This window comes from Chaetodon trifascialis, chromosome 12, assembly GCF_039877785.1.
Source record: "Chaetodon trifascialis isolate fChaTrf1 chromosome 12, fChaTrf1.hap1, whole genome shotgun sequence".
Taxonomy (NCBI): domain Eukaryota; kingdom Metazoa; phylum Chordata; class Actinopteri; order Chaetodontiformes; family Chaetodontidae; genus Chaetodon; species Chaetodon trifascialis.
The window spans coordinates 11781947-11903842 of NC_092067.1; the positions used below are offsets into that span (position 1 = coordinate 11781947).

The window sequence follows — 121896 nt, forward strand, 5'->3', positions numbered from 1 at the left end:
GTTGACGGACATTTCAGTAATACCAGCTTTTACAAGTCTCTTAAGCATTTCACTCTGAATATGTGTCTTGTTGTTGTCTTTGTTGTTTGTTATCTTTAGCATCCTATAATGCAGAGAACAAAAGGTCAAGTGTGCACACAACATGACTCGGTCTTTCTCAAGAGTGGAATCTCATTGTGGTCTGGCTGTTTTACTGTTTGGATCTCACAGAGGTTTGGACAGCGGTATGGGGGACTGACCTGATGAATCCCAGCAAAAAAATACACAATGGATTTTCCTACATCTGCCGAGATTCTCTCGAGCGACATGCCTGACAGAGGGTTGAATGGGACAACCACAACCATGTCTCCTGCTGAGGTGTACAGTATGTTAATTTTCTGTTTGACTTGTGTGCTGAAACCAGTCAAATGTTTGTCCGTGACATGCTAAACAGTAGCGTAACAGTAGCTAACCCAAGACACCATCAGCTGTTTTTTCGTACCAGTATCTTGTGGTGGTTAGTGTTTGCTAACACGAACAGTCGCCACTATATGGGTGTAGCCATGCATTCTTTGAGGTGATGGTGGCCCCCAAATACTGAGAAAATACCAATCTGTCCGCCTCAATATAGAGACGAAAACGTGTTCACCACGTTGAAATCCTTTTTTGAATGCTGTAGATGGATTTGTGTCTCGTATTTTCTATTTACTTTCAATTTATTTCCATTTCATAAGTGTCTGACCCCCCCAGCTGCGCACTTGGTTGCACCTATGTTGTGCATGTATATATGTGCACACACCTACATTAAAAAAGAAAAGACAGAGGCAGGAAGAGGCAGACAGGTAAGACATGGGTTCGAGGTGAGAACCAGGACATTGTACTACTCAAACAACGCCTGCATAGCAACATTATTGGCAGCATGAGGTTTATTATTATTTTGTCTGGGGCAAGAAAACAAAGTTTGGAGAACTTTGCTAGCAGGCAACCTCCACATCGTTAGCTGTTGTCCTGAAGTTACATCTTGTGTCACTAAAGTAAACATGGGTGATCCTGGATAACCGGTCTCATGAAGCTGGTTATTACCTGTCTGGGATTTCCCGCTACGAGCAAAAGAGGCGTATTGTTCACCGCTTCATTACGCACAATATGATCAGAATCATGAATGAAGGGCTGAGATGAGAAAATTTCCAAATATTATCAATATAACATCATTTCCAAATATTAAAAGTAAGGCAAAGCCCTCCCCCAAATGTTAAATCAAGTAAGGTTGTATTTGCAAAATTTCTAATTGCATGAAGCAAGCGTCTGTTTTTTAGCTTATGAATGTTACTTTTCATTTGTAAGACACAGAACGTGTTATTTTCTGACTGTCAACTAGCTGCTGTAAAACCTGCAGTAAGACAGAGTCGTAACTCGCTGTTGAGAAACAAGGAACCCATTTATGGTTCTACCGTTTCAGTGCCATGACAAATACTCCGCAGACCCACTAATGAGCCTCCTGCCTCATCATGTGGATGTTTAGTATTCTTCAAGTTACTATTAAGAGTCGGGTGCTATTCACACTGTCAGCCAGTTGGGGTAGCAATGGCGGAGTAATTGCCGTTGTCGTCTGAGGCTTGTCAGCTGCACGGCTGACCACATAGCAGAGCTAAGAGTGCTGCAGCAGAATATTTAGCTACTTATCCAAATGAATTTCAGAGTCTCGATTGTATTCATTGTATTGGTCTCTGTAACATTCAGCACTCTCTGTACCTAACCTGGTCTTGTATTTGCCACCTTAACTGATGACCACAAATGTTTCAGTTCCTCTAATCTCTGTGTCTCCATTTTTCTTTATCTCTGATAATATTCTGAATTCTCAGGGCTCATGTCTTATCTTGGAATTCTCCGTATGACGCACAGAGCCGAGCAAGGACATGCAGTTTCTATGCTACAGTGAATTCACCGAATTCACCGGTCTCAGACTCCTTTCAAATGTTTCTATATTTGAGAGGGATGGATGGATAGGAAGACAGAGAGAATCTGAAGTGAGAGCTGTGAAGGACAATGCCGGCATTGCTTACATTCACATTTTGAGTTATAACACCTCTGGTCACAAAAGACAAATTCACCTTGTGCGTTGACCCCTATGTGGGGTCATTTATGTGTGTGTGTGTGTGTGTGTGTGTGTGTGTGTGTGAGTCTCATACAAAAATACAAGCAGGTGATAAACAGGATAGGTTGATGGGTGTGGAGAGCAGAGCTCATGGAGAGTGGGAGGAGAAGTGAGGGGGGGATGGGAGTGTCATTTGGGAATTACCACATTATTATATGAATGATGAAGGCCGGTAGTGGTGAGGGGAGAATAAATAAATAATTAGGGAAACACATGATTGAGCACAAGGCTTCTTTTTTTCCTAAGCAAAAAAACCAAAACAAAACAAAAAAAAAAAACAGAGAAGCCGAGGAAAAATAGAGGCATGGATTGATTTCCCCACTTGACTATTCATTTCATTGACAGCAATAAAATGGGAATCGAGATACAAAAGATTTCCTTGTTTGGCTTCTCCTCTATCAGTGTAATGAAAGCTGCTTTCTGTCATTGAGATCGCACAGCAGGTTTACTGAGCCCTCCAAAGACACTGACACTGTGTGGAAGTGGGCCATCAGTTTCCTTCAATCACACTAATGTGGAGGGCTGTGAGGCAGACAGCCATCTATAGCCGAGCGATACCCCTCCCCCTCGAGCACTAATAAACAAACACAGCCTCCCTCGGAGTCCCCCAGGTGGTCTCAGTCAACACATTGAATGGAGCATCACTCAATGATGGATCAAAAGAAAGACCGGCCAGCCATCGCTCATCTTCTCTTCCCCCGTCCTCCCAGCTATCCTCTCCTCCGCTCCCATTCTCTCCCGCTCTTTGATCCACCTTTTCTCGTTTAGCCCCCCCCCATATCCATCTTGGGTGTTCCTGTCTTGCTCTGAGCTCCAGACGGGCTACAGGGCTCTAGACCTCATCCCTCACCCGCCTCTCCCGGCTGGGACAAATGGGTCCCTGAGCGCCCCTGGTGAAGGATGAGCCTGTTACACATACAGCCACTTTTTTCATTTGCTAATTCCTGCGTCCTGCTCTTTCATGCATGCACTCACATGTTCAGATGCATCAAACTCGGCTCCCATTTTCAATACAGAAGCATACGTTTGTGTAATATGTGTACTACACAATCCGTCTCGCACACACAAGGTATCCACAACAAGTAATGTTTTTCTGTGGCAAAACACACCGTTGAAATTGTTTCAAGCATCATCCTGTTTGCGGTTTACTTTACAAAGCAGGATATGTGACACGTGGATGACCCTGTGTGTCTCAACTGGTATTACACCAAATTGAAAGCGTATCACAATCCTGGGACAGACATATTGTGGAATTTGTCTTCACGGCATCTTTGTCTCAGTGAGCACCGGGTGGAAGGCTGGACATTCATCTGAGCGTGACACCAGAACCACTAAACTATGGAGGGCCCTGGTCTACCAAGCTGGCCTCACATCACACAATAAACACACAACACCTCATGTGTATTTGTTAAACAGCTGACTGCTAGCAAACATGTACGTTCTGTATCTGCATAGCAGAGGTAAAGAGAATAAGCTATCCAACCATGTTCACGCCACAGTGGATCTGAGGTGATGTCTTGTCACGTTCAGGATAGGAATTCTGTCCGATAGCTCGTTGATGCTGTGAAGTTTTGCTTTTTTTTACGTAGCTCGGGCATCGTAGAATATATTCAACATGCCGAATCGGCAGCCACAGAGAGCCGAGTCAAGCCAATGAGACTGGACGCACTGAACAAAACAGAAGCAAGACGCCACTTGTCTCACACCAAAGGAGTGGAGTGGGAAGAGCAGCGTGTGTTACACTGTCAGTATGCCTCAATCCAAGTACATGTCGGCCGGTCGAGCAGCATCTGACGTTCCCTCCTGCCACACCTTTAAGACTTCGGAATAGAGGAGGCTGCATCCCACAATTTTGGTTGCTCTCTTAGATGACAAGCCCACGTTCACGCCCATTTCACACAGTGATCCGTCCTCGTGTGCGGAGGCAAGAAAGCTAGCGGGGTTTGAGCTTCTCTCTCATGCTCTCTCTTTTAAGTCTTCACACAGTTACTTCCATCGTGTTTTGTGTGTACAAATTGTGAAACCACAAAAGCTTTTGAAGAGCAGCTGTGTAAAAGTGTGTGCACTGTTAAAGCCTTTACACACCAGGGTCTTTTTTTTTTTTTTGTGCTGTTGATTTGCACATCAGTATATTTTTTTAATGTTACGGACTCGAATCACACAGAAGGCCAGGACCCAGAATGCAGAGACAAAAAACTCCGGTTTTTATTGTCCGAATATAAAGTAACAAATGATACAACCAAAATCTCCACAAGGGGAAAAAACTCCTAAACTAAGGCAAAAGGCGACTGAACAGAAATCTCCACTAGGGGAAGGCACAAAACAAAGTTAAAACAAAAAATCACCTTGTAAGGGAGAAAAACTCAGCTAGAGTAAGTTAAATCAAAAATCACCTGCAAACAGGGACAACACTGGAGAAGACAGCGATTTAGAAAACTCGAGATTCTAACTACTAAGACCATGCGCGGTGAGACACAAAGGGCTGGACGAAAATCATCTGGCGATGAGGAGAGAGCGGGGCCGGCTTAAGAAGCCGCACGCTGATGAGCGCTGATGCGGCTCAGGTGCGTCTCAGCAGCGCAGCCGGAGAGCACTCGACCCAGCTCCCGCCTCGCTCTAACTGCTGAGGAGAAGTGAGAGAGGAAACAAGCAAAAAACACAAACACAAACAGACCAAAAAGCACAGCCATAACATTTAAGCTGTTATTTTTTCTTACTTGAGCTTTTGCACTGTGAATGTTGTGCTCCGCCAGGAAGTATTATTCACAGGCAAGTATTTTGCATCTTTGTGTTGTTTATTCATCACGTCCTCCGTGTGTAAAGGCCTTTACCCCCATAATGGAATGATTAAAGCCTCTTTGAACAGAGCTGTTCCTGCTGACTTCCACGTAAGTACATCAGAACTGTACATTAATAAAACAGAGAGGCTGACAGCAGCTCAGTTTAGACTAGCAGGCCAATAACAGGCAGGCTGTTATGCAATTGTTGGCCTGGCCTGAGCAGGGAGCATCATAACAGCTGTAATGAAAACCAGAGACACAGAAAGAGAGTGAAAAGCAGCGAAGCTCCCATCACTGCTCCAACCACACAGAGGAGAATTCACCACCCCCCTCGGGTTACCCTTAAAAGTAATGGACCTTTGGCCTGGACCGCTTTCCTCTCTTTTTATATCTTTTTTCCCCTTCTGCTCTTTAAACCCCTGCTTCACTCTGTTCTCCTCTCCCCTGTCTTTCTACACCTCTCCTCTTTTTCCTCGAGCACGATAGCATGGTAGATTTTTCTCCCTCTGAGCACTAGCAGAGCAACAACACATTCCTGTCCACATTCCAGCCTCAGGAAAAACAGTGTCCGGAACATAATAAAAGGCCAAGCACGTCATTTGTTTTTAAACCCACTTGCTGGCTGGAACAAAGCTGAGCTGAGGGCAGGATTGGGCAAATGTGTTTGTGCATAAGAGAAAGAGACAGTGAGAGCGATGTGTTTGTGTTTACAGGAATCTGTGCGTATGTGTGTTTTCTGTTTTTCTCTGTGGTAATGACAGCGTTATGAGCTCACCCCTCCACCACCAACAATACACCGCACAGCCTCTGTCCAGCCACATGACCTGAAATACAAACGTGTGGAAAAAGGAGGAAAAAAAAGCACGGCAGGCACACTGATCATCTCATATCTCCAGTTGTACAGCCTGTCAGCACATTATGTGCTTTCATTTGTACCATTACTCTCCCCTGCCTGCAGTTGCTGGCATTTTGTCCAACTTGTCTCATTTCTCCAGGTCACAGAAAAGTCTCCAGGTACACAGTGACCTTGTCTGGGCAACCCGCATTCTCAGGTATCTGCTGCTCAAACATACGCAATGGACAGCGGCACATAAAGAGGGATAGACACGCGCACTTATTGGGCTGTACACACAATAATTATCATTGGAAAGCTGATAAGAGGAGCGCTGGACATGTTGGCGCTGTCCAAGTCTCTAAGAGCGGTGGCAGGTTGAAGGTCAGGCCGGTTTTAATGGAGTGTTTTGGCCATGGTGTATCCTTGGTCAGAGAGCCTCTTGACCTCCACATCCTGCCTGGAACAATATCACTTTCACTCCTCATCCTCTAAGCCAGCCATCACTCTCCAGGCATGACTGTGACTGATTTCTGTGCAAAAGCCTATGTGTTGGCATTTCCCATCATTCATTCCTATTTTTGTCTTTTAATCCATCCAGTCCACAACATTTGCCGCAACCCCCCCAAACTCTCAATTTCTAAACGTCTCGAGGTCACATGGTATTTGATACTGAGAGCTTATGACCGGCCAATCCATAGCACTGTTGACCTCATCCTGTCCTCGATGGTCCCATCAGCTCCTCAGGAAGCTAATAACTTCCTTCCTGTATTTGACACGGGACGTGGCTCCCAGCAGAGTTCATGTGTGAAGGGGGTGTTTGTGTGTGAGCATGTGCATGAGAGTATACATGAGCACTAGGCTGCAAAACCAAAACAAACGATAAAGCAAAAACACTAAAAGTGAAACTGGCTAACAACCAATCTCAACCAACAGCGTTTAATGACCTGAGTCATTAAACGCCACTTGATTTATGTTTGCCTCTCCACCTTATTGTATCACTCCTGAGCTGCTTTAGAAAACTGTTCCTACACCACGTCTGAAGTACTCATTCCGCCATCACTGAACATCTTTTATTATAAATACCAGTTTATGTGTGGGAAATGGGATTATGCACGGTTTTATGCAACTTGCCCCCAGCAGCTTGAGGAGATTACATGGACTCTTTCAAAAATGAAAGTCTGCAGTTGAGACCAGAGTTCTAGAATATTTTACTCAAGTAAAAGTAGAATGACTTGTGTAAAAATATACTTGGATAATAGTAAGTAGGTCATTTAAAAAGTACTCGGGGTAAACATTACTGCGTTACGTTATGAAAGAGAGGATGGTGGGCGGAGGGTAAAGAAAAACATGTAAGTGATGATGATGATGTTAAATGAAATGGTCCCCTCAGCCTGTCTGTCCCACCATAACCAGTCCTTTCAGTCTCTCTGACCCTCAGGCAACATTGTGGGAGTGTTTGATTTGCTTTACTTCGCGTGCTCTCTGGACGGTTCAAAAATCAGTGACTAATCAAGGCTAATCTTTTTCCAACAAGCTCACAGTGAGTTCTTTATTATTTTTCATTGTTGTACAAACTGCTGGGCCCGGTCTTGTACATCTCACACCTCCGACACTCGGCCAGTGAACATAAACATTTAGAGCCTTCACACGGAGCTCTGCCCTCCTGCGGCTGCAGACGCACCAGCAGCTTCTTCTCTGCTGCAGCGGCTGATTTGATGACTCTTTTGCTTCATTTTCACACAGATTATCATGACTTTTGTTTGTACTGTAATGGATGTGACTTTAGCAAATTACAAATTAATAAAATTAATACTTAAAATAAAATGACAGCTACCTGAACGTAAAGTTTAGTTGAAGCAAGAAGAGTAAATGTAATGCCTTACTTGCACCCCTGCTTGTGACACACTTATTTTGATACACACTTCGCTGTAACAGCAAACACAGGACATCGATCCTTGTCCTACTGTCAGTGATCTCACAGAGAAATCCCACACAGGAAGCATCGAAAGGCCAAAGTTTAACAACCCACCAATAAACTAGCAGTTCTTACAGCCTGTTTTCATATGACCCAATATCACACTCCCACTCTGTTAGGACGTGAGGGACCAATAACTTTTGTCATTAATGGCCGCTGCTTATCCTGCCTCTTGACCTGGACAGCTCTTATAAAAGAGGAAGAAGTGAGTGAGCCCCCCTTTATTTACTGTTCAAGCCAATGACCAACCTTCTCCAACCCTCTTCTTTTGTGCTTTACCACACACACACACACACACACACACACACACACACACACACACACACACACACACACACACACACACACACACACACACACACACACACACACACACACACACACACACAGATACATTAGTTGACAGTAGGCTAAATGTTGCGAAGCAGCCCCATCTCTTCATTGTTGTTGATACTTGTCTCTGTAACACACACTGCTACTTCATGGTGACGACCACAGAATATGCTGCGTTGCACAAAAGGTAATAAATTCTGTTTTTCTCTTTCTGTCTCTTTCTGGGTCTGTCGCTCTGACTCGCTCCACTTTTGTCCCACTCTTCTCCTTGTTTTCCCTGTAGTGGTCTTGATGTTGTAATCCACACCTGGACAGGCGCCAGGCATGTCTGCAGACACCTGCGTCAGACCGACTGAGGAAAAACAAGAGTGAAAAGAACAGATCCCACCCTTGTTGCCCTCAACTCCCTCTCTCTCTCTCTCTGTCTGTGTTTGTCCTCGACCCCCTACTCTCTCTGAGTTTGAATGGGTCATGTGACTTCCTTCCTGTTGTTTTGACCCTGGGTTCAGCCCGCCTCAGGGTCAGTGTACCTCCCCCTTTGCTTATTAAACACAATCTTAAAATCTCAGTGTCTTTTGCCACCCACCCCCCCTCACTCGCTCACACAGCCACACATGAGGAAAGACAGAGCAGAGAGAGAGAGGTGGGCCTCTGCTGAATCTGATTGAACTTTAGAGGAACTCAAAGACCATGCTCTGCTCCTCTTTATGGTGCTCTCCGGCTGACCTTTCTGTCTGTCGAGGACGGCAGACTGTAGGGGGTTGGGTGCTCCCCCCTGTTATGGCGAACTCAAATAAAGAACAGCCTGTTTTGGGTCCAAACATTGGCTGCCGGATAAAAACTACCATTAATATCTGTTAGCCACTGTTGGTTCTTCCTCAGCCTGGATAGCAGCGTATCAGGAATATCCTGCACGTTACTCTAGATTTTCTCAACATCAGTCATGCAGGGCAATCATTATTTTTGGCTTTCAACTCAGTCGAAGCTGTTGAGGTCAGTAGGAACAATCCAATCCAAGGTCATCAGAACATAAAGCGTACCCAGAATCCCTCTGTATTTCACCGTGTTATCTCCTGAATTATCAAAGGCCCTGCTATCTCACAGTTTTCCCACAGCAGCAGGCTTCCGCTCCTATTTGAACACCATTCACAACACTTTGCAGATTCAGAACAGGCGTCAGAGGGCCCACCGTGGATCTAGCGTGTTGTCATGGTTACAGATAAGGTTGTGCGTTATCGCTCTCTTCAGCTATGGAAAGCGCATGACCATGTATCGTAGCACAATTGGTTTATGTGTGTATGTGTACACTGCGGCAGCGTCACTGGCTGCATGAAGAGAATTCTTGAGGAGGACAAAGGGGGGGGGCATTGATGCAGGCGCACACTTACTGGACTTATCACTGAGCTCATAGTCACCTCAAAAAAGTAATCAGTCAGTGTGTGTAAGAAACATAAGAAACATCAGTTATCAGCAGAAACTTTCTTGCCAATCATGAACCAGTGTTTTCTCTGAGGGAGGAACACTCTGTCTTGCTTTATGTGTAATCTTTCTGTGTGTGTGTGTGTGTGTGTGTGTGTGTGTGTGTGTGTGTGTGTGTGTGTGTGTGTGGCTGTGAGTGTGGCGAATGCTCTTCACTCCATGCACTTCAGCTGACAGAGAGAAAGGTGTGTTCTCTATGCTGCTGTGACAGCTCTGGGGAACTCAGGGTGCTAAGCAGTCCAAATTAAACCCGCCTTTAGCTGCGTAACGTTCTGTTCTCAACCCGGGAACGATGAGCCCCCTGGCACAGCGGCAAACAAGTCTGAGTGCTTCTCAACACCTAATCCAAGCAGAGCAAGGTGACCTACTAGCTTCATGTCCGCCATGTGTGCAAGAAGAAGAACTGAGAGGATGACTTTCTCTTTGTGAATGCTCAGGCTGTGTGTTTCTACTCACGTGGAAGATAGTGATATAGAGAAAGAGAAACAGAAAAACAAGCCTTTTTTTCAGGAGTGTGCAACCTGTTGGATTCGTTTGTGTCTAAGAGTTATGGCTTTGGGGCTTTCAAACATGTGTCTGTCATGTACATGTTCTGCAAGAACTTTATGCAAACATGACACTGACTCTGCAAATCGAGAAAACACAAGCAAACACAGTTAAACGCTGCACAACCAGAAATTGTGTCATGCACAACCCAACAGTTTCCAGGGGACACTGAAAAGTGATGAACATGCCCGACACACCTGGTACAGGTTGCTGTGGTTTGCGGCTCATGAAGATACTGAATTCAATTATCTGTCAGTGGTGATAACTCAGAGAGTAAAAGCATAAAAGCGTTATTTCCAAACTGGCAGACTGTTCCTTTAATGTGACGGCATTCAGTTCAGACATGACCTGTTTTTAAAGTGAATTTTCATTAAGTCCGAGCAGACTGTCATTGTGACATTTACGGAAAAGTTACTCAGATGCTTATTCAAATGTGAGAAGAGCTTGAACTATTGCCAGCATATTTACGCAATGAAGTGCGTGTCCGAGAGGGGCTATACATAAACAGAATCCTGCATGCAAACACAGCGAACATCTTAATGCTTTTAGGAATGTGGCTATGGGCCCAGAAATGATGTTTTCAGAGCACATGGGAGTTCAGCCTATTATGAACTTGAATGTTATGCAGTTGAGGTGGAGGAGCTGCTGAATGAGTGGCGGGGCTCTGCTGGGCGAGAGCAGGCCTCTGTTTGCACTGTGTACACACTGCACTGGAGTCAGTCAGGAGCCAGTAAACACTGACCTCAACACCGAACTCTGCGTCTGTCATTCTCTCTTCATACTCACCTTGAAGCCTCCGGGACAAGATGTGATTTGTCTGCCCATGATATGACCACTGAGGCGTCTCAATGCTGGATGACTGGCAGGTGTCCATTCATTTCTAGAAACTGGACATTAAAACCACACACCTCTGAAGCAAGCGTTGTTGTTAATGCATAAAATGTGGTTGTGGATTAGTTAAATAAAAAAGTTTGGGTTTGTTTTGTGCACATTCAGCTTCTGCAGCGGTCATGAGTCAGATAAGTAAAAAGCAACATAAAGCCAATGTGCACAGGTGTCGATCGCCATTTATTGCTATTGGTCTAAAAAGTTTTAACTTAAAAACAGACACTAATGAGTCAACTGAGGCGGATTATCACACAGCTACCAAGCCGGCAAATTCTGAAAATAAGGGAGGGGCTTGTCTACTCTAATCTCACAAGTTAAAACAGAATATAGATGTGGCAAACACCCCTTCTCCTAAAGATGTTAGACAACCAGTGACTAAGTGTAGGTCTACAAACTTAACCCTGCCCTGTCCCAAAGCCGCTGAACAAGTGGCTCTACATGTTAACCTTTCAAACACATTCAAAGTTAACAGCAAGGTCAACTATACAGCAAACTAGTTAACACAGCATAGATTAAATTACAGACACCCAGGTCGTCTCTTATCACTTCTGTGGCTGGAGACATGGGATGGACGAGAGGACGAGACCTGACTGGAGGGGGTCTTGATGTGATAGTCCGGTCAGAGGGGAAAAATCTCAAAAAGATGGGATGTATAAAACATAAATAACAGAATGTGATAAGTTTAAGTTGCTAATCCTTTTTGACATAGGATTGTTTTTTGTAAATATCTGCTTATCCTGAATTTGATGCAGCAACACATTTCAAACAAGTTGGGACAGCAGCGGCTAAAGACTGGAAACGATGTGGAATGCTCCAAAAACAGCTGTTTGGAACATTCCACAGGTAAACAGGTTGATTGGTAACAGGTGATGGTATCATGATTGGGTATGAAAGGGGCATCCTGGAAAGGCTCAGTCATTCACGAGCGAGGATGGAGCGAGGTTCACCGCTTTGTGAACACATGATTGTATAAAGGATGTTAGTACATGGACTCAGGAACATTTGGAAAAACTATCTTTGGAGTCAGGGTTGTAAAGCAAGGACCAATCAGGGAGAGGTGCTGCAAAGCCCTTTCAAAATTTGAAGGATCTGGACCACAAGGATTACTTCGCAAAGACAATGCATACTGGCTAATGGTACGGGCCGTTAACAGTGATCAGTAACAAATAATCAATTGAACATGTTGCATTTTAAATCTGTTTGACATTAGCAAGAATTTGGAGATCCAAACAAAGGAAACGTGCTGTAGCCTGGGGGTTTGATGAGCAGAAAAGTGGCGTGGTGGTGATGTGTGAACACAGGATCGTTCTATCTCCCCACTATAGTTAATTAAAAGCTGGATGGAAAACTTTCATCCGTCTGGAAAACCTTGACGAGTTACAGACTAAGTCAAAACAGCCGGGCTATTGATGAAGGACTGAAGGAAAACCTGACAACCAAGAAGACACGATGTTCTCGGCAAGCCTTACAGCATTATACAAAGCTGAAAGCACATTATGCAAACCAAGGAAACAAATCTTATGAAAAGTCAGAATCACACATGCAGAAATCCTCCATCACACAAATGTGGATAAAACTCTCAGAGGGTTGTACTGTTAGGGTCTAACAGTGCAGGTGTACTACTTAATGGATAACTGCACCCTCAAATTCTGCTAGAACTCTACCTCCCAGCATATTTAAACAAATGTAAAAGAGGACAGAGGGAGCAGTGGACTGTAGGAGGTGTGGCCTTGTGGCAACTTAATGTATGATGTGGCGTTTTTTGGGGACACGGGGAAACGGACCCACCATCGCTCAGTGTGACAGCGACATGGATCTTAGTGAGAACCAGCCATGTCAGACTTTCCTCAGCTGGAGCTTTGACAGTCACTACAGGCACTTTTATGGCCCTTTTACAGCCACTGTGTCGGGACGTGTGCTGTAGCTCGGGTAGCGGCAAGAGACTCACTGGTGTTTGTGTGTGTGGGAAAGTGTCAGGACACAGGATTGGCCCTGCTGCTTACCGTAGTTAACCTTCCTGTTCATCAGCCCTACATACTTTGTTAGACTCTAAATACAGCATTATCTGAGGGCCCACATGTTGAGTTGACTGTCACTGCAGAGGAATAAATCTCATTCAAGTGTTTCTCTGCTGGTGCCTATCAGGCTTGCTACGTGTGACACACTGTGGCTGTGGTTAGCCAGTGTCCTGTTATTTAGACATGGTGCAACAGCTCACATATGAAAGTTTGGAGTTTTGCCTTTTCTGTCACGGCTTGGGAGGAGCCGCAGAGCTGAATGATGACTAACTGAACTTTCAAATCCAAGCAGACACATACGAGATTATTTTGAGCAGGAAAAGCAGTTCGCACTTTTCTGTTGTTGGAAAAATAACCTGTATGGAGTAAAGCTTGAGTTTTCCTCTTTAGACCCTTTCATTGTATCAGCTGTGTGGTGTTTGGATACATATTGTGTAGCAATGCAAACAGCAAAAATTCTAATGTATGTGAATATTTCACAGTTGGGCTTTTCACCTTACAGAGCCCTCTTAGCCCAGAGCTATCGAACCTGGGACAACTTAACCCCTTCTCACACACACACTGTTAACCTGACATTAACTGAACACCAGGGCTATGTGGTTCACACTGCACTTCTACAGGTCCTGGGTTAAATGTCCGTTGGAACATGTGATGTGTTTACCTCTAGAAAGATGTTTCATACATCTTTAGCCCTGGGCTAAGGGCCCGTGTTTAGTTCATTTTCAGGGGAATAATGCCTCAAACTCAGAGTGGGGCCAGTGAGCCCAAAGCTGAAGTCTGGGTCACTTTCAGTCAGTTTACCATTGCTAAATTATCAGAGGTCAACAAAGATCCACCCCTCCATTCCCATAAAAGTCAGACTACCCTCTTCATTAGAAATAAAAAAAAAAAAACGTGACTTTCTGACCCCCTCCCTCATCATTTCTGGCAGCAGTAATGTCTTAGTGCAAATCTGGATATGGGACGTGTTTGTTTCTCATTTCCTACGGGCACTCAGCTTTGGTTTGTGTTACACTTATTTCATAACATTAATAACATTAACCAAGGAGGTTTTGTGCCTAAACCTAACCAAGCCTTAATCTGACATTTAGTTTGGAGGACTTATTGTGTGTCCGTGTTGAAAAGAGGCCCAGCACTAAGTGAAATTGTGACCACCTGCTAATTGCACAGTTTAGGTCCCCTAACTCCCACGGATGGTGCCGTCCTTGCCAATCAACACTATGGCAAAGCACAAATAGTGCACGTAGTAGTTGTTTGAGTCCTTTGTTGGATTGACAGAAATCCTCTTTGATACGCTCTTTTGTGTACTGTGGAGCAGAAGTTGCCAAAATGTCTGGCTCGCAATAGCTAGAGACAAAGAGACACTCATGCTAATTTCCATTGTAAGTGAGGATGCACGCAACTGCCACTGTGATGTCTAACAATTATTTTATTGTCACTTTCTGAGCTGTTTCACACGTAAGTCTCGGGGCTGCAGGTTTGAAAATTTCACCATCAATAGGAAGAAAACCTTTCAAAGGTCATAAACTGATGCACATTTACTGTAGATCTGATATTAATTTTATGCCTCTCACAACCCCCTCATGGGTTGCAACTTCCATGTGGAGAGCCAGTGAGGGAAAGTGCACACTCAGAAATGCTCATCACCAGTGGATTCAGCCATCTTTGTGTTGTGTGTGTAGATAGATAGATAGATAGATAGATAGATAGATAGATAGATAGATAGATAGATAGATAGATAGATAGATAGATAGATAGATAGATAGATAGATAGATAGATAGATAGATAGATAGATAGATAGATAGATAGATAGATAGATAGATAGATAGATAGATAGATAATAAAGCAAATCCAACACACATGTGTAATCCTAATGCTCCATTATTTTCCATTATTCCATATTTGTTGGGAGTGACGCAGTACTGCAAACAGTACTGATTTGTGTGTATGTGTGGGTGTGTACTGGTCTGTCTATGTGTGCTTAACCTTTAATATTACTGACAGATAATAAATGCAGATGTTCTATAGGTGACTCAAGAGTAAATTAGGATGGACCAAGCAGGCCATTGTAGCAGCTCCTCTTTCACCCATAAAGTGGAATCAGCCATGCTAATTAAATTACTTATACCTCTTAAGTAGGGCAATTATAAGATTTAATTGGTTGGCGAATGGTTGATTAGATAGTTAACCAATGCTTGATTAAAAAAGTGCTGCAGCACTATGCGGTGCTGATTGTCATTCACACTTGGGGGAGGGTAGACATGAGGTGAAGTCAGAGCTTTTAAAATAAACACAGGTCTATGTATATATGTAGGATCAAAAGAAAATGGTGGGGCGTTTTCCTCTCTGCATTTGTCACTGTGTCTCCCTCAGATGTTAAGTGTATAAATTGGCTGGGGTTTTCTCTAATCTTTCATTTTACCGCTGACAGCAGAGATAAATGAAGGAAGAAAGCTTGGCCACCGCACAAAGGCAAGGCCCACGGGATGAAGCCCAGAAACATCTGACATTTTCCCCCTTGACCAGGCAGTGTTGCTTGCAGAGCATTTGCGTATTCCTTACATTCAACCTGCATAAATGTCTCTCTTCTGAATTAATGGAATGCATGAATTATCTCATGTCTAAATGCATAGATCCATGGAGTCGATCTGCATTTTTACAAACCCCCACTGAGCACACACGCAAGCTGGAATGGCCTGTGGAATTTCCTCCTAGAGCCCTCTTCACAGGGGTATACAGGGGTATAGACCACGGCATGGAGTGCCATGTGTTTGCTTTTGGGAGTGGCGTGGTTTGTTAACATAAACATGACATACAGCAAAGAGAGATCCTTGGAGAGCGCAAGGGCAACGGTTACGCTGCACTGACAAGGCCTCCTGTTGCCATGGAAACGATACAGAGGTTATTGAATTTCCCAGAGTTCCCAGGAATCCTACATTTACATAATTTTGTCCTTTTCCCTGATCCCTCTATTGAAGGGACTGGCAGAAAAAGCACCCGATGCTGTATTTATGGGCTTTTAACATTATAACAGAGTATGTGAAATATCATCTTGGTTGTAGAGGTAAGTTTTTTCTTTCATTCACCTGCACTGAACTATGTGTCTGCAGCCACCTTACAGACACACTTACACCTAATTACTGTTTTCCCTTGAGTCCCTATGAGTACCTTACCTGACAGCCATCTATGTATCTGTGCATGTCCCCCGTCTGAAAGAGCGAAAAACTGTGCCTCAGTCCGTCTGACCTCGTCAGCAATATAGAGCCTTGTTAATTGCCATGTTAATTAGCTTTATCATTAAAGACAACCTCTCCGTCCGCCGATCTGCTGACTGCTGGGTAAAAAGGGAACGTATGGAGGATGATTTCAGCGGCTGCTGTCTGGATTCAGGGAGGGTGGAGCAGACAGGATTCATCTTCTGTGACTGATCTGCTGTCAATGATTTATCACTTTGTTTTCCTTTTCTAAAAGCATATGAGCATGGGATCACAGTGGTTCTACATCAAGACACAGATAGCCGGGAGTCTGCTGGTTGTTCATCAAGTTCAGATGGGGGAAAGAATCTCCAGGAGAGGTCTGTTAAGAGTGCGTATGTTTGTCGAGCTATGGACACAATACTTCGCTCTGGATGGGGGCTGATGAGAACAGTGTTTGTTGATTGTAAACAGAAAGTTTATTTAGTCAAATACCACTTAAGCGAAGAGCGATTACCCTAAAATTTGATTATATTTCCGATTTTACGAGGCATTGTACTTTGCCATGTACTCCAGAGATGGAAATGTATTTATTTAGTCATCCAATTATCTGTAGTTACGAGGCGTTGTGCAGATGAAGGTTTAGCATGCAAAAACACAGGTAAAGCCCCTGCATAGACCACACCAATTTCCTCATGGATTGTGTCATTTTTCGACCAGCGATAACTTATGATAGATATGGTTTATTTTTGGGAGAAAAAGACAAAATAATCTTAAAAACATTCTACATTTAAGAACTTTAGGCCCATGAAATATGTTTACTTCATGAAAGCTCAATGAGCTTTTCCATTAGAATGTCACTTCCACTTAAAGCTGCATTAATTCCGTTTTCTTTGTCTTCTTTTGTTTTTGGCAGCTTGAAGGTATTGAAGCAAACAGCTGCGACATATTACCACCTTATAACATTTTTATGACAAAAGCGTTCGCCTGTTTGTGCATCCAGCTGACACGAAGCGACATTAGCATTTATTTGTTGTTTCTGGCCACCTGGCACATGTGAGTCTCTAATAACACCAAAATAGCTGGCTGTTTAGCTGCTAATTGCTCCACTATGTTTACCAGTTTGTTGCTAACTTAGTGTGCCTGCTGCAGTCTGCTGGTGCTGGGCAGGTAGCGCTCGCTCGGTTTTATCAGCTTTTTCCATTGAAAGCACGTACCTGCTGTGGCTGGAAACCAGGCTGATGAGGACAAAACCAAAACAATGAAAACACTTAGAGAGGCTCAGAGGCTCTGCAGGGTTGCATTCTCTTTAGGCTTGCCACTACTAGCAGCCCATTTCATATTATATGTAGTCTCGATTCAGCGTTTGTATAAGACATTCATTGTGCTGGTTTAAATACGATTTGACTGTTTTTTTTCCACCACTGTTAGCACATAGGTGTTGGCACAGAGTTTGTGTCTAATCTGATGTTGCGAAGGCTGATCTGATGTGATGGATGCATCTGGGGAGACGTCGTTAATTGAAAATTGAGACAGTGTTCAGATGATGGTATTGATTTTCACACTCTCAGCGGACGGTGTACGCAAGTCCGTGCCATTGGGAAAGATGGGTGAAGAGGTGAAGAGGGAACAACAGTGGGGTCAAAGGAGGATAGAGAAGATGGGATGGGGGAGGAAGAGCAGACGGGCCAGAAGGGGATCATGGGGTTAGGGTAGGCAGTAAAGTGGGGTTGAAAGATGGACATTATGGGGCCTTTAAAAAGCTGCAGCCACCATCTTTTGCAGCTTTATATATGTTACAAACATGACCCTAAACCTTAGGCTATCATAAAGCCAGCGAAGGCTCACAGCTAAGGGAACAACCCTTCTAACCTGCGTCTTTTCTTTGTAGCATCGATCAGAGTGGAGCAAGCCAGTCCCCAGACTGTTTATAAGTCAACATAAACCTACAAACCCTCCAACCAGCGCTCAAATAATCAATAGAGGTAGGAACCATGTTTACTCCTGTGTTTCATGGCCTTTGAAATATCTCATGTGCTTCCTTGCTCTCGCTCGCTCTCTCTCGCTTGCTGTTCTCTCTTTGTCACAAACAAACGTATAGACCCAAGGACAAACAGCGCTGTATGTCAGTCTGTCTCTGGTGAGTTTGTAAAGGTGGTTTGTAGGCCACAACAAGCACGTATGATCAATACCTTGCCTCTTCCTTCTCATTGTGCAAAGCACATACAGTACTCCTCTATTTCTCAACACCCCCACTCACCCTGTTGAGCAACCATTCTTCTCAGGAACAATAACAATCAGGTTTGATCCGGCATGAGAGGATGAAAACAGTTTATGCAAATACTGATTGGACACATCAGTACTTTGTCAGCATGGCAGGATTTGAAGACACTTTAAAAGGGAACTTTGTGTTTGGCACATGTTACTCACAGCTAAAAAAACACCTTGTCTGTAATGGTAAAAGACAGCAGAGAACATAGTGTATTTAAATGCCTCTCTGCCTGTGGTGTTTTCGCTGTGGTCACATGCTCTTGCCATCACCTGTTTGTGCTCCCCTGCAAGTCAACAACAAGACACCCAGTAATTGACTGTTAATGAAGTCCCACTCCTCTTAGTTACTGTTAGCTAGCGCAGCACATATGCAGTCTACAAAACAGTTGTACAGATGTAGACAAAGGCAAGCTTCTCGCCAGCAACTGTCGAATTTGCTGAGTAAGATAACATTTGCTAGCAGATTTTATCAGCTCCAGCTCGCTTAGCATTAACTCCATGGGTTGTTTGAAAAGGCCGTCTCCGGCTGACTTATTTTAAGTAAAGAATCCGGCAAAGGAGTCTTAAATATGCACCAGACATGATAACATAGCCCGCTAAGCTAAAGCTACATGTCCATAAATGTCAGCATCCTCACCAGATGGCGATCCATGTGTAAGACATGGAAATAAAGCAGAATTTTTTCCCACATCATACTTGCCAGGTGTAGGAAATGCACAGCTGTTACTAATAACTATTAATAATCATGATACCGTTTTATTCAAGCGTCCCAGCAAGCTAAGGCAGAGCGACAGTGAGCCACCATGAATCATACCGAGACCCTGAAAGTGAAGCAGGTAAATGGAATCCAACCATAATTATTTTAGCTATTTAGCCCTGTCAAAAGTCTTTTGCCAAAAAGGCCTATTATATAGAATATGAGAAGAAAAACTATGAGATAAGGCTTATTGTATATGCTATTTCTTATGACAATTCTATATACAAAGACTAACATTTCCAGCTAATAGACAGTTGCAAGGGTTTGGTGAATGGTCAGTTCAAACAATGGTGCTTCATGTTCTCTGCTGCCATTACACTGAAAGGTGTCAGACTGTCAGCCCGGCCACCATCTGCACCATCTTCTCCAGCTTCTTGCAGCTATCTTTTTGATCATCCAACCTTAAAACATATAAAATGCTATTCATAGACACGATACACACCTGGGTCCAAACTGCTCCCTAAAGTAGCCCTGAGGGAGTGATGGAAACCAAAGAGAATCAGGAGAAACTGAGGATATATGACAAAGGTGACCACAGCCAGTGACCTAAGTGGAAGACTAAGAGGAAAGGTCTGTGTGTTTGATTCAGGGGCTTATTGCTGTACCGTCAGGGGGCAGCTTGGTCCAAATTACCTCTTGGCCATTTACCCCCTCCTGTGTAATGGTGAACCTTTTCAGTCTAGAATAAATGACAGAATGGCCCTGTCACCACTTCTGGCAGTGGGGATAGATCCTTCTGCGGTAGTGGTTTGGAAAGTCAACACATACAAGAGAAAACCCTCACTGTCTATTTGTTAACACTACAGTGTAGCACAGTACAGTGAAGAAAAGCAGTGAAAGGGCTGAAATACTCAAATACCTTCACCAAGCTTGAGCCTCAGGCCGCTACTCTCAAGCAGAGATGAGAAGCTGGCTGCAGACATCTGGTGAGATTACTTCTTTGTAATTCCTCATCTTCACGTTATCAAACTTGTAGCCCCCAGAACTAACTGACACTGACATCACTTCAACACCGAGCTCCAAAGATACTAGAAGATACAAAGGTGCTGATAGAAATGAGGGTCAGTTTGTTTAAGTGAATCACAGGAAAAAAAAGTAGCCCCCAACATATTATTCAAGCCATCCAGTTTTGTTATTCTGGTCACATGAGCTGAATATTCTATGTAAATCAGGTGTCTTCTTGAAGAATGTGCAACCTTTGTTTAAGTAAATTGTGATGGACTTCCTGCTGGGTGCCCTTGATTTGTCAGGATTATGTGTTGTTTATTTCATACCTCATTAACACTGTGGAAAAAAAACAAAAAAAAAAAACATCTCTCATGTTGTGTCAATTTTGTTATCCAAGACCATTCGATCCAGGAAGTAGTTTCATGAGAAAAGTATTGAAAGCTGAAGTGAAAAGCTTAGCAACTTTCTCATCTCTCTTTACAAAATAAACACAGTCTTCAGCCTCGATAACTTGATGGTTTGGCAAACTGCATTTCCAGCTAAGTTCTGTTATAATTTTTTTTTTTTTTAATCTCAGAGTTAGTACTGTTCACACCTGGGTGTGTGTGAGTCAGCACGCTCTGCTAGAAGTTGTTTTTTGTGACACACACTGACACATAAACTTCAAACACACGCTCCCACACTCGAAGGTGAAGCCTTCCAGTGACGACTGCTCGGGGGAAACATTCCTTCAAGTTACTACAGCAGATTATTAATGTGGGAAAACAATGTTCAGTTGTTCCAGCTGACACGACTTGTGCTTGTCTTGACCTGATTCGCAACAGAAACCACCGCAGGTTAGTAAATACCTGCAAGGGCAGCCTCTCATCCTGGGAAATGTCACTTCACATTGGTTTTGTATTGGGCTCTGCAAACAAGTGAAACCTCTTAAAGGGTCAGTTGACTGAAATGACATTAAAACATATTTTCTCACGCACTTCTAGCTGTATCGAGTGATCAACACAAACTGAATTCACCTCCATCGCACTGGGGTGGAGGCAGAAATCTAACAGACAGGTATCCATAGACTGAACACATGAAACGAGAACAGTCTATCACAGCAGTGAGGATTTACACCAAGCACCCGTCACTCTGTCATAAAGCATTCATAACTATGACTGTGGGTGGCTCTTTTTGCTCTGCATGTCAATCTTCATTTATAGGATTTGGCGCTCTATGCAAATACAGACACACTTAAAAGTGACACACACTCACATTAAAGCCAGTGGTGGTTTGCAACCGAGTATACTTACTAATGCATTTTACTTAAGTATAATTCAGAGGTACTTGTACTTTACTGGAGTATTTACATTTTATGGTACTTTTATGGTACTCCCCTGCAGATCACTGGAAAATGTTGTACTTACTCCACTATATTTATATTACTACTTTGGGTACTTCAAAACAAAAAATAAAAATATATCATACTTTATTTATGGATACTTGTTACTTTTCAAAGACTACTTCCTTACCAGCCCTCCTACTATCTGCCGCTGACTCAAGTGACATCACTTGAGGCAGTCTGTCAGATTTTGGACAGCTTCCTCTGGAGCCACAGAAGGCTTGACTGACCAGTGGCACTCCCACAAACCTGAACTTTGTTAATTTGGTACACTTCTCCTTTAAGGTTAAAAATGAAGATTCAAATATTCTTTAATGATTTCATGAACATGATGTATTGATATCAAATACCCAATAATATGTCACCTTTGTCAGGTACATCAGTAAAATGCTGCTAAGATAGTATGATATATATATAACTAATATTGACCTTTTCTCCACAATGAGTGAATCCTGGAAGTGACATGCACTATTCACATATGTGTGCGCGCGCACACCCACACACACACACACACACACTGGCATTGACACAATTGTGCTTTATTGCTGTACAGGTACAGTACTTATAAAACATTGGGAAGGTAATAATTATGAAATATCACATACAATCTTTTTTCTTTCCACCAACACATATGTATGCAGGTTAAAATATACTGTATGTCATGTACAAAAGAAAGACTACAAAAGAATAACAGCACTATGAAAGGCAGTGAGATACCCCTGTTTGGGTGCTAAAATATTGTGTCTCTCTGGACAACTATACATGGACTGGGGACAATAAAATGGCCATTCTGCACTGGCTGTAGCACCAGAGAGCTGATCTCAGAGCAGAGGATTTTCAAATTCCTGACTAACAACAATGACTGGCAGTAACCTGGCTGCCAGAACGCTTACGACAGACTGAGCTAGCTCATCAGGGATTGTATATGATGGAGCTGATGTGTGTGCAGGTCAGTCGGGCTAAAGGTGGATGTAAATGGGTGATGAGTGTTTCGATGAGAGACGGGGGACAGTGCAGTGATTCACAGTGCAGTGGGAAGCAGTTCTTCACATTAGACAGCCATTTTTATCTTTTCAGCATGAGCACGTTATAGGGGGCCAGGCCCATGTGGTCATGCAAGGTAAAAAGCACTGATATGCTTTAAAAGACAATAAAAAACAACATAATCTCCTCTTTTCATAATTTCAGTAAACATGGTAATACACAAAACCATAACACACAGGACTAACCACAACCCTGATCATAATGAAAGACCATACAGAGGCTATAAACTGTCTTTCATTGGCATTGGCGTAGTTGACTAGCTTGATCTTGGTTCCTCTCGATATTGTTTGATCGCAGATAAGTTTAAATCCTCACGTGAACGAGTCAAAACTATGATGAAAATATCTGACATACTGTAGTTCTGCAGTGCAGCGTTATTCATGCAACCTCAATCACAGCAGGTGTGAATCATGGAGCAAATCAATACCTTATCATAAATGCTGCAGCGTTATTCATTTGCTTTAAGAAAGTGGACTGCATACATAACTTCTGAAGACAATAATCACATTAAGCAGTCAGGTACGCTGTTTAGATACAGGCGCGTTCCAGTAATAAGATACGCAGGGTTTCATTGATGTGCACAGGCAGTCAAAGGAAATTTAGCATTTATACATTCAGCCAGTCAGTCAAAAAACGCAGCTCAGCTGATTTGCTAGCTCTGTTGTGAATATCAAGTTAATACCTCTTGGATATTCGTGCACCTCCACGCAACCGACAGCAGCTGAGATCGATCCTGTGATGGCGCTGCTAATTCGTAAGGCCGAATCAATCAGACACATTGTGGGTGATCAGTGGGAATGAGAAATCAATTAGAGCTATTGATACTTTATGGCTCTAACAATTCAGACCGATCTTAAAGATCAAACAGCTTGTCGAGACACACCCCGCCCATTACAGAAGTCAACACGACACCACATAAATACTGTGCAATAAAACATCCATATACAATAAAAACATCTGCCTTGCATCATAGGAACAGAACGACAGGATCGAGAGGGGGGAAAACAAACAATATTAAATAGGGTATAAAGAATTTCATAGCCATAGACAATCATTCTGAAAAAAGGATATTCACATTTTAAAATAAACCTTTTCTCTTTACCTCATTGCATCGAACCCAAGACATTCTTAAATCTCAGTTTTACCATCATAGACAGTATTATCTCATCTCTTTCTCATCTTTCAGGTCAATCTGTGTGCTTCTCTGCGAGAGTAAAAGCTAGAACATACAACACCGGTCACTATTTACAGAGCGGTTACCATGGAGACACCCGTAGAGCCGGTTTGATCCATTAGGAAGGTGAGGGTACGGTCAGAGACCGAGTGGGGGAAACAGGTCTGTTTGTTTGGGTCAAGTGAGGAGAGGAGATGAAGGGAGGACACAGGGACGGTAATGGCCGCCTGAGCGGACACGTCCGCGGCGGAGGAATCTGTACAAGAGTCGAGTTCATCTGTGCGCGAGTCCCTGAGCTCTGCACAGTCTCTCCTGAACGACACTGAACACGTCAAACTGTCCACGTGCTGATGGGACACAATGAGAGTGAAGTCGCTACTTTTCAAGTGTAGACTGTTGGTTTGTTTTCCTTCTTTTCGACGTGCTGGAAACAGTCCACTGAGTCACCACTGAACCGCGCTAACAGCTTTGATTTGGTCATTTACGTCAGTCTGTACATGAGTATATGGAACTACAGCGTACGTCAGTTTTTAGAACTTGTTAGTTTAAACATATGTTTCACAAGTTGTGTCACTTTGGCACAGAGTGTCATGTTCACAACATGAACTACATACCTGTCAGCAAAGTTATTTTAGCTTTACCTTTAAACCTTAAACCAACGCAGGTTTCTTGTTGGATCTCTGTTTCGTTTGTAAAGGTTAGTGCAGTAGTTTGCATTTTGGCCGGAGGTTTTTGTTCCTCAAAGGCTGGTGGTAACAATGGGGAAGAGAAGTGCACCTTGGGATATTATAGTGAGGTTACCCTGACCCCTGGTTGCTCGTTGCCAGGGCTGCAGTAGCACTTAGAGCTCGAACGTGAGAGGCTAAGTGAGAGCTGTGTACCTGAAAAGGTCCCATGTCTAAGCCAGTACAGTCATGCTAAAAACCGGAGGTGTCCGAAGGCGTTGGCTGACTTGTAAACTTCCGAAAGGTCTGAGACTCTGGAGCTGCACACACACAAGCGTTCATGGGAACATCGCAGGACAGCACGTCAAGTATAATCAGCACCATGTTTTACGGTGGAGCTCCTTTGTGTGCAGCAGAACAACATGATAGGCTAGAATTCAGGCGGACTAGAGGGGCCATTTAATATCTGACTATGAAAACACTACTAGGCTGCTCTCGAATTCAGCCTCCCATTGATGGACATCATTTAAACTGAAGCAGAAGACTGAAAATATATAACTATGTGATCATCATCATTTTTCTGTTGTCTGTCTCTTACTGTGAATAAAATCTTTGATCACAAAAAAGCATCTTCCTGTGCACCTCCACTCATTTCACATAGATAACACCAGTCAGTATCACAGAGCTTCCGTTATGTACGCTGGGGAATCCTCCGCATTCGAGGTGCTGAGGCAAGACCTTCAGCCCAGGGACGAGGCTCACACTTTGCAGCCTGGAGATTTAGCCTAGCCCCTAGGCCCTGAGGCTACTTGATCCACATAAAAAAACTAAAAAAAAATGTGTGAGTGTGGCAAAGGAAAAGGAGAGGGAAGAACTTCATAGCCAATGCATGTGACTGCATCACACAACCTCCATCAAGGAGAGGCCTTCCGGTTGGTCCAGAGCAGTGTGGGGGGCAAGGGTGGGGACTGAGGTGGACGGTGCTTCCAGTCGCCCCGCCCCTCACACTGCGCTCGCCTCCATCGCAGGAGCTCCCCAAGGGCGACACTCTCATCCCCGTTGGACAGACGTAACCGCTGGAACACCTGGAGCAGAGGAGGAGAGGCGGGGGAAAGAACAGAGCACGTTTACATTCAAATCACACTCTGAATGATGACCTTCTCCCGAATGGATCGACAAGCGGGTGACAGAGAGCGGAAATGACCAGGCTGTGACTGCGAAAGGGAGAGGGGAGTGTGAATGACAAGCAGGGGCTGAATGAAAAGGAAAGATAAAAAAACAAACAGAAACTTTATCTTATTGTCACTGCAAAAGCATCCGAAAAATGGCCAGAAATATCATCTTCTAATCGTGTCTCCATTAGAAATTGCCACCTACAGAGCAAGAGAGATAGGACAGTTTTGTCCGATCCATCATCTTGAAAGGGGCAGCGATCACTGGGCTGGTTTCTCCTCTAAAAGTGAGACGGTTTCTCTCATGAATCATTCAAATAAACAACACAGAGATGAATCTGGGGCTGGAACTGAGCCATCTCATGAGACAGCTGATACTGAGCGAAGCAGTGGAGGCGATCCCTCCTCTGACCGACAGCTTTAACAGCTCCACTCATTTCCATATTCTGTCTCTGGACCTTCCATACATCACCTTAAAGTAGATTTTGTGAAATACAGTTGGGACCCTTTTGTGGCGATCACCTCTTGTTCTTTCTCACAGACACTCGGGTCAAATACACAAAAGTGCACACATGCACACATCATTCTGTATGGAGCACATCATCAGTCATCTGCTGGTCAATACCCAGGTAAATCAATCAGACAGAAACCCCAATCTCCCTCAGTCAGTAATACCAGCAGCAGGACAGAGCCCTGATGATCCAGACCAGATTAGGAACTGGAGGTTATAATGGTGGGAGTTCTGTTAAAGGGCAAAAAGAGTTTCCTGTGCAGAGATGTGATTTAAAGGATAAGGCTGGGATAACTTTACAGGTTTTTTCTCTATATGGTCAACAAAATCCCATGAAAACACCACAACAGGAATCTTATTCTGCCTCACAGTGTTGTCTGATTTCCCTGACATGTCGTAGCACTCTGTCCAGAGCCCACTGGTTCCTGCTGAAGATGTCAATCTTCAAAAACGGCTCACACATTCTTAGTTTCAGTTAAATAAAGGCCTTGTTTCTTCATGGTTTTTGAACAACTCTTCTCAACCTAGATCAGGCTTTGGCTAGACAGGCAAGACTCGTTTGTATCATCAATTTGTTGTTAGTTTTGGTCTTTTCATTGGCATTAATTGGCAATAAGAACATTTTAGAAAATATGTTGTCAGCCTTATCTTAAAACATTCTCGTAAGTGGAGAGTAAAACTTGATTTTCAGATATAATCACAGTTTCTATCAGAATTTGTTTCCAGCAACAGTTGCTCCCTTTGCCTCAATGTTTTTAATCTCTACTTGAGTCGGAGCTGTGAGCTAAATCGCATCAGCTGTGCTTTTAATGCAACATTTTCTCTGCATACTGCCAAGCATACACTGCATTTAGTGATGCATTACACCCAGACATTGCCACAGGGCCACAGGCACACACACACCAATAAATGTACATTGCATGCATTACACACTTTGACATACATACATAACCAGGATCACATGCACATTTCTGGAGTGAGTGTCCATATGCATGTGCACACAAACACACATACACACAGATTGATTGCCTGCACAAGCACAATACTCAGTGACCTAATCCATAATTTACACCTCCTTGCCAGGCTATTCTCTGCACTGGCGCCAGCCAGGAACACCAGCTACTGGAACAGTAGACAAGTGGGAACACCGCGTCCTTCTGAAATGCATGACTGTACATGGACACATACACACAAAACTGAATGCAATGAACATCACACAATCCAATACTTCTGAGAGACGAACATTTTGAGAGCTTCATAGTTTTTGGCCTTGGTGCCTGAACATATAAATCATTTTAATAGTCATCTTTAAAGTGTCAGCACAACATCAAGGTAAGATGGGTTTGCTGTATTAAATTTACCTCACGCTTGAAATTCTCTCTTATGTCAAGTATGTGGACACTCGAATATCACGCTTACTTATAACAGTGTGGGGATACCAATGTGAAAACAATGCAAGGTCGTCCAGCAAAATAAGTTGATACCGGTTCAACTTTTCATGGAATGCAATGCAACGTCATTCTGCAAGCCGCTGCGTTAGCCAGACAAAAATGTGCAAGGGCACATTCCTGATGGAGTTTTGTTGTCTGATAAGAATAAAAACTCTTGAATCTGTTACTGGCCTGCTTACATGTATTCCCTCACAAGGGCAGGGGGGAGGGAGGCAATATCCCGACCAATATGTTAATGTGTTTGTAATGTCATGGTGAGGATGACGAGTCATCATTCCAAAATCTGACAGGCTGGCTGTCCTGAGGCCACAGAGGGTGATAATAACCTCTGAGCGTCTCCTCATAAAACACACACATTCTTCTGCCTAACAGCTATGCAAGCTACTGTGTGCACACACACACACACACACACACACACACACACACACACACACACACACACACACACACACACACACACACACACACACACACACACACACACACACACATATATGTACACACAGACTGACAAATGTCAAGTTGGCAAAACCCTATGTAGTCTGATTGATCCTGTTCAGTACTGTGTGTACATCACATACACAACCTCGGCACAGAATGTGACCAAACTGCAATATATTGGTGCCTCTCATAAACAAAGTGCGACAGTCTTCATCATTTGCACAACACTGACACAAGGAAAAAAAAAAAATCAATGCTTGTTCTAGATTTATTTCAAAGATGCTAAAGCAGAGAGGTCACTAAGTAGGGTCTATTTCTAGAACCATTTCAGCCGGACTGGCTGATGGGAGGAGAGAGCACAGTGGGTGGAAAACAAGAGGGACTGATTTGAGGGGGAGACGTTAGTGGTCATTGATGACTTATGTGTGAGCTCTTTCCTGGAAACTGCGCCGGATAGGTTAGGTGATGGGGGGATTTCAGGGAAACTAGCATGATACCTTTACTCACACATATGGTACTCAGGGGATTCATGCAGGGACACCAAGGCTCTCTGTTTCTTTCACATCCTAAATGTGTTGTTATTCTGAATAGCAAACATGTGGCACAGTCACTCTTGCACTTTGAATGTCGTTGCATCTGCCTTGACTTTGTCTAAAGGAAAAAACAAGGAATATTAATCTCTGTAGCATCCAATAATTTGGCTGGCAAAACAGACAGTCCACTCATTTCACATAATTAGTCTAGACTGCTGTTGACTACTAAGTCCAGGAACCAAAACAAGCCAGTCTATTCATTCCTAACTCAGTTATCCACCCTCCTGTTCTTCCTTCATCCTTTCTCTTTCATTTATCCCATTAGATCTGCTAATCCTATATAAACACAGTCTGGAATTCAGCTAATTGAAAGGCATTCTGGATCGCATTGTTCCCATCTCTTGAATGAACTCATGGTAATGAACCTGTCCCAGACAACACACCAGATTAGTGCAGGAAGAAACAAAGATAGTGTCTCTTTCTCCACCTTTCAGCGGTAACAATGAGTGGGCACACTTTCACTGACCAGTCCTTACAAAGAGATAATAACAGCCACACAAGGATGAAGGTCTGGAGCGACTTCAAAGGTTATACGTATAAGTAGAATGACTTAGATGTGAAACCAGTGACAGCAAAGAATCTGGAGAAAGATTTTTAGAAAGGGGTCATGTGATGGATTCAACATAAAGTCCCAGCAGATGAATAAACAGCAATAAAAACTGCAGCTCTCAGATTTGCTTAAAGTTCAACTATCTGTTAGCAGTAAAACTGATGTATATCAGTGTTTGTGTGCTTGCTCATTTGTATGTTCATTAGCATATGATCCAAGGGTGGTGTCAGAGGAAGCAAAGATGTCGACTGTCCACTACAAGATGCATTTACTTGAACTTTACATAACACTTTACATTCAATTTACATTAACACTGATCACTTCTCCTGGTCGGAGTGCACAATATATATATATTTTTTAAACAATATCCAATAAACTGTACTTTCAATGGTCATTTTGACTCAAAAGTAGAAACTCTTGGCAGATCATTTTCAAAGCTCTAATTTCTTGCATTTTTTCCAATAGCACATGCAACCTTGAAATGATTCCTGTAGGATGCTGAATTAACACGCTGCCGTCTCAAGTGAGAACAGTTTTTTTAATGCAAAATAAATTGAATTGGAGAAATCTGCTCCCTTACTACCAGAACTTTAGACAAATCCACCAAAAAGGCGGTATTAACTTTATTTAAATTGAATAGTTGTCACTGTTACAGTGAATTGAATTTAAAATACATGAAAGCCCACTTAAGCACTTGTAATCACCAGTACCTGCCATATATGGTATAATTTTGACATCGGTATCAATATTATATTATTAATATTTAATATTATTCAGTTATATGGATGTGTGGAGTGACCATGCTGCACCCCTTCCCCTCTCACAAAGACCCACATCCCTGAATAGAGCTAAAATGACAATACAGATTTTCTGAATTTAGCATCTTAGAAATCATCTCACTGAACAACAAACCATGCTAACAGCCTCCAAGGCCTCATCGTGCAGTGTGATTAGAATATATTTAGTTTGATAGTGACAGTGATTCTACCTGAATTCAAGAGCTGCAGTTTCCTTTCAGCAATGCAGGATTTTTTTTTTAAAAAAAGGAGGTAAAAAAGCAGAAGTTTCACTGATTCTAGGATCAGACTTTTCCTCCTGATGGGAGAAAGGACAGATAGCTAATCTGATTCCAGACCAGTGTTGAAAGGACAAAGAGCACAGAGAACAATGGGAGCAGGTAAAGCTAAATGATGGTCTGCAGTAGCAGTGGTTTTCAAGATTTTTCCTTCACATTTTCAGAGGATTTGAATCTGCAAATCAAAACTACCAGATTTTTTCTTTTTTTTTTCTTTTAGCAAACTTTGTTTTTTTCTGCCACAAATACTGGTTGTTCTTATAATCCATTGTAACTGCAATGAAATCAAGATGACCACAGCCTCCATTTTCCTTGAAGGAGCAAACTTAAAAGACACCTTTCATGTCTACAGGAGTCATTCATACTCCAAAAATTGACTTGGGAAGGAGCATTACTTCAAACTTCAATGTTTTTTGTTTTTTTTTTACAAAATGAGGATTGTTACTGTCACATCCCCACACTGGATCTATGAAAAGCACTGCTATAAAGGGTGGAGAGCAGCGAGGAATGACACACACTCACCACATCCCTACATGTGAACAGGGCTTCCAGTGAGCCCCCTGCCCCCCCTGCTGTTTCAGAGGGCGGCCCCTGCACCGAATGGAGAAAAGTTGAGATGACCCCTCTGGAAGATAAAGGAGGGAGTGAGAGTAACGGAGAAGCTTATTAGAATTGAGAGAGAGAGAGAGAGAAAAAAAGTAATTTTGGGTACAAGAGAAGAGCAGCAAGAATGTGCTTCCAACTTTCTTAAAGACTGTAAGAGGAAGGTCTTCAATAGCATGTGCTGGCACATCCGTACTTTACCTCACCCACACAGACGAGCTTCAAAAAGGTGCATAAAGAGAGTTCAGTCCTAACATCTAGTCAATCTGACGATTATAAAGTGAGTACAGAGCGTACCTTCACGTCTCTAGTGTCTTATGAATAGTGTGTCCTTAGCTTCTCTGAAAGCAGGACACTCCGTGCCTGTTTCTCGTGCTTCATGCGCCACTGATAGTGACACTCAATCACCGTCTGATGCTGTCTGATGAATCGGAATCAGTCTCCAAGTGGTCTAACAGTGGTCTTATGAGCGTGGACCAGGATGAAACGGCTGCATCCCAGAACACGCAATGAAGTGACACAGAAGTTACTGTCATTAACCTGAACTTTGGTGCATTTTGTCTGATGATGTTTATCAGCAGCTAAGCAGCTTGGTAATAAATGCTGTCTGACAACAGAAACATAAAACTACTCCTGACTGGACAATAACAGGCCTCTCTCTCTCACTAACAAACAAGAAAAACTAGCTTTGACGCATATGTATGATGACAAAGTCAAAAACAAATGACAGGCATCTTTAAAAATCCACTTAAGTGAATTGCCCGTTTACATTTATGGACATTCACAGGTGAATTTCATGGCACAGGACAAACCATCATGAGAGCTTTGTGTCACTGGGTCGTGACTGGCTGTCCCTGTGGAGGTCTTGCATGCTGCACTGGTCACATGACAGCGATCAAACCCTGATGTCATTATGTCTTTACATTATTAAAGCTGTTTAAAGTGCATGTGTTTATCAGTTTGAGGTGTGTCTGAGCTTTCAAAAGGTTCTTTCACTCACAGATGGTTTCCACTTTATCATCAGAGTTTTATTGATTGCATATATCAGAGGCTGTGTGTGTGCGCGCGCGCATATCTGCATGACAGCATGTGTATACAAACTTGCGTGCAAGCATGCAGGACATTAAATTCAATCCTGTAACTGTACACCTGTCTACAGAGCGAGAGAAAGCTCACATGTCATGGGTGATATGTGTCGTTCAAAGGAGTCCACTTTCCTGTCCACTCAAAATGTCAACAAACCCAAAACAAAACACAGGCCGGATAGAGTTGTGTAGATGTGTGTGTGTTGGCGCGGGCATATGTGTGTATGCATATGCAGGTGCATATGTTACATAAGGTGTTAGAAAGTATGACAAAAAGAAACAGCACCTGGTGCCATCAGTAAAGTACCTGACGATAACCATCATGTATCTTCATGTGTCTTCTGTCTTTGTGTGTTTACCTGAGTATGATGGCTGTCCATGTGTCTGTGCAGAGAGGTGGAGCTGGAGGAGTTTGACTTGCTGTGACTCTCATCCTCCAGAGACCCTGGACGCACAATATCAAAAGCACATTACAAAGCATGAAACATCTGACTGGAAGTCCACCCACACACTGACGGATACGCACTGAAGGACACCTCATGCTTCAAATGCAGAGGATGAAAAAGCTTTTGTCATGCACAAAGACTCTATGGCTGCCAATCTCTCTGAGCATTTAAGGAATATTGTAATCACTATCTGGTTGCAGCTGAAAAATTAGGGTCCTCTTTTATGAGGCCTGTGGTCTCCTTTCTTTATTTCACTCGTTATGTCATGTGATTTCCCTCCCCTTCTTCAGCGCCTGTGCAGTGCTTTTATTTCAGGCATCTCCATGACAGATTTAAGTGATTATATGACTTTGTTGTGACATGGGCAGAAAGGTAAAAGGAGAGTCAACAGCTTAGTCTGGTCTGCCAGATTACTTTCTTCACTCCACAGTGGAGTCAGTGGGGTTAGCCTCTTTGTTGGACATTAATCACAGGAATAGTTGACTCTTTATTTAGGTCTTTTAGCTGCTTTCTTTTACCCCCCCCCCAACACAGGGTGAATCAGCTTCTTGTTTTTTTTTGTTTTTGTTAAGTGATTATCTGTTTCTACCTCTGCCTCAATAAAATTGGACGCAGCGAACCGCTTATATGAAAAATGATGTGATTTGAATTAACCACGTTAATGTTACCATTGGAGATCTGGTTGCCGTTCTCTACGGGGGCCGGGCTCGGGGAATGAGGAGAGTGGTTGTTGGCGTTCTTGTCCTGAAGTTGCAGAGATGGTGAGGTGGGGGCAGAGCCGCATTCTTCCCTTCCTGGCAGATTGATATTAGAATTGAATCCTGGGAAGAATATAGCCAAAGGGAAAACACGCTTCAGTGCATGTCATTAGGGTAAATATTACAGTTTTAGAATTCAATTAATCATGTGTTAATTTCCAGCATCTTTTCTCCACTCAGTCCCACCGCCCTTGCACATGTATCATAGCCTTTAAAAAAAATATTCATCTGGTCTTTCTGCTAGGAAGGTGACTCCACATGACCTGCCTCTGCCCCTGCAGCAGCTCCTCAGGGCTCACATGCTCTCACACACTGAATGAGTAAGCGACTGCCGGGAACATGTGTGTATGGGAGTGTGAATGGGAATTCATCAGCTGCCGTCCCACACTGAGAATGCGTGCCTTGTGGTCCCCCCATGGTGGTCACAAGATGACTAAATATAAATGTAGCAAACTCTACTATAGGTCCCATGGGGTAGGTGCGTGTTTCTGAGGGACAAAAGGCCAGGTAGAGGGACGGAGTCCATGTGAGGCCTGCATGCCTGGAAAGAGATGAGTCACGGTGAATATTTGAATTTGTACAATGAAGACCATAATGAGGGAGAACTTGACTTTTGTCCAATTTTGAGAAATTTGTATGTTGCTTTTAAGGCACGAGGCGTCTGACGACAGTGATTTCCTGAAGCCTGCCAAGACCACCTGCCCTCTTCTCCTGGCATTCCTGTGGTTTTCTCATTCCCTGAGGATGAAGAAGGGGAGGAGGAGGAGTTGGAGGAAAAAGAGGCAGCTGCTCTTCACAGAGATGTCTGGGATAGCAGCTGTAACCCCTGGCCACTCCCACGGCGTCAGGTATCACACTCTGTCATTTAACAGCCGAGAGGGAACGGAAGTAGGCCATCCTGTTAAGCCCATCGGCATCCCTCCGCGCTCTGATCTAAGCGGCCCGCCTTGCTTTGCCTACTCAAAATAACAGCAAGGTTGTGAACCCCAGTGCCAGGTTCCCCCTGTCACACACACAGACACTGTTTCCATGACGCCAGTGCTTTTCCTGCGCAGGTCCAGCTGCTGATGAAGAGTCAAGTGCGAGACGTCACGTGAGGCATATGCGTCAGCCTGTGCACAGCTCTCATACCGTCTCTTATAAGGACTTCAGCTTCATAACCCTTGAACTTGTAACAGTTATAGAAGTATGACACAACTGCGTCTTAAACAAGCAACTCCAGAATAATATGAGCCTCCAGCATGATGACCCACCAACAGCTCATACTTTGATTTGATTGCAATTTTTCTCACTGTTTGGGATGTTGTGTTTGCTGCTGCTGGGCAGTCACACTGGCTTCAGTAGAACATGAGTGAGCTGTTAAATATTTGATACCCATCCTCATCATTCTACTGCTCATGTATTATTAAACCCACCACAACTAATACACTTGGAGGGAAGAAGAGACTCAGATAAAAGCACAGTGGGACAGAACAGCCTCTACCTTCTCTTATATGCCTGTGCTTCCTCAAACTGCAGTACAGATGGGAAATTCACTTCCATAAAAGCACCACAAAGTAATCTCCTCAGATTTGAAACCTCTGACCTGAGGACCCTCCCTTTTCATTCACTAGGTGTGACAAATATGTTTGGCCTCATTTTGCAAAGGTCAACCTTTGCATCAGTGTCACGGAGCCTATGTGTGCTGTGCATGTAGCCAACTGAACAAACGCCAACGCAGCTAGATCATAGTTAGAATGCAGTGTGATGCTAAGTGGGCTGCACCAGCTAGCTCATGAGGTAACATGTAATAAGGCAGCTGCTGCAGCCAAAGGGCACTGCACTGGAGACTGAAACAAATGGGCTGCCTCAAGTGGGCCAAAGAGGGTGGCTGGCTACAACACCTGAATCAATGTAAGGAGTTTCTAAATGTAGAGAAGGGGGATTTATGAGAAAGGCTGCTGGGTGCTGGTGCATCTCACCTCTCTACCATAGAGCATGTGTGTAAACCTACATGCACACAGACTCACAGCCACATACACACAGAGGAGGTTATTACTTACCTACAACCCCACACTACTTCTCCTGTATGGAAGGTAATCACCCTCTACCCCATAAATCATGTGGCACTGAGCGGACTAACACTTTGATCATGAACTCATCATAGCAGATAGAACACATAATGGACACATGCACTCCTGCACAAATGCATGTGTGTGTACGCACACGCACAATACCCACATTCAGGTGGGGTAAATGGGACACAGTGTAAAAAAGCAAAGGTTAACTCCCCACCTCCTACATATGTACCCACCGACCAGGTAGGTGGCTTGGCCTAATCTGACCTATGTTATTCCAACTGCAAATGGCCCACTCACCCATGAACGTAAATGCATTTAAAAACAATGACTGAGGGGGAAAACGTTCCCAACTATATATGCGTTGTAATCCTGACTCTGCTCATGTTTTAGATGTGTGTAACTGTGCGTGAGTGTGTGTGTGTGTGTGTGCATGTGTGTGTGAGCATTACTGACAAACCTCCATCTCTCATCTTGCGTCCAGATGTGGACTTCCTCAGCAGGCTGCGCCCAGAGCTGAACAGAGTGTTGAGCTCATCCAGTGGGCTGGTCAGGGGTCTGCCATTGGCTGGGTTGAACAGCAGGGGAGAGGAGGAGCACGAGTGCGCTCTGCGAGGCTCAGGGCGAGACATCTTCACTGGGGAGTAGGGAGGTGGCTTCCCCAGTGGTTCCCCACTTGCCCTTTGAGAGGAAGATGTTTTGGGGGAGTCCGAGCTCCCTGTGACAGATGCTGCTCGTGTCAGAGCCAGGAAGTTGGCCTCAGGAGGGAAGGGAAAGTGTGAAGGAGGTCTGTATGGGGGAGGTGGGACATTGGGGGGAGGAGGTGGAGGTGGAGGGGTGAGTGGGGGTGTGGACTTCTTTTCTGGCATGAGGACAGTGAGGCTTGGGGAAGAGTCAGCCCTCTGGCGGGCATACTGTGGGGACAGGGGGCTGTCTGGGCCAGTAGCATAGTTCAGGTTTGTCTCAAACACAGGCAGCTTCTTTACCTCTAGTGGAGTGAGGGGCGACTCATCTGAAGCAGGAGAGCAGGTGACAGGGGAGGGGGGAAACACCAGGAGAGGTGGACGGTGGGGAAGCAGGTTGGGGAAGGGAGCAGGGATGTCACAGCTGCCATCTTTGCCATGCGGTGTTTTAGGAGTTGCACTGTTGAATGTGCTCTGTGAGTGAGTGATGTCCATGGCAGCTGACACTCCTGATGCAATCCGTTTGGTGTCCCCACTCTGAGGAGGAGATGTCACTAATCCTACCAGGCCCAAGCCAAGAGCCTCCAGTTTGGCTGCCTTGGTAACCACAGTGGCAGGAGTTCCGCCATCTTCTGGGGGGAAATACTTCATCTCCTCATAGACGGCCTCTGAGTCAGCCTGCTCTGGGCTATCAGGGGGCTCCTGGAGGCTCCGAGCACGTGGCTGGGAGCCCAACATCTCTATGTACACGTCCTCCTCATCTTGGCCCCGGTACAGGCTTAGTCCTATTCCTTGTGGTGCATCTAAAGAGGCCGCTTTCTGCATCAAACCACCAAACCCTCCAAATCCCCCAGCACGGGACAGCAAGGCCAGCTTTACATCAGCAGGGCGCAGCTGATGGATATAGGGTGCCACAGCGTTGATCTCCTCATATGAGCCTGTCAGTTTGGTGTTGGGACTGCGCTTAGGTTTGGGAGGCGGCACTTTCCTCATGGTTGTGTAGTCATCACTGTGGGGACGGGGCTTGGACAAAGCTGAGGAAATTATAAAAGAAGCAATTAAATCCAATGAAAGTCATGACATTAGGCAACAGCACCGAGGCACTAAAAGCACCATCTGTTGTATCTACTAAAGACCAGTAGAGGTGATGTACCTGCAGGGTCTGTGGGTGACAGCTGGGACTTAGGAGGGCTTCCAGCTGGTGAACCATACCCCTCAGGAGTGGGGCTCTCTTTGGCTGCCATCATCAACCCTGCACTAACTGCTTCATAGGATGCACTCAGACGAGTATTGGGGTCCCTCTTTGGTTTAGGAGGAGGTTGCTTACGCGGAGAGGAAAGACCTCCCCCGCCTGCCCCGTCCTCGTTGCTATGAGCTATCTGCTGCAGGGCTGGTTTGATGGATGGACTGGCAGAGGTATGGACCATGTTCTCCATGGCAAGGGGGGTGGGTACTGAGCTAGATCGAAAGTGGCGAATAACTCGACTGCCTCCATTGACAGAGCCTTCAAAGACTTTCCCACTTTTCTCCAGAACCCTGCAAATGGGAGGAATAACAGAATCGGTGTTTAAATGGAAGAAAGAGAAAAATAATTTGACCATTTATACTGTCTTCATCATTTGTGCTTGATTCAAACTTTAGCTGCAGGCACAACGCTTTCCCATCCAATAATTTTCTGATCCAGATTGAGTTAATTTCATCATTTCCATCATCGGTAAACTCAAACTCAGCGTATGACTGCTTCAACTGTCATGCCACAAATACGAGCTAAGGAGGCCAATTGGAGGATAAAGACCAAAGAGATTATAATTCTAATCTCCTTTCAGTAATTTGATAACATCCAGTTTGATATTTCCTTCACTAATCAGCGTGAGCCATCTGCTGGTTCCATGACTGCAGGGGTGGGGGGCATGTGTGTAGGCGATGGGGGAACGCATTTTAAAAACCTGCAGAGAAATTAGGTGAGATTGTGTAAATGTGTGCATGTCAGTGTATTTGTGTGTAAATGTGCAGAAGTGTGTATGTGCCTGTTAATCCCCTCTCCAATCCTCTCCCAGTCCGCCTACTGACACCCCTCCTCCTGTTCGAACCCTCCCTGTGTTCCTGTCCTCGCACCAAGATGCACAAGGACACACTGAGGACACAGAAATCAAGTGTGTGTCTGTATGTCTCTTTTCATCTTTAAGTATGCATTGTTTTATTCTAATGTTCTCATTAGACATTCTAATCTAACTCATTAAAATCTATTTAAAAGTATTAAAAACCACAGGCAGTCAGTGCATTGCGCCGACTTTTTCCACTTTTGTGTTTCAAGTGCAGCCATTGTGGATTAAAATAATGTGCTATAGAGGGTCATTTTACACTGTACTGACTTCACTCGTTCAAGAGCTTCAAAGCTTTACGTTCATCAATGATAATATTTAAAGCAAAGCACCTGTATGTGTCAGTGGTTTACACAATAAGCCTTTAAAAATGTACGTTGACACATATATTTTGTCATTTTGTCAAAAAGCCTTTTTAGCGTAAGGTCTTACCAGAAACAAGGCTGGTTTATTTCAACAATTAGGAAAATGAAGGTTGTTCATTTAGTGCCACTCCATAGAGCTTCTTATTACCTTTTTTGACCCTTTCTAGCTCAGTCCTCCAGTTTCTTCAGGCATGATATGTTAGAATGAGGTGATGTGGAGATAAAGATAGTGTTCCGTAGGTGCAACACAATACTAAAACAATCTGATAACAGAGCTCATTATCTGACTATCCATCATGAAACATACAATTAAAAGCCTGCAGTGCACAGGGATACAATGACTCCATTAATCACAAAACACACGTGGCACAGACAAGCACACACACACACACACACACACACACACACACACACACACACACACACACACACACACACACACACATACACAAACATTTATAAAAGGAAATGATTCCTTCATACGGTCATTAATCCTGTGAGTGACAGTAAGTGCAGGCTGTTTATTTTGGAGGCTAAATAATGCTACAGTCAAGATGAGACCATCACATGTAGTATTATAACCTATATCATGAGTAATAACAGCCCTGTTTTATTGGGAACAGAATCTTGATTTAATAGTCTTGGTGTGAAGTAATCAGTAATCAGCATTTCTTGAATATTAATGTATCTTGTGTTACGATCTGAATGAAGCCATGTGAGCTGTGACGGTGTTTGCTAATTCACCTCCTGACAGGCTGATCCTCCTCCTTGCCCACCGGCTCAGGCCTCTCACCAAGTGGTGGGCTGCTGCCAAGGGTGTTGACAAGGCTGTTGCCTTGGCAGCGCAGGCGGTCGCTCTCTCGTGCGATGTCGGACGCGTTTTGGATGACCAGCTGGTCGTAGGTTCTCAGCCCCATGTCTTCTGCCCCCTGCAGGAAACGCTGCACACTGCACTCCTCTTTCTGCTGGAATGACAGCCTGCGATGAATGCGCTGTCTGGCCAGCCAGCCACGTACCACTGAGACATGAGCAAGAGGAGGAGGAGGAAGAGGAAGACAAACACATCAGAGGTGTCAGTGCCAGAAAGACAGATGAACCCTAAAAGAAGTACATGGGTTGTTGGTGCGTTACCTTTCTGACAGGTGATGATCTTCTTATGAAGCTGGTAGCAGCGGTCGTTGAGCTGGTCTGCCTGCCAGTACCTCAGAAACACTTTACTGCTGCCCATCTACACACACAACAGCAATCAAAAGGGTGTGACTTGCTGGTTGAGGGATGGGAGAGCAGTGGTGTAGCAATGATGTATGATAATAGGTGGGTGTGGAGTGTGGGGATGGGGTTTGCATGTTAACACTGCATTCATTTCCTGGGCTTAGGGGGCATTTGGAAAGGTGACAGAGGTCACTCTATACCAGGTGCACTGAACTATGGGGCTGACATACTTCCACTGACAGACACCATTCATTCCAACACACGCTACTTGTAGGAGTGGTGTGTGTGTGTGTGTGTGCATGCATGTGTATGTGTGTAAAGCAAGGCTGTATGAAAAGGTGGCTGCTGAGCATTGTGGAGGAGTGTGCGTGCGTGTGCGAGGCGGGAGCTGATGTGACCTGTAGGGTCACACACTCAGACACAACAGCAGTCTGGCAGACAGGACAGAGAGGGGGGTGGAGTGGTCCATGCTGCTGTGTGTGTGTGTGTGTGTGTGTGTGTGTGTGTGTGTGTGTGTGTGTGTGTGTGAGAAGACTGATGATGAGGTGGGACAGCTGGAACGAGTTGTCAAAGATTCCATGGGATCTTTCACATAGAGGGTCAGGGATTAAGTCATTTGGCAAATCTTTTGTTACTGATGGAGACAGAAAAAGAGGCAAGACACACAAACGCACAAGTACACACACACACAAACACACACACACCTGCCATCCCTGGAGTTTGGACTGTTGCAGAACTGAGCGACATCTCTCCTCTGGTGACAATTTCTTCTTGTCTCCCAAAGTTGGAATGACAAGGTCTTTATATCTGAGACACAGAGATAAAAACAGAGAACATCAGAGACAAAAGATCTCAAAGCGCTGAACTTAAACATTTAGAGGAGAATAGCGACACCCCTTCTTCTCACAAACAATCGGTTCAAATGTCAGTGGGGTCATACAGCAGGCCAGCCAAACAGCATCTGCTCCTATTGGTGTTGCCCTGGGCAACCGTTGCTATGAATGGTCAGCTGGATGGAGACAGTGGTTTGTTTGTGCCCGGGATGGTGGGGGTGAGAGAGAAAGTGAACGAGATGTTGACACAGAATTCAGTAACAGACAGTATATATCTCTCTATATGTAAACAACTGTAGATGTTTTTAAATGTGGCATGAATTCGTAATGTGTGGACATGAATGAATGAATGAGTGTGGGGGACAGAAGCTTTCCACTTTGAATGTCTGGACGGACAGGAAAATGTGACTGGAATAAAAACAAAGCAGTCTCAGTTACTTCTGAGGGGCCCTTCTGAATCTCTCTTCACCTGCTCCAGGATGATTCAGCTGCCACACAGTCTCTAAGTGTAAAGATAATCGTAGTGAAAAGTACTTACAACAGTGAGCGCTCATTATGGCTAAATCTTTCATTTGTACTGGCCCATGCTGGGTGTGGTGATCCTGATGAGGGTGTTCCCTCATTCCATCTAAACGTCCAGCTGAACAGAGCATTATCACCTGTGACAGACAGCTGGCAAACAGACCTCTTCCTAATTGTGTGCAGAGGAAAAGGATACACCGATTCCAAAAGTTGGGACACCATGTAAAACAAAAATAAAAGAGAACGTGATAACTTACTCATTATTTGTGACTCACAAGCAAGGATGGAGTGAGGTTCACCACTTTGTGAACACATGACTGGTTAAAGGAGATTACTACATGGACTCAGGAACATTTATTAAAACTTTAAACACACTTTCTGTGTAAATGTTTGCATTCTGTTCTTACACAGCATCCCAACTTTCTTAGAGTCCGAGTTGTACATATCAACGCTTGGTTAACGACACAGGAGACATTATTTTAAGGACAACAGGTTGAGAGTTTACCCTTGTATTCCTGTCCAGGAGCTGCAGGTACATGTTATTAATTATAAACAAAGTAATATTAATCTGCAATGAAGCTCATGATTTCAGTTGCTGCATGACTGGTACTGGGGTGACCCATTCAGATCAATAGTTTTAGGTAGCTCCACTTTTTGGCTTTACCACACTGCAGTGTAACTACACCATAATCTGTCAGACATCAGTTTTGAAATATATTGGAGGGTATACTGTATGTGCACAAATAAATCAGCAAACCTGATATTTTCAGAATGAAATGAGGATATCAAGCAAGAAAATTGAAAAAGCAAACTTCACATCTGTTGCTCAGTGCATTTTGTCGGTCAGTGTTTCTCCTCTGTTATCAATGAGAGGCAGAGCCAACTGATGATGTCACAAATCTGATGAGGAAAATATAAGAAGCAGATGGCTGGAAGCATAAACCACTTGTGTTGTCAATGGTGAGTAAGTGAGGGCATGTGAATATGGGATGTGTTTGATTTGGAGGAGTGGGGCCTGTCTGAACTCTCCCTAACCCTCTCTCTGTATGGTAATACCAGTCCTACAGACAGCACACACTGTCCCTCTGGGCCCATAAAACACAAAGGAACCCTGCAAACCCATGACCTCTCCTATGAGCATATGAAACCCATCGATGGTCCCCACTTTTACAGGACCCAAGGGGACTTCATGTGGAGTCACAGAAGTGAGATAACCCCTTTGATAAGAGTTTAAATGGAGGGCTACAAGGCACTAATGTGGCTCCATGACCAAAGGGCCATCAGTGACTACTTTAACTGAGTATCACAAAGGTGGTGAAGGCAATGCAGCTGGAATTTAAACCACTCACTTCCTCTCAGAAGCGGATTTCCATCAGACAAACTGTCAATTGTCACATCCTCAAAGCTTATTGCCTTTTTTTAGTGATGTACTTTCACCCCAGTGGTCAATGATGCATACACTTTAGTAGGTAATTTAATAACCTACAAATGTGTGCATTTATCCACCTGTGGGACATAATGAGGACCGACTTGGACGTGGCCATATAGAAAACCTGACCTATATATTTGTGAGCTGCGTTTGTGACATGCAACACAGCACAAATGGAGAGCTGGGACTTAAAGAAACAAGGTTCAAGTGGCAGCATTTGACCTTACACATTGGCAGAAAATAAACCCGGCCACAAAACGCATAGTGTATCATAAAAGACAAATAAAGGCAACAGTAAAATAGATTTCCTCATAAATCACTCTGGTTACCAGGACACTAATATCATTTGCTTCAGGCGGCCACTGTGACTTAGTGAAGTGGTCTGCGTGGTTCCAGTGTGCAAGTGTGTGTTTGTGTGCACACACTAATGTGTTTGTTCACAAGCAACCTGAAGATAAATGGCTGATTCATTGGCTTGTCATTTTGATTAGTCAAGGGTAGAGGTCTGTTTTGAAAGAGTGACAAATGGAAAGAGGAAAAGGAGTAAGAAACTGGATAAAATTGAGATTGTGTGTGTGCACATGAGAGAAACAGGCAGAGAACAAAGGAGAGGTGAAGACTGAACAGAGAAGAAGAAAGAAAAATGTGTTGGGATCAGGAAGAAAGAAGAGGCAGGAAGATGAAACAAACAAAGAATATGGTGGTTCAGAGGAGAGAGCGTGTGAGGAACGGATGAGAAACTGTGTGAGAAAGAGCTCTGTGAAGACAGCAGTGTCGTCCACCCCCACTCTGCAGCAGCTCCCTCTTTGGCCAAGGCTGTGTGATATGATATGAGATATGAATGGCACTTGGGCTGAGCTGACTGGTGTCTTTATGAGTGGCACCCACTTAAATTAACCACAGCCTTAATGCATAAACAGCAGAACAGGGACAAACATCAGAAAGGCACATAATTTCAGTGATTTCATCCCTTACAATTTGAAATTCAGTAAGTAAACTACAGTTTTCAATCATGCTGTGTTATCTTATATATTGGTTTCCTCTCGGTGCATTCAGAGAACAGACTGGTTTGGGTCATGTTAGTTCCACACAGGGACCAGAAGACGAACAGAGACTCTGTCATGACTGCTGGCCAGAATGCCGATCCTGGTCTTGGGTCATTTGATGGGTTAGACTCTTGCTGGAGGACACCTGATGGCCAAGAGTTTACCTCAGGCCTCTCTTGTTTTCCCTTATAGATGTAATCTACGTTTATATACAGTAACAGCATTCCAGCCAGGCCATGAATCCAGCAGAGATGGACCATATTCATGCAGCAACCCATCATCAGGTCACAGCAAGCCGAAGTATCTGATCTGGTGAGTAGCCTGACAACAGTTTTACATTCAACACAGGATGTCTCCGGTGCTGCAGCAGTTAGTGGCTGATTGACAACAGCTACCACGCTTCCAGGGCTCTGGCCACGCAGTGTATCAGTGGGAGGATGAGAGTCTCATTCATGATCTCATTACTCAGCAGGCCTGGGCTACCATACTATGGGGAGAGCGAGCATCTGCCTGCCTGACGTTGAGCTTTTCCAGTAGATCTAAAGTATATCAATCATCCAGTTACAGACAAGAAGATACCAAAGCATCTGTATTATAACCAGAGCATGGTAACAGACTTGCTGAGTAGTCCATTAAGGTCCAGATATTAGTGAAGGGAGTGTTGCTTCTCCCTTTCCAATGTTTCCCATCAGAGATTGCAGAAAAGTGAGTTGGCTTTCTGGAACAGCTGGAGGATCTGGAGGAGTTGGAGTATTTGCCCCGAAATATTGATAATCAACTTCCTGACAGACCAAGAGCTAAATTCACATTAAATTGGAGGATTGGAGGCCTACCTGTTAACTAATCTAGCTCAAGTCTACACCTGAGGCTATCAATAGTGTGCTCATAGCTCAATCAGACCCTGTCAACCTCTCTAACGTTACATCTCGCTGCAGGAAATGTTTGGTAAAAAGAGAGAAACCGCCCAGCCATCACACTGTCTGTCTGAAAACAGATCTCCTCCCTGGTGCTTGTCCTTCTCTGGGTCACCTCTGCTCCCTCCTCACTCCAGCTGGCTAGGAGCAACACATCAAAGAGGCTCTCTTCACGGGGTTTATGCATCCATTCACTTCACCAGCTGGACCAGGTTTCTTCTTTGAAAAATTATGGTTCTCTCCACCCATGTGCTGACAGCCATCCTCTGTATAATACCCCTGAATTGTTACCTCATGTTAGCTTAAGATTCTGAGCACCTCTGGGCTGCTACCATTTGGGAGGGAGAGGAATGGAAGACCCCTTAATACTTTGATAACTGGCAAATAATCCAGCAGTATTTCAGGCCTTGGTGAATAATGTTCTGGACTAAGCTTTATCTTTGTGGGGTGTCTTTATAGCGGAATGGTTAAGACCTAACGTGTCTTAACCACAAAGTCCATGGTTCAAGCTTTGCTGCATGTCATACCCTCTCTCTGCTCTTGCCTTCTGTCTGCCTCTATAATGTTGTGTCCAACAGAGGTGAAAATACCAATGAATTACCTTAAAATTAACACATTTTTTTCAATTCAGTTGCATATCTGTCATGTGACACTGTGTGTCAGTGTAGCCACGGCTACACTGACACAATCGCAAACAACTGAAATTTTACAATGCGGATGTACAACAAAATTCCTAGAAACCAGGCTGCAATCTCAAATAAGCTGACTAATTCTCTGGAAATACACACACAATTTCCCTCACACACTTTGGTTTATATCCAGCCCCGCTACGATTATGTTCCTCCTTTCTGTTGACCAGCTGGCCCTTGTGATGCTCAGTTATCTGCTGGTCACACCCATTGCTAACACAGTGTTATCATACAACACATGGCTGCCTAACACTATAGGACACTCACTCGCATTCTCTCACACACGCGCAACAGCTTTCACGAAGCCCTCATCGGGAATCTTTCAATTACAGCTTGAACGATGACAGTGTTGGCTCTGCAAGGTTTATCCATCAAAAACACAAAGGAGCTGCGGGAATCTATATTGGATTCACTTCATCATTTTACACAGGCGTGGTTCTCCGGATTCAATTCCCTGGTCAGGCTTTCCCACATGAAAACCTATTATGTGAGTTTCACTTATCCATTTCACTTGGTGCATATTTGACCATAAACATTAAATGTCAGACTGCACCTAGAACAAATGCAGCACACTTCATCCATTTGCACAATACTACACAGGGCCTGGGGAACTGCGTTCTCCGTTCTTTATTATGCACCCCTTCGCTGGTTAAGTGCTTTTCACCAGTCCTCTACCAAATGAAGTCAGGATAAGAAATCTGACCAGAAATCCTTAAGTTTACCAAATAAGAGTGTGAGCCGTGGCTTTCTACGCAACAGGAATTGTAAAAGGAATAACAATAATAAACAGGTTCTTGAGCCATTGCATTTTCTATTAATCAAAGTTTCAAGTTAGGACAGACACTTACAGTGTGTGTGTGTGTGTGTGTGTGTGTGTGTGCGTGTGTGTGTGTGTGTGTGAGAGAGAGAGAGAGTGTGGTGATGTGATAATGTTTACAGCAGGGTAGTGGAAACTTTTGGGGGGGTCATGTGACCAGCTTTGTCCTCTCTTATTATCTGGCAGGAATGTTCATGTTAATCCCTTTATCCTCAAAAAGAGAGAGAGAGAGAGAGAGAGGGGGGGGGGGGGGGGGGGCTGGGAGACAGACTGAGGATGGGGGGGCTGACTTATAGCTAAATCCTCTCAATATTCCACTGGTTCTCAGAATCAGAGGAACAGGAAGAGAAAGATTGAGAGAAAACGCTAAACCGGGAATATAGTGAAAGAGCTAAGAACAGAGGGAGATGGGGAAAGATAATGCTGACAATTCAAGTATGGGACATGGAGACCTTACACACAACTGACGGGTTAATGTGTGTGTGTGTGTGTGTGTGTGTGTGTGTGTGTGTGTGTCAGGCTGACATGGGAAATGTGATAGTGGCATTCATCAGCTCCAAAAGACTCGTCTAAAAAAGCCATTCAAGGTCATTTTGTGCTTCTACCAGTAAGGGTTGCTGTGACTTGTCAATGCTAATGTGTCAGCCTGCATGTGAGCATGAGATCCCGTACAGCAGGTGCAGAGAAGCCATGCGCTGTCAGACTTTCAGTTTACTTTGAACTGCTTGCCCTGTCAAACATAAACAGACAGCGATCACAGTGACCTGCAGGGAGTGTAACGCATCTGAACAACTGAGATCAGTGAGACAGATAATGAGAGGACGAATCCACCATCTTTAAGACCTTTTCTTTCAATAAAAAGCTGAAGAGGAGGCTGCGAAGTGAACAAATCAGCAGAGACAGAACAATAACTTCAGAGGACGAGTCATGACAGTCGCAGCGCTCTTAATTATGCAACATGCTCTGGCACTGACCTGCTGAGGAAGCCTGGGAAAGACAGGCGGACAGGGTATCCATAACGGATCATGCGCACCATCTCAAGCACCCCGATGTACTGCAGCTGGGTAGATACATGGAAGCTGTCAAAACTGTCTGGCTGACCGCTGGCATTGGGGCGCACACACTCCACAAAGTGAGGAGTGCAAGCCTGCAGCTTACTGATCACCTCTGACAGTGAGTTCTGAAAGAAAGAACAGGAGAAGAGATGCAGATGAAGGCACCCACTAATTTTACAGTCATATTGATTTCCATATTATTAGTGTTTTGGTTGTTCTTGTATAGTAAGTGCTATAGAAGGCAAAGCTGTCTTCTCCCTTTGATGCTGTAACTTGATTTCGGAGCCACAGTGCCTGGTGTGAGACAAAGTGGTCTGATTTTTGGGCGTGTGTTTTGCTTCAGGAGGAAGCAAAAACACAAAGAGCTCCTCTTTTCTCTTTCTGAGGGTGTGTGAGTGTGAGAGAGCTTTGCTTCGAGTCCTGAATCCACAGATGCTGCATCCAAGGTCACAGGAATACGCGCACATCCAAATACGCGTAAATACTCACATCTGTGTCTTTGCCACTCCTCAAACTGACGTCAGTCTCTGCTCTGCATACGTTTAAGTACAATGATCAGCACCTCTCCCCTCGACTTTGAACGTCACTGCCAGCATTCACATTGTCGTCGTCCCTCCAAACATGCACGCACACACACAGATGCAGGCGCACGGCACACAGTGGTTGTTGTTCATTGTTCATTCATTCATGTGGAGGGCTTCATGCTTGGCTTGGTACAGCCTCATTCTTCAGCCCACTCTCTCCTTCCCTGCCATTCCCTGAGGGACTCATCGACCACAAGCCCACAACTCTGATTGTGCAACACACTGGCTTCATTCAAACCAAAAGGTACAGCTTCTCTGAGCCACATTTCAGCCTCCTTGCGTCATCAGCAGACACTGTTCTGCGTTCCTCTAACTGAATATTATTGTTGCTTTATATATAGTTTTATATATATCTATAGCACTGTGTCCTACTCTGAGTAGGTCTTAGGGCTGCACTGTTCCAAAGGCTGTGTTTTGTGCAAAATGAGAATAATGTTCAGTGTTTTGAGGACTAGGTTGATCGAGTGGGTGTGCAATAAAGAGGATGTGTAAACTACAGATGTTTCTTGAGATTAGGACTAAACTCATGCAAAACCTCATGTTTCATTAACAAATCCCTGCAATAATTTGAGATCTGAGCCAGTTGCATGCAGGTACTGTAGGGAATGGGTGTTAAATACATACAAGCATAAATACATAAAATGAACACATTGGTTTGTCTGATTGGCATCAAAACAGTGAATTACAGGTATATATTGAGATTTGCTTAACAGTTGAGGCCAAACACTGCATCAATGGTATGCTTGTTAAGTTGTAGCTTAATATGCTTGATTTCTATTTGTCATTATTTTACAGAAGGATTGAAAATCATCCAACTACAAAGTCTATTTTCCAGATTGCTTTTTCAGTGCAAGGGGGCCAAAGCCTACTCCAGCATGCACTGGGCAAGCGGCAGGGCACGCTGTGGGCTGGACCCTAACACACACAGACAAACACATTGTTAGCTGTGGACAACTTAGAATCAAATCACCTGACCTGCACGCCTTTAGACTGTGGGAGGAAACTAGCATACGAGAAAACCCATGCAGAGGACATGCAAACTCTGACCTTCTTGCTGTGAGGCATATGTCCTAACCAATGAGTCAGCGTGCTCATTAAGGACTATTATGGAATAGAAAACCAAGCATCATGGTTTATGACTCAGAGACCTCTTCTGAATTAGCCCTGGCCTCATCTTGTCTTATAAAAACTACAAATGTGAGGTGGGTGGAGGGGAATGATTCTTACCCTCAGCTGGACAGCCACTGTGATGGGCCCACAGCGCTCTAGCCGTTGCAGGAAGGAGCTCGAGCCTTTCTTCTTCAAGATCTGAAGATGGAGAGAGACAGTAGAGAGAAAAAATTTGAGATAGCCGTGCATCTTACATCAAGTGGCCACTGAGGAGTATGGAATCATCACAACATAATTGTCAGATATTAGCATCACGTTAGGCTGCGTGGTTTTGATTAGACATCACAACACCTAAAAACCCTTTTGTCTTTGGTGCTGTGTTGGATGTTTGCAATGGACACTAAACAGCCCGTTAGACCACTTCTCTGTGAGTCCCAGTTATTCTGTTTCATATGCTTTACAGCCCAGCTTGGCCCACAGCATTTATTGTCTTATTTATTGTCTTACACTCAATGTAGCGCTGCAATATTACCTAATGTTACCGTACAAGGCCGCTGGGACAGATCAGGGAGGTGAAAGAGGTCTTATGTAAGCCTGTTCTCTAGATAGCTAATGAGCCACAGAGACAGCAGGCAGAGGTTACACAACCAGCAAGACTTTTCAGTCACACATGTCCACCAGTATGATATACTTCCCAAAACATTAAAAAAGATCATAGAGACAGAGATACAGAGAGCAAGGGGGGGGTGGACTGAAAAACAGAGACTTGGTATATTGAGAACATATTTATGAGGCATGTGATTTGTGTTTTTATGATTGTGTGTCATGAGAAAAGTGTAAAATAACATGGCTGTGCGCATGTTGATGCATGCTTGTGGAGTTTCTATCTCAAACAAACCCAATTCCCACAGGTTTATATATAGACCTGTGGTGGGAAGTAGCTTAAATTAGAGTGTTGTTTTTTTTTCCCAAAAATACTATGTCTGTTTTTCCATTGATCTGCACAGCAGTCAGTCCCTATTGGGGCAAAGAGTTTGTGACTCTACTGTGGCACTGACTGTGTTTCTTCAACTCAACAGTTCCTATGTTTCATATAGATGACCAAAGGTTCAGTGCAACAACAGACGTGCTGCACGCATCCTCGATGTAAAATCTTGCACTCACCACTGTGTGAACAGTGTGCTGTACCTTGGTAAGGTCATGGTACCTCCGCGGCTGTTGGGGGACATAGTTGGCAGTGACAAGGGAGGCTGACGGCATCCTGTGGAGCAACAGGGCAGCTTTAGGCCCCCTCAGCCCGGCACGGCCCTGGGCTGCTGGCACCAGAGAACCAGTCTGAGTCAGCTTGGACTGGAAGAGCTGCTGCAGTAACACACTCTCACTGGCTGCCGGGCACAAAGCACATACAGAGAGAGAGAGAGAGAGAGAGAGAGAGAGAGAGAGAGAGAGAGAGGGAGGAAAATAAGGATGAAAAGAAGCGACAGCATTGGTGGAAATAAGGGGGTGGGGGAGAATGAGGAGAGGTGGAATGAACAGACAGAAGGAAAGAAAGAAAGGAGGGAACAGTGAGGAGGATGTAAACAAGGAAGGAAGGAAGCATCAGAGGAGGAGTGAGGGTAGGGAGAAGGCATTGAGTTAGGCTCCATGTAAACAATCAGTCAGGCAACAAGAGAGGGTGGACCATGCCATTCGACAAAACGTGGAGCGGTCCACAACAACAATGAGCTCATTCAGAAAGCCAAACAACATGTGTGTGAATGTAGGCGTGTGGCTCTCATCTGAAAGGCTGAGAGAGAGAGAGAGAGAGAGAGAGAGAGAGAGAGAGAGAGAGAGAGAGAATGAGAGAGAAGGAGAGAGGGGCAGGATGATGGCAGGTAGGCATACAAAGCAAAGGAAAACAAACATGAGTCCTGGTCTCATTTGAGGACTTAATTACACCCAGCTACAAGGGTAATTGTCTTTTAATTTAAAGCAATCATTACCACCACCTTAATATAGACTCATTCTGCTGTCCTATTGGCTTTAAGGCTTAACTCAAAGTGGAGGGGGGATGACGTCCATAAGCTGAGACCACATAATGTATGTATGTCAGTATGTGCAGATGAATGGCAGTGACGCATCGACTGGGTCGGACGGAGGGACAACTGCCAAGTGTGAGTTAAGGGCTAGCCTTTAGAAGATTAGCCTCATCATGGGAATTATAGCAATTAGGCTGCTGGATGTAAGGCTAGCCTGGCAGTTACACAACGACTGCTTGTGTCCCTCTAACCACAACACCCCACATCTGGCACCTTCTATAGACAATATACACACAGACTGTGCTGTCTGCTGCATATGTGATGAAACACACACAAACACAACCACACTTAGACAGAGAGTGGTTTTGTGTGCTGTTGGTTTAGACAAGAGTGCATCTTTGTCATCAAGTGTGCTCTGACGCCACAGTGTGCTCACATGCATGTTATTCATTGGGTACTTACACTTCATCACAAGCAAGAGATTCTGAGGAAGGGAGTCCTTGTTTCTTGTGAGGGATCCTGTGAGGTCATATGCAATCTGGTGGAAAAACAAATCATATGTGGACATTCACGTACACAGTACATTCATTCTGTGAATGAAAAAATGAAAAAAAAAAAAAAAAAAGTCTTTATTAAAGGACCACTGGAAGCTCTTTGGCTGCAAGATGTGGTTGGGTATGAAACATAAAAAAAGCAATACTAGGTCTTATTTTGGTTAAAAGTATTTACCAATAACTGAATCGTAACCATGCACAGCATTCAGCAGTGCACTCTTCCATCACATGTACAGATAATCTGCCAGCATGCCATTAAATAGGAATTCAGTAAAATTACAACCCTCTGCATGCACAATGCATTCCCTGATCACATGTGCAGCCCACTCTTCTGCAAACACGAGTACACTGTCTGAGCTGAAAAACTGCATGCTTATTTTATTACATTTCAGTCAGTTCAGTGTATGAGCACACAAAAAATATGGTCACAATCTTCCCTTCTGTTCCTGAGTTATGACTTTGAATAACGGCAAGAAAAGTATTTTTGTAGAACATCACAATGTCACAGTGAAGTTGACCTTTGACCTTTTGGATATAAAATGTCGTCACTGCGTCATTTCATCTCATGTGACACTGTCTGAAAACGTGTCATAATTAGCATATGAATTCTAGTGTTACGGCCAAAAATGTGTTTTGTGACATCACAGTGACCTTTGAACACCAAAATCTATTCAGTTCATCCTTGAGTCTCCCCACTCCCCTGCCTTACCACCTCTGAACACATATATACATTTCTCTGAAAAGCAGACAGACCTGTGCAGCATAGTGGCTGACAGTGAAGGCTGGGCCCTGGTCTTTGGGCGGGGGGTTTCCATTGCCGTCCTTGGTTGTAAGAGAGAGGCCGTGAGTGGGATTGGAGTCCAGCTGGGTCGACAGCCTCTTGTACAGGGTCTGCTCTGCTGGCCGCAGGCTCTGGCTCTCCTCGTCTAACACACACAGCAGTCCCTGAGGCCTCTGGATGAAGATCAAACACATGGTCACATGTTACTCATGTCAGTCATGTTTACAAAGCACCCCTGATGGTAATACTAATAAATTATGTTCCTTATGACACTTTTATGATAGGGATTTTTTTTTTTTTTTTACAACCAACCAGCATTTAGATGTCACATTTTTGTTGGATGTCTCACTTTCAAATTAAAGTAATTTTTTTTACTTTAGCAGTGTCATTTTAAAGCTTTTGTCAGTCTCTGGGTTGGCTTCCAACACTGAATTACATCATGAGACACCGAACTGGACTGGACTGGTCCAAACCAGCAACATCAAATACCTGAAGAAAGAAGTCCAGAACGGCTGGCTGGTTGCTGGGGGAGCATGGGGTCTCCATGGCGATGCCCTCCTGCAGACACTCAGCCTGCTCCTGCTGGAACAGCACCTCAGAGACGTAGAGCCTCAGCCGCTCATTGGTCATATTCACGCACAGCTGGAATGCACGCAACACACACAGTAAACACACACATCAGTGCACAAATACAATCTCAAACACTCGAACTTGCTGTGGCACCACAGGGAAGTCAATGGGTCATAAATGAACTCATTTAACACACCTGAGCCTGAATACATGGGAGCTGTTTACAGGGACACCACATGCATGATACACACAATAATATAAGGTCTTTTTTCTATGTCAGTATAATATGGATAAAGTGTTCCTGCTGGGACACGTGAACTCTTCCTAACCCAGCAGCTGACCAATCAGAGCACAGGGAGGAGTCAATCAAGTGTGTCTGTCTGCTGTGAGTGTATGGAGCACTGGAGGGGAGACTCAAGTGTGACTTGTCACATTGGTGTAATGAGAAGGAACGTGGAATATGAAGTGGAACTGCAGACTGCAGCAGCAAGCCTGTTTAAACTTCTCCTGAACTCAAATGTGTCACAAAGCGGGACACAAAATAATTCTTACTGTGCTGTAGTCTAGGGCTGATTTGTCACACTTGCACTTGAGTGAGGTGTCCCTCCTTTCAACTCAAGATCTGATGCATCTATCCCTTTTACTGTAGCTTCATATTTTGCATCAAACATTAAAAAATAGAGGCCAGAGCGAGCAAGACACGCAAGCCCTGTCATAAAACCATGAATCTTGTAGGTTGGGTGATAATGACAATATTGATAATGTATTCGGTGCTTAACTAAATCCCTGCAGCGTATTCATCCAGTCACTGCAAGACTGACTGCTCATTTTTCTTGAAAGTGTGAAAATCATCGATAAAGAGGTTGAATTTTTTTCTCTTTTGGGCGTCACTATGCGACTGTCGAAGTCACTGCCATGACCCAAATTTTGTCTTGTTGCTCGCTGATTGAAAAGTGCTGATGCATAGGTGTGTTGTTCTGTGGTGCAGGCAGCTGTGGTGCTGTTTTTCTTTCATCCTTGTTTGTCTACAAGCTAGTCTAGTACATTAAAGGCTTAGTCCCAGCAGGTGGTTGATTGAGTTAGCTCATTAGCAAAGTGCTGAGCAGGTACAACACACCCCTGACAAACACAGCTCTAATTAACGAGCACTAATGACCCTGATCACGCTGAGCGTGTGAAGCCCGCCTGTGTACGTGTCTGCATGTTGGTGTGTACATGTGTGTACAAACACGTCAGAGTGTGGGGGCTTGATTGTCACTGATGTACACGTTGTGTTTGTTAGTCCAGACTCGGCTTTGCGTTTTGAAGAAACTGATATTAATATGCAGCTCAGCAGCAACAATGGAGAAGATGTCTGAGGGAAAGAGGCGGGCATTGCTGCTGCCTGTCAGAGATACAGCAGAGTCTGTTTTTTTTTCTTGCTCTCTTGTTTTGTCAGCCTCCTCCCCTCTCTTCCCTTCTGGCACTTGCTCGCTCCATGACCTTAAGAGGAAAGGTCACGCAATCCCTTGCTTCCACTTGGATTAGGGATCATCCAGAAGAGGAGTAAGGCCACTGACATCTTAGTGCCACACATGTACACGAAAACCAGTCACATACATGCACAAAGTACAAACACACAGCAGACTTAATAAAAGCGTGGGAGATTGGGAGTTCCATGGGGAGGGGACATAAGCCCTGAGTAACAGGAATAAGCACTTAGCCTCTTGAGCACCATGAATTACAACCTAAGACACCTCACACACACAAACACACAGACTGTGATATACACACTCATCTGCCTGTTCCCTGCTGCTCTTACTATGAGGTAGTCTATTAACGGTGCATTCTTGATGAGCACATGACAGATTTACAGCCCATAACAGGTGAGCTGTTTAAAGCTGCACATGTTGTACTCCGTACACAGTGCAATGTAATCTCACCCACACTGAAAACAACCAAACAGCCAAGCAGACATGTTGATCAATTACACATCTGCAGTAAGGGGAAAAAGACCACTGGAAAAAAATATTCTTCCTATTCTTTGTCAATCAAATGAAATGTCCATATTTAAAAAAAAATCCACTCTTGTATGTTAAAAGATGCCATTACTCTTCCTGTCTAATCTAAATTCTATCACGACTTAACCTCTCTAAGAAGAAGAAGCTGTCGCTGTGCTATTTTCAGGCTCCCACTATTGTACACTGATCACTAGCACAGGAAGGATTTACTCATGTTTTTAGCCAGACTGCTGAACTAAACTTATCTGGAGGTTGAGCTTACTGTGTGACCAACTGACACAACTTTATCTCTACGTGAAATAATTTAAGTAACTGCTACTGCCGCTGGTCATTTTATTCGCTAACGTGAACAACGCAGCCTTGAGACAGATGTTAACATTTCTCCATGCAGAAACACACACACAAACAGACACACACTGGTTTGAAGCTGCCTATTACTGTGACATGTCACACACAGGCAGTCATTGTGTCAGCGAGCAGTTCATTTGAGGACAGCTGAAAATCACGCCACAGTCAGCCACAGACCTCACCTCATTCATTACAATTACAGACTAAAATGTCCAGCCTGAAATAGATAACAGTCCCAAATATTTCAACAATTTGATTAAGATCAAATGAATTGGGGAAAGGAAAGAGGGAAACAGATGTGTTTTTATTTTAGTGGTTTTTGGGGGGGACTGGAGTTGAATAAAAGTTAGCCTTGTGTAAGAGTTGTCCCACCTGCTCAAATCCATTCCTCTGAAATTCTTCAAACCCAAAGATGTCCAAAATCCCAATTTCCAAAGCAGGATCACTGAAACAAAGGACAAATAGTGAACATGTTTACCATATTACTAACACTGCACCACTTTTACTCGAGGATCAGGATAGCGTCACCCTGACAAGAGTTATCATGTTTGTGTGTGTGTGCCACATACACATATCTGCAGGGTGTGTGCCATGAGTAGCGTTGTTGTCAAATTTATTGCAGTCTGTGGTTGGTGTGTAAACAAGGCAAAGCACAAACACATTCCAGAAGATGGAACCCGGGTTATCTGGTTATCAGTGTGATAAGACCTCACAACATCAACAACACCAAGGATCCTACGGCCTCCACCAAGGCGAGCGTGTGCTTTGTGAGACCTCCACATAAACCTTGGGTGTGCCTTCATCTCTACCCCGTTTGTCACTATTTTCCATTTCAGTGTACGAGCTATTCGTCCATGTCCTGCAATGTAAACAATTCGAAGCCTCCACCATAGACTATGTGTCATGTTAGAATATCAGTGTTGTCACTCCAGAGGCCCTGAATGAGCGATGACAGATACACTACAGTGACAGTGTTTGTGATAACAGCTATCAACCGCTCGGGCTTCCAAAGAAATTTGTTTGGTGGTTTTCACTGAAAAAACCCCTAGGCACACATAAGCCCGCACACACACACACACACACACACACACACACACACACACATACACATACACACAAGGGGGTTTTCATCACTTGTGGGGACATTACATAGACTTACATTCCTTTCCTGGAGACTTACCCTATCCTCAGTCTTTACCCTAAAATGTAATAGTTTAAATTATGGGGACCTGTATTTTGTCCCCACATGTGACTGTGTAAACAGATTTTTGTCCCCACAACGTGAGTAATACATGGGCGCACACACAGAGACACAGACACACACACAGCTATACCCAATGCTGTCATCGTGTCCCTGTAGGTAGTCGTTGCTGCTGTTGACCAGATAGCTGAAGAGGCGTCCGTAGATGGCCTTCGCGAGCTGGTCTCTGTACTGCTCTGACATCTCCACTGTGTGGCGCCGAGAGATCACATCACCTGACCCAAAATCATCAAAAAATCATTAAAAAACATTTCTTTAAAAAGAACCAAATCGCTGAGATTTTGTGTAAGTTGGTGCACCTTCTCCAAAGCTGTATTTCTAATTTGTTTTAATTAGTTGCTAAGCTGTGCGTCAGAGTTCTTCTGCTTGTGTGTGTGTGGAACAGTTCAGGCCAAGAGATGGTGAAGGCTCATGAGTATGTACCTTTGAAGTACTGAACATCAGAGGTGAGGGCAGTGCTTAAGTCATTGGAGCACACCTGCAACATTCCAGAAACTGTGCGGAGGAAAACACAGAGAGAGAGAAACAGGCAGAATAAATGACAGTGACATGATGACAGGATGAAAAACATAACAGAATAACACCATTAAACATTAACTGTGAGGATGTGAGCGCTGACAGCGTTCCAGGACCTGCTCTGATGATGATGATGATGATATCACGCTGCCAGCACAACAAGATGAGCTCTCTGCTACTCATTCCCACTTAAACCATTGTGGAGCTCGCAGCAATTAGTCATCATCGGATTTCTGAGCAGAACCCACAAACACGGAGCAGAAACAGGTGACAGCCGCTCAGAATCCTTTGCTGACATCACTGGCCATGACATCACATCTCCCTGACAACGACTGGCTCTTTCCCGTTCAGGCCCTGATGTCATTTGTTTTACCGTCTCGCTAAGGTCAGGGGTCACAGGAGCACATGGAGCGGTTGCATAATGAGGGAGCGAAACGGAGAAAGAGAGAAAACACTGACCCCAATAGTGGGGAAGTGTGTATAAAAGCGATCTCTCCTCACCATGGTTACGTTTGGGCAGAATGCGCCTCACCAAACAGGTGACTGTCTGGCCTTTAGCTAGCGCTGGCAAGCTGCACAGCAGAACTCCAAGGGGGTATGAGATAGAGAGGAGAGAGAAGAGAGAGAGAGAGAGAGAGAGAGGAGAGAGAGAGAGAGGAGAGAGAGGAGAGAGAGAGAGAGAGAGAGAGCGAGGGGAAGAAGCGATGACGACGAGGCAAACAAGATGAGTGGTTGTTTTGCACTCCTCCTCCTCCTCGCCCCATCCCACCTCCACACATGTGATCGAGGTCATGTGATGAGGGCACTGACCTCTTTCCAGCAGCTGCAGGTCAGAAGGGAAGGCTGTATCGGCATCTGTCAATGCCGTAAAACGTAGGTCCCCAATATGGAGCACAGCAGATAGCAACATAAACACTGAGTCAACCTCCTAGCAGAGAGACAGAGAGAGAGAGAGAGAGAGAGAGAGGGGGGGGGGGGGGGGGGGAGAGAGAGATAGAGAGAGAGGAGAGAGAGAGAGGGGGAGAGAGAGAGAGAGGGGAGAGAGAGAGAGAGAGTGAGAGAGAGAGAGAGAGAGGGAGTGGGGGGGAGAGAGTGAGAGAGAGAGAGAGAGAGAGAGAGAGAGAGGAGAGGGAAGAGAGAGGGGGAGAGAGAGAGAGAGAGAGAGGGAGAGAGAGAGAGAGAGAGAGAGAGAGAGAGAGAGAGAGAGAGAGAGAGAGAGAGAGAATATAAAAAAACCTGCATTTTTCTTTCCTTTTCAAACTTACATTACATCAAATGCTGGAGCACATTTTAAATTTTCTATGATTATAAATTAATTAATGTTAACAAATCTCATGAAAAAAACAAAAAACACTCCAAATACTGACCACATTATCATATGATATATTGTTATATACTAACAGTATTGCCTGTGTGGCTGAAGCCTGATGTCGCTTATTCCTCTGTGCTGTAGACCTCCATTGTTCAAAAACACATAAATGAGGCGCACTAGTGACAAGTTCAGTCATTACCATGGCCCTTGGAGTTTTTTTTTAATGTCCTGTTGGCAAAAACACTCACTACCACATCAGATGTATATCAATCCCCTGCTCCAAAAAGTCCCCAACAAATACTACCTCTGTTTTAGGAACATATGCTAGAAACTGCAGCGTCCAGCTGTTTCAGGATATTATTTGCTGTGAGACACACTGAGAGAGACGGACTTCCGCATTGTTGGTTTGAGAAATTTTGTGGAATTTCTTGACAGTAAGATAAAAATATAATAACCTGCCTATAACTGAATGTATTGCAAAATGCCAAAAAAACAAAAATGCATGTATGCCATTTAGAAAACCCCCTTTGCCATACACATCTACCCTCCTTCCTTCATTCACACGCATCTCTTCCTCTGTCCTACCCTCCCTTCCTCTCTGTCCTTGAGTAGAGGACACTTAATGGAATACCCCCTTACCCACTGCTCTGAATCTCTGAGAGGGGGATGTTTGAGATTGAGGGTGCGCGCTTGTATGTGTGAATACGTCTGCGTGTGCACTCTCTGAAGGCAGGATATTGGAGCCGATATCTGGGAGATAAACACGAGCATTAGTCTCTGTCTGACACTCTATACACAGTTGGACCCCCCCCACCGCCGACCCCCGCTTGTGAAGGAGAAGAAAAGAAGCGAGGGAGAGAAGGGAGTGTTAATGACGATTGACCTTTGGGTCTGGACTGGGAGTCATCCCCCGATTATCCTGATTATACTTAGACAGAGAGCAATGGGTGGTCTATCACTTCCACTCCTGCTCCCCCACTCCTTCTAGCGCCCCTTGGACTCTCTCTCTTCTGCAGTGGACATTGGTCCCCTCTGATAATACCACTATCTTTTGCTCTATTTTCCTTTGCCTTAGGCCTTGCCTGCATGTACTCACTGCTGCTGGATTAAAAGGTGAGATGGTGGTCCCTCACTGCTGACAGATGCTGACTGGTAATCTAAGAATAGAATCCGATAATGGGTTGGGAACATGGCGGGTAGTGCTCAGGACAGACTGTACCACACACTAAAGCACACAATGTATATGCACGCAGTATGCGTATGTCAAAGTCATCTCTTCTGAGTTTGGTCACACATTGAAAACACACTGAAACACACAATGAGTTCCAATTCAGGATCCAAGAAATCCACACATCTAGGTTGAATATGTCCTTACAGACTGATGATGCCTGTCGCTTTACAAATGCTTCTTGCACCTTAATTGGGAGGACACACTGCTGTGTCCTTTGCAGCCTTCAGTATGCCACAATCTATTATGCAAAGGTGAGTTGTTTAACGGAGCATGGGCAATCCTCGACGAATGGTGAAGTCGAAGAAGAAAGAAATGAAATGAAGAAATTTACTTGATGCGACCGTGTTGTTATTTACCAGATAATACTGGGACAGCATTCTGGTGGCATAATTTGAAATATTTTGTTCTCTGTGAGGTTAGGACAAGGTGATGGTTCAACCAAGAACCCATTTTTGGGGGCAGCATCCTATAGAGGATCCAGCTCCTGGACTCTTACACACTTAAAGACCCTGGCTGGCAAAAATAAATACCATCAGTGATCACATAAGTGACTATTTGAGGGCCTGTGACATCAACACTTTAAATGTCCCCTGCTATCAATAGTCTTTGAATAAACAGGCCCGACAGAAGCGCCCATCAATACCTGCTTGTTGAAGCCCAGGGCTCGCAGGGCCTGTTTGACTGCTGTAAGGCGCTCCCTGCTCTGTGTAGAGGCTGTAGCTACTGGAGGGTTCTCCCCTGGAAGGCATCCACTAAGATACCTGGAGTAAGAACAGAAAGATGAAGCAATGTGGACCAAAATTTTGGACAACCATAAAAACATCAACATAGAGGACAAGGTGAGTCCTGTGATCAGTGCATATCGACAGGTTCGCTGGTTCCAAACATGTACCAAACACCCATGGGCTCAGCAGGAATTTATGTGCATATCTTTGGATGAGAGAGACTTAGAAGCAAAAGATTTACGAGGTAGTTCTGTGTTGATTTGCATACAGTCCCTGTCACATTATGGAGAGAGCTGTGTTTGGGAGAGAGGAGAGCGGGCAAACAGGGTATTTAATCTGCAGAACTGGATCACGCACACCCAGCAGAGGCACACACAAGCACAATGGGTTGGTGTGGTGCCAGACGGGCTAGCGTGCTTCTCAAGCTCCAAAACAGACCGATTCAGGTCAGTGGTTATCACAGTGGTGGTCTACAGTGGGTAACAGCAGAGTTACTCACAATCACATTGTCACATTACAAGAAAGAACATGCATGAGCACAGATGTTCAACTCAGAAATGCACATTCAGATAAATGTGCACATACACCCAACAATGAACTGTATATTGCAAGCTCTGCACCTTTTTATGTAAGAGCAAGATAGCGTCCATAATCTACTTTCACCAGTGACTTTATGAACTATCAATTTACATGTGGTAGCATACATAGGGCTGCCGACCGCCACGTACCTATGAGCCAGGACATTGTTGAGGTAAAGTGCGCTGCTCTCCTCAGGTGACAGGCCTTCAGCCATCAGATAGAAGATGCTGAAGCTGTGTTGGTGAGGATGAAGGTGGACCAGGCGAGACTTCTCCAGCATGTAGGTGTACACACGGGCTTAAACATCAGATTTTTATACTTCAATAACAGGTGTGTAAATTATGTTTCAACAGTGCTGATGATAGCAAAAAAAAGTGAAAATTCAATCTGGGGCCAGTATTCAATGGCCAGCGCTCAGCGATCAAATTAACTGGGGTAAAATAAGGTGAGCGCAGCTGAAGAAACGGAGAGCAAAGAGAAACAACATTAACAGACCATGACTGCCCCCTGCTGGTGTTTTAAGACTGTGCCCCTGATCTCATAGAAAAGCTCATTTATACAATAACTCAGTGGAGCTCTATAAATGTATGTATATGTGTGTGTTTACATATGTGTGTTTTATACATAGATACCCCCCCCCCCCCCCCCCCCACACACACACACATACATACATTCACACATACATATATATTCTTGTATGGTTTCTATGGTTTCTGTGCTATTATCATAAACTGAATGCTCAAATCTTAGGTCTTCTTTTTTTCAGGAATATTATTTCAGAATAGAGACTTTTATAGAGACTCAAGTGGAATAAAGACAGCACTTTAAGAAAATGAAAGTAAAGCTTACTAACTAACAATCATTTCACATTGAGCGCTACATTGACAGAAGTGGAAGTTACCTCTGAGTAGTGTCCTCCTCTTGTCACAGTACTGGATGGTCAACAGCTTGATGAAGCGGGTTGAGTTGCTGTTCCTCAGAGTCTTTGCATGACCAAAGGCCTCCAGAATGCAGTTAACCTGCATGTGTGATTGAACCAAAGGTTTAAGAGGTTTTATGATTTGTTCCCAGTGATTTGGCATATCCTTCAGAATGGCTTTCACAGCAGAGTATAATACACCTTTTCTCTCCATAGTAATAAAATCACCTTGCTGTAGCTTCACACAGTAAGTGTTCTGCTCCCATTCCATTTTCTACCACTAGATGTCAATATGCATCCATTACATGGATACTCAACATTTTTCGTGTCCCACGATGATCAGAGAGCGAGCTGACCCAGTTATCGACTACATAACGATGACTTCATGATTTCAGAACACACTCCTGGGCTACACACAGCTTTAGTACCCCACTGACAGACTGAGCGGAGAGCATGTGAATCGTGTTAAACACCATGAACATGTCGTAATCTGAACTACACAACAGGGAATACAACAAGAAGCAGCCATGTATGTGCTGACCTAAATGACACATTTTTCTCTTTCTATTTTTTCATACAGTCTACAATACAAGGGAGGATACTACTTTTTTTTAAATCAACATTTGTCCGTAAATGTTTCCATTCATATTTCCTTATTATAAATCCTATGATTGATACCTCTTATGATTTAATGGGAAATGTGGCACACAGGGGATATGGGTATATGTTGCTCTATTGTACTCTGCTATTGATCCTCCCTCATTAGGCTGTAAAATATAAGAAAATGGACTGCCCTTAAGAGTAACGACCAAACAATTTCCTCTTCTACAAATGGCTCTGTCCTAAAGACAGTGTCATATGAGATACAGCCACCTTAATGGCAGTTTTGATTATACACTCAAACAGCGGTGTCTGAGTGCTCAAATGATCTCTTTGGCAAATGAGCAACCATCAAGCAAACATCTATCCAAATATCTATTTTCTCCCCCATCACAGCAACAGAAGAACAATGAACAATGCCTCTCTACACTGCATGCTACCTGATTTTTGATGGCAGAGACGACACGGGTGAAGGAACAGTAAGACATGAGCGCGGGGAGAAAGGATGTAAGAGTCAGTCATTGGTTCGCTTTGAAGAACACACAAATATTCATGAGTTACTTGATGAGGACTGGCTGTGGCCTGGCAGAGATGGGAACTGACAAGAAACACAGCACAACAACACATGCGTTTTGCTTGTTTGTTTTTTTTTGAAGAAATAAGGCCATGAGAGCTACAAAGCATTCAAGACTCATGTCCAGGACATGACATGCTCCTTAACAACATAAGCCCCAGGACACTCCCAGCCAATGACTGCCCAGACTTACGTGTTTCATTCTGAGCTCCAGCGCAAAGCCTTTGGGGCTGGAACGTGCTGTCAGGTGTCTCACTATGTGCTTACAAGCCTCCGATTTCCCCGAACCACTTTCACCACTAGAGAGAGAGAAAATGCAGGTTTAACGTCAGTCATGCCTTAGGTGATGTTATTATTGTTTTACATGTTGTTACTGTCTCTAATGTTCCATGTCTTAAAGGACAGGTTCACAAGTTTCAAGTTTTTTTTAAAACATCAGCCCATATGAGCACCAAGACAGATTTTGCTTGCTTTGATCATTCCTCGTATTCACACTGGCCCTTCAGAGATCCCAATGCGCTTCCACAGAGAGGGAAGCTCACACTGAAGTCTGTGACGTTTGGCAGATTTTGACTCACTCAAAGTTGATTATAGAGAACAAAATCTGTTTGCAATATTCACATGGGCACCTGACAATTGTTTTATGACAGACTTGAAACATTTTGAACTTATCCTTTAATGTTGGAGTGTCTAATATTGTGATCAACAATAAACATGTGCTGTAGTTTCTGCGTTATTATCCCCTCCAGGCCATGTGTTTGATTGTACATGTATCTGTCTGCAGTTAATCTGGCATATGACTGGACCCATCAGCCTAATATCATCTGTGTATATTTATGATCAAGGACCTCTCAAGGTTGCGGTGATTCACAATTTTTGAAAAACCTATTTTATTTTATTGCCTTTTCTGTTTTATGGTGCCATTGACTCCTCTTAACTGGCCAATAGGGGCCACAAGTGATCAACAACTGCTTCAGTTTGCCCCCTGACACCACCTGCTGGAGACCTGTGCTCTGTTGAGTGCACGCTTCTAGTTACATATGATATCAGCAGAGGACACCATAACCTTGCATTATGCAGATATCCAAAGAGGGTTGAATCATGGTTATCCTCCTTGGGTAATCTTGATCTGGATGACTGAGAATCTTCACAGACGCTGTGCAGAAAATACTATATATTACCTAAGTAATAGATACAGTATTACTTGGTACACACTCATTGAAATGCCCTGCGTTCGGCTGGTGACCACTTCAGGGTGTACCCCACCTCTCGCCCGTTGACAGCAGGGATAGGCTCCAGCCCCCCCGCAACCCCAAAAAGGGATAGTCGGGTATAGACAATGGATGGACACTTATTGAAATTGTTATTACATTTCTGTTACTGTCATTGCTTTAACATTTTCTTACAATCACCCGTGTTTTAAATTGTCTTTAAACATGTTTTTAGATCAACAAATAGAAATTAGTAGATGCATGCAAATATAATTAATTAAATTAAATAAAAATTAAAAATGCAATTAATGAAAAAGGTTAACCTAACAGTTCAAAAATCAAGCATCTGTGTGTGTGTCTCACTTCTCGGTACGTGTCTAAGAAGAATGTGTGTTATGCATTTGTCATCAGGGTGTTTCCCACATCTGTCACCACTGTTACACGCCTCCGCCCACCTGACATCACCCCTTCAGGGAACCCCTCCCACTCAATTTACAATCTATTCTCTCTTTCTGACACAAATACCGTTGCTCCATCGACCAACACGTTCCACACGCTGTTAAAACTTATCTGGCACTGGAGGCCTGTTTTTAATTTGGAGTTTAGTGAATATTAAATCCGACATAAGGTACCTCTACAGTACATGCTCCGACACTCACCAACATGCAGAGAGTTGAGACCAGCATAGTAACACCAAGCAGATGGCTTGAGAAGGTCAGAAGCCCTTACTAATGACCGCAGTGTGCTGTGGTGTGCTGTTTGTCTGTGTCTATGTGTGTTGCTATATTTCCTCCTAATGGCCCTGCTGAGTGTGAAGTCCAAAGGCCTTTCCACTGTCTTTTCATTTACCAGTTTTTATTAGATTTCAAGGGCATTTTGTTAGAGCACTGGCCTCGGGGGATCATGGCCGCTGATTGCCTGTTAACGTGTAGTCGTGTGTGTGCGCGTGCTTTTTGTGTGTGTGTGAGCATAACAGGGAGCTTGAACGAGGGACCAACAAAAAAAATGAAGGAAAAAAGACAGAATGTATGTACGTGACAGCGTACAGTACAATGTCCTTGCATGTGAGTGTGTTTGTGTGCATGTGAGTGAGATGAATAGCCTGTGGCCAGGGCACATTAACTCTCTGCCAGATTGGTTACAACTCAGCGGGACTGTCACTGGAGAGCCGGACGGGATTTAACTGCAATCAGGGAGCTGCCTCCATCCAGCCGACGACAAAGAGCAGCAAACTTCAAGCTCTGTGTGAATACCAAAGAGCTCTGTACCTCAACTCAGGCTGAGAGCTGTTCGTCTCTCAAGAAGTGTTTACCAGCTGTATGGCAGAGACGTGCGGACAAACCAGGTGACCTTCACCATTACTTCCACCATTCCACTATGATTTACCTCTTGGCATTATCGTCTCATCATCTCAAGGTTTGTGAGAGTGTGTCGAAGGAGGAGGGTGTACCTCAAGATGAAACACTGTGGGCGCTTCTCCTGCAGCATCATGTGGTAAGCTCTTTCTGCTGAAGAGAAGATGTGAGGTGGCAGAGACGAGCACAGACGGCCTGTGGAGCTCAGATACAGCTGACTCACCTGAGAGAAAAATAGATTGAGATGGTCACGACACTGGATCACAACCTTATGTAACATGGATACACACGCGCACACACACACACACACAGGCTGAGTAAAACAGAGGATAATGTTTCAGCATAACAGTGAAACCGTGCTGGGCATTACTTTCTGTACCTGTGTGAGTTTGTCTGTCTCCACCTCACTAAGAGAGTGTGGTTTACCACTCAGCCTAACCATGTAATCCAACCCAACGGGGCTAACATATCAATTAGGTGTTGAATGAAAACAGTCATCGATTGAAACACACATGCTTAGCTGACACTCACTCTTACAAGTTTACTTTAAAATAACAAGCCACTAGCATGCAAAAGCACAAGAATTCAATTCCAGGCCATGTTACTGCCATGTTACTTAATGTATAGTGGCAAAATGTACCGCAGCACAGAAATGTGAAACCTACACATGGAGCTAAAAAGTGTTTAGCAAAGTCTGGTCAGCTGTCTAGTTTTGAAATATCGAGTTTGTTTAGTGAGACACTGTACTTCTTTGGAAAAGTCGAATCACTACCAGGGACCCCAATTTCAAAATATCCATTAAAAACCTGAAAATGTTGACAAGCTTTCAGTCCAGACCTCAACTGAGGTGTTTGGAGAATGTTACTGACAAAGTTTAGGTATTTGCTATTTATATTTATAAGGAAATTCTCATCTAGATGTGTTTATGTCTCAGATTGATAAAGATCTCTTCGTAAAAAAGCTCAGTAGTAGTTGTAGTAGTTGCACAATTTATGCCTTAGGAGGAATAAAAAAATGAATTCTGAACGGTCACAGTTCCAGCTTTGTTAAAAACATACCAATGTATCAGACAGTGAACCGTCAACTGTCTATCATACTGAAGCCCTATCTGTAACCTGTCCAGCAGATGTGTGCCAGTGATGTATTTGTGGTTTTGGAAAAGGGAGAGAGGATGGGCTGTGGCCCACCAGGCCAGTGGGGGTGACAGACGGCCAGCAGATCACACATGTTGTGACATATGTCCTTCACACACGGGCTCCTCCCTGATCCTCCACACAATCTCAGTTGGCCATGGATGCCTGGAGTGATTCCAAACACAGGCAGGCATGGCACAGCCAGAGGGGGCTTGGCTTCGTTCTGTCATGGCAGGAGAAGATGTCTCCTCCTCCATCCAAACCCTCCTGGGTACACATGGGCAAGCACTAAGCTGGAATTAGTTCAGCTATTTCAAAATGAGTTATCCACTATTTTAAAATGAGGTGGCACACAAACAGACACACACACACCTGTTAGTCATTCACTGAATCATTCTCCTCTTGCTATGCTGCTTTTCACCAATATAGACAGTGTGTTTTAAATGAATTCTTAGTGGAGTGTGTGTTTGTCACATTTATGGAGTCAAAATGTGAGTGCCCATAATGTAAATCATACATTTTTAGACTGAAGACTTGGATTAAGGTTAGGGTAATGTTAGGTTTAGAGTAAGGCAAGCAGTGCTAATGGCTAGTCTCCAGGAAATTAATGTAAGTCTATGTAGCGTCCCCAAAAGTGATGGCATGGCATGGTGTGTGTGCAAGTGAGCTAAACAAGATCCTGCTCTTCCCTAACTGATGCAGAGTCAGCCTTGTGCCGTGTATCACTGACAGGAAGACTGCATTATTTATCAACCACAAGGTCCATTTCATCTGTTCATGTCCTGCTTACTATGCAGCAAACATGCCCTCTTTTTATTCAAATTGTACAAGTGAAATGCATGGCCTGTCAAATGTAACGACATACCTTTTGTGCAAGGATTATAGTACATAGATCTGCAAATTAAAGAGAGCTCAGCATAGCATGTTCTGTGGGCTTGTGAAATAGACGTAATTTACATGCATGCTTACCAAAGTGGAGTAGATGGGCAGCTCTTTGTTTGGATTGACCAGCAGAAGGATGTGTCCGATGTAAGTCTACAAAGGAGAAGAAAAAAATAAAACAACACCTGACTGATTCTCGGCTGAGAACAAGAAGTGAAACCAACGATGTAAAACATTTATCTTTTGAGTGTGAAGTTGCAAAGCTCTGCTTCAAGTGACACACGACCAGGGTGAAGCTGGGTTATAAGAAAACACAAGTGCTGCCCCGCTCTTTCCTTAACATCAGTATTCATGGCGGTGACAATCTCCATCACCATAAGATTATGGTAATCTTATGGCAGAGAAAGGTCAGAAAGGGGCCGTCAATGATAACCTCAGTAATGACCTTTCTCCAATAAAAACAAATCTGCCTTCCTACGCAGAGTGCGCACAAACCCCCAAGGCTGTTTAGATAAAAATAACCAACTTCCATTTCTGACCCTCTCCACTAAACTGTGAACCCTCTGTTTCTCACAAAGGGTCTCGGAAAGCCGGCGCTTTGTCCCCTGGGAGGGTACAGACGTAATGTAACATGCTGCTCTGTCCTTAGACCCTGGCTCAAGGTTAGTGGCTTGAACAAACTGCCACTGCTTGCAGACACAGAGGAAAATGACACATGTCAAGTTTTGTGCTTTTAAGTAAAACTTGTCTGAGAGCAGTACAGACTTTCCGACTAACTGTGGTTTAATCTCTTGACATGCTTGTCAATAATCTGGCCTTCATCAGCGTCTTCTGTTATATCCTTCCTCAGTTCCTCCTCCTTCTATCCTGGCAGAAGGCAGCAGACCACTCATCAAAGCCCCATCTCTGACCACCCTGCTGGGAACATATGGAGCATTCACTGCCTTTGTCCTTCCCCTATTTCTGTCCTTCACTGCATCTCTGCTTTGTTAAACACTTTCTTGAAATGTCCTCTGTTATATACAGGTCACGTACAGCAGACTGTAGAATGTGAAGAAGGGCAGAAATGCAAATAAATTAATTCATTTGCCAACACGAGGAGTTTGAGCTGTTTGTGGTCTTTTAGAGACACTGGATACTATGTTAAAGTTAATATTTGCTCATTTCTAAGAATATCTTTGTTACAAACAGAATGGCGTGTGACTGCACCATGTGCACCTCCATGACTGAGGAGTTATACACGATCTGATCAGGCGTGCTCCGGTGTCCCCATGATAGCTGCTCTTTGTCCACTAACTGTCCTTTCTTTTCACAGCGTCTTCTTCCAAATGGAATGTACCTCAAATCCAGCCCTCATTATTCTGACTTCCAATAATTTCTCTCTTCTTCATCCACCAATCTACAGCCTTTTATTGTCATCCCCTTATCTGTGTCCCCCTGCTGTGGCTAACCCTACTGTCTGTCGCCCATCTGGGTTAATAATACACTATTACTGCCTCTTCACAGAGAAGAGGGTGCACAGGATAGCTCCACATTGATCTGGTTCCAGTCTTTATAGAGCTCAGTCCCTGTGGAAAAGTATGGGCCAGACTACAGTTTTAAAGGAAAGGAGAAAATACCAGGAATATAAAATGGACCAATTGTTGGAGATGAAGGCATTTTACTCCTGATTATAGGTAAAGATTTATTTTCCTATCGATCTAAATGGTATTGATTTTGCAATTGCCACCAGAGTAAGTATGTGGGTGCGTGTGTGTGTGCATGATGTATTAAACTTAGGTACTGTACTTACACAAGTCAAGAGGCCGAAACAGAGTGGGAAGGGACTGAGCTCATGAACACAACCTGGTGTAGACACTACTGAGACTAATTAAGACTTAGCTATGCTAAGAAAAGAACTATTCACCAATTATACAGTAAATATTATCTGCACAATAATATTCAGATGAGAGGGGAGAGGAGGTGCATTTCATACTTGAGGAACACTACATGTACGTACACATGCTGGAGGGAAACACACTGCAGTGCTCATATGTGTAAAACATCACAATCTGAAATTCCCAGACCGTAAACAGCCCAGCACTCCACTACAAATAAACAACCATGGTGGCCCAGTTATGCCCGAGAGAGAACGTGTGTTTGCATTTCTCTGTGTTGTGTGTGTGCTTTAGGGTCTAATGCATGTTTAATGCTGAGTGGGATTCCTAGTTTAGTGGCACAGGGACAGTCTTACGTAGATTTGGTCGTTGCCAAAGCGCTTCTGCATCTCGTAGAGCAGGCTGCTATCGGTCAGCTCACTGAGGGATGCCAGGTCGTCATTGGGAGCTGGAGGCATCAGTTTGACCTGAGAAAAATGTAAGGTGAGACTTAAAATTAACATGCAGACACTAAGATCTGCAGCTATCTATGATAAATCTAAAGTCTGGGACAGCAGCGCAAAGTTATTCAGATATTGCATAGGATTTTATTCCCATCAAACTCTTCACCAATTGATTTCTTTCATTAGCCTACCCTCCATTTGAGACAGGGAAATTACACTGTGAAATTAATTGGAGGATCTGTAATACTCTTGAGTCTCTAATGCACATTATTGGAGAGATTTACAGCACATATTGCTTAAAAAGTACTGCACATACCTGATGACTTCTCAATCATCGCTGCTGAATTACAACTTTATGCCTCCAATTTAAACAGTGTTCATGTTTTGATTTCTTTTGTAATATTCTCTGCCTCTCTGCCTGTTGAGGAACTGCTATGAAAGCCTTTAGGCTAATGAAACCCATTCCAAAGTAATTACACAGTGTGTGATGCTCAAGGTAAAAACAAGGACAAGTGAGGCTGGTGATGATGAAGCAGACGTGATATGCGAGGCCCGCTCTTCCACTTGGACAAAATGTTTAAATAACCATCTGATAGCCTGAAACACAGGATGGGCTAATCAGTAGAACAATTTCATCTGAAATTCACTGAGTCATGTCTAATCTGAAATAGACAAAGTTTCTTTGCAAGGCAAAGTTCCAAACAGACGAAATGAAACCTCTTATCCGCTATGTTCATACTGTTTTACCGTGATTCCTGTTGTGCAGGAGCTGTAAGAAGACAAGGTACCTGCTCCAGTTTGCTGGTTCCAGAGCTAAAGGGGCCATCTAGGCCATTGTCCTGGGAGGGCTGTCGGCTAAGAGCTCCACCTGCCTCTCTGAACATGGCACACTTCTCCAGCAGACTGTCCCGCTTAGAGATAGGCAGACCCAGGGGGTTCCTGAGCGAACGGTGGATAGTCAATGAGTTGGAAAAGACACAGTAGATAGAGGGACAGGAAGCAGCAACAACATGATCTACAATCTGTGGACTAACAAGACAACAACTGTATTTATGAAATCGTTAACCTACAAGTTCTTGACAGGAGTGTTGAGGTCGTGTGAACCGCCATCGTAACGTTGGTCAGTAGAGGGTAGAGGAGCACAGGGGTCCGACAGTCTCTGCAGCCAGCTCTCCTCTGCATTCAGCAGCATATCAACGATGGGTTGTGATACACCAATGTCTGACGACGTGACACACAAAACAGGCTAATAAACATACAGAGACAAGTTGATTTTGATATAGACGAAAACTTATAATGTGCAAGCTTCAAAATGGATTTTCTCACCATTCTGCAGCACTGGTGAAAAGACTCTGACAGTGCGGTGATATTGTTAGCTAAAGACCATAATACTCTATGCTCTTAAACAACCAGGTACACCTTTGTGTTCTCTTGTCTTTCACCATGCCAACCCTCCTTCGTAATCCATGTGGATGAGCGTGCACTGGTGCAGAATGTAAACCCCACTGTGAATCAATCCAATTGTTCTTAAGAGGGAGGGGGAGTTAAGATCTCCCCTGTCTGTAATGAGGTCTAACAGGGCACAAGGGATGGGGATGGCTTCATCCTGTCTTTTTATTTCTGTGTGAGTGACAACCCCCCTACACTCCCATCTCTTGCTCTGACTGTCTCTCGTGATGTCGCTGCTGAGGGAGGGGTGTGGGGCTCCAAGTGAAAAAGAGGGGGATTGTCTCCATCTCTAAGGGTTTGCCTCACATCTTTTCTAAGCCTACATGCTGGAAGGGACTATTGATTAAGGCTGGAGTGAGGCAGTCAGAGGTGTGATGAAGCCATGGGGGTAAATGGTTTGAGGCAACTATGATGGTCTATCTCACAATGGAGAGGTTAGGAGCCCAAAGCCCCTCTATGTGACACACTTCATCACGATTACACAAGAGACGCTTACATGTATAATGACTTCACATTTATCAGCTGCCTGGTTCAATGGGTGGTTTTATAATGGATCAGTTCAGTTTTGAGATGCAGGGAGTTCTCCTGCAGTGTGTGTGTGTGTGTGTGTGTGTGTGTGTGTGTGTGTGTGTGTGTGTCTGTCTGTGTGTGTGTGTGTGTGTGTGTGTGTCAGGGGGGATTTGCAAGACTGATCAGGACCATCAGCCAATAATGGCTTTCAACTCTAACAATATCATCAAAACTAATATAAATATGTAAATTTAAGTATTACACCAACAAAGAGACAGAGCATTTCACAGAGCAGCTGAGAACAGATGAGTTCTTCAAAAAATACTCATGAGATGCCAAAGACTCAAAGGTTGCTGTGGAGTTTTCTTGAATGTTTACATTTTCTATTTACATCAGCTGCCAGTCTCCCTGTCATGTCTCTTTGGGTCTTTTCCATTTCCTAGTACTAATCAACAGAATAGCATTCAACCGAGCAATAACAGGTCTGACATGATGTTTGAGGTACATAAAAGTTTTGCTTATCATCACATTTAGGTACTTGACATACAGGCCTGGTTAACATTTGAAGAGAGGTCTGTTTGAGTTGTTGCTCCAAAGCTGAGAGCGTTGGAGCATGAACAGAAATGAGTCTGCATGACTTTACCCTCGGTTTTCCATCACCCCTCTTCGTAATAATACGGTAAGAACAAAACATTGCTCTGCAGCACCGCTATTAAGACCTCCTCTGCTGATCGCGTATGCTTCTGTGTTTTGAAAAAAACAATACATGTCCCTGGATAATGATATGACACCTTTATGCCCATTAGCAAATTAATCACACCAGCCCCTTATGATTACAGCTGACGTCCTAATGTAATCAGCGCATGTGTGTGAGTGTGCAGCATGCATGAGTCAGGTGTTAATGTTTTCTTTCATTAATTCATTCATCTTTCACTCAGATGTACACAGATTATAATAGGGCCTTATCCACCGTGTACACTGTGTTTGTGTGTGTGATCCTGTGCTTTATACGATAACAGTGACGATCAGGCTCAGCTGAATAACTCAAAATTCATTCCTCCGCTTCTTCGCTTCATTATCTCTTGTTTGCCTAACACTTCACCCATTTTCAGCAGCAGAATTTGTGCGTGTACACAAATGTGAATATTTGTGTGAATACTTAAATGTGTTACCTGAGGGCTTGTCTTGGTTGCAGTTCAACAGAGTGGGGTTGGCTCCATGCCTCAGGAGCTGGCTAACGATGCTTGTCTGTAGGAGATGGGAGAAACACCCACATCCATTTTCATTAGATCCTGGAAAAATTCAAACATTTCTAGGGCACCGTTAACTGCATCTTATCTCAAACCATCAGTGCAACACTTTCAGAGCACATTTCTAATGTTTTTTTGAAGATCCTCCTTCAGGTCAGAGGAGACATGGTGGTTATTCCCCCAATCATTACGACAGCGCAGATGTAGATATGTAAATGAAGGATTTACTGTGACAGAGATCTAGAATATAAACATATACAGTGTCTGTCACACATGTCAGGTCTGTACATGTGTGACCTGACTGAGGAGATCTTTTAATAATGAGTCTATCATCCATCAAATGTCACAATGGAAGAACCCCACAGTCTTGTACCGTCATTGCCACACACAGTGACATGTGATGGCTGTCACCTCTGTCCTCTATGCTGTCTGGGTTTTTCTTTGAGACTAAGCTCACAGAGATAACAAGGATCTGCGATGTGACTCAATTTAGTGATAGCAGACAAGGATCGTCTTCATCATTTCATGGTACTGTAGGAAAGATGGCATGACCCAGAAACCGTCTCAGCAGCTCAATAAATAAAAAAGCAGTGTTTCAAATGAAAATGAGTGAGGCTGATAATGAAATACATCTACTCAACCAGAGTAAATTTTGGAAAACTAGAATTACCACCTCGCGGTTGTATGCCTCCACAAACCAGTCAAATAGCAGTTTACATCCATGTCTGTTTTGGTGAAATGGAAGTCAGGATACTGACCTATGATTTTAGTGAATAAGGTTATGATGTCACAGTGAAGTTGACCTCTGACCTTTTGGATATAAAATGTCATCACTTTATCCTATGAGATATTTTTGTGAAATGTTGTCATAATTAGCGCATTGAGTTATGGTCAAAAATGAGTTCTGTGTCCCTCAAGGTGTTGCTGCGGTACCATGTTCTCAAGAATGGGCCAGACGGACGGACAAACATGCGGACAGATGTACGGACAGATGGACAACCTGAAAACATACTGCCTCCAGCCACGGCTGTCACCGGCATGGAGGCATGATAATAAACCCAGTACATCCCCTCCTACTGCTCAGTTTTCAGACTAATACTGTACATTCAGCTGCAATGCAACGAGCATTGTTGAAAGGAAAATGCTTCTCACTGTCTCACTGGGCATTGTCTTTTCAATATGACTCCTGTGAGTCCCCCAACTTTATGGAGGACATTTACTGAAATGGATGAATAACCAACACATTTCTAATTTCAGTTCCAAACAGCTCTAAAAGTAGCAGAACTCGACTTATTACTGCAGGGTAACACGACATTGTCTGCAGTGTGGAAGGGAGTGACTCAGCGCATTCGGCAGACTGGCTGCTCGGCTATGAGTCCACAGCATCTCTCCTGCCCACATACCCTGTCAGCTGCACTCACACCCTATAAATACTGACAACACGTCAGTAGCACCACAGCATCTGAACTCTTCAACGAGTCAAAGTTTACAGCAGGACCAGGAAAAGGTCATTAGCACAGTGAGGATCAGTGTCCTCACAGACAGACAGTTTATAGTAAGGGCCCAAATGTCCCTTTAATAATGTTTGTCAGTCTTGAGGCTTAGTCTTCAGATTAACGTTAAAGCATTTTGTTAAAAATCAGGTAGTGGCTGTACTGCCACAACTTCCTTCATACCTTTATTATGAAACTGAATGAATACATCCAATCCCTGTAGAGTTGTATTTTACCAATCCATTATCTCTGTTTGAAACTCCAACACAAAACTATTTCAAAGTCGTCCCTCAAGAGAGAACAACTTGAAAAGCCTTGACTCAAACCAAGGAAGCCACGATCCCTAACTTATCACAAAACCGAGAGAGGGAAGCTTAATTAGCTGCAGTAATAGGGTCATACATCTTCTTAAAGGGTCAGTCTAATATGTATAGCACTCTGCAGAAAGGATCTTTGGGTTTAATATTCCAGCTGGTGTTACAGTTGCGAGCAAGTGTTTCCAGACAACTGTTTGTTTATGCCTCATATCTAAAAAAAAACCTCTTAGTGGGACCAGTAATTTACTTTGTTGGATGTACACATTTTGAAAACATCACGTCCTGCATTACTGACATATCAGTGTAAGACCAGCTGTAAGGGAATGGTGACAGGAAGTGAGTGTAAAGAAGGCTCAGGGAGTAGTTGATATGCAGGAGGCAAAGCACTGGCACCAGTAAAGAGCCGATGGCTGAGGTGATTTAGCACTGCGAGGTCAAAATAATCAATTCTCCAATCCTCTAGACTGCCACTCTGAAGTCAGATGCATTTACTGTACGTATCACACACACACACACACACACACACACACACACACACACACACACGCGCGCACACGCGCACACACACACACACGCACACACACAGAATAATTGTATGGAGAGAAAGGATGGATATATAGTTTAAGAGGAAAGAAAGAACTCAAAGGTAAAAGATCTTTATGAATGAAACAGAGAAAGGGTGCGAGGTAACAGAAAGGAAGGAAGATTTTTTAAAACACACTCTAGTCAGGGAAAAAAAAAACATGCCTTGTGGGTAGATGAACCAAAGACGTGGAGAGCGACTCTAAATACCGAATGAATAAATTCTCTTTGTCAGCAGTCCAAGCACACAGCCCAGAAATGTAATTAAATATCTAGTTGGGTCAGCAAGATCTGAAAGTGATCACTTCTCTTCCTTCATAGTTGGAGCCCTTCCAAACCACCAGATCTCGTCACTCTAACAGCTCACCTCCTCCCCCTTTTGGAAATCAATCTCTTTTCCTCTAAAAGAGACGATTAGACTGCTAACCTGAAATGTTTGCTGTTGTGTGCCAGTAGTTTGACTGTTTCTGATCAATAGGCCAAAAAGAGCAGTTTATCAGAGTGTGCACAGAGTGCCCAGAGGCAACTTCCTCAGGGCAACAATCCATCAATACTTCCCTCATTTTTTCCATTCAGTTCATGAGTGACTCCAATGACACTGGATCGATGCAGCGAGCTGAGGTAAATTTAAGAGACTTCTTCATTAAAGTCAAGAACAGTCTGAGATTTTGGTGAGCAGCTGTGAATTACCTGCCCATATTTAGCAGCCAGGTGGAGAGGGGTCCAAAAGTTGTTGTCAGCAGGATGAGGGTCTGCGCCATTCTCCAACAACACAGATACCACCTCTCTGTAACCACTGGCACCCGCTATGTGGAGCTTCAGAGAGAGAGAGAAGCAAGGATACAGTTATGATTAGACTGATACAAACTGAGCTGAAGACAGAAAACACATGACCTTACTTACCAGAGTGACCCCATCATCATTGGGCTGGTTGAGGCCTCCCCCTGTGGCTACAAGCTGTCTAACATCAGACAGCATCGTGTTGGGTCTCTGCGTCTTCATGGTATACATGGACGACACATCCACACCTAAAAAACCCAATCATGATTAAGACACATGTTACATTAGATATTTAGTTATCGTGCTTAAAGTAACAGTTTGGCAGAATGGGGAAAAAAATCAGCCTGCATCTGTAAAGCTCACTGATTGATACATTTGATCTGCTTCATTTAATAGGTTCAAAAAGTGAAGTGTATAAACAACATGTTATGATTTAACAGGATGTTAGGTGCCGGACTATTTCGACAGCAGGGACTTCCTGTTTTCAACCTTCTTATTTTAACTCTCAGTGAGAAAGCAAAACATGTAGATTTCCCATAATGCAGAACTATTCCTTTAAACTCATACTTATGATTCACCTATTAAGAACAGACTAGGTGGTTAACTGACTTTTGCAATAGGTAAAGATGAGGTATATTCAAGTACAGGTTTCTGACATGTTTTCTAATTAAAGATTTTCCAGTTTTGGCAGAACTAAGTTTCTCAAAAGGGTTTGAGTCAGATTAGATTTTTTTTCTTCAGCTTGGTGTTTTCTGATCGTGACTGTGCAGTGTTTGTGCTGAATTACACCACAACTAATGTAATTTTAGGACGCTGGTTATGTGTACAGCACTGACAGTGAATACACCCACAAACTGCAGCCAAGCAGGAAACAGCAGGAAACCCTCCTGTGCTAAAAAAGACAGCCTGGCAGCTTTATCGATGCCCAAAAGTGATCCCAAAGCTGATCACAGTCATCCAATAATCATACAGAGCTTTAGTCCCTGACCTAAACGATTCAGGTCCACTGTAGCTCATCTCCTGACAAACAGAGGTCACCTAACCCAAACTATGAAGGTTAGTGCCTTGCTCCATAATCATATACACACAGTGGACCTTGCTGTACAGTAATAGTGTTGATTGATTATCAATTAATCTATATTTCACTCAGACAAGCTCTAGGCCACTAACTAATGGGACTTTTCCAAGTGGTTGGATTAGCTAATCAATAAGTTTATCTTTCCAAGTAACACAGAGACAAACAGGACGTATACCTGTTTAAGAGAGCTGATCGGAACATTAACTTAACAGTGCTTGTAGGAATCCAGTGTTAGATGAACAGAAAGCCGCTCAGCTCGGACAACACGAAGAAAAACAGAATTTCTGTTTCTCCCTGATGCAGAGACACATGGACAGTCTGTCTTTTTCCCACAACCACACAAACTTGATGGGGATGGAGAGCATGCAGCCAAGTTGCTATAGCAACAGAGGCAGAGTAAGCCTGTATGAGTAAGAGTGTGTTTCATGGTGGCAAAGCCCAGCGCGATGGGGGAGTATCAGGGGAGCGGAAGGTAGGCAGGAGGGAAGAGATCACCACGGGGGCTGGCAGACAGAAGCCGAGTGAAGTCTCAAAAAAATTCAGTGGCTGAGAAGTTGGAGAGCAAGCCTGTGTGTGAGTGTGTGTGTGGGGTGGTCTGGGCTTTGATGAGTTAGCTGTCTGCAGTCAGACGTATACATTTGTCATGTGATCCCATGGCCATTGACAGAAGGATGAGGGAAGACCTCCCATAACTGTCTATATCTGTTTCAGTGTATGTTTGTCAGCATGATTCCTGTCCCTCTCTGTCTGCATGTCTCTCTGTATTTCTCTGCCGCTTGTGTCTCCCTCTGTCACTCCATGTCTCAGTGCGCCTCCAACTCCCCAGTGCCTTTATCTCTGTTATTCACAGCTCCTGTGATGACCTTCCCCTCTCTCTGCAGGAGACAAGTACCCCAATCAGAATTCACCCTCATCAGGCCTGAGGGTGCACTTCACCTTCTCTACCTCTCTCTCACACACGAACACCTCCTGCTTAATTGCAGGTAAGCTTTATTAAACATTTCACACGACCCCAATATTTCCTAAATGAAGGAAATAGTAATAGTAGAAATAGAAACTAGAGGTGCGCAGAGCTTTACCATTTTCCTCCAAGTGTTTTCGGAGGATATAGCTGGTCTCAGTGCCCTCGGAGGCGTAGTCCAGAGGAATGTTTCCGTTGACATCTTGCAGCAGAACGTTCACCCCGGCCTTCCAGACGCAGGCAGGAGAAAGCAGAGGAGACACAAACAAACAGAGTTTTAGCCGGTGCCATTAATCAGACTTGAACTGATGATAAATTGGGGCCCATTATCTTGGCTTCCCAGAGGCGTGTACCTGAGCAGAACCATGGAGACATTAACGGACAATACAGTGAATTAAAGAACTCATTAAAGAAGCGCCTGGGGGGTGGGGCAGTAAAGAGCGAGGGCGTTGGTTACCGTTACCTGGGATCACCATGGTGAGCATGTGTGTGCGTCTGACAAGATTAATGTGTGTTTACTCAACAAGGACCCTGCCAGAGCAGTCTTCTGTTATAGCATGAGATAACATGGGAGACCTTCCCTCGGGCTCTGTTAATGACTGTTACTCTGACGACAGCACAGTCGTTGGTCACAATATGGTTATGATTGATTGCTTCTCTTTGGAGGGACTCTGCTGCACTCATTATTTGTGAGTACGTAGCTCAACCAGGGGAGCAGAAAGGTTTGCGAGCCAGGCAAAATGGTGGACTTTTACTTCTGTCCTTTTCATTTTATCATCCCGTCTTTGGGGTTAGGTACTAAAAGTAACATACATCCTTTCTAGTGGCGACTGTCAGCATCCAGCCGTAAAAATGTTTCCTGTTGTTTGACTAAACCATAAAAGACAAGTCTGTGTAACGATCCTAGCTGGACCACGTCTGATAACACGGACATGGGACTTTAAGTGAGGATCCTTATTGAATATTTACAGCTAATAGAATTCTAACAACCCAGTTGCAGTGCGGCAAAGAGATTTACGACCTAGTCCTCAGGCAGGCAGAGAGGGAAGGGGCGGGAAACAAAAAATGGAAGGAACAGGGTTGCAGGAGAGAGCCAGCTGACAGAGCAACACAAGAGCCGTTAACCTTTGTGCTCCGAAAACTGCAAAACCAAAACCACAAGGAGACTGAGCCTGAAACCCGTTATGCAACCTTGCAATTCTTAATTGATTTTTAAATCAGACAACAGCTTTTTCTTTTTTTCAATTATGAAAAAGGTTTTGCAGATTTTCCGAGGAAGCATTTTTCATCCAAGAAATGCCAAGCAATTACAGTGCGATAAAGGCAGCACAATGCCGTCAATTCCAGTTATCAGAGAATCTGCTCTGGTGAGCTTTGCGGTTTCATTGTGCACCCATCTGTGTTGTCTACAGGGAGCTGTTTTTGCTCACTTATGAGGGTTAGTTAGGGGTTAACACAGGGAATTAATTAACATTAACAACTATCAGCTGCTGACTATTCATGAGAAAACATGAAACCTTATCACAACGTGAAGCACAGCTTGAAGAGCACGAGATGAGATGATGAGTGAGTGAGAGAGAGCATAATATTATGCCCCTTCTGCCCACCACTACTCCAACAAACACACACACACACACACACACACACACACACACACACACACACACACACACACACACACACACACACACACACACACACACACACACACATCATCCCCCATCCCTCACTTACCTCCCAATGTCAAATTTGGACTGCTACATCTATATCCCTTAGATTTGTGCCTCGCTCCCAAACGGTAATCAACTTCCTAATAAACCTGACAGCTCCACTCAGGGCGTCTCTGCTAACAACAGAGTGCATGTGTGTGTTGTTGTGTGTGCGCATGTGTGAGTATGTGTACTGCACAGAGGGTACTGAAGCAGTGTGCTAACCCAGACAATTCACTTCAAGGTCCAGTAAAAGTCAATAGGGGTCTGGCTGGATGAAATTATTAGGTGGCAGACAGATATATTTTGCTCTTTGTGTCAAGAGGTCACTCTCACCACTGGCCAGCTTCACACACAGCTGAAAAACAAATATGTATGTGGTGCTTTGAGAATTGGGAAACATAACTATAACATTTCTTAGCAAGAGATTATCCTTCACAAGACAATAAACATGACAATGTGCACTGTGAAAAATGAATGTGAAAAATGCTATATTGCCCTCCCGAGCTGACAGTAGTTGTAAAATAGTTCACAATAGCAAACTGTCACTGCAGAAATAATTTATGTTCCAGTTATGGCACACAAAGCTTGAAGATCACCAGACACAGATTATGGTGAAGGAAGCATGACGCGTGGGCCATCGATCTGGAGCCGTGTCTGAGCTCACATGATAAGTGCTGACAGTTATAAATGAGTTGGCGCAGGCTGGTAGCGAAGGGTTAACAAGTTGACCCCTGACCCCTGACGCGCTCTCCATCACAGTATGATGAATCTAACTCGGACGTCATGGAGGTGGAAGTGTTCATGCTACGCTGGCTGAGGTTCATAATGGAAGTTGTTACATGCAGCGACCGTGACAGAATCAATAACAACCATGTGCTGAAAGCTGTCCCTGGGGCTGAGCAGGACACCCAAGGTAAGAGTTTCCATACACTTTTGTTTTAAATCTATACTGTGGACTGTGTGACGAAGTGGATTATCCAACTCTCCTATGTAAAATCGTATGTGTATCAAGGTTAAAAATAATACCAATAAAATACATAAGGTACATGCTACCATTTAGACTGCATTAATGTTATTGTTGTTGTCCCGAAAAGTAACCCAGTGTCAATGAACCATCAGACAATAAAAGAGTTATGACAAAGAAATGCACCACAGGCAGCACGTTTTACAACTAAGCAATGACCGAATTATTCCATAATTATTCTGATGGCTGGCTCACAAAATGTGCATTTGAACAAAAATATGGAAACAAATTCAACCAAAATTTGCCAGAACTCGTCAGACTCTGAAGGATTGAGCCTCAATTAAAGCTCTTCATCAACCACAGAAATGTGCAACAATTGCTTGATGAACCACTGTCATGTTTAGGCGAGGCTAAATTATCAGTAGGAAACCATCAAAAAATTCAACTAGTGTTAAATGGAGTTTGGTGCAGCGAGGGGTTTGCTGTTCAACGTTTGACTTCAAAAGACTCAGAGTTCAGAAATTTCCAATTCATCATTTACAAGCACGGAAAGTGGGTCAATCCTACAACTGTAACCCTGCTGGGTTTGGAGCTGTGAGATGAGATGTAACATTTTGGAACAGAACCGTCTCCCATGAATCACATGACTGCAGTGCTACATCTCCCCCTGCTACGTTATAAGACTGAGAGCTAGTGTCTCACAGAGAACTACGATCAGTCAGACAGGAAGGAAGACAAATTGTTTTTTTTTTTTTTTAAATCAGCTGAAGAGCTGACAGTCAAAACCATTTTTATGTTCTTCAAGATTCCATACTTTCGACGCTCTGTCGAAAATTAGAAGCTTTCTCTCAGGGAGACAGTGAGGCAGAATTAGGGCAAGTCTGCAATTAACTCTAATCACTTACCACATCTTTTCAGCCAGAGTTCAGTCACTTTTCACAAAAAAAAAAAGAAATTAGGAAGACATAATTGAACCACTAGAAGATTTGATAAGTATCTTGTGGGCTGTGGCTTGGTATAGAAGGTCAGCCAACAGATTCTGATGCATGTACAGTATGTAAGCCAAGTCTAATTAAGAACCGGACTGTGTTGAACTAAAAAGAAAGAGTTTAATTAGTCTGACTGTTTCACCATTAGATATTATACCAACACTGCAATATTTTTGTGGAACCATTCATAAAAACTACACACCTTCTCACATTTTCGTTTGCTAAGAGACACTGTGCCTGAACTGCCAGCCAATCGTGCCAGATTCCCAGTGACGAACATTAACCAGAGCTGGAGCTTGGAATAGGTTTAGGAATGTATTTGGAAATGGGTTGGGATTGACATAGTTAAGAAATGGCTTACTCCCTCTCCTGCTGTTTGGAGGCAGGAGATAAGAGAATTAACGCTGCCGCCAATCCAAACACAGAGTGACATCGCACCCAGACTTCTCATCAACGCCTCCCCCCGACGCAAGACAAGCCCAGTAACATCTCTGTCAGCAAAAACCTCCAAGCTTCTCTGCGCAGGAACCGGAGACAGGAAATCAAGGACAGAGAAGCAGAGGACGAGGGGAGGGGAACCGGAGAAAGAGGTGGAGGAGTGGGACACAATAGATTAGTACATATTAGCAGCACTGTTCCTTCCCGTGCCAATCAAAGATAAAGCTGCCAGTCAAGCTCCTCCAGCGACCACTGTTTAATTTCTCATTAAAACGTAAACCCATTATATTCAGAGGGAAGATCTCCCACTTACAGCTCTAATATGGCAGGAGCTTGAGAACACAGCAGAATGACTGGGCATTGGCAAGGTCTGTGGCGGAGGAGATGGGTGTCAAAATGAATGAATAGAAGGGAAGGGATGTTGCATCTCTTTCAGAAACATGGCTTGACTGTGACTATTTTTACCCTGGCAGAAAGGAAGAGCCTTGGGCTCCCCTTTCAGAGAACATCTTCCCTGCTGATCATAGCAGGAAAAGAAAATCAAGTGTTTATCTTACTCTGAAGAGGAAAAAATGGGAAATTAAGATGTTTCCAGTCTCCTTTCTGACTTGCTCACAATCACACAAGCATGCACAAGGGCACGTAAGCAGAGGAATACAGTCAGATAAATAAGCACTTAGTATCAAAGGACACTCAGGCTGTGAAAGCTGAAAAGGTTCTGGTGGTGCTGCAGTAAGCTGGAGAAACATCTGAACTTTTCACAGCATTGAATCTGACTTTTTGAATTTCATAGAAATGTTCTTCCTGTTTCATTCTTTAGTCCCTGCTTTCTACCAAGAGGGCTGAGTTCTGTGTAAATATGACCTCATTCAATAGAAACTAGCTCTGTCTTGGTAGTGAATGAGAGGCATTTAGTTACTGCCTCTCAGGGAGCTGTAAATCTCTCTCTCTCTCTCTCTCTCTCTCTCTCTCTCTCTCTCTCTCTCTCTCTCTCTCTCTCTCTCTCTCTCTCTCTCTCTCTCTCATGGTATTGCCTATCATGAAAGCGTAATTCACTGCATAAATTGTATTTGGTCTATCTATATCACACCCTGCTGTGAACCTCTGTCTTGAGGGAAATTAAAGGCATGCAAATACACAAACAAGGAGCCAACAGTCATACAGTCACTACAGGCTGACAGATCCACTCTGCACACCCTTTGCCTGGCACCTCTTCAAACGTACCCACGCCTCTCAGGAACGTCTCTTTCCTGCCCCGCGCACAGGCAGTCAGCAATCACTCAGGACCCAATCAGCAGAACCAGGCTGTACTGGATTCCACTGAGCTCCAGACTGCAGTTAACCCTCCCTGGGTCTAATCAACACCGGCAGAACAGACCCAGCCCACTGAGTGACTGGGCTGGATGTGCTTACCCTCCCCTGCAGCTGGCCCTGCTCTCGTTATGGACCTAATCAGTACAAGAGCCAGAAACATCCCCCACAAAAAAGGCTCACTCTTTGATATCATGCTCATGCCCAATTTCTAAATATTCTCACTCTCAGTGATTCAGCTGGGTTTTTCAGAGAAGAAGTTGTGTTTTAGACCCTCCGTAACCTAAAACCCCTCATCAATGGAAGACGAGAAAAATTCTGGATATCTAATGTAAATACAGTCACTGCTTCAAAGCTAATTCCGAACATGGAGCTAGTATGCCGACCCTTTCCAAAACACTAATCTAATTTGTAGCTGACGTGCTTGGAATTGCAGGGATCATCAGGAAAATGACTAAATGCGTGTCTGTGCATATCTGTGTATGTGTCTGTGTGTGTGGCACCGTATACAATCTTGCACGCTTATGTTTAAATGTGTTTTTCTTACCAGTAGCAGCAGCAGCACCACGTCTGCATGGTCACACACACACGCTACATGCAGAGCCGTCCACTGGTCTTCATCCTGCAGGTTGACATTCAGGCCTCGTTCAATGAGAAGTTCGGCCGCGAACACATTGTCTTGGCGAGCACACTGCAGAATGCAAGGACAGTACATTTCATCATTATTGTGTAGTGTGTAGAAATGTATATTTCCTGAAGCACTGCTGATTATAAACACTGAACACGAATGGTTCACTGCATCATGATTAATGTATGTGAAACTGTTCTGTACAGCATTTCCTGTACTGCCGCAGGGCTGACTTGTGTGCAAGAATCTGTAAAATGCTAATGATGAAGGCATGGACAATGGCTACTGGGACACCATCATGTCAGAGGATGTGACCTTCACCTGTTCCTTTCAGACACGCCCAAATCATTTACACACAATTCACATATGCACAGACACACACTATGACTGGTTTCTTAAATTCAATGATCATCATCTGTAATCAGACCAGAGTTTTTGCATCTTATTTTTTTTTAGAAAAACAGCCCAGAGTGCACAGGGTGTTCATACACATGGATACATGCATGCATAGACAGTAGTCAAAAATATGTGTGTGTGTATCTTACCAGATGTAGCAAGGATCCCCCAGATGAAATGGGAGTATTGGGGTCAGCTCCCTCCTTCAGGAGGCGCAACACTGCAACACAACAAACATCCATGTGTTAACACCTGCACGTGTGAAGACAGAGTGCTTAGGGCATGACAGACACAAACACACATGCACGCACGCATGCACACAGATCTCTGCCACTCACTACCCAAACCAATATGTGTCAAGTGTCCTCTGACTGTCCTTGACACGTCAGTGTGCGTTTCTTTCGCGCGTGTGTTTGGTAGCTCCTTGTTGCAGCAGCAGGTCAGACAGCCTCTGGGTTACACACATTCACATCACATACCGCAAGCTCCAGTGAGCCGTCAGTGCTCACACACTGACACAGATCTACTGAAGACAGCACAAACCACTGCTAACAAGTTCACGCAGTGAGCCGTGAACAAATGAGCAGACAGTAGTAAGCAAAACAAGGTCACAGTGATTTTACTGTACTACTGATACATCTTTTATTCAACAGAGAGAGAGAGAGAGAGAGAGAGAGAGAGAGAGAGAGAGGACTGAAGTGTGTGACAGATAAATCGAGCAGGACAAACAAGAGAGAGAGGTAGAGTGCTGCTGCGGTTTGGACATATGTGATTTCACCGACACTGACAACACTAGATGGATACTGACTAAATCCTGAAAGACCTTATACCAGCAAAACAACCACCACTGTCACGCCACGGACAGACAGACAGACAGACAGACAGACAGACAGACAGACAGACAGACAGACAGACAGACAGACACACACACACACACACACACACACACACACACACACACACACACACACACACACACACACAAATACTAGTCTTTAAGCAAAGCCAGTGGCTCAGAGGATAGTTACTCTAGTAGTTATGGTGGTGACGATTCCAACTAATGAACCCTGTTGATGCCCCCATTGAGGCCATTTCACTTAAAGGGTCATAATCTTGACAGACATGTTTAAATATCCTCATCCAACCCACACACAGCCACACACACGTACCATGAGCATGCTTTAAAGCGGTACATGCAGGTAAATGATCTTCCACTAGTACCGAATAGGTGTATTGGAAAACCATTCATTTTCACTGTAAATGTTACCATACTTTACTGTGCCTGTATACAGATGACAAGCATAACTGTGCAATACAACAAAACCACAATATGGCCTCCATAAACTAGCATATATTTAAACCAACACCCGTAACACACGGTCTGAATAACAACTGAATGTGTACTTCTCTATTTATGACTCCTTAACTTTCATTAACAAGCAACTGTACAGCTGTTCTCCCTACAGATCAAATACCAAAGTCTCTGCTTTTGTCTGATCCCACAAATGTTTCATCATTGCAGCAAAGCCTCCATAAGCATGTGCATATATAGCTCTCAGGTGCACCGAGGTAAAACTAATGAAGTCTTACACAACAACTCATAAATCCTGCCTTATAAGATTCAGATGCTGAATCTGTCCCAGAAAGGTGTTTTGCTCATAAAATTCCATAAGCACCACGAAGTACAGCCTCCAAAATGTTTACACTGTATACACACATGGCATAGGTGTGCCGGCATCATATATATATTTCACAAACCAATCCCCTAACCCCAATAAGCTGCTATTTTTTTTAATTATAGATTAATTTCTGCGCCTTTTCAAGCAGATTATTGATTCTTCAGAGAAATATCAAAAATAAATATTCATCATCAGTTCCCAGAGCCAAAATGTGGCCTCCAAATAGCTTATTTTTAGACTTGAAACACTGGGTCAATCAAGTTATTGTATTATTAAGTTATTTTGCAAGACAAAATTCCACATATTGGCTGATTTAACCTTCTTCATCTATTGATTTTCTGTCAGTTGACGAATCATTTCAGAAGCACATGCACACCTACTAAACAGTCCAAACACACACTGCACACAGACGTTTTCCCACTCTTCTAATGGCCTTCAGTGCTTGATGGACTTAAAATGGTTCACAAGAAACAACCATAGAGTCAATCAGCACAATTATCCCCGCCTCCTCAACATGTTGTAGGGGTTGAAGACAGCAAACCACCAATTAAGGCTCATCGAGCAGTTGAGTTGTTACAAGGGAATAGTTAATGTTCTTGCTTTCCTGTCTATCAAACAGTAGATCACAGGTCTGTTAATTAGTGAATGTGGAGTTATCGCATGATTTGCTTCTTTATAAAAACAGACTATGATGTTTGGTGAGTGTCAGCGATCAGAACAGTCTCTTCCCATCTGTTAGAAGCAGCTAATGTTAGTCTTTGATGCAACACCCTAATAGAGATTTATGGCACATTATTGAATGTGTCTAAAGAGAGGTCGAAGGTGAAGAGCTACATATTGACCCCCGGGCAGGTAAAGAAAAGAAGCAAAGTGTTTGTCTGGCGATATGGCAATTAGGAATCAATAGTGCTGTTGTACAATCGGCAAACTCGTCAAGACCAACCACTATTCTAGTCTGTCCGAAGCCCACAAATCCACTGTGTCTATTTGGTGTTTCCATTCGTAGTGACAGTGCAGGCTATATCGGGTTTCTTTTAAGACTGCTGTGACTGAAGGGACAGTTTCACATATTTCCCATGTCTTTCTTAAAATGATAGTCAGGTGTTGATGACCACTGGAAGCGATAGAGGACAAAATCCATTGTCCTTGTTCTCAAACATATTTTCCAAAGTTCAGCTGATATGAGGCTTCAGCAGTCTGACTTAGACAAATCAAGTGGGTATCTTCCATATGTCGTCTTTTTTGTACAAAACTATGTTACTATCCCCCCACAGCACAGACGCATCATCCTGGGAAACAAAAACCTGTAAATCCACTTGATTTATCTATCTAACTCATAGCCCTGAAACTCACATTAGCCTCCTCCAGACTTTAAAAAACTAGTTTGCACAGAACAAGGACCTTGATTTAGTCCTCCATCACTTAAAGGCCAGACCAAGAATCGACTGCTATGGCATTTCTGCACTTACAAATGTGTTATCGTATGGTACAGTTTAATTTCATTCAGTGGGAATCTAGAAAAGGCAACATTACTGAAGAACATACATGAATAGCAATGAAGAAAATGATTGAATTAAGACACTTGTTTTCCAGTTATTGAGGAGGTCTCGCTGGTTTATTGCAAAGAATAACAATGTTTCTCTGCTGTAATGGAGCTGAAAGAGAAAACGAACACTGATCATCAAAGAGATTTATATCCGCAAAATGATTTCCATACAGTCGAACAGCTTTACGCCGTCCCACAGCCTCGACAGTCATTTTCTCACTATGCTAAATCTTAATACGTCAGTTGGTGTTTGATTATATGCTGATCTCAATCTTTGGTCTTGGAGCGAGCGTGTGTGTGTGTGTGTGTGTGTGTGTGTGTGTGTGTGTGTGTGTGTGTGTGTGTGTGTGTGTGTGTGTGTGTGTGTGTGCGTGTGTCACCTGTCTATCAGGAGGCTGCTGATAAAGAAATGGAGAGTGGGCACGAAGCAAAGCTGGCTGTCATTTTGTGGAAAACTGCCAAACAGCTGTGTGAGACATATGTGGAGTTTCCATGGCAACCAGATTGGAACTGGTAGCAAAGTGGAAAAGAGAGAAGAGAAGGAGGAAGAGAGAGAGAGAAACCTAAATGAGGTATAAGTAGACAAAGCGAGGCGGGTCGGGAACTACAGCTAACCACGTACGAGGTAAGTGGTGCCTCTCAGACCTTCAGCGGCTCACCTGCTCGCCTCGACGTCTGTGCTGTCACTCAGACTGACAGAGAATCTGTCTTTAGTCTGTCTCTGTGTTTGTATGAGACCTGAACACAGCTCTTCGGGAACTCTTGCCTACACAGAAAGTCAAAGTAAGTACACTTGACAGTTAAAAAAAAAAAAACGGATTAGCACTTCTCCGCTCCTGAAAAGGGCATTGAGATATGTTTCTCTCCTACGCCAGGAAATGATATCACAACCCTCCACAGCAATCGATGTAAGCGATAACAATACTCTTCTTTGTTGAACTTCTTGAGGTCGATATGATGCACATGCTGAACGTGCACGTTCTGTAGATACAAGATTAAAAGCACTTTTTTTTTATCTTACTGGACCATGATATTCCATGAATTTCATAAAATCCCTGTAATGCATCCTCCATAATATACCATTTACAGCAGTATTGCCAATTTTCTTCCTCTAACATATTCCCCATGTACGGCATCATTCCTTGGCAGCCCCATATGAGATTCTGTTCAAATCCCTCACTCTTAGAAATGTCTCTTTGGTGCTTATCGCACAGTCAGAGTCACAAGAGGCACCATCTCACCGTGCTGCCCTATGTTTCTGAAATGAGCTTCCACATTTTTCCTTTGTTTCGATCCTAACAACAAAACGTACTGCACAGTTTTTCCAATAATGGTTAACTTTAAATGTAGATTAACGTATGAGGAGTTCTGCGAGATGGAACTGGCATCTCCTGCCCACTCGTTCAGAAGTGAGATGGTTTTGTGTTAAAAGTCTCGAAATCAAAGCCAGACGTTTAACGGAAACACACCAGACAGAGAAAACGTTAACCCATGACACTGTGTAAATAGCCTCCGTGATTTGAAAAAAATTTAAAAAACAATATACATGCACACATGCACACTAATTATGCCCTCCAAAAACACTCAAGATTAATAAATCAAGGAATTAGCATCATATTATTGTACTGTAGCTGTAGTGGTTCTCTCAGGCTAACAATCATTGTGCAACCTGGTGGATATCGCATTGCTGGAATGGCACACTTTTTTTTTTTTGGCCAAAAGTACTTGTCAAGTCAACCTAGGATGCAGACACAGTAGGAAAATCCATTGCCCATTTGTGAGCAGTAGAAAACACTCAAGGGACTGCATATAAATGAATGTGTTTTAATCCATTTTCTGTGCTGGCCATATTTGGAAAATAGGTGTAATTACACACTTTTCTTCTCCCCACTTGGTTCTAATGTTAATTGAAATACTCAAACACAGAAGGAAAACTATCTAAATTGAATTTCAGCTTCAAACTCAGAAGTACAGGCCGCTGTGAGAAAATCACGCCTGTACTTTTTCGTGCTGTCTTACATCCCTCGCTATTTCTCATATTAATCTGTGCTGCCAAAGGTCTGAAGGAAAGCTGATGAGTCATGAAGTGAACCAAAGGTTTAATATTAGAAGCTTAGATAAACACCACTGCCAGTGAAAAGTTTCAATATGCTGCCTGGTGATGCAGTTGGCATTAAAGGGATCCCTGTTATATCAGAGTCACAAGGCTTCACATTGGATTCCAGTAAAAGATTTCATGACATATTCCTCTTCTCGGTGGGCCCAGGCCCCGTTCTGTCAAACACATGACAGGTGTTTGACATGCCTTTAATCCCAGCATGCTCTATTGCAGAGAAATATCAATGTATTTCTCTAACATTCATATTCACCTATTCCTCCATCTCTCTCTCTGGTATATATATATGTGTATGTGTGTGTGACACCTAAGTTTTGGATCGATGTGAGGTGATGATGGCAAGCTGACTGATAAATAAAAGACTAGAAGGCTGTATGTCTGGAGATACCCACCACCCACCGCAATACAGGACATCACTGGTACTCTGAGTGGTGCATTGATTTTCAACTTCAGCTGCAGTGCAATCCAGCACATCCGTTGAAATGACAACAGCTGTCTGGAGATGCATGATCATCTAAATATTGACCTGGGTTCAATAGTAAGACGGTCTAGGAGCACCAGTGCCACCCGGTCACAATTCCTCTGAGTTAGGAGGTATTTAGAGGTTGGAATCAACGAGAAAAAGGCCTGTTTAAACTTCCAGAAAATTGGCTGCTCTGTTTGTTAAGAAGCTTTGCCGCACTGATCTGGAGGCGGGGACTGCATCAACACAAATGGCTGAAAATTGTATAACACTGGCACATAGCAGTGCTCTAAAGCACCACACAGGACTGAAAGCTATTACTGTTCCCTCTGCTTGCTTCACTTCCTCACTGTCGAGAACTGACTGGAGGCTGGGAGTCCCTGTGCTGTGCCTGCAGGACGGATCCATACACACAATCACACGATCAATAATGGTCGCAGCTCATCAGACTGTATGTGCATGCACACATACAGTAAATGCACCACATGGACTGTAAAGTATCTCAAGCTTTTGATGCATATGCACAAAAGCTCTCACACACACAAACACAAACAGAGGACAAACAACACTGGCACAGGGGACAAACACTCGTCCATTAAAGCAGAGAACTGGGAACAATGCCCACCAGCACTGCTTCTGGCTTGGTTAGCCATCCCCATTGAAAACAATTGGAAGTGTTCATGGGTGGCACATGAGATGAGATTATCCTAAATGCCAGTCAGGAAAGATCTGGCGTTGGACCCAAAGACGAGATAAAAAGTCAGGGGACCAACAAAGACATGAGGATTCATTCTCTTGGGGACCATGACTGTCTTTCAAGATAGTCCATCCAGGCAGGTATTTTTACCCTGAACCAAAGTGTCGGACTGACAGATGCTCTCAAGCCAAATTGCCAAGAATAGTTTAAAGAAAATGCAAATCACATATGCACATGCACACACATAAATGACTACACAACAAGTAAACCACTGTGATACTTCAACTAAACAAGCATGAGAATGTCAGGTGATGTAAAAGATAGGTCTGTCCATCTGAAAAGATGACAGAAACAATATATGCAAATTCAAACTGGCTGCAACACTAGAGCATATGAGGGTTCAGTGTTTTTTTAACCATAGCTAGTCCACTTTGACCTTTACTAACAGCTGTTCATCCTTTCTTAAAATTAAGCAAAAATGTACATAAACTCTTCTCTCATTGTTTTTTGCCAGGAGTCATCATCAGTAATGAGCACCGACACGAAAATGTCATCTTTAATATCATTATTGTGTTGAATAACGGAGACATAATGCAAACTGATTGGAGGTTCCATGGCGACAAGGCCAACAGCTGCTGCCATTCCACTTGCGTCTTGCTTTGATAAAGTTCAGAGATTGGTTTAGGAAAAGCAATTTCACCAAATGTCAAAACGCAGGCGAGCAAGATGTTTGCATATGACAGATGGGAACGGAGAACGGAGATGAGGTATAGTGTGCTCCTATCCAACTATAAGGCCACGTGCCATTGATATTTTCTGCACCTTAACCTCACAGTATCCTGCCTAACCTGATGCTTCTTTCATGCTGCCTTTCAATTTCTTGTGCTTTCCAATTTTCCTTTTTCCCACCCTTTCATCTTTTCTCCATCCTGCCTCTCTTTATCTTATCCCTCTTCACCTTATTTCCCGTACAAGACAAAGGATAAGAAAATAAATCTTTGCGATATCTCTGGTTACCTCGGTGCTGCGTCAGCAGAGTTTCACATCTATCTATGAACATCTAACATCTATGAATATAATTCTGAAGCCACCTCACTAAAAAAGAGGAAATGTAACAAGAGTTATGTCCTTGTCTATCTCCATTTCCCTATCTGCCTCTGTGTTTCTTTTACCGTTACCTCTCTGAATCTCATTAGGCTAATGGTTCTCTTTCTCTCTTGCACACTCACAAGTTCTTAAAAACAGTGAGCCACCAAAAGATCCAGTCACTTTTCACATTAATCATCACCATCTGGGGGATACAGTGCTTGAAAATTGAAGTTGAGACATCCACAGTTCGTTTAAGGTAACAATATCATTGTCTATCAGCTAACAGCCGATCATTTGGTTATCATGTTACGAATTTCATCCTTCAACTTTCATCTCATGGATGTGTTTGATGATAACACTGAGAGCATAAAATGATCAAGAAGCAGTCATATTTTCCTGGTAGGCATATGCGATATAGATATGATGAACTACTTGCATCATAAAGAGGAAGTCAACACTCTAATATCCTATTTGATATTTCATTTTGATGTTGAGTTCTGCTTTCCAGGCTGGTTTATCTTGCCCTTGTCAATGAGTCAAGTCCTTTATTCATTAACCTATCCACTAGATGCACCCCTAGGCGTTCATTCCAAAGAGTGCATTTAAACAATCTTTCTTCTCATAAAATACTTCTGTAGAAAGGGGAAAAGATCCCGAAATGTTCTCACATTACTTTGGGGAAAATCCAAGTTTAAGGCAATTCCTATCCCTCTGTACAAAAGGAGAAGACAGCTAACGGCAAGAACAACTGTTATCACTCAGCTCACCAGCACCAACAAGGAGTGATCAAGAAAATGTAGCCAGTGCTGATCCACCAACCAGGTGTCACCTCAGAGAGACAGACAATAAAATTCAGGCAGAAGAACAAGCCAGGCTGATTCTCATGTGGGGACTGCTGCATGTTAGTCTACTATTTTGTGTAATCCAGGTTTAATTCTTACCATTAACACAATTAGAGGGCCAGGAGGCCTTCTCATAGCAAAACAAAAGGTAGTCTGGGACTGGTTGAGTGCCATGGTAGGCACAACCACAGTAGTAGGTAGGCATTAGGCAGAGGGGTAACAGATCTGATTCATGCCAAGCCAAGGAACCCTGGTTTCAGTCTGGCTGTTTGCAATGGTACACCAGCTGCTCACACAGACTCCAGCTGAACTTCACTGACAGCCAGAGAGCAGAGATTAACACAGTGACCTGCAAAGACTGCTTGTAGGTCTGACACAGATACACCCAGACAGCTGAGTAAAGGACTGGCAAATGACTGGCATAGTCAAAAAGAAGGACAGTGAGGTCTATTTTCCCAACCTCTTCACATCAATGTCCTTTAAAGTGTGGGGACCTCTTGAATCTTATGAATTCACTGACTATCTGATCTCACAAAAACTGTCTGAGTACTTGCATGTCTCTTTACTGGGAGTCAAGCAGACTGCAGTCCTGCTTGCACCTCATACTCCCATTTGTCTGAAACAAATGATTTAATGGTTGAAACAATGCCCAGTATTGTATTGTTCCTGGCCTAATGTCGTAACACGCTGATGTATACCAAGCACGAGGTTGTGTCATATCTCCCATGTTGGAATCATTTTCCTTTGGAGAATATTTCAGACCCTCTAGTCACTGCCGCTGAGCAGTGCAGGTGACAGACAGTTCACAAAAAGAGACACTGGCACTGCGTGGAATTACTGTTTGCTCTCGACAGCAGACATTAGCATCTCAGCTAAGGTGTCCTTGAGAGCTGTTTGGATCAGGATAAAAGCTTCACTCTGTTCTCCTCGGCTTCCAGCAGAACAAATCGTGTAACCTGCAGTCAGCAGCGCTGTTTTGGCTCACTTTGGTGTTTGCATGTGATAGATCAATACAAGTGACCCAGCACTGCAAATCTAGTAGCTAATCCTCACTCTCGAAAGTTTACTATGTACACGTTCACGCACACTACTACCTCATACATGCACCCACATACACACCTTCTTTGTCGTCATGGCGAATGATGGCATCCTGAATGACATCGGCGAGGCCGAAGCGGACACGGTGCTTCTTGCGGTGAGCAGGCGGAGCTCGAACCTTGATGCCACCTTGCTGGCGCTGAAGGCTCTTTTCCCTCTCATAGTACGCCCTTATTTGGTCACAGCGCATCCTCCTGACCAGCCGCTGGCGCTGGCCAATGGGGAGAGACTCCAGCAGACACTGGTCTATCTCCATGTTCTGACGAAAGACATTACATAGCTGGAAACAACCTGGGGAGAAAAAGAAGAATGATAATGATGTTTCATCATTGTTTAAACTAAATGCAAATGTAGTTTATTTATGAAGTATTTGTTTTCTTTCAAGCTCTGATGACAAGCTGTCCCTGCTAACAGCGAGGACCACAGTCTGGTGAAAACGCTGCAGTACATAGTATTTACTCTGCTACAGTTTGATACAGATCTCATGGCGAGGCAGCTGCTAAACTTATTAGGGTCCGCTTGGCTGATTAGGATGCACAGCGCTGGTACAGTAGGTGGGCTCACAATGAGATTCACTGAATGTGCTCAGGTGAAAATCAAGGGGGAGACACAGTTTAGGTTTCAAGTAAAAATGCACATCAATCAGGCAGTGATAGCATCGATTGTTGGACAAATTCAGGGCATAGCCACCCCAGAGGACAAGTAAAATATGAAGAGGAGAATGTCATTGCAGAAATAGTGTGCAATTTTCTTTCTGACTCACCAACTCATCCCTCTTTGGGCCCTGCTGTCTCATTCTTTCTTTTATCAAACTCAACTCTGCTGCGCCTTTGTTACTCCCGTCCTTTTGTGCCCATTTTGTTTTCAGTATCCCCTCCTTGGAGCAGCGTTTCCTCTCAATTGATTTCCAGTGGTTCTCTATGTCTCTCTTTCTCTTTTTGGGTGACAGAGCACACATCAGTCTGTTCGTGAGGTGGAGAGGTGGGACACCTTTGATGTACTACACGTTGTCCCCATGTGTCCCACAACCCTGTCTATCTCTTTCTCACTAGCTTATCATCTCTCATCATGTCCACAGAGTGACATGCACCAGTCTTTGAACAGCACCAACCTCCAGGAGGGAAAAGCAAAAACAGTAAAAGATGGCTGTCCATGAGTGGACTGTTGTGACTTTGTGTCTACTTCACACAGTAAACTGCTGCCTCTCATCTGGAGGGCCGAGGTGTGTTTGGACTAGATCTTTATCGTGTAGAGACAAAGCCATCCAGACAAATGGAGCTGCAGCGTCTCGGTGTGCTTTTTTTCTGTTTGATATACATCTACACATTTATGGCAACACCTGCCCCCTCCACCCCCGTTTGCCAACACACACACACACACACACACACACACACACACACACACACACACACACACATATACACATGCACACACACCTCTAGCACAATACCCAAGTGCCATCTGCTCTGGTTAGACATGTAAAAACGGTTCTTTTGTATTCAGGTCTCAGACAAGGGGGGGTCATTATTATACTGCTCTCATGCCAGGTGTCTGCTTCAACTGTATTTCTTTTTAAGAACTTGGCTGCAGGTTGAGCAGACATACACACACAAATACAACAACACACTCACCCTACTGCCTATTCCAATATCATGCCACTCCATCTCTCCACAGTCCAACTTTCTCAGTCATATGTTATGGCCCCCTTTTTTCTTCTACAGTCACATATTTCTCCCCCGCAGCTTCTCCTCTACCCGGCATATTTAGCTATGTGACTTGCTGGTGTGACTTGCTGCAGTAGTACTATGGTCTATGTCCATAGTAGACACCTATAAGACGTTGTGCACTGATATATAGTTACTGGCCCTGATCTATGCTGCCACCGTTCACTGCAAGACTAAAAAAATATCGGCCACCAAGAGTAGAACTCGTCTCCACTCCCGTAAACAGATTTATGTCCCCACAACATGAGTAATACACATCTGCCCCAGACGACCAGTCGCGCAGACAAGGGTGAATAAATTCTGAGTACAAGGCTCAGTAGTAGTTATTTTCTCAATTAATCAATGGTTCATTCAGTCTATAAAATGTCAGAAAATAGTGAAAAAAAGCCTGACATCATCATATCTTCATATTGCTTGTTTTGTCCAAGAGTCTAAAACCTTAAAATATGGCAAAACTCACATTTTTGCTTATAAAATGAAGGAAAGATTATCAAAATAATAGCAGCCAATTATTTTTCTGTGATTCAGTTATTTATTAATCAACTAATAATTTCTGCTCTAAACAGAAGCCTTATTGAATGAAAAAATTGGCACTGGCAGGGCTCCTCGCACAGACACGAGAAATTGTCACACTTTTTTTTTTTCATATTTGTCTTGGTTGAAGGTTTCGTGGTAAACTGTGAGAGTATGAGGATGGGAGACAGACTTGCCACACCAAGAAAAATCACTGAGACAGTAGATTTCATTCGCTTTTCTGTCTTCTTCGTTAATACTTAGATCGTAGTATGAGCAACAGTGAGCATAGATCATAAAGCAGATCATCTCTGTCACCTCTGCCTTGGTTTGGCCATCTTTCACACTCTCAGTCATCCTCATATATCGTCTATTAAACATGCATTCAAGGCTACACATCAACCCTTGCACTCCAAGCACAGACGTCAGATAACATACACACAGAAGAAGATTCAGCTGTCTGTGAAGATATTTACATTAAGTGATACAAATGTACCTCTAAATAAATAATGATGCATATGTTCACTGAACTAAAAGGTTCACTTTAATCTGCACAGCAGTTCACACATGGCTCTAAATGTTGAGACATGTTGTGACTATCAAACCTGACCCTCATGACTTGGCATAACCTGCTGTATGGTATGTGGCTGAATGTGTTCATGTGAAATTGTTGGTCGGTGTATCAGAACATCCCCTGGAGCATTTCTTTGTCTTGTGTTTTTAAATGAAAATATCAAGTATGGCCAGCACTGAGAGCAAAGATCAATAAGAATTTTTCCCTCAATCAATAAATACTAGAATTTCCATTTTCAGATGGAAACAGCATGTAAATTAATGCTGATTAATTAACAGAAAAATAACACAGGCATTTGCTCCTGTGTGATGAATGGCTCTGAACAGATTGATAGAATGTAAATAAGAGTGTGAGAGGACAGAACTGAGTTCATTGTCTCCCATTACTTATCTACACTGTGGTGACCCGCTGCAGTTTAATCCGTCCTGCTACAGTCCCATAATGAACCGAAAATATTTTTACACTTCTCATGACAAACAATGCTGTGCTTTGCAGCATTGCCTCTGCAAAGCATCTCTCACTCCCAGTCAGTAAGCCCCCTCCCACCCCCACTGCTCTCACACACACACAAACCTTGCAGAAGTTATCACTAATAACTCCTCGCTTATGTCGCCTAATTTTTCCAGATATCTGACATGAAAAACTATGCACAACATATGGAGCTCTGACAACAAAACTACTGTCAGCATCTGAGGAGCAAGTTGGCTCATCATGTATCATGTGACCTTTTTGTCACGTCATCACCGTTCATATCCACACAAACTATGTGTTTATTATTAAGATGATTATGAATTGTTTACCAGAGCAAAGTGCACCAGACTAATGCATTTAGCTTAAAATTTCCTAGCCTGCATAGCTCTGGACTCCTCTAGAGGGTCCGAGGACCACCCATCACAGTCTCACAAAATCTTGGGAAACACTGGAATCTAATGGTAAACAGGGCTGAATGAATCTGAGAGTGATGGAGTGAGTGGAGAGGCAGGAAGAGAGAGATGAGGATAAAAAGCAGGAGCTTTCTTCTCCTGCCATCCCATCTCCAGGCTATCAGTTATTGATTGACTGTGGAATATCCCACGCAGGCTCCAGCTAATAACACTGACAGCACTGCAGGAGCTTGTAAATTAGACAATGGCATGCACGCACACACACACGCACGCACGCACACACACACACACACACACACACACACACACACACACACACACACACACACACACACACACACACACACACACACACACACACACAGGCTGCAAACTGCAGACACCATAAATGTGCAGGATGTAGATGAATGCGTTCTCAGAATCAAGAAGAGACTTTACGACAGCCTGTACATCACAGAATTCCCTTATTTCGCCTCCTTTATTCCTCTTTCCTTCAGTCCATTACCTCTCAAATATCAGCATCACTCTGTCTCATTCCTCCCCATGTCTGCTCATCATTCTTCGCAGCACTTGGCCGCATTTTTCATATGTCACTCATCCCATCCTCACCTCCTTTCCATCCCTCAGTCCTGCCATTCCCTCCCTCTCTCCCAGCGCTCCTCTAAATCACCCTCAGTTTCTCTCCATCTGTCCTTCTCTCTCTGATATGACTTTCTCTCCCTGTCAGTCTGTCTCTGTGTTATGAATATGCCAGACGCTCATGGCATCTGCATCTCTGTGGCTCTTCTTCATCTTTCTTTCCCTCTGCTCTGCCGCTACCTGCCGCATTCACCGGTCAACTTCGCACATCTGCAGCAGCTCTCTGCAGCAAGCACACACACCCACTTACTGCACGCACACACAGGGACAAAAATACCCATTTGAAGTTTAGATTGTGCTGCTGTATCCAGCTGGTGACCAGAATTCTTAAGCATGGAAACTCATACAGTACATGACAAGTGCTAATATAACAGGCACACACCCATGTCTGAGGCATACACAAGTACACTTGCATGCAGACAAAAAGACATGGTGAATGGCTACTTACAGCATTTGATGAAATGGTAGTGAGACATTTTCTGAGTAAGTCAGACAGTCCGTCAATCAGATAGAATGGCTGGCAGGCAGTCAGAGAGGTAGGCAGGGAGTCAGCAAGTCAGGCACACAGGCAGACAGTAGGCAGCTACAGGTTCCAGCAAAACTAACTAATGCAGAGCTCGTAACCCAGCAGGGTGCATTATTAATCTGGCTCCCCGCATGCTATCTAAACTCTGTTCCCCTGTCTGCATTATTCACCACCAGCAGCGGCTCCGGTTGCAGCCCATGCAGCATCTACATGCACACAGGCGCAGACTCCTGTGCACTCACACACGCTCACACAAGACATTCACTCCCTCGATCGACCCTTTGGCAAGGGGAGCTGCGGCTGTTTCTAGCGCTCCTCGCCTACAGCCAGATAACCGCCGCACAACGTCTTCTCAGCCATGACCGACGCACGTGCTCCACTCGCGTCACTGACTGACAGCCGGCTCAGCCCACCTCCCGTTCAACACACCCCCAATGACGCAATGCTCTTCACCTCCTTACACACACCCCTCCTGGTCTCCTTCTATCACACATACACACACACAGTGACTCATAAGGATGCACACCTCTTTGGACTATCCTCTACCATTCAAGCCAAAAGAAGGAAAAAGAAATGGGAGTGGGGGGATTAATTAGAGCTCCCTATTCTATAGATATAACATGGTGAGAGAGAGATAAAGAGAGAGAGCAAGGGAGGTCATTGGAGAAAACAGAGGAATGTAGATAGGAATGGAAAATAGAGGAAATGAATATACAGCAGGGGGAGCAAGAGAAAGAAAAATGGCAAGAGATGGCAGGGAGGCAGGGAGAGGGGGAGCGTTAAATTGGATAGAAGGACAGCTAAAGAGCGAGAGAGAGAGAAAGTAAAAGAGAGGCTGCTGCAGTGCGGCTTTTGGTTTGGTGAAAGGTTAAGTGCTCATCAAGGGTCTTAAGATGGCCACAAATTAACTACAGGTAAGTACAGTTTACTGGAACGGTAGGGCTTGAGACCAGTACATTAACGCACACTCTATGATGTGTTTATCATGCTGCAACACACACGCAGAGTGTTAACTGACGCAACATGCCCTATGTGCTTACAGTCTCAGTGTGTCTGTGGGGCAGTCTCTATGACTTTGTGCTTTACGGCTGATTTGCATATAGTATGAATACCTAAGCTTTGCATTCAAAAGAGGATTTGCTCAAAGAGGGGGGTGAGAACGTGAGGATGAACGAGAGAGGGGGTGAGCGAAATCAGGAGATGGCAGAGAGAAGCGGGGAAAAAAGGAAAAAGGAAGGAGAAAAGACTAAAATTAGATAGCAAGAATGATGGCAGACACACAAAATATGGATGTGCGAAGAACAGCCGAACATGGTGTGTACTGTAGTATATGACTAAAGCAGGATTGTGACACACATTTTCAAAATCTGTGCCACGCTGCTCCCACTTCTGCAGGTTATATAGTGTGCTGCGTTTTCTGTGGGAGGGTTTCGAGCTGTTCTCTCGCGTAGCCGTCAAACATGGGCGTCTGTAGGTGGGATAAAAGAACGTGAGAAGCAGGTGAGGTTCATTCCGTGAGGGCACTGAACGGAGAGGTGCAGCCGAGCAAGCTTGAAAGGGAATGAGAGGAAGGCAGAGACTGGGAGACAGATGTGTGCATGTGTGTGTGTGTGTGTGTGTGTGTGTGTGTGTGTGTGTGTCAGACTGAATGCTCGAGTAATTCCTGTCATAGGAAATCAGGTCACAGAAGGAACTCGCTGCATCTTCTGCAACACACTGCCAGAACAACTACTCCAACATCCACCTGAGTAAAATAAGATGCCGGGTTTGCATGAGCGTGTGCTTATGCATGCTAAATGAATGCAATACATCTGCTACTACATAAGTCACGTGCACACACAGACAGCACACACATTCACACCTCTGCTGCCCGCGCTAGCTGGTAGTATTTTTGTGTCAAGGACAATGACAACCCCAGTAACACTTCACCCATGACATCCAGACCTCACACCAGTAGATGTGACAAGAAAATGTCATGCTTTTCCATCAGACTGCCATGAAGCATCAATGGCTCGTGCAAAATCTTGGAATATGCGCCTGCAGCTATTGTCATGTCACATGTGAACATGTATCATACAGCGGTGATGAACTGGAACAATGGGACAAAAGGTAACACAAGGTCTCAATATGAGACAACCTGGAAGAAGGCAAGTCAGCTTATCACTGGTGGAGTCACATCATAATGATTTCCACTTCTCCAAAGCAACAATTAGGTCAAGTAACTTAGAGGCAAGGTACATAGAGAACACACACATAGCAGAGCTGTCAAAATTGGTCAAAAATGACATTGAATTATTAATTCATTCTTCACACAAAACAGGTCCAAAACGTTTGAATATCTGCTTTTGTGTATTATGTCCATAAGAGGGCAAACCAATGCAACAACAGACATACTACCTGCAAATTATTTCCACAAAAACATGTGGTTTAAAAGATCTGCACGTTTACATTTTACTAAATAAAGAAATAAAATAATTATAAGTGATGTTGTGTGTTTTTAAACACAGGCTGAGAGAAAATCATTGTCCAAAGAAATAACATTCATTTAACAATACTCATTTCTCAGCGTGTTTACTCCATTGTTTAAATATGTGCAACAATATACATGTGCACATTTTATGCTATGAAAATTCATATTGTGAATGGTCACTGTCTTGGGCTGTGTGGAGATTGTGCCTCCCTGCTTCCACACAGCAATGACAAACTGTCATTAGAACGGCTTTTCTCCCACAGGAGATGACAAATTCCATTCTCCTCCACAGAGCTGTCATTCTGCCATCATCACCCTCAGGTGTCAATCAATACTACGACTGTTTTACCACCATGCTCCCACCCTCGAGTGTGTGCATATGTTTGCATGGATCTGACACTAATAATGTGAGATGTCTGATGCAGGAAATGTTTCCAATTACGGCAAAGCCAAAGGCACTTGGTGAGTTTGGGGTTGATGCATTATATATGAAAAGAGATCTCTTTGGATTAATTATTTAGCATATATGATATATTTACACAAATAAATATTTATTTTACCAGCCAAAATGAAAATCTGGAATATCATTTGCACGTACTATGGATAGCTTAATGTGGCCATGCAAATAGTGTACTGAATGGCACATGTGCACCTGCATCCACGCACACAATAAAGCTTTTTTAGGATACAATAGTGCATTTACCAGGAACAAGAATCCCTCAAGCCCCAGTGACCACTAGACTACGTGATTACAATGGGAAAGCATTTACATTTAGTTTGTTGATTTTTAGGGGCACAAAACCACCGTCTATTGTATCATGTAGTTCCCCACAAGGTCCACAGTGAACTTTATAATTTACTATGTGTACTGTTTCAAATCTACTGCAATAGACGGTGATATGGTTGTTTAGCTTAGGTGACAGTTTGTCACTCCATTGTTTTGTTGTTAGATGGTCAGGCACTCTTTGCTTTGTAAATTATGCTACTGATGCAACACTCTGAAATGGTTCATTGTTTATTTCTGTATGAGACTTTTCAATATTTATTAGGTTTTCACTAACTGGAAATGGAACAGTAAGCCACATTCTGCAGGCTCTATTGTCAGCATTTGTTTTAGTTTTCATCCACATGTTGGCTGTTTTGTAGGACTAGTTGGAACACATGTTAGACTATGTAATAACTAGGCATTAGAGTGAACAGCCGTGCATTAACATGGGTGTTAAAAGACGGTCTACTCAGTGAGTTACACCCTGGTGGATATTTGTTGGCAACGGAGGAAGGCAGAGATGAAAATGTGAAAGAAGTAAATGTAAGAATGAAATATTTATGACCAAATGCAACTGCAGTGTTGGCCTAAAAAAACTGAACAAATATCCTTTGGAAACGCAAACACCAACAACATTTGGCTGGTAGTCGAGTGGAAGGTGTGTCCCGTTTAGCTGCTCGAGTGTGCTATGTATTTAATCTAATGTCTGTGTGGTTACGACAGATTGGCTGCTGTGCAGTGCTGATGTCATGTGGTTTTCTTGACATGCTGTTGAGGTTTTGGGAGTGACCTGCTGATGTGGTTTTGCACCAGCTGTTGTCCCACCTGGTTGTTACTCAAGATTAGAAGGTCAATTTAGTGTTGCTGTCCATGCTGTTCTCAGGCAGTGTTTTACACTGTGTGTGTGTATGCGTTTCTACATACATGTGTGCATTGTAACGTAAAAACACTGCTTTGTTAAATACGTTACATGTATGTTTTTGTTTTTTTGCTTCAGCTATGATGATGACAGATGCATTAATGTATTTCCTGCTGGGTGTCCTAACCAAGCGCCACTTTTTTCTCTGAAATCTATCTGCTGAGGCAGCTTCCAGCAACTTCACTGACTAGGGTAGGATTCTGGATACAAGAAGGCAATCTGCACAAATATAAGCCTCTAACATACACACAGACACAAACACAAACATGGGCTTAAATAGAGAACAGCAGGAACAAGACAGAAACAAGCATTAGGCCGACCCACAAAGAGGAACTCTAAGAATAATACAGACAGGCTGAAGCAAACATTTTGTCAGAAATTGTGCCCAAAAATACACTCTTCTAACTTTTCTCACGTGCTCTTGACTTTTTCCATGCAGCGATTGCAACGAGCATAAAAGAATTTGCAATGCTGCAACTCACTGGGATGTTTTTTCAGAGATTATTTGATCACATTCATCAGAAAATGATGAATTACTTAAAAAACAACTGCAATACGGTACACCTTGTGCATGTGTTAATATATATACAATCTGGGCATCACCCTTTAGGATGGATTATACGGTAATCCCAGCATTTTTTCCTCCAAAACAGCAGCTCAGTCCAGGTTTAAACTGAACAGCAGGGATTACTATTTAATATTCATAATACTAGTTAATAGCCCAGCAGCAATATTGGTCAATTCCATGGTGAATTGTTGCCTGCAAGGGGAGGATTTAAATGTTTCTCTGCATGATGCTGCAGAGCACTAAGAAACTCCACTGAATCAAACAGAGGTTTATGCGCCTTGCTCAAGTCCACACAGATGGTAATTAAAGCTGCATTATGCAATTTATGACCATTAGGAGGCAAACAAGACTCACAAACAACTTATAGTAAGAAGCCTTGGCACAATATTAGCATATGAAGTTCTTATGGATGAAAAACAATTGCCTTCTTATGAATCTAGAAAAGGAAATAATGCAAGATTCATCCTACTGGAGTCCTCAGCTTCTCCATCTACAAAGCCTGTTGCAGTGTTGTAGCAGTATGATTAACAAAAAAAAACACATTAAATACGTTAGTGGTGAAATGTGATAGCCAAAAGGTGGACAGACGACAGTAAGAACAGCACCCATGTAAGAACCAGTCACAGTCTATAAAGGAGATGTCAGAGATTTGCCGGTGTGGCTCAATTGCAAACAGACCAGGTGTTGCTGTCACCAGCTTGGTGGTGCTGATCGAACAGACATGGCTGCAGAGCGACACGTTTCCTCCGCTGACACAGGGCAGCCAATGTCACCTTTGCTCTGTTCACTTCAAACAGAACAAGCACAATACAAGCAATACTCACAAATCCTTTTCCTGCAGAGTGACATTATGCTCAATGTGCTCCAATTCTGTGTTGGTACACAATGTCCAACAGTCACTGCTGCTGGGTATTTAACCTCACTACTTTTACGGTACAGACAGAAATGTGTGTGTAGTGCTGCATCATGAAAGCTCTAAAGTACTAAATATTGGCATCAAATAAATTGTACTCTTGTTTATTTATTCTTTTATTAAAATGTTCCTGACTTAAATGTAATTTTTGCCAATTTGAGGCAGCATTTTAGTAGTAGTTCCCATTTTTCTTAAGATAAAACAGTATTTTGTTGGAAAAGGGCATTGAAAAAGCACGGTTTTGGTATTGGTAGAGATATGTTTTACCAACATATATATAATATTGGTAATATGGTTGAAAAATATCAAATGATCCTCTGCTCTAATCACACAGTACATGCTTGTTTTGGGCTTGTGAAGGAGCACCATTGTAAATAAAATATTTACCCTAAATTCTGAAGCTAGACATTTTTGTTTCCAGGAAAACAGTCGTACACCAGGTGTACCAAGATAGGCAATCGGCTTTGGAGCTGCCTGCCCATAACATGTGCCAGGCCCATTAGTCTGTCATTCAGCTACAATCGTGTCATAATGTGTGTGCCCAACAAATGCTTAATGTTTGATCAGATCAGTCAGCTCAAAGCCCAAATGTGGTGAAAAGCTCCCTAATCCTCAACTGTAATTCCCCTTCCCTTTGAAAACTGTCATACAAAATGACAATCAAGAGAAAAAGCATGAACTCCCATTGAATGGTTGATCAAGATTCCCTAGAACAAGGAGACAGAATTACTGTGCTGCAGTTGTATGCCTCCACCAGCCAGTCAGTTTGCATTTACATCATGTCTGTCCAAACTCGTATAATGTACGTGGTGAAGACTTTGAAGGAATTTAACAAAAGGCATTTGATTCTAGTAAATTATTTCCAGTGAGAGACACGCTGTCTTCACTTAGAGACTATTATCACACAGGAGCACAGAGGACTGATAGAGAACTTCATCACATGGTGCAACAACAATCACCTGAAGCTAAATATCAGCAAATCCAATGATCTTGCGGTGGACTACAATGTTTCAAATATAGATGTTGCGGCAAAGAAGCAAAAAATTGCAAAATGTGGAAGTTTCGCACAAGCGCAGATCTAAACAATCAGCACAGGACACCCAAGATTTGTGTCACCAATCTAGTATCTGACCAAATGTGAAATATAGTTCAAATCTGCCCCTCTGCGTCTGAGCCATGGCGTTGAATAAAGGCTAGAAAAATGTTTTTGCAGAACATTATGATGTCAGAGTGTATTAAGCCTTTGACCTTTCGGATAAAAAAAAATGTCATCAAGAGTCAACAACTGGATGGAGAGGCTGAGGGAAGGACAGAAAGGTAACATCAATGGCATCTTCCAGCCATTAGACTGCTACAAATGGGACATTGGTGCAGTGGCGGATGCAGAACGTGACAGATGGGCGGGCGTGGATTAAGTCTGGGCGGGCCTGATCACCACTTCGCCAAAATTGATAAGGAATTGTAAGGAATTTCGTATTGAAAAATACGAAAACAAAACAAAACAAAAAAGCCCAAAGCGGCTCGCTCTCTGGCTCCAATCGTTTACTTCAAACCGACAAACGGCCGACACATCACTACTGTGTTACGCTAGAAAGTGTTCAGCACCTACCTAATAGGGGGTTTGGGGCTTAACCCCCGATTATTATTATTATTATTATTATTATTATTATTATTATTATTATTATTATTATTATTATTATTATTAAACTGGGCTGTTTTATTAAATTTTTTTTTATTTGAATTTCTGACTGGGCGGGCAAGCTGTCAATCTGGGCTGGCGTACGCCTGCCCATGCCCACCCATAGCTCCGCCCCTGCATTGGTGGACTGGTTCATTATGACCGCGGGCTATGGGGAGGAAGAAAAAAACATGATGAAATCAAGAGCGGAGCAGAGGGGGAGTAAAGTGAAAAATCTGGAAGAATTAGGACAATTTGACAGACAAATGTAAAAGTAAATTAGTGTATGACAAAGGCAGTAAGAGACAGAGGAGCGCTATAACAATTAATAACTTATGAGCCATCCTCGCTCCTCTCGCTTCTTTCTGCCTATAATTATGTTTCTGCTTCTCTCCCTAAATCACTTCCCCTCCACTTTTCAACTCCAAAAACACTCAAACTACGAGCGAGGCTATCTCTCTCCCTGCCTTTGTCTACCCTTTAGCACCCTCTCCCCTAGCTGCCAGCTCTGAGCAACTGGCACAATGGACAACATGGGAACATAAAGGATGGCTGCAAGCTTCAGCGAGAGACAATCAATAACCAGGCAAACAAAAGAGCAGCGCAGTCCTGCATGTGAGGAGCTCCCAACTAAAGCAAGACCCAGCGCAGAGGCGGCGTCCTCCCGCTACCTCGCTCTGTTCTCAGCTGACTAAGAGTGAAAACCATGGCCGCCGCCTGGCACACACTGTATCAATGACTCATATTGAGCTAACATACCCGTGAACAGTTGGATCCAACGCCTACCGCACATCACCATTCTGTTTATATTATGCTATCATGCTACACTCACAGCTGTTCAAATTCAAGTACCAATGTTCCCTGAGACATCTGCCGCGTATGTGCGCACACGCATGCACACACAAACACAGTACTGCGCGCACACACTCTGAGTATAATGATTTGAAAAAAATATAATAAAAACTTTATCGCACAGTCTGTGTTATATGCAGATTGTGACTACAGTATTGTCAAACACCGGGGACAGTCTACATGAAATTGAATGTTGAGATGTGTGCACACATTCAACAATTATTGACTGTGGATCAAGAAGTGGGATTAGACAAGCCTGGCGTGCTTTTCCTGGGTAAAATGGCCTAGTTTGCAAGTAGACCTGCTGATGTTGTGAGAAAATCCAACATGCAAAACAAAGAGTTTCCGATCACACTGTAATCCTCATGATTTCCCATCTGCCGTTAAGAGTCATTAAACAAACAGATCTCAAGGCAAGCACGGCAAGTATACAGACATTTGGTCACAGTGTCATCAATAGTACTGTAGTTCAATTTCCTGCGAGTTTAGTTTCATTTTGCCATTCTGCAGCCAATCAAAGAGTCCCAGGAACTACTGCTAACTTTTGTGTATTCAGTTCTGCGTCTGAACCACTGAGAAGAGCAGTATCGTCCTTTATAATTTAATGTTGCATGAGTGTGTGATGTCTAAATTGACATTAGAAAGCCGCTATGCAGATGTGAAAAAAGGCAGAAGGGCTGCACATCTGAAATCTGAAATACTGGAAATCCGTGAGTGCTTCTCCTGCTATTTTTCTGCTTTAGTACATAATTATACTGATAGAAAGGGAGCTAGTTTTGTCTCACAGGCTATCATCAGTACTAAGTCTCTCTGTATTGTTAGCCTTTGCGAGACAGGGTCAGATCCAATACAGCAAATATCCACTAAATATTCTGCATTTACACTACAGTTGAAAGAAAGATCAGTAGAGTAATAAAAGTCTTTGAAGTGGAAAGAAAGATAATGCCAATCATACATAAGAAGTCCTCTTTTTGTACAATATTTTTACACTATATATAACACATATGAGTGGCTGCATGCAGCAGCTAGGGGGAGATTTTGCGTATTGATTCATTGGTTTGAGGCACGAGTATCAAGAGTTCTACTAGTTAAATGCTACTCTGATTTAGTTATGGAGGCCTGCCTGTCTGATTAAGCTACTTGTTGAACTGTCTGCTTGCACTTCATACTTTGCTTTACAGCTAAACTGTAAGCTGTCATTTCAGCATGAAAAGTAATTGGAAGAAACTGCTCCAGCTGAAAACAGTGTGCCAGCTATAGTACCATAATAACAGCATTTAAAGGTCGACTCTTAGTAATTAGCGTTGACAGCATTGTTCCACTCCATTTAAACACACACAGGCTCATACACGCATACAAGTACACACATGCACAACATCCCAGGAGCAGATGTTGGTTAAACTTCCCATGAAATAAGGGACCTCTATTCCCTGTAAATAACCCTTATTCACACACAAGTCAGCTGACTGAAATGGATGATCGGCTGGTCAAAACACAGCTAAACCTTTAGAAACCTTGAAAAAAAAGGCCCATAGTTTCCTGTACAGTTTTCTGCAATGAAAAGGGCAGAAAAACAGCGGTGGATGTGCTCCTGAGTGGCACAGACAGCATGAGCAACAACTTTTCTTCTGTTTCATTGTCTCACCTGACAGCAGCAATGTCAGCATCCCTCCCTCCTCCTCCTCTTTGCTGTGTTTGTTACCTGACTGTGCTCTGGAGAGAGCACCTCATTTTCAAGGCTAAGCAACATGTCGTGGGACATGTCACACTAAGCGTGTCGAGAAAAAAAATTCTGACATGCTAGACTTTTCATCGGGGTCGACTGGGGCATGTTTAAATGTGAGTGTTTGAGTACAGGAAAAATCACCGTATCTGACCACAGCAATGTCAACCAGCTAACAACACAAGGAGGAAGGACTGACTGCACAAGCACGGACACAAATGCATTGTCTGACTTCAGCACGGTGTAAACACAACTCCTCATGTCACTAAGCAACCTCTTTAAAACGCCTCCTCCTTTCCTGTAGTCATGGACAGTGAATGAGAGAGGTGCAGGGTGAACTGAAAGATAAAGAACAAAACTAAACTGAGTGCGTAACTTAACTAAATCACATAAGGATGCAGTACCAGAGACCTGGAGGAGAATGGCCTCAAATCCACTTCAAATTATTAACTTACAACACTGAAGAAACACTATGTTGAGTTGCCCCTCGCTACAGGGCAGTTCTGTTCGCAGAGCAGAGACAAGGAGCGATCTGAGCTGGCGTGGCTCTGCACTACTGACCCAGTTGCGCCCCCAACCATGACATCCAAAAAGCTGGCAGACTCACAGTCATTTACTTAACTGAACTTTCAAACTGACTTAAAAGACATGCCAGCACTGCTTTATATAGTCTGCACTGGAGCCTGTTAACATCCACCCGGATTCCTCTTCACGATGCACACGACGAGCTGATTAGTTGTGGCTGACGTGTATGTAAACAAGGACTTCACCCTACACACACACAAAAACACAGTGACCCACTCCTGTAGTACAGTTTCCTACACCTGCCAGGAACATTTTTCCTCAGTTTCAAATTAAACTATCTGAAATAGCCTCATGTATATTCATCTTCTCCCTATTCATAATTGATGCCCTGAGCCCACCCATGGTGCTGAGGCCGACCACATTGACTTCCAGCATCTCACACCTTCTTAAAGACACCTTCACAGCATCAAGTGCTCCACTTCACTCCACCTTGCAATAACGCCACAATGTGGACTTCGGGACTAAATTTTGAAGCAAACTAACATCCTGACTTTTCACACATCAGCAATAATATTTCTCCTGCTATTTTTAAAACTAAACTTTCTGCCTTTACGTCTTAACTTCAACATTTCACAGCTATAGGCATACAGAAAAATGTGTCGCATGTATTTTCATGGCTTTCAACCCTAATACTTTGTACTTGGCTGCTGTGATTCCTGAATAAAACAGAATTTAGGTTATGAGCTGCAGCTACTTGACAAAATGCAAATGTATCTCTTTGCATATTCTGCTTGGAACCAAACATCTGTACTGTTCACATCTTGTCACAGGAGGCCAAAATACGAGCTTGCCTACAGTACAGTGTCCTTGGAACTTGAATGTTCTGTTCAACAACAAGGTGGCCTTGATGGCAGCCACTGAAAAGATGTGAAACCAGCAAAAATCCCAATTTCACCTTCACACTGTGAGACAGGGTGTATTCCAACAAATCTGTAGACCAATGGATTATGCTTTCCAAATCTAGCATAAGTGCTGATCCTTTGATCCCTAATGTAATCTGTTTCCCCATTCTGGATGCTGACCAAAGGCAAGAGACACTGAGCTAAGGATTCTGATTGGCTTTCCTGAGACCTCTAGCCCCTTGCCTTCAGTTCTGGCTGTTTGTCCCTAAGGGGTCATTGCAGGTCAACTTCGTCATTAATCACACAGCCAGATGAATGGCACAGGATTTGCCAAAGAACTTGCAGCAGGGTGGTGCACTGCAAAGGAAGACTACCCTTTAATCAGAAGAGGAGTTAGGTTCAATCTGCAGTGCTGGTAAAGCAGTTTCTCTGCTAAAGTGTTCTTTAGTCAGACTTTACCAGCTCCAACAGTGCTGGTCATTGGCTGACCCCTTGCTTTGATATGCCTGTGGAGAGGGGCAAGTGAAGGCAATTGCTCTAAGGGACCAGAAAATGATTGCATGATAACTGAAAGCATTAGCACACCAAGTTGCTTAACAACAACACTGCTACAAGACAGCGTGTCTCTCTTTAACACGTAAACATAATATCAACAGATTCATGTGCAAGTGCAGCTCAAGAATTAGGCAACCGATACACTGATTCTCATTAGAGCAAAGATATCTGACAGCGCACAGGAATCAGCTGTTCATTCTCGGCCAGAAACACACACATTCTTCCACACTGAGCATCTCATGGTATATTTAGACATGCGACAACTGCACGGCACATCTGCCTTTCCTTTCATTCCTGGTGGCACGCCGGGAGCACCACATGACATCCATGCACATTAACACACACATGTCCTCTCTCTGTATGTCCATGTCACATGTTGTCAAGACCTGAAGACAGTCATCAGAGCAAAAATCATAGTTGCACTCCTCACCAGCGTTCACTCCACTGAGAGAAGAGGAAAGGAGAAAAAGCAGAGCCTTACCAGTGAGAGCGAGTCCACAGAAGACACCAGGTTACAGCGCAGAGAGAAATGTGTCTGCCCGACGAAAACCCAAGCAGAGACGCCTCCCGTGCTCTACCACCAAATCAATTTCACACTCTCTCACCTCCCCGCCGCCACTGTGATGTCATTCATTCATCCGTTTCCCCGTAGCCATGGCAACTCTGCCGCTTGGAGCAGTTCATTCTGTTACATCTGTCTTTCTCTCCCTCGGTCTACGTCCCTCCCCCTCTCCAGACCCCAGTGAACCCAGCCCACTTACTATATCTGAGGGGGTACAGTTACACCCCCAGCCTCTCAAGCCTCCACCCCCTCTTCTCTATTACATCGTGGAGCTGGTGTGGAAAAAAAATGAGTAGGAGGGTACAAAACACAAAAAAGGGGAGGCGCAAGGATTCACCTCATGTAGCACACACGCCCTGAAGACTTTGTGGTCAAACAGGCATACTTTTGTTAAGGCTGCCCAAGAAGACAGAACTGGGAGACAAAGAGCCAGCAGACAAGGCAGCGGGGAGACACAACAGCGCCTGAATGGGTGCTCCTGGAAATCTCTTGTTTAGACGTGAGGCAGCTGTCTCATTTACACACAGACAAACAGAACAAAACAACACATAACGGAGCCTAAATGCTAATGCACAGATGTGCAGGTCTGTAACTCCCTAATATACTCACACGAGCTCAAACACATGGCCCTGTAGTGTAGTGATAGGTGATGAATAGTTAATGAGCATCACCATCACGCCTCTCTGCTAATAATCCCCATGTTGACCTTGGACAAAGGGGAGGAAAATCTGGTCACTGAGAGACAAATCAAACAAAGACACACACTTAAACACACCTTCACCCTGACTGAAGCCGCCTACTTTATTCAATTATGAGCCACTTTCTCAACCAATCCACATTTCTTTGCCCAGCAAGCCCTCTCTTCACAGCCTCCACAGGCTATTTAAACCATTTCACCCTGCACTCCTACCACTCAACACCCTGCTGTTTTCATATTTTAAATCTCCCATCAGCAGCTCCTCTCCCACCTACTTTCATCTTCACCTGCAGGACTGAGAGAGCCACTTAAAGGTATCCAACCCCACGGACAAAGAGGAGCACAGCAGAAACAGGAACAGGGTAAAAAAAAAACAAAAAAAAAAAAAACATAAGGGTAAAAAACATCCACCTGTCAGACAGTCACGAAGGAGACTATGATCAGGAGGGGAATGAAGGAATGAGAGGTACAGGTGTAAAAGGTAATTAAGAAATCACCAAGTAAATCAAGAAGCCTAAACAAAGTCAGAGAGAGGTGGGTGTTTCTGGAAGAGACAGGGATCTCCTCTCTGTCACATCTCTTCACACATCATCCGGTTTTTAATTAGCTTCCCTGCTTTCCTCCTGGAAAATCCCTCCACCTGTCTGCATCAACCCCTTGCTCATAATTCATAATCTCTCTGTTGCTTCTCACATAATTAATGGCGATCTCACCAGCCAGCATAAAGTAACAAGTCTTGGTTTCTCAGACTTATTTCCAAGTGCAGTAACTCATAGTTTACTCCAGCTGTTCATTGACGAGCTATGGTGAGAGGTTGCAAATGACGGTTTGCCATTTCTAAATCTCTATCAGATAGTTAATGCTGAAATCCACATTTTGGACGGCTAAATAACTTTGCCATACGCAGTACACTGCAAGTGGACATTGTGGATTACTTGCATGCAGTGCAAAGCGGCAGTGAGCTGGACCAGCTATGCATGCTAGCCTAATTGAACCATAATTTCTGATTTCAAACAGAATTTACATGCTACTAACGTTTTAATCAGTGACAGTTATAACAGTTATAACACAAGTTCAATGTAAAAACCTTTAACGTGAAAAATCATTTGAATTTTTCTGACCTTGTTATTATCCTGCGGTTGGCGTTAGAGTGGATGAGTGTAGCTAACGTTAGCGTTAGCATAGCCATCCCATTAAGTGCTACTAAGGTCATACCACGGCAACAAACAAACAAACAAACAAACAAACGAAAACTGCTCTTTTGGCAGCCTGACTCCCATTAAACTCTGACTGAACACACCTGAGAAGTTATGATGCTCAGCTCCATCTTTTCTTTGACCTCCCGTTGCTTTCTTCCCTTGCTGCTCATTGCTGGCTAGCTCTCTGACACATTTCCAATGAGAGCGTTCAGTAGGAATGAGGTTAGCTAGCATTATCCTGGAAATTACACAGTCCTTAAAGCTAGCTAGCTAACTTTTTTTGTTTGTTTGTTTTTTAATCATATTTATTTAATTTATTTGAACTGACAATCCACTTTCCCTTCAAAGTTCAGATTCAGATTTACAACTATTATGCTATTTTAACTATACTCAGTGGTGTGTCTTCAGCACTGATGAACACACACAACCCTAGTGGGCAAATTCAATTAATCTTATTAATAGTTTAAATAGGTTACTTCACTAGCCAGACTAGCCACACTAGCCATCCATGCAATGAGAGGCAACATGTCCCTGTCTCCTGTCTGTGTGTGACTCAACAGACAGCGTCTGTCAAATGTTTCTTAATCTACAAGTACATCCCTGGTACATACAGTCTGAACCCTGACCCTGATCTGTTGCAATATGTCAAGAGTCAGACTGGAGAGGACTTATGCTGCGTTCCCACATACAGACACAGTATTAGCAGCAGCAGGCAGTCTGGCTTGTGATGAAGCTGTAGCTCTTTGTGTGTTTACATACTCCGCTCCAACGGCGCAGCTGTGTTCTGATGTAGCCACCGTACTACACACAAGGAAGTAGTTACTTTTTCTTGTAAGTTTGTTAGATTTGCTCTTGCCTGGTTGTTGCTTGCATTGCATCAGAGAATACATGTATTTCACATAAAGACAAGCTTTTCTCAACTTTCCTCCTGCTGCAGAGCCCCTTTTGAGTCTTGGCGGAGCTCAGCGGGCGACCATTCACAATGAAAAGCAGCCCATCGCTCTCCTGGCTTTTGAGTTGGTTTGTGTGAGCGGATCACACTTAACCTTGACTTGATAATGCTTTCATAGAGTTATCCACTTCTCAGCCCCCTGTTACAGCGAGGTATGCATGTGGCCGTGGCTCTCGTCGAGCTAAACTCCCTCTGCTCTGAAACAGGGTCACTTGGCTAATGTAAGAAGAAGAAACAAAGTTAGAGAGAGAGGTGGGAGAGGTTCAGGGGTGAGTGTGCATTAAATCTCGGTATCCACCAGGGGCATGAAATTACCAGGCTAGTGGTTCAAATCACACAGATGCACAAACCTTTCATCCAAAAGCCGAAGCAATTCCCTCCACAGTATGGTCTGAGATGTAGCTTTACTGAGACATTATCCCTCTCTTCAGGACTCTTATCTGGACTCCCAGAAATGAGCAGAGGTTATGATGAGACTGACAAACTCAGTCCCTTATCGTCCCTTCCTCCATATCTTCTCTTCCTCTTCACTCACATTACCCTTCACCTTGATTCCTCTCTTTTTTCCTCCACTGCATTCCACCATCAATCCAGCTATGCTGTGCCTTAGCTCACACGCTCTACGACTTGCCTCACTCTTTCATCCGTATATCCTCCATCTCTCTCATCCACTCTGTTGTAGACACAAGTTTGACAGCGATCCGTAGCTGATTAGCAGGATAGTACGTGGGAATGTATAATCGCATTGTCGGGGGGGGGGGGCATCATGCCCCATTAGGTGTTGACCTAATTTGATTAGGGTTGAATGTGAGAGATGACATGTTAGAAATCAAGCACGCAAACATCACAGTCAGACATTATCTTTCATCTCAGCATAAACTCGCCCCACGGCTTCTCAGATAGATCAAAGCAGTGCTTTTAAAGGGAATGCTTAACCGATACTGTTCAAATCATTAGCATGGCTCTGCAGCTGGGCTCCTACTCAGCACTCTAATATACACTGTCTAGCTGCAGGCAAGAAAACCTGGTAGGTGGACAAGTGCTTGAGTGTAAGGGGGAGGGTCCGTGTGTGTGTGTGTGTGTGTGTGTGTGTGTGTGTGTGTGTGTGTGTGTGTGTGTGTGTGTGTGTGTGTGTGTGTGTGTTTTAGATAGAACCAGTAAAGTGGCTACATTTTATACACCTGCTACACATTCCAGTAAGGGAAGACAACCAGCTGCCTCTGAGGCTACTCTTTAAGTCTCTCTTATCTGTTGTTTCTTCCCTCCCACCTCTGTCCTCTCTCTGAGAAGCACCTTTACCATCTTCTCTTGTCACCATCCTTCTCATGTCACACAATCTAGTCATTTCAGCTCCCACTCCTACATGCTAAATTACCTTTGTAACAGTCAGGTACCTTGGGTGCTCTTTTATCTCCACAAGCACAAATCCCAGCACTGTAGAGCTCTACCATTCCAGTTCAGGGTAAAAACAGATGAGAAGCCATACATGTTTGCATGTTCACACACAGGCAGACACGCACTCGCACACACGCACACACGCACTCACACACACATAGTAAAAGCAAGTCCTGGCAAGCCCAGGCACTGGCCCTGACATTGATGTCCCTGACAGAAACTGTGTCCGATAATAGCTCTGGAAGGGAAACAAAGTCTGGAAGGCCACCAGTCACATGCCAGCATTAAAATGAGGAAGTCTTCTATAGAAAGATGAGGTCACATGGGGAACAGCCTCCACCTCCTCTGACTGCTATCATATAGGGCTTGGTCAACCTCTGTGTCAGCCGGCGCACCTGTTTACTGTTGAGCCCACGCAGGCTGCTCTGCTTCGATGATATTGTTTCATCAGATGGGGGTCCAAAGGTTTGGATTTAATCTTAGCCTGCTGGAAGTGTTCCACTGCCAAATAACATGTTGCTGCTGCTGCCAGCAGTGCTTCCCACCACCTGTCATTAGCTTTAGCTGCTGTTTGAGTCAGCCAACTGCCCAGTCCCATGGTCCCTCTGGTTTGTAAGAATAGTTTGGGATTTCATCCTCACCTCAGGATCATTTTTCAACTCACGCTGACACACACAGATACATATGAAGAAGAAAAATGCAGATAAGAGGGGTTATGGTTGTATGTATTTCCAGTAATTTGATTCTATCTAAGTAAGCTCTGATTTTCCACATTGGACATGATCAATTGACAATAACTGTCAAAAGACATTGTGAGTTCTGAGGATTTGCAAATGTTTTCTGTTTTCCATGACTGCAAATGGGGTAGCTTTACAGTTGGTTGGAAAAAAAATGTACACTTTTACAATAATATAGTACCTCAAGTACCTTTGAGCATTTACTTTTGACGTTATAGACTAAACAATATTTGATCAAAAATAATCCATGGAATTAATCAGCATAAAAAAATGCAGAATTGAACACATTCACTTCTATTCAAATGTGTGCTTCTTATAGATGTTGTTAATCTTCAGTCATAAATGACAGGCATCGGTCTCAAGTTCACCAATTATAACTAGCACATATTGGTGTGGATTACAATTTGCACAAATCAGCTTTGTGGGTGAAACAAATCTATGGCTTCCCCAGATGAACAGTAACCCCCTTAATCCCACCCCCACTTGTGTCTGCACAGTCAGCTGTCTGCCTTCTGACATCAGGCGCATGAAATGCATCTAACCACTCAGTGTCTGTGTGTATGTATGCCCATATTTTTTTTTCTGTAGGGGTTATGGGGGTGGGCTGTCCGTCAGAAGAGCTGCAAAGGAAATCCAGTAAGCTTGGTAACCAGTCAGTCCCATCTAAAAATAGATCGGCCAGTAGACTAGACCAAGAGTTAGACATCAAAAATGTATACAAAGACTTTAAAGTGACGGGAGGCCCCCCGTTAGAGGTGTTATCAAGCAGGAATTCCTCACCAGTTTGACCTGACTGATCAGTCAGCAGACAGAAATATTCCAAGTAGCAGGTGATGGCTGTATTCTCTACTTTTTCCTTTCTAAATTTTATGCAGTTGTGACTTTCACGACCACACTGCACCACCTCTGGGAACAAGCACTCCCCTCCTTAATCGTGCATAAGAGGTGTCATTTAAATTTTGCCAAAGCCACGGGGCATCAGCATTGCAATACAGCTGGAGGGCTGCTTTACATGAGTGAAACGGTGGGAGGGGGGCTGTATATTCCTTGAACACCTCTGGAGCTGTGACAGCAGCAGATCCATCAAAAAGCTTTCTTGTGGGGAAAAGTCTTTGCACAGCCATCCTCTTCTCCCCATCCTCCTCATACTTTTTGTCATCATCCTCTCTTGCTCATAAATCAACCCATAATTATCAGGGAGGATGGTGACTAAGCCTTTAGACCATGTGGCTCAACAGCTGACCACAGCACAGGGGACTGCATGGGCTGCCTCCCGACACAGACCGACAGACTACAGCTTTCAGACATTAGCCTCTTGCCGGCTACACCCACAGACCAATGCACCACCCTTTGCTGTGTTCCAAAGGAGAGAAGGAAAAAGGACAAACCAGAAGGGAAGTGCTGGAAAATGGCATTGTGGAACCATGTGGTGGAGATAATCTTTTCAGTTTAAAGAGAGTGATACCTCCATGCAACACTGGCAGACGTAGAGGCCTGCAATCTGGCTGAACAAGCGGACAGATGGGTGTAGCGTGCGCACACACACGCACACACATCTTGTTGAAAGGGGGGGGCTGTGACTGAAATGGCTGGTCCTCATTGTACATCAGTTTGCCATGATCGATTTTTCCAGAGTGTTTAACAGTTATCATATCGTCTCAAGGGTTTAACACCAACACCAGCTCAACACACGCACTCACACACTCACTCTCACTCGCTGTGGGACGAGTAGACTCTCAGCTGTCTGAATGAGCCCATCTGTGAGCCCCTGTGCAACAAAAGCAGAGTTTTGTGGGGTGACACAGGCAGAGTTATGTCCTTGTCTGTTACTCAGCTACGTCCTGTCTCACCAAGCAGATAAAGCTCTACAGAATCTGATCACCTTTCTGTCTCCTCGCTGCTCTTTTCTGTCTGTCCATGACAATGTGTCTGTCTTGGTGTCTCTTCTTCCCTCTTATATTTTTCTTCTCCCCTCTCACTCTCTTTCTGAACACTGACACACAGGCACCCACCCTACACATCACACAACCACATGCCGTTTGGGCCGCCCAAGGTCCTCTGAAACTGGGACGATTCCCAGCTGACATCCAGTAGCCCCAAAGGCTTTTTTGGAGTAGTGTGTGTTTGTGTGTGCAGTGAACAAGCCAACAAACCTGTTTTTCTTTTTTTTGTTCCTGCGCTGCCAGCCGGCACACATGCAACATCTCAGGGCAAACAACAGCACGCAAGATGGAAAAAGGGGGGATGAAACAAAGGCCAATCCACAGAGAGTGAACAAAGACAGTAGCCATTTAATTAGAAGAAATGGTCTTTCTGTAGGAAAAATATATGAGGCAGAATAGATGCAGATGGATGCAGACACTAGTTGCAAGACTGGAAACACATTCATGCAATGAATAAGAATCCCACTGAAAACAAATTGCCAATGGCCAGACATTGTGCCACCAGGCCTTATGACTGGTAAACACAGAGAAACTTACACACAGACAAACACAAGTGGCAGCATACCTCACTGTAACGTCTCCCCGTAGTTCTTGATGCTCTCTTGCCAGCGAGGAGACAACATCCAGAGACAATCTGATCCCAGCTGCAAAGATCTGAAACACTCAGAGAGAGAGAAAGAAATCAACCCCCAGCTCTCTCTACATCTACACCCATAGGCTACAATCCTCCACTGACATCCCATCAGAGAGTAGAGCAAAAGGGAGAGAGGGAGAGAGAGAGGGAGAGAGGGGAGTGTGCCAGTTTGAGTGAACTGGGGAGGGGGGGGTGCAGTTGAAAAGGGGGCGAGAGAGAGCATGAGTTAGTGATAGAGAGAGAGAGAGAGAGAGAGAGAGAGAGAGAGAGAGAGAGAGAGAGAGAGAGAGATTTAGGAGTTTGTCAGCGAGTGTGTGTGTGTGTGCGTGTGCGTGTGTGTGTTTGTGAGAGTGAAAAACAGAGAGCGAGTGAGACGGGTTGAAATCTCTAATTACAACTGCTTATCACAAGCCCATAAGCAGCTGGTGGGAATGAGTGACACAGGACTTCATACACACTGCACTGTTGCGCCTCTTTTGTGTGTGTGTGTGTGTGTGTGTGTGTGTGTGTGTGTGTGTGTGTGTGTGTGTGTGTGTATGTGTGTTAGTGTTAGGGGGAGGAGAAGAAAAACATTCAAACAATGGACTGAAAGTGAAACCACAGTGAAAACAGGAGGACAAAAAAGCAGCATGGAGTAGATATGTCTACCTACTATGTGCCGTCTCCCTGCTTTCCTCTCATCCCATTAGCTCAAGGGATGTCAGGTGATTGGCCAGTCCACAACTTTGGTCCATACTGGAGTATCTTGTATGTGTGGATTGCCTGGAAATGGTCTACAGATGTTCATGGTCCCCTGAGGATGATGTGAATGCTTTCTGGTGATCCCCTGAGTTTTCCTCAAGTGCCATCATCAGGTCAAAACGTCCATTTGTCCAATACTTTCCATCGTGATCAAATACCTGCACAGTTAATGACATGGTGAAGCATTATACCTGCTTAGCATCAGCATGTTAGCATTGGCATTGTGACTGTGTTAGCATGCTGATATTGTTGATGATGTTGCTCTTCAGTGATACAAAATATGTTTCCATTTCTGTGTCATTTTTGTCACTGAAACCTTGGAAATCAACAGCATACCAACATTAACATGAACAAAAAACAATAAGAATGGAGGGACAGATAAATAAACACATAAAATTACATTACATAGTATCTTCTTCTAATTGTACTGCAGATATTTATGAAGAGTTTGTTGTGGGGTTGGCAAAATGAGCGCATGAGCATGAACACAGTTTGTATTTACAGTGCATACAAACTGCACGCTCAGTCCTGCAGCCTTTAAATGTTTGGGACAGGGGTGGGGAGCATTTTGCCGTGGCACCACAACAGCCCGAGATAAATGCTGCCGGCTCTCTGTGTGTGTGTGTGTGTGTGTGTGTGTGTGTGTGTGTGTGTGTGTGTGTGTGTGTGTGTGTGTCTGCCAAAGCTCCATCTTGTAGCCATAATGCAGAGTGGAGTGTGGGAGTCAGGAGATGGAGAGAGGAGGGGTGGGGGTGCAGAATTGTGGCAAACCAAAATTCTTCCCTCCTCTCATCCATTTGATGTTTTTCCTCTCCTCTCTAATAAGCTGATGTCCTTGAAGAAAAGGCCAGAAGAAAAGCAAGATTCATCAAGATGAGCTTGAACAGAGACAACTTTTGAATCTCCTCTTACTTTTCTCGCACACATGCAGATTCTCAAGCCTTTCGTTTCATGGCGGTTTGATTCCAGGCAGAGGCAGAGCCGTATGAATTATAGATCAGTTTATATTCCAGCAGATCCTATGTAGTCGGAGGGAGAAAAAACATAAACGCTGTTAGAAACAAATAAACGTCTCATTCTGCTTGGTCAGTCACGTTTTTTAGATCAACAATTAGTGTCTTCTCAGGCTGAATCGATTAAAAACCAACAGCATCACAAGCACACAACACAGTGCTTAGACTTTGGAGTAACGGGTGGCACAATCCAGTTTGTTGATAAACCAAATCCTCACTTAAATGAGAAATCCACGCAGTTCTGCTGCCAGTTCAGCTGCAGGGCTCTGGATCAGCCTGATTACTTTGGGCTGACTGCAGCAGATCAAAGTAATCCCTGAATACGAGAGAAATAGGTTCAACCGTGTAGTACACTGCAGCTCAGCGAGACGATGTTATGGCTGTACATTCTGTAAGTATTTAAGGCAGGCAATGAAGATGCATGTTTGCGCATCTAGTGTGTGTGTGTGTGTGTGTGTGTGTGTGTGTGTGTGTGTGTGTGTGTGTGTGTGTGTGTGTGTGTGTGTGTGCGCAAATCTGAGTCTTCTTGCAGACGCTGCGATGTGAGCGTTTATTGGCGGTTTGCTGCAGAAATGGAGCATGCTGGGTTTTATAATCAGGATTCAGGGATCACCTTTAGCCCCCGCCATCAGTCAGACCTGTCCTAAAGCCCCCAAACAGGGAGAGAGGGAGGAGGGAGGAAATGAAAGGACAGATGGGGACACGGAGACGCGAAGAAAACGCAAGCAGCAATGCAGCCTGAAAAATGGCAGAATGATGGCAACAGGGTCTGATTCAAGGTCCCACTGGATTTACCCTTCTCTGTCCTACAAGCAAAATGCTTTGTGATCTTTAGAATTTGACTAATATCAAACAAGAAAATGTTGTTTTCTTCTCACATAGTTTTTCAAGATTGATTTTTATACTGATACCCTTGACAGTGTCTATGTGATGTATATCTGTCTGCTTTTTTCTGTCTGTGTTGTTTACTAATGCCGCTGTGTGTACTCTCAACGTGTGTGTGTGTGTGCGTGTGTGTGTGTGTGTGTGTGTGTGTGTGTGTGTGTGTGTGTGTGTGTGTGTGAACTACACACAGTGCCAGCATGTGTACACAGCAGGTCTCATTTCCTGATTCTCCGGTCAGACGCTGGTTTCTCTTTTGAGAGGCGAGCCTACAATGACATCAGCTTCCGCCAACACACCAGCCATCACCATGGCACCACACAAAGACATTTCTGGCCCAGAGGGAGGGAGAGCATCATGCTTGACACATTTATAGGAGAGGTCTGGACTCCCCTCTCCTCTCACACCCTCCTCCCCTACCTTCGTCTTTTTCTCCATCGGTGTTTGTACAGCCGCCTGCTCTGTTTACCGGCTCATCAAAGAGCTCCTCAGACTTCCATGGCTGTTGTAGCTGCGCTGGGCCTGGCCTGCTCTCTATCTGTTTTAGCCTCACAGCCTCTCTCTTCTCTTCCGCTTGCTTTTCCACTCATGGCGTCTGCTATCCATT

At 43.7% G+C, this 121896-nt stretch overlaps 1 protein-coding gene across 2 annotated transcripts; it reads right to left on the reverse strand.

Moving 5' to 3' along the window:
* Positions 1-22058: 22058 nt before the first annotated feature.
* On the reverse strand, positions 22059-99075 carry myo16 (myosin XVI). Of its 2 annotated transcripts, XR_011602925.1 has the most exons (36): positions 98586-99074; positions 93825-94094; positions 84423-84493; positions 83797-83940; positions 77954-78062; positions 75920-76044; positions 75707-75832; positions 72547-72622; positions 70486-70636; positions 70204-70354; positions 69329-69439; positions 67183-67248; positions 65176-65303; positions 62708-62813; positions 61323-61440; positions 60571-60718; positions 59761-59878; positions 57385-57502; positions 56482-56553; positions 56132-56273; positions 55170-55242; positions 52369-52521; positions 51852-52052; positions 51007-51082; positions 49715-49911; positions 48644-48724; positions 46752-46957; positions 40232-40334; positions 39447-39543; positions 39060-39333; positions 37002-37384; positions 35626-36882; positions 33019-33171; positions 32264-32349; positions 30739-30841; positions 22059-25508 (listed from the first exon to the last, which is right to left on the reverse strand). XR_011602925.1 is itself a non-coding variant. In XM_070975252.1 (35 exons), exons 1-35 carry the CDS (start codon positions 98611-98613, stop codon positions 25338-25340), a joined length of 5889 nt encoding a protein of 1962 aa, XP_070831353.1. In that variant the 5' UTR covers positions 98614-99075; the 3' UTR covers positions 22059-25337. The 2 variants fall into 2 exon arrangements, 1 of the variants encoding a protein (XP_070831353.1); XM_070975252.1 differs by lacking the exon at positions 30739-30841 and having other exon boundaries at positions 98586-99075.
* Between the last annotated feature and the right edge of the window lie 22821 nt (positions 99076-121896).

What these genes read in the sequence shown, in the direction of transcription:
- myo16 (XM_070975252.1), bottom strand. Translation starts at nt 98,613, where the DNA reads ATGTCTCACTACCATTTCATCAAATGCT. An exon ending in AACACTCCTGTCAAGAACTT is followed by an intron (nt 70,355 to 70,485) that starts GTAGGTTAACGA and finishes CCGTTCGCTCAG; the next exon opens with GAACCCCCTGGGTCTGCCTA. An exon ending in GGTACCATGACCTTACCAAG is followed by an intron (nt 48,725 to 49,714) that starts GTACAGCACACT and finishes CTCCATCTTCAG; the next exon opens with ATCTTGAAGAAGAAAGGCTC.